This window comes from Zosterops lateralis (genome assembly GCF_965231275.1).
Source record: "Zosterops lateralis genome assembly, chromosome: 10".
Taxonomy (NCBI): Eukaryota; Metazoa; Chordata; class Aves; order Passeriformes; family Zosteropidae; genus Zosterops; species Zosterops lateralis.
In genome coordinates, this window is record NC_139770.1 from 14,238,955 (window position 1) to 14,383,133 (window position 144,179).

The following is a 144,179-nucleotide window of genomic DNA, read 5'->3' on the forward strand; positions in this document are numbered from 1 at the left end:
AGTCTCTGTTTCAGGTCAGCCTTCCAAAGGAATCAGAGCTCCCTCAGCCTTGCTCAGAAGAGAGATGCTTCAGTCCCTTCATCATCTTTGCAGCCTCTGCTGGACCTGCTCCAGGAGCTCCAAATCTCTCTTGTGCTGAGGAGCCCAGAACTGGACACAGCACTCCAGATATGCCTCACCAAGGCACACCTGGATATATTTATAGTCTATCCTATTTACCTCTCTGAAGGGATGTAATGAATCTGAGTGGATGGACAGTTAATATAACATGGAATATTTTTTGGACAGTTAGTATAGGATGGAATATTTTTTGTTTGTTCCCTAAGTGCAATACTTTATGATTTTCACTATGGAATTTAATCTCTCTTTTAAGGGTGAGAGGGGTATCATAAAAATAAAAAAAGAAATGAAAAATTCCCCCTTCAATGTCATTCCACACTTTCTGCCCAGCAATTCAAATTGTCCTGTCTGTTGACAATGCCACCCGACTTTGAATCTTTAGTAAATTTCAACAGAATACTACACTTTTTGTGCCAAAGCCATTACTAAAAACATTAAACAAAATTGGTTCCAGGACTGATGTTCAGGAACTCTATTAAATAATCTTTCAATACATTCTGCTTCCTCATTTCAACATGATTTATTCTGAGTCAGGTTTATCACTCCATTTAATGCTTATTTTCTGGAAAGTGTACAGAAATATAAAATAATTCAATTCAACACCCTGGCTCGAAAAGCACTTGCTTGTGTGTGTAGCCTACAGTTGATGTATTAAATGACAATAAAATGGATAAAACAACCTTACTGTGCTAAAAGTTACTGCCAATATACGACATTGTTAAATTAAAAATTAATTGCCTGAAGAAACGCACAGAAATGCATACATGCGTGCTTCAAATTTTTTATTTAGGGTCGCTTAATAATTTATGGCTTGAGTAAGAACATGCCTCCTTCAGCATAAAAATGCTAATTGCATTAAAGAAGAAACAATCCCTGGAGCACAGAAGCGAGCATTACAACTTGTTAGTCAAAAATTAATACTCAGCACTGTAAGTCATTTTTATTAACTTATTCTACAGTTGCAATGGCTGCACAATTACAAACAACAATGAACTATTCCTCAAGACTGAAGTAAATTATGAAATTAATTTTTAGTTTTGTAAGATACTTTGATACTTCATTATCACTACCAAAAACTGAAGCCCAGAATTTAAAAAATCACATTTTTCCGTATTTTTTGCAGTGTTTTTACAGTTTCTGCTTTGCATGCTACCTACTGTTGTGATTTTGGTACTGATATCAGTCACAATAACCATTACAGCACAAAACTAATGAAACTGGTTTTGGTTTTTTTGCCTCTCTAGCTGAAAAAAAAGTCAGGGTAATTTTGAGTGGATCAGGACCCCTTTATTAAATTCAGACACTTCCAAGTGATGCTTTTCTTTAGATGTTTTGGGGATTTTTCATATGTTCCTCTTTTTAAAGTAAAGCAACTTGTCAAAAGTTGGCAGAAAAACTGTGTAAGTCACACTGAATTTCTGGCAAAAACTTTCACCTTTGTCACAATTGACCAATGCCCCACATTAAAAAAAAAAAAAAAAAAAAAAAAAAAAAAAAAAAAAAAAAAAAAAAAAAAAACCCACACAACTAACAACTGCCATATTGCAGCAGAAAAGGCTTATCTTCCTCTGTGCCCAAAGCACACACATTCATGTCTTGCTTTACCACCTGATTTTTGCCACCACAGCCAAACTGGAGTGTGTACCCAATATTCAGTGTGTGCATAAAGCTCACAGAGCTTGTACCACATCAGACATCCTGTTTGGGACTCTGACCCTCTGCTAGGACTCTGTGAAAGTCTCCTATAAAACTGCACTACAGCAAAACCATCTCAAGGAAAAAGAGTTCTTTTGACTACAAAAGTAGAGAATCATTTTGGGGGTGGGGGGTGCCACTGGGACAGGACAAAGGATACAATTGGGAGAAAAATAGGTAAAAGCTGGAAAAATACCTCAAGGAATTACACATAACATACATCTGGCTCAAAATGCCCTTCAGAGAACTAAATTTCTGGAGGCTGCAGGTGTTTTCTGGAAAATATTACTGATTTTTTTCTCTGAATCCTTTTTATATTCTTCTGCCTGCATATTTGCTGCTGCAGGGAATGAGGTGCCATGAGGACACCAATCCAATGTGGATCACACCTTTTTATGGTAAGGAGGTTACAAACAGCTCAGCAAACAAAGATCTAGAAAACAAGGCTCTGGCTCTGGGGATATGTATTGGCATCTTGTGGTTTCTCATCACTGAGTGCTCTGTGGTTCTACCACAGATCAATGACACAGTTCCCTGCAGAAAGCTCCCAGCTCTGTGCATACCCCAGGGAAGAGCTGCCCTACACATTCCTGTGGGATTTCGGCTGGGAAACCTGCCCTGCAGCTCCCTGTGTAGACATTAGGGCAGACTGCAGTGCTGTGAACACCTTGCTTACCCAAGAGATTAGAATTACAAGATGCTGTACACAACTAAGTAAATAACCAGGCAGCTTCCCCAGAGCAACATTTTTCAGTTTTCAAATAGAAAAAACATGGCCTGGGAAGGAGTGCATGTAATTATTGCCAAGAGTTGCTCTTTACAGGTAGATTTTAATTTTTTAAAATAGTTAAGGTTTTGCTCAAACCTTTCATAAAATGTCATAGTTACAAAGTTTAACTTCGCCAAAGGCTATGAACAGTGTAAAACATTGTTTTGATTACTTGGTCAGCACAGAGATTTTATTTCCCATCAGAACACATTACTGTAGAGAATGTTGACCAAATGAACTCTCTCCTTGTTTGTGTCTCACCTAATTAAGCATTATAATTATAAACAGCTTCAGGCTGTCATAATTAGACTCCTGTTGATTTTACTACTCTTGTAGGACACAGCTCTCTGCTCCATGTCCAGTCACACAGAGGCTGCACACAGTCTGTCCTTTAAAACTCCTGGCAACTGACTAGCAGTGGAAGTCTTCAAAACCAGCGTCAAACTGTGCACATTTAAAACTCATTTCTGATCAGTCTTATCTTTAAAGGAGGCCTAAACTTGGTACTCATCTGCTTTTTCTTGAGAGTAGAATTATAGACAAAACATTTCTTTATGAATGTTTGCATTGTTTCAATTGAAAGCAGCTCAAAGCAATTGCTTCATGATCAAATGTCATCTCTGTTATGAAGTTAGTCAAATATTTATCAAGATTAATATTAAATTTTTTGCATGCATGTCCTCTCTAATTACATCTGCATATTCATTGCTCTAATTAGCCCAGTGGCTTTAACATGAATCAGACATTGACACTGTGGATATTCTCAGGAGGTTTAAATTCCAGAAGGTGCCATGATGGTTCTGAATTGGCACAGTAGGTTTGGTTAGCAGAGCCCATCTCAAGCAGGGCCAGCAGGGATGCTCTTTGTCTGCAGTGATATGGTGACTAATGCAGAGAGGAGTCAGTGCAAACTGCTCATGACCTACCAACAGGTAAATAGCCAGGGAGGTCAAGTCACACCATGGGGCTACAACTGGGGCTTGTTGTAAAGCAGTTGATTCTGTATTATTCTGAAGGGCAATGCACTGCATTTTCCTTTGACTCTGTATCATTTGAAACCCATTTCCACTGACTGCTCTGGGCTCTGCCAGGCATCTCAAATTTATCCATGCAATTACTCCCTCTCCTTTCTCTTGTTTTAACACTGTGCATCAATGACCATTTCTCAGTGTTTCCATTTATTTGCTCACTTTTTGCCAGCAAGCACATTGGGGAAAAAAACACAAACGAAAAATCCCTAAACCAACAAACACTGGAGCTTAAGATATGAGGCAGTTTAAAATTATTCCCAGTGCAGTAATTCCCAAACTTATACCAGCAAAACAAGTCAGGAGGGCACCAACACTCTCTGTTTTCCCTTCATGCAACACGATCACATTGTGAAGGTGGTAAATGTATTTGATTTTCTGGTACTCTTTGCTTCAGAACAACTCCATGTGTTTTGGGAGCATTCCCAGCAGTGAGGATGAGACAGTATTGTCGAGGGGTGGTAAAAACAAGAAAATAACAACCTGCCTTTCCTCTAATACAACAGAATGCTACAGAAATACTTGGAGGATGTCTCAGCATAGATTTCTCTGAACACAGAGAGTTCTGAATTTTTTACAGAAGTCTTTTGGGAGAAGAGTTACTGGGCAGAGTTAGTTCAAATTCTAGATCCAAAAAACTGCAAAACCTGAAAATTGTGCTGTTCCTCGCCCCTCCCCCCCCCCCCATCTCTCCTGATGTCTTTTTATTCTTTTACTCTCCATGATTTCCAACATGATGTTCAACAGGGAATATTTCTGTTCTAAGTTTTAGATCCTTTCAAGTCACATAGCACATGTGGGAAAGTCAATGTAAATTCTTGTTGCCCTTAAGATATACCATCATTTAAGAGACTGCTCTCAGCCAGTTAACTACAGAAATTATTTTGTTTGTAGTTTTAGGATATAGTGTACATAAAACTTTACCAATATCTTGACCAAATGTTGCTCTTCTTCTTTACTCCTGAAAGCAGAGTTCCCCAATTAATGAACAAATTAAGGGCCTCCCAAACAATCCCTTGTAACGCTATAGCACAAGGCCTCAGGAAAGCATTTACGTATCAATCCACAGAGGGCATCATCTGCCAGTCCCACTTTTAGGTTTGCAGCCAAACCCTTTGCCTCATCTCCTGACATCTAACGTGGCCAAAGGCGTGGCTTGCCAGGATGGCCAGTGAGCAAGCTGCACCTCAGGAAAAGCAGTGATTTTGCCATGTGCTAGGAAGGAGAGGTGCCTATAACCTTTACCTGATCAAAACTATTAATAAAAATATATATGTGCACAGAGCATGTAAAAAATTCCTGATGGCATGACACTATATAATTCTTATAAGTATGGGTTAGAATGACAGCATTATTCCTAAGTGCCTGTCTATCATTTATATAACCATGATACAGAGGCTTCTACACATGCTACATATTTTATAGAAAAATATTTTTTCAGAAGTTAATTTTTTACTGTAGAGTTCTGAATTTTATTGGTCCTATTTTTCATGTATTTTTGCCTGTAAAACATGTTCCTGCTGGACTATGATTCGCACAGCACACATTTTGCAGAAATAAAAAAAAAAGGAGAAAAAAAATTCCTATGTAATAAAACTTTAGAACCTTTAAAAAGTTATCTAATGTAGCTCTACCTACCATAACCATGTTATTGCAGTTTTTATGTCTGCTCTTGTGTAAGCAGCCAGGGTTAGCTACAAGTAGGATTTTTAAAAACTATTTTTTACAAATCCTATTGGCTATGTCTTCACTACTGGCATGAATTCAGAGTTTTGTTCTTCCTTTAATCAGTACTTATTGAAGAAAAAAATCAACTTAACTTTATTCCATTTCTGCCACCTCTACATTTCTTTGGGGTGGAAGTAAGTTATGCCTAGAAGTTGGCACTAAGCAACTCCCAAAATCTCAGCTTATTCAGATGCTGTCCTTAGTGCTTGAGTGAACACAGCCTGGCCCAAGGTTTATACCCAATAATAAAGGCATTGAGACAAAGGAGAGAAGAATTTAAGTCCTCAGACTTTAAAAGGAGCAATCAGAGCACAGGGAGGTCTGAGAATTCTGCATCACAAAGCTCCGTGTAGTACAGGTACTCCCAGTCCCCAAACAACTGAGCAGATCCAAAGAGCTGCAATTCACATGCATAAACCAAACACTTTCAGAAAGGATGAGCCTATATTGAATACAATACCATGAGCAAGAGTTAATGCAGCTCTCTCAATTCTGTGGTCTACTGTAGAGATTCTGACCTCTGACACACACAACTGGGAAGAATATATATGCATAAAAATAAATGCATTGTCTAAAGTCAATATTCAAGGCTTAAATTGTGCTACTGAACCAATAATAGATTAAAGTTATAAACTAGAGTGTGTAGGCTGAGTAGAAAAGGGTTACCAGCAAAAATTAATTACAAATACTGCAGTGACAACAGAATGAGAGAAGTTAATTTTCTAATTTAGGGGAATCTCATGTACTGATCAGACTAGAGAACTGAATCATGCATACAACCATATGACCAAGAATTACAAGGACATAAATACATACATATAAATAAACATATACACATAAATTTAAACATATAAAACATTTATATAAACATAAAATATATACATATAAACATATGCCCATGTAAGCCACTCCTTGCCACAGCTTCTCTTAAAAAAAGTCTGATATCATCTCAAGTCTCATGAGTTCAGATAATTTATGCAATAATTTCATGCAGTGGAAGTCCCAGAGCAGAGCTCCCAATATGCACATGGAGCAATCCTTCTTCAAGTGCTGTAAGATCCTTTGTGAGTCTCATAATTAAAAATGGCCCCATTTGGCTGGTTCCCCTTTATGGCAGCTCTCTGGAAGCACAGAAAGCTGCACTGTGAAGTTGATACCCTGATTGCCCTGAAAACGAACATGGACATAACGACTATTTGTGCCTGGAGCACATTATTGCTTGTGTTAATATTTCATGTTTACTGACTCTATTTGCAAATCGCACCACAGAGTGTGTTCTCAGTATTGCTTCAGCTTGGTGGAATGAAAAAGAACCATTCTATGGGGAGTGTTCTCTGTTTGTTTTACAACGAGGGGTGGGAGGAATTGGATGCTGTGCTTACTGCTTAGCACTCCAGATGCTTCAGCTGCGAGTGGGTAGGAGTAAGACCTCACTGTCACAGCAGGGAATCCCAGAAGCATCAGAGCTCCCCAGCAGCTGGCACTTTCAGAGCAAATGGATCAGATCACAGTGTAATTGAACACCAAGGCAGTAAAAAGACAAAATGGTTCAGATGAGACTGTTAATTTCAGGATCACAAATCTTGCTTGTAAATATTGCATCAAAAGTGCAGTAAAATAGAATTCCCAAACTTTGATTAAGGAAAGGAGTTGTTCAAATTCACTTAAAAGAAGTTAAGTCAAGGGTGTTTTTATGAAAAAACATCATGTGGTGCCTGAACTACAGACCAGAGATCTGGGCTGGAAGCATCTTTTTGTGCTTGCAAGGTGGGGCTTTAAACTACACTGCAAAAAATGGCTCTTCACAGAGCCCATGGATAAGCTGTGGAACTCCTTGCTCCAGACAAAGATGGTAGAGACTGACATGTTCATGAGTAAAAAAATTGTAAAATAATACTAAACTTAGAGGTCACCTTTGGTTCGGGGAATCTCTCAGCAATAAATTGTTTACTGAATGTTATTACAGTAAAGTATTACTACAGATGTGTTCTGTTCCTGTGCCTTCCCCTAGATACACACTTCAAGCCACTTTGTACTTAGATCTGAGCCTATAAAGATTTTATGTTCTCATGAAAAATAACACAATCAGATTATAGATTTTATAGGTGAAAAATTTTAGTCAACAAACAGTAAATTCTAACTGAAAATATTTTCTAGAGGCAAGAGTATTCCAGGGGGACATGTGACAACTGAAAAAGAAAATCTTTCTAAAATCGATGTAAAAATTGAAATCATAATAAAAGCTGTCTCAGAGATTATTTACATCTCATCTTGGGATTAGTAGAGTCATAGTGCTCATGAAAAATGCACCTATATTATATGTTGGTCTCCTAGTAGAAACTAGAAATAATTCAAAGGACCAAAAACAAAGTTAGAGTGAAATCCAGTTGAATAATGCTTGCACATTTGACTGCGACTGCCAATTATGAGATTTATTAGTGCTGTGTTCTAGGCATTATTTGGGGACTTAACTCTATGTCAAATATGTACATTCGCAACACATATAAGCAGGTAACAAGTTACACTGTTTTCTTCAGGTTTTTCATTTGGTTGCTTTTTGCTATTCAACCAAACCAAACTGAGACATCAAAACTTGGAGCTCTGGTGATGGTTTTATCAATACATACAACAAAATACATCAAAAATATATCAAAGTAGTAGACTTACACCATCTATTTAGGGATATATTTCTGGACTTTTTCATCACCCGCTTCTCAGTAGTTACACTGATGAGGCACTGGTGAGTTTTTAGCACATTTTAAAACTTAGCATTTTCTTGCTTCCATGTGAACAAGCTGTGTAATAGTACTCCACTAATGAAATGCTGCCTGACAAGATCCAATTGTTTAAAAAAAAAAATACTGCAGAAATTTCCATATTTCATATTTATAATCACTTTTCCCACAGAACACAGAAGGCTTAGAACAACTCGTGCCTTGGATTTGTATTCTGTTATATTTCACATGCTAGAAAAATTCCTAGTTAATGTTTTGGTGGAAGAATTCTGGCAGAGGCAAATTTTCCATTGTTTACACTGCACATGGATTTTACTAGAGGAAGGAATTTCTTGTCCTTTCTTCTTAAACTGTTTATTTACTTTCATGAAAAGCTGAAAATAGTTATGTACTCCAACAGAGCAAATTGAAATATTATTATGTAACATAGTAAAATAAAATGTAAACACATGCATTTTAATATTATACAATGCAGTATTCTATGGATCATTAAACTATATTCATTACTAAGCTGGATCCATGGAAACAATTTTGTAGCTTTAACAATGCACCAGATGTCAGATGTTTGCTGTGTCAGATGGTTTTATTCTTTAGCCACTTGGAATTTACAGTCAAGCTTGCCTCAATAAACACATAAATCTGGTCACATCTATCAAATTTGCCAGTATTAGTTAGAATTAAATTCTGAGACAGTAGTCAGGCCCCATATAATTTTATGAAGAATTTCTTCTAGATAAAGGTTCAAAGTGAAGAATACTGGGGAGTGGGAATTCACTTTGGTCCAATCAAAACAAAATTTTTCAAATCATTCTCTCTACCTACAAACAAATGAAACCTTGAATGAAAAAAAAGGTTCAGTTGAAAAACATTCAAATGAAATGTTCTGCCACTTTTAAAATATTTCTCTCTTCCACCTACCCCATTCTTCCCCTCCACATATCAGAGATGAAAAGACCCCAAGGAACAAACCACAGAAATTTATCTCTGAGTTACAGCAACCAGAAAGGACTGCTGTAACCCAAGCTCCCAAGTCACAGTAACTGCATCTATTGCAACTCCCACTAGCCCACTTCTGTGCTTTTTAAAAAGAACTGAAAAGCCACTGATCCAGAGGATCTCTTACTGAGAGAAAAGATCAGTTTGTCTTTGCCATTACTCACATCCAACTCCTGCTGTAGAACCAAATGATCATGTGCTGCTAATGAACACAATCATCACCCCAGCAGCCTCAGTGCTGGATTCGAAGAGCTATTGAAGTTGTCTGTACAAACAATTGACCAGAGACAGTTCTAGTCTGTTATTTATGGCCACCCTAATGATTTCAGGCTTTTTCCAGTCTCCACTGAACAGAGTTGTGCAGTTCTCCCTTGTTATCAATCTTAATAAAAGCACTGGAGCTGATAACCTAGAACCTAAATGATTTAGTTTAGCTGCCAGATCTAATATTAGCTCCATTTTCCACTTGTATAATTTGGATCTTGCAGCTAATGAACCACTTTTAATCCAACATCCTGAAATCTCCTGGCTCCACACACTGGAAAGGGTAACAGCAGGCTACAATGATGTTAACTTGAATGCAGCTACACCTGATTTCACTTCTACTTGAATTTTCTGCTTTCCAAAATGAAAATGCCATGTAGTTTTATGGGAGGTTTTATCAGCACAATATGGTTTTAGGACTAACCCACCCATTTATGTTGTCTTTTAACTGATTTCAAAGGCATGGATGTATGCCAAGGAACTTATGTCAAATCACAGCTGCAAAACATCCCAGGCTGTCAGAAGCATCTTTAAATAATATCCTAAAAGTCAAAACAAAAAGCTCAGTTGTACATCTGGAAATTAAGCATAGATCCAAATGCATGCACAACTACTACTCTGCTGCCTTTACTCTGAGTTCAGTGGGAGCTGACTTGAGTTTAGATCACTATTTCAGAAAGAAAATCCAGGTCTTGGTTGTTTATTTTTTAAGTATATAGAGACAACTTCAACATCTGCTCTTCTTACCAGACTTTTACATTTTTTAAATTAAACTAATTCCAAAGATTTCATAATTCCTCTTGATCATCCTGACAAGGCATCCTCCTGAGCTCCAGCAGCCACGATAATTGGCAGCTTTGTCAACACTGATCACTGGAAAGTATTTTCTCCACCCATACACCTGCAAGAGAAATTCCCAGAGCAGTCTGCACAGCTCAGTGAAGGCAGCTACTGGCAGTCTCTGGAGCAAATATAAGCACCAACAGCAAGGATGGATTTCCCATCTTAGCCAGTTAAGTTGAAACCAACTTAAACTCAGATCAGACTGAAATAACCTTTTTTATTTACAGATATGCAAACCAGATATAGGAAAGGTGGCTGGACCAGAACCATTTATAACTTCTCTCACGACTGATTCTGTTAGATTTCTCTTTCTTTCTAAATCTAACTACAAAGCTCAGAGACACTGCTGGCAGTTCTGCAGCTCTCTGCCCTCACACTGTATTTACAGAAGAGGATCTGAATCTGGAAACCTTTGCTCCCCGTGGGCCTCTAAACCACACCAAAAACCTGACCCTTTCCAGGGATGTACAACCTCTTCTGTTGTTGATCTTTCATCTGGTGGCAGTTTTCAAGCTGCCTGTTGCATAAGTTAATAGCTGCCCCCTCCAGCTTCAAGGTGTCCTGTGAGCACAGCCTGTTGGAATGGTCATCTGCCTCTTTAGAGCCAGACTGCACTTCCAGTGTGTAGATAATTAGCAACAGATCATTCATAAAAACTTAAAATAAATGTCTGCCATACCACAAGAAAATAGTCAGACATCAGTGTTAAATGCTTCAGTCACCATGCCAGATTGTGAATTGGGGGGCAGAAAATAGCTCTGAAATTGTGCCTTGCTAAGTGCCACTGCTAGACTCAGCACTCAACATTTGGACTCAGGCCAAGTTTAATTAAATAAAAATTTACTTATCAGATATTCTTCTGCAATGAAGCTATGTGGAGATCAGGGGATAAAAATCCTCCCAAAGCATCACAAAATTGAGGAAAGACAGTTTCTCTTGAAGTAACTTCAGCCAGGAAAAATATCTCTCCTGGACTTGCTGCAACTGCAGAAACAAAAACTGAGATACTTTCTCTGCTCAGGTGAGACCATCTGCATTCAATGCTGTCCTTCCTGATGGTTTTATGAAGCATATCCACGTGGTTTAAAGAAATCGTACTGATTTTTTTCCATCCCCTGGTGTTTTCTTTGTGTTATCTTTTAGTGGGCTATTGAGTCAATTGAGGAGTATTAACAGATGTGTTGCTCTCTTTTTAGGACCTGTTCAATGCTCTTTATTGATCCAACAGTTGATGATTACAGTGGTAAAATGCTGTACCAATGTCAGATGTCAAACAATTGATATTCATTATGGAGATGAAGCACCCCACACAGAAAGGATATTTTCCAGATGAGCTTTCAGAATACTAAAATTTCAGGTTAGTTTCTAGTATATGTTATCCATAATTAGAGTATCTGATTTATTGATTCATATTACTATATTTTATTTCCACTTTTAGTCAGACCAGCCTGTCTGTTTCTATAGTTACTGATCTGATTTTCTCCTTTACAAAGGACAAAAGAAAAAAAAATTTACACCTTTTTTTTGGAGGGAAGATGGGCTGCTCCTTCCCAGAGGCAGAGGGCAGCAGCTTCTTGCAGAAGAGAAGTGGGCAGACTGTGGGTCTTGGGCAGCACAGAGATCCCATCCCAGGGCTCTGAGACATGGCCAGTAAAGGGCTGTGCCTGCGTGGAAATGCAGAAGTTCAGTAGGAAAGGCTGCTCAGTGCCACATCTCTTGGCCCAGGGCCACAGCCCAATTCTCTCCAACTCATGTCTGTGTTTTCTGCCCATGCACTTATGTGGCCTCAAGGTAGTTTCACTTCCACTGAGACTTCTCAGAGACATATACCTTTCTAGTTTGGAGGACTACCTCCTAAAATTAACTCTTCCAAATCCTTCAAATACTACAAATTCAAAGAAAGCCCTGATTCACACCCAGCCTCCATCCTCCTGTACTCACTGATTCTGCCCTGACAGTAAAATAAGCATGATAAGAGTATTTCTTAGACACCATCTGAAAAGACTTGCACATTTTCATCAGTGCATATTTTGCAGTGCCTGAATCACAGACTTTTACCCAGAGAATGCACCTGACCTATTGCAGTTTTCTGCATTGATTTCTGTGACCTATACCAAAGAGGTTTTATGTGCTAATTCCTGTGTCAAAGCTAATCAAGTGGGAGCTAATCTAGCCAAGAAGGAATCTGTAGAAGAAAAACTTTTCAGAAGTGACAGAGAATCCATTGTAATTTTTTAGCCACTCATGCTTTATGCTTTCCTCAAATTATGAGGGAAAAAAACCCCAAAACAATAAAAACAAAACAAAAGAGCAAAAACAACCTCCCAACAAAACAAAGCACATCAAAAAGGAAGGTTCATAAGTCCTAAAAGCCTAAATACAACATTTAGAGAGGTACATGGCATTTTGTCAGCATGATAGGGATTATGTAGCATGAGAGAATAACATCACCAGTTGTCATATCCTTTTTGTCAGTATTCAGTGCTTTATAAATACTTCATTGTACAAACAGAGAACCTTCAGATAAGACACAAAATAATTGTCTCATAGTTACCCATAGATGCAGATCACATTAATAAAATACTGGTTTGAGTCTGACTATAATGACTCCATATATTTGTGTCTGACAAGTTCTTCTCCAGATATATCCTTGCTGAGTTTTCTCTGGTTCCATAGTACCAAGTGACTTTCCAGAGTACAAAGAAAATCAAACAGCAGCACCCAAAACAGTTTTTTGGAACACTCCAATGTAGAACTGATTCTTTCCTTTGATTAAAATGTTTGACTAATGCTCTAACCTTTTTTGCAACAACAGGTTAAATTACGAGCCTTGATTTAGGCAATTTGTCCTATTTTATTGTTCTTTAGGTGGTTTTTCCTTGTTCAATACACTGTTTTATTATTAAACACTGCTGCCTCAATGTTCACTTAGGCAGATGCACATGATTCCTGCAATATTACATCAGCATAAAAAAGAGCTCTCAGGGAGAATGTGATGTCAGCCTTCAACAGTAGTGGTGTTTGGCATGAAGGGACTTGCATAAAAGAATTTAAGTAAAAAGCTTACAACAAATCTGTATTGCAACTCAGATAATGTGCACTGAAAATAGCACATGATATGTATTATATATAAAAAACTTGATGAAATAAAAATATTCAAAATAGATTTTCAATTCTTTTTTATTTTAATGATTCTGTATAAATTGTTGTGCAAAAGGAATAAGGGGAATACCTTTGGTAACAACCCTGCTGTCACAAACTGTGCTGTTGCACATGAAAGAGACAACAGAAAGAGGTTCCAGCACCCTATTTCTGACACTGCCTTTTTTGCTTGCTGAATTTTGTGCTCTAATAACTGTTGGAAGGGACATTGATGCTGTCCAGTTTGTCCCAACATCCCTCTCCCCTAGCACCACAGAAGATACTTGAAGAATGAAGAGTCTCATTTCAGGTGTGGATGCTTAAGGTGATGAATCTCAAATGCTTTCCACATCCTCACAAGTCTCAGGGCTTCCCAAGACCATGCACCTGTGATTTCAGCAAATAAATTCTACCTGCACTGCATTTCACTGAAGCACTAATTACTGTGCTAAAACCTCTAGAAACCATTTCTCCTACAACTAGATGAAGTGTTTGGGACACTGAGAATCTAAGAGCCTTGATTTTGCTAGGCTGTTAGACCTACGTAGGTAGTTCATTCAACATAATTTTTGTACTTTAGCAGATATTACACAAAAAGAAATATTACCTAACCAGCCATCAAAGAAAAGGACTTGCATTCAGAAGTCCTAGTTGACTGAAATAATGTAAAACTCCTAAGCATGAATTTCTGATTAAACAAAAAATTGTTTCAGCTTCACATTGCCCTTGACATTGTGCTTGTTGCTAATAGATTAACATGCAGTTTATGTGACCCTGAGTGAAATTTAATTTTCATAACTCACAAATGATGAAAGCCCTGTAAACCACTAGAGAGGAGAAAACTAATTTGCATCCTATTGTGACTTAATGTCATTTAACATTCCATACATTTCTGGCAGAGATGCTTCAAACAGTTTGTAGATCCCACTGGTTATGTCTGCATTGTATACGTGTCCCAGGGTGAGCTGAAATATTTTTTACAGATCAGTGATCAATAGTATTAAAGGTATCAAGAATACTGTAAAAACAAAAACTGACATGAGCTGCATTTTTCCAAGCATTTATGGGCCAGTTCTGACCTTTGTTACTCAGTTAGCCTAGGAATTTGCCACCACTCCAAAAGCATCTGTGGTTCAACTTCCAGTGAAGAGCTTACCCAATAAAGTCTGAATGCTTGCTTTGTATGCAGAATCCCAACCTAATTTTCTTACAGTGGGACCTTTTTGGATGGTATGTATCTCAAGAAGCAGGTATGTATCTCGCAGTTCTCATTTTTGAGAAAAAAATGAGAGATCCTGAATTACAAATTTGATGCATTGAAAAGGCCAGAAACACTCAACAGTAGTTTGGAATATGATCTCTCCAATCAAAGGAAAAGCCATGTTCAGTCAAGACTCAGTGATGGCATAGTGGAACACACAATGGCAAAAGCAAAAGTTTTAATTTTACTTGGATGAGGGGGGAAAGTGTGTGCATGAATTTACCAGTAATTATTGAGTATGAGTAATTCTGATTTATGTGGATTAGAGAAATTAGGAATACCTGGCTCTGGGTAGTCTCACTACTTCAAATTTCTCTGACTGCATGATGAAGATAAGAAATGCAATGGAAATTTGTGGATTCTTTTGGAAGGTTAGGTTTTTTGTTTGCTTTTTCTGCTTATTTTGTTGTTGGTTTGGTTTGGTTTTGGTTTTTTAATCTGTGGTGTGAACATTATCTTAATATTCTGGGGAATATAAAGCCAATACAGAATCATCCCAAAAAGTAAATGTTCCATTAGGGAACTTAAAACTGGTTCAATTTCAGATCCCATACCACAAAAGCAACCTCAGCATTTCCTGTTCCACATTTGCTTGGCTGTGACACAAGAGAGAGAACAGAGGAGATTCCCAACATTTATGACACACTGCTACTTGCTGGCCAGTCCACTTTCCCCAGTGATGGGAGGGAAGATGGAGATCCTCACAACACCACTCACACAGATGTGTACTCCATACACAGATGTGTTTATCATACACAGTGATGCAATGCAAAGCACAACCCCAAGGGTCTGCCCCTCCTGCTTGTGCCACCCACAACCCAAAACTGGTTAACAAACAACAACTCCACATTCAATTTCAACCTATGAGTTCCTAACTCTTGGAGTATCTGAGCTAAATTATCTACAAAACCCCTCACAACACTGGGATAGATGCAGAACACAAACCACAGCCTCTTCTTTGAAAACACCAGCTTACATTATTTCTTGGCATGTAAAAGTTTGAAAGTATGATACAAAAACTTCGAATAGCCAAGTATTAGCCACAAACTTATACTGGTAACTCTCTCTGGTGTGTAAATATTCCCCCCAGGCTTTCAGAGAAGCTTCTCCTTCTCCATTATCCATTTATCTGACTACTCCTCATTCATTTTAATACTGTGACATTTACTGAAATAATTCCATGCTACATCACTTTTGTTGCAAGCTATTTACTTATTAGTGCACACACATATCCCTGAAGGACAAAGTACTCCAACTGTACAACAAAAAATGCATAACTTTCCAAAACAAATCAGATCTATGCATGCACTGCAGATAAAGCATCTGTTCAAGAAAATAACAGGTGAAAAAGTGTTACATACAATTTGTTCTCATCAGAGGGGATTAGAAATAGATTGCTAAAATCCGTGAGACACATGAATGGCAAATGCTGGAAAGCAGAGAAGCTGAGAAAGGTGCCAACAACTTAAGCTCTCCTTTGTTCTTTTCCGTTTACAAACTAGCAGGTACACATAAAAAACCAGTCATGAATGTTTGATTCGTTTTGATTTACACAAAAGTATCTGTTATATTTCTTTGAAGGGTATTTGTTTATCTAGTGTTTTTACAATAGCAAAGCTAACAAAGACTTTGCATTAGCTCAGCCTCATGCTAAACAAGGCTCTAACTAATATTATAATTTGCAGGGGTGAAAACTCACCAGGTTTCCTGATGGTAACTTTGCATTTTCTGTCTTGGCTCTCTAATATAATGGGTATCAATATTCCCTGTTTCTTTCTGGTACAGGCTACAGTGATTCATTAGCATTTTTAGGAATGTTTTGATTGAACTAAGTTTAAAATAATAATAAAAAAAACCAGTTACCTTGCTTAATTTTACTTCATAAGTATGTTTCCCAGCTAAAGCACTGCAGAGTTTTCATTCACTTCCACAAGTACTTTAAAATAATTTTTCCATTTCTGGAATCACAAATTTCAGATGAAAGGTCATAAAACACTAGTTGACATAAAAATGCAGGTGACAGTGCCTTTGTCAAAGGCAGAATTAAGGCTTCACTAATAAGATTAAGTAGAGGAATAGTGTGTCAGAAAGGTATGAAGAAATGAATATAATTACATTTGAAGAAAATCCAAATGTAATGTGAAAAATCAAAGAAAAAATGTAGAGAGTCAACCTGAGCAGATAATTTTCACAATGAATAAAAATAGTTCGGGATTTTTGAAGGGATATAAAAATAATATTCTCATATCTTACATGTGGAATTAATGCCATATTGGGATACTATGCATAATGATAGTAGTTTTTAGACTTCTAACAAAAAGGGAAAAAAATCTAATGCTGCATCAACTTTTTTTTCATAGACATAATTCAAATATTTAGAAGCAGAATTATTCCATCAAGATAAAAGGTCAGTACAGTAGGTTAAAAGCCTTTGTTTTAATAGCACTGCTGATTAATCTAGCACTGCTGATTAAGTTCAGAATTGTAACACAGGTGAGCAAGTTTCAAGATTTCAAATCTCCAGGCAGTCAGCAAGATCAATTTTCTCTGCCACTAAAATCAGTGAATTAGAAAATATAATAGCTGAGTATATAAATAGTTGGGTGTCATTAGTTGCCATCAGCACCTGCTACACCATAAATTCAGAAGGACTTGCATGGATTTTTGGACATCTGCAGTATTGCAGCATCCCTCTACCACCTGCAGAGGATATAAAGAATAGACCCTTTAGAGGTCTTTATAGATCTTTATATAGATCTTTATATAGATATAAAGAACAGGTGGAATTACACATTGCATTAGTTGGCAGAGAAAACCTGGTTCAGAAAACATTATTCTGTCAAGAATTTGAGATTTGTAGCACTAAGCAACATACAGCAGATGGAATTAGACCATGGAAAGTCTTGAATTGGTGTCATTTCCTGCTACTTTACGTGTCAGCCCATCTGGGGGAACCTCAGGCCCCCATTCAAGTGAGTGTCCATACATTTAAATCTCCAATTTAGTTGATCATAAGGATGGTAATTCATTTTGCCACTGATACCACACACCCAATGAGAGAGAGCAAACCTGTTTCCTTTACAACATGTGAGCTCTTCAGAAGTTCAAGTGTTCCATTTTAATACTAATACTTGATATATGCATTGATCATTGGAAAGTGGAGGTTTCTATGCCCTTTTTCTAAGCATCAAGAACAATCCACTTGAACAGCATACCCTCTCTTAGCTAAAAATCATTCTTGCCTGCCACTCCTAAAGTTGCCACAGTCTGTCTCTCTCTTTTTTTTTTTTTTTTTTTTTTTTTTTTTTTTGTACTTGTACTTTGAAGTGTAAAAGTTTAGGTTGTTGCCTGGTTTATTTTATGTGTAATTCCAGGGGAAAACCAGCAAATCCTAACCCTAAAGCCAGAATACTATTCATTGCTGTAAATGTCACTCCTAAACAACACAAGGTGAAAATACAACCAGGCATTTGCCCTGCACCTTAAAAAGATGCATAGAAAGGTGAGATATTAGCTAAGAGAAACATCACATAACAATTTCACATTTTTAACCCGTTTCTCAGCTTGCCACAATACAGACAGCAAGTCTGTTTAATATTAATGAACCCCCAGGAATTGTTTTACTCACTGTTGGGTTTCTTCCACACAAAAGTATTACAATAGAAGCAATAGATACTGAAAACTATATTACATATCTACTCATTATTCATTAGGATATAACAGTAGAATTCTTTTTCTTTATACATGTGATTGCTTACACAAGTCCAAAGTACATCAAATGTCTGATTTTACCTGACATAAAAAAAAAAAAAACAAAACAAACAAACAAACAAAAACAAAAACAAAACAAAAACAAAACCCAACAACAACAACAACAAAAAAGAAATTCAAAGTCCTCCACTTAATAAAGCACACTGGAGTTCTTGTATATATAGATAGTCTTACTAAGCCTTTTGTGAGTAAATTACTGACATGAAGATGAAGTTTGCCATTTTTATGAATAAACATTAAAGGAAACTATCTTTACCAGTAAATGACTTCACAGGTTACATCTGTACCTAACATCAAAGACACAAATCCTGTGTGACTGATGGTACTGGAACAAATGAATTGTAGATGTAATTCTACTGGAATGAGGATAAAAAATGCTTAAACTTCAATATTTCGTTGTATTTTGTTCTTTTCCCCTCATTTTTACTAGTCAAAGTTCTTCTTCAATTATTTTCTTTTTCCAAATTTTTTATGCAGAAAAAACTACCTTTCAAAATACAAGAGAGCAGTCCATGGTTAGCTCACAACTATTATCACTAACTATTTTCAAATATTTGAAAAGTCAGCATCATATTATGGGTATGAGTTTCTGTATGCATGGAAAAATCTAAGTGCTTTAATATCAAGGTGAATATGTGAGCAATTCCAAGCCCTTTTTGGATAAGGGATAAGTAAGGAATTAAAAATAATGGCAAGACAGCAATGAAATTAAATTATTTTTTGGCACAAGCCTTTATCATAAGGGATAATGAGGGGATTTCTATTCCAAGGGCATTTCTTATAGGAATTCACAGCGTGGACTTTAGAGAGATCGAACACTTTACGAAGGAAATAATAGAGTAACCTGAGAAATGCAAGTGCAGTGAATCTCCACCATATGGTTCTTGTTCCAATGTTCTAGAAGAAATGAACTATGGAATAGCAAAGTTACTGAAGAGTAATTTAATGAACTTAAAAGTATCAGCACTTCTTGAGTTTAGAGGCCCTCTAATTTAACCTGTCTTACATTGGAGACAAGAGAGATCTCAAAAAACAGAGCCAGGGGAATAACTTTAGCCTGAAGAAGCTACTTGAGAGTCTAATTAAGCATAAAATAGTCTAATTATATTTTAATTGGTTCAAATTAGAGCAACTTGCACAAGAAACAATAATGCTTTCGCCACCAATTATTTGTGTTTGAGTAAAGCTAAGAACAGTGGAGAGATGTGACCAACCAGCTCAATAAAAACCTGTGGCTTGTCATTCACCAGCACAAGTACCTGCAGAGCCACAATGAAAAATGCTGCAGGTTTGTTGGTTGTTTTTTGTTTGGGAAACTGACAGATAATTGATCTCAAGAAATGAGTTAAACAATAAAAGAAAAGAAAATTACAATTCTACGTTGTTAATTTTCATATTCAAATCCTTTCCATTACACCCAGTCAATCAGGTGCACATTTATCTCGCTTTGTACAGCAAACATTTACCTTGGCAGAAGTGGCAGGTGTGGGCAGAAGAGAAGGCTGTGATACACTGCAGAAACAACCCAGTTCAGTGTTTCAATGGATCAGCACCAATCCATGGCCTTTCCTGCAGGTAATGGAATGTCTCCTCCAGGCCCCTTACTGTCCCTTTTCTCTAAATCTGAAAGTGCAAAGATTCAGCTCACCCTTACTATGCATCCCTATATATTCTAATGTAGAGGAATTTTGTCTTTAAGCCCTTGGTAGTAACCCATTTTATTCAGAAAAACCCTCAGCTATTCACGGCTCTCACTGCAGGGCTCTGGTTGGAGTTTTTCCCTTTACAATATAATCAGTTTATGCTGTTGACATAGTCCATAATTTCATAGACCTTGTGTGCCTTGATATCAACTTATCAATAAAATACTTTAATCACAGGAGAAGTCCCAGAAATCTCTCTCCTAAATGTTTATTCTGCTACATTAAACTATGAGAAGGGAGGAAGAGAATTAATTTGCAGCCAAAAAATTCATGGAGCTGAGTGATTGCAGTCTTCCAGAGGCAGCATGAAACAGGTAATTCAGCCTTTGCTTTCAATGGGAATGAATTAACTTACAAAGCCGGTCAGGTACATCTGCGATGTTGACAGGACCAAGCTTCCAATTCCAGATTGTAACTACTTAAAAACTCATCTGACAAAGTGATCTGGGTTGAGATCTCCCTCCTCAGTAATCAGCAAGGTGTTTAATATCCCCTGGAGGATGGATAAATGAGTTATCATCCTTCTTTCCCCAAAAATTTCAAAGCTTATATTTTATCTTGACACTGGGATAGCACACTTTAAAATATTTAAAAATTTTACATTAGAGAGAGAGAGGGAAAAAACACATTCTGAACTGTGAGTTAATTTCCAGGGCTGATGAAATTAAAAAGGATGGAATTAATCTAAAGGAGACCAATCTGCTGCTGCCTGTTTTTACTGAAGAGCCAGGAAAATAAATAGTCTTATGACTACCTTATGAAAAGTGTACCAAAATACCACAAGCCAGGGAAAGGAGACCCTATAAAAAAGTATATGAAAAAGTTAAAGAAGGTAAACAGTGAAAACAAACCATTAAAAATATAAAATAGTAGAGATTTTTATTACAGCTGTTGTAAAGGACTAGGGCAGGTGTATGATTCAGTCTGCACAAAGCAAAAGTATTTAAATCAGTGAAAAGGTCTTCTACACTGTCATTAAAAGTCTTTGTACCTGCACAGGTTCAGTTACAAAAATGTTTGTAAGGGAAGGTTACTTAACTGCCTCAGAGCAATTCTAAGGTGCTTTTAATAATGCTCTTTGGAAGCTTCAAATAGCACTAAACCTGCAGCAGAAAACCAGCCCTGCTGATTTGGACCTTCACCTTTTTAATTTACTTTTACCTATTTTGTGTGAGCATAACTCATATGAACCTGAAAGACAAAAACCTCATTTACTACACCCTGTTAGAGCCTGAGTAGAAGTGAGAGCTGTAACTTCCAAACATCTGGTTTGTATACAGCCACTAAAAGCTCATATTGATCCACTCTGGGTGTATGGGAGTATTCTTCCTGATCTTAAAGGGCTGTTTAAAATGCATGTTGGTGTGTCTGCCAGCAGCATAATAAAATGAAGTAAGAGAGGAAACAAACTTTTTTTACACTCAATGACAAAAGAATAAAACCACTATAACAGTCCACAAGAGGAATCTGACAACTTGTATCTTTTGTACAATTTATAGATATAAATGTACCTGAATTACCATCTAGAATTTCAATAACTTCGCTGGCAGAATTGCCCTTTGGAGGGAAATCAGAGAAGAACAAATATTCTTCAAGGACTGATGACACTAGCTGGGGCAAACTTACAGTGCCAAGAGAGAAACAAACCCTAGTCCTACTGCAAATAAATAGTCAACTCCTACTGCTTTTGTTAATTTAACATAACAACTCCATTCCAAAAGCATGAATGGCAGCAGGAGCATGGCACACCCTTGTCAGAAAGAAGCCAACTTCTCTATAAAAGTAGTCATTAGGGTAAAATACTCAGCATATAAAAACATTGCCTTTCATTGCAGATTTTCATTGAAGGTTATGCAACATAATTCAGATTTAACATTTAAATCCTCTCAAAAGAGCACAATGATCACTCAACTGTGTCTGTCTGTAGCCAACAGCACCAAAGAGAAAGATCAGTGTGTTATAAATGTTACAAGAAGTTTTTCTGTTACTGAGCATTTGACCTATTGAACTGTCTTCTGGAAATCAAATGGCTATTTAAAACAGAAAATCTTTTAATGCTTAGTAGTAATTTCCAAAAATCAATAATCAAATTTATGCCCAAGACTATGTGTAATCTCATTAAAACTCCTCTTCTGCCCACCATCACTTTCCTGTACTTGGCTCCAAATTAGCAAACCACAAAAACCACTGCATCAAAATGAAGATCTGCAAACTATGGAAGTGAGCAAGTCCCAGGGCCTGCCAGGGAATTATCCCAAGGCTGGGACTTGCATGGCAGTCCTTCCATCACCCCTGAGCCACAGGGAGCACAAACTCCTACCCCAGAATGCACAGAGCTGGGGGCCTCTTCAGTCCTCCCTGTCCAAGCTAAGGCTCACAAGCCACTGGTCACAAACTCCAAAATCCAGTCCAGTATTTCCCTCTCCTGAAGGAGGCAGAGAGAAGGAACACGGTGAGCAGAAGAATATTATTTCTACAGCCATCAATTATTCTGCCAGATGCTGCCCATAGGCCCTGTTTTTTTCCCACAGAAAAGAGCAGGGCATCAGAAAGCACCAGTGCCTGGCCACATTCTCTTTCTCAAAGAACAGATTCTGATTCTCGGAATCAGATTCTCAGAATCACGGGGAACAGGATTAAGAGAAAAATTTGATTGAATTGCTCTCCAGCTTAGCTCCCCTGTATCCTTCTGTGCAGTGCCACCTATCATAAGACTTTTCCTAGGAACTAACATTGTAACCAGGAGCTGAAGTATTGAAGTATGAAAACAGAAATAACACCTTTAACAAAGACTCCCTACAATGAATGTCATTTATTGACATCCATCTACAGCTTTTGTAATACCTAGTTTAGAGATTTTTCACAGGACATGAAATACAAAATTTGCAACAGCTCCAGAAGTGGTAAGAAATAACAGATTTCTCTGGAGAAAATACAGTGCACGATGACAAACAGCAAAGCTGCTGCTGGGACCTCAGAACTGCCCAACACTGACTGCTGCAGTGCCCTGCACTGTTCCAACCCCAAACACACTTGCATTTATTATTGCTCACCTTCAGCCAACTGCTGGCTTTCTTCTGGGTTGGTCTGGGTTGGCTTTGTTCTGGTTTGATCGGGGTTGATTTTGGGTTGGTTTTATTCCACCCTCAATAATGAAACAGCATAAATCAATGTCCCATAAGCATCATTGCACCCACTAAATGGCCAATTGGGAAGCTTAACTGGAAGAAAGACTCACCTTAAAAAGCACTCCCGTGAACCTCAGCTGAGAATTTAGCAGCTTTTTTACTATTAATATTACTCATTAAAGAAATAAATTTGCTGAAACAAATATTCATGGAGTTTATAAAAACAAATTCTTTGAATTTTCAGAATATTTCATTAAAAATTGTAATATTTTTGATAGTTTTGAGCTCAGGCTTTAGAAATCAAAAATTTTACTGTTTTAGTTTGATTCTATTTGCAAGTATAAAGTATTAAAAAAAAACCAGTAAAAAATCAAATTTAAGATCATGTTTTGACAGAGTTCAATAACCCTTTTCAGTTTTCTTATGTAATTGAGGGGGGGTTATTTTAAACTTAAGCATCTTCACTGACGAGGGAAGTTCTACTAAAAGTGAAAGTGCAGAGATTAAAGAAATCAAAGAAAATTGACTGCCAATTTAAACCTCAAACTTCAAATTACTGACCGCAATTCATAATAAAGTTTAAGAATTTGACCCACATTAAAATTCCCTTCAAAAAACAGACATCTGAAGAAAACAAAGTACAATCAGAATCATGAGCTGCCTTCAAGTGGGAAATGAGAATTAGGAAAACTGTGGTGATATTTTAGAAAAATTAGATAGTCTGGGGAGGGAAGGGTTTGCAAACAGAACAACTTAGTATCATTTGGGGATCATATGTCAGTTATGAATTTTTTGCAATTTAATGTAATATACCACAGAATGTGACCCATATAACATTAACTAATCATCTTAGTTTTTAAAATTAATAATTACAAATGTTAAACCAGTGGCCCATGTCACTCATAAAGAGATAATTAGTTTTTTTCAATCCTGACTGATGCTTGCAGAGCTAGATTCAACACTTGTTATAGCGGAATTCTGATCATTATTTTCCTTCCACAAAAAAGAACCTGCTGATGAAACAAGACAGAAAAGAGGTGTCAGAGCACCAAACTGGGGGCACTGACAGAGCAGAGGCAGAAATGCCTGTCCACAGAAAGTGACCTTGACTAAAGCTGTGAACAAAGCAAAGCACCAGCAGCTGCTGGTTGTGTGAGCTGTGACAAAAAGCAGCAGCAGTAGGTGACCAGGAAGGAACATGTCAATTAGGGTGAGAAGTGCTGCACAGATGGGTGAGGAAAGTGCAGACACATCAAAATCGGAGACACTGTCAGAACAACGTCTTTGTTACAAATACCAGCACAAGGATTAGGAGCAAACTTTGAAAGTGTGACACTGTGAAATGTTCCCTGTCCCAGGCCCTCAGCAGCCTGCCTGCCCACTGGTGCAAGGCTGCCCCCACTGTTAAAGGGCCCTGGCACTGGGAAACACAAGGAGGAATCCTCTGGCACTTGAGCCAGAACAAAGGGGGGAGCATCTGTGGGACAGAGTTCAACTGTGATGGTGAATCCTGGAATCAGGAAAGGTGACAGCGAGGTCAGAGCAGGTACAGTGAGATTAAAATAATCTGAATGAAAAAGAAGGCTTGACTGTAAATATGCTATATTATTAGAAAACAATTTGTTGCAGTGAAGGATAATTGCCTGAGGAAGCCCAGGAAGGGAGTGTGTTTGTGGGCCTGGTCTCAGCAGGAACCAGTCTGAAGTCTCTCTACCCTTCCTCTTTGGGTTCCATGTGTTGTGCAAAGATCTGCTGAACAGAAAGCATTGCAACAATTTTAAAAAGCAGACTAGAAAGAAAGAAGATAGGGCCAAACTTTAAGGACAAAAATATCTGAGATGCAATGACAGAGCTTCATGTGATTTTCGGATTATCCTCATCTCAGACAGATGTCTCATGACATGGCAGAAGGAATTAGTACTTTGAATTCAATACAACAATTCAAAAAAAACCAGAATCATATACAATTCTAGGGATCAAAATTTAGGTTGGAAGGCAACATTAATCTTGAAAGTCTATATAAAATAGTAAAGTAAGATTTGTGAATCATTAGGGGAGCTTTTTTTTAGCAGGCTAAATATAATCCTCCTGCAAGGTAAACTTACATAACCTGTAATGTAGGGATTTATTCTATGCCATTTATAAGAAAGTTCACATTTAATTTTGAAAAAGTCTGCAACTACTTTTCCTGATCTACCTTCTACTATCAAACCCTCTTTTTAAAATATTGTTTGAAGTACAAGTACAAAAAATTATTGACTTGTGCAATTAAGCATTTACATCCACATCCTAAGCATTATGTTCATTAGAGCTCGAGCCTGATTTTTTTCTGAAAATGTGAAATAGAACAAGAAAAGAGTTTCAAAACTGGGGAGCCACATTTTCAGCACTGATATAAACACTGTTTTTACAGGTCTGATAACTGAACTCGCAGATTGGTGTCATCCAGACCATCACACACCTCCCCCTTGGGGAGGCAGCTTTCCCTGCCTGTGTCTATCTGGTGTTGAACAAATTCAGAGACCACCAGCAGAAGATCCTCCAGACTCAACAGAGTCCAAACTACCGAGTTCTTGTGGCTGTAAACTCCCACCCAACTTTATATACATGGATTAATGTGGACTGGGTACACCTTAAAGCCATAATTACCTTCTACACATGGTGATCATTAGAAAATTATGATTTAGATTTTTAAAGGTGTCTAAGGTGATTTGGCAAAAAAAAATGCACCAAGTCTATCAAGAATCACTCTAATTGTTAATGATTATAAGAATGTGATTTCTAATGGAATACATCATGAAACATAAGTTAAAAATTATAATATTTCATTTAAGAGCAAAAGAAAAACCATAATTTCCTGCTCAAGGGGAAAAAATAGTGCAGCCCTTTTTGTAACAAAATATTGAGAAATTATGCATAATGGAAAAAAATCAAAATCATTCCTGCTGCCAGATATAAGCTGACACTGGCCAAAGGCTGTTTTATATTTGACAAAAAGGGTGAGGGGAAAAGGAGAAAAGCCAAGTTTCAGATTCATGGGTCAATTCCAATCGGTCACAATTCCTTTTTACAGCTTTTAAAAAGTTCTCTTAATGATGGACAAAACCACTACAGGCTCATTATTTTTACTGTAGTAGAGTATGGATATTAAAATTTATGAGTAAAATAAAATTGTCCCCAGGCCATAGATCTCACATATAATAGCTACTCATTCATTGGGTTCTTTTCATATTAATGAATGCAGAAAATACAAGTTATGCTAAATTACAGGCATATAAATACAGTGAGATGGTTCAGATGGCACATAAAATGCAATGTTACACTCAAAATTATTTTTATTACTAGCACAGAGCACAGATATACATTTCTTCATGTTGATTATTTCCTCTTGCTTTTGTCTTTATGTTTGTACTAATTAATCTATATTTAAAATTTCATCAGATGGCACTGCAGTTGAGAAAATGCCACTAATGCTTTTGAAAAGACAATTATTTCCCATAATTCCCTCTTTGTATTTCATTCATAACTGGTTTTTGACAGCAGAGCACTTTAAATGCAAGTCCAGGTATTTTGGACATATTCAAATAATATAATCTACCTAATAAAGAGAGTCACTCAAGACTAAATTGTTTTTCACAACTCCAAGATTTAGACTGCTATAATTTAGCTTTGGTATTCTCAGAGAAATAGAAAAGTTTTTTAAAAGTTCTTTCTCAAAATAAGTCTTTATTCACATAGCTTGTGGCTAAGGAGAAAAGGCAAACTCTGTATGCACAGGTTAGAAAGGTTAAAATTTTATTCCTCTCTAAGGAAATTTAGGTAGTTAATTAGTTTCAGTTTCTTTTCTAAACTTCCTCTTAATGCCTGTAGGTGCAACCCCTTTGGAGCTCCTCTCAAATGCTTCATTACAGGAAAGACTTTAACAGGGCAAGGTAACTTCTGTATACTGTTTTAACTGGTGTGTGTCAGCTGTGTCAAATTTTAGCCTTAAATACACTTGTAGGCAAATAAAGCTGCTGCACAACCAGTTGCAAGCTATTAGCTTTATGAAGACCTATAATTAAGACAAAAAAAAAAAAAAATCAGGGTGGAAATGGGTAAGACTGACATTAGAGCAATGAATCACAACTCTTTCAACTGCTTGACTCATTTTAGGTCTCCTCCAAGAAATTGTTCCCCTTTCTTCCAAATGACTGGAGAATTTAGGAACATTCTAGCTGAGAAAAAAAAAATATTTCACTACTCATAAGCTTGTAAAGCAAAACTACTGTGGAATTCAAAGGCTTATATGTTAGCACTAAACTCTGCTTCCTTCATGAAAGGCATATTACTGTAAGTAATTCAGCCTAGGAGCCTCCTCAACCAGGAACAAGTTACATGGGCTAGTAGTGTGTGAAGAGAAGTATACTAATTTAATCAATCTGTGGAGAAAATTAGGAAAAATATTAATCCTGAAGAAAAAAATTACAGTTCCTAAATTTTCTGTTTGCTTTAAAAATCAAAGCAGAATCAACACTATTATAATAACATGTGGATGCCTGGAACTGCCTCAATCCAACTGTTTCTGTACAACTTGGGGGAGGTATTACAGCTTAGTTTGGTTTGGATGGCTTTTTTTTTTTTCTAAGAAAGAGAAGACAATTAGTTTTAAATCAAGATCCAGCAGCTGAAAGTGAGACTTAGCTCTTCCAGCTGTGTGCAAAAGCCAGGGCCACTTTACACCTCAGCTTCAGAGACAGGCTATGCTCCCAACAGATGTATTATTTTAAAGCACACGTACCAAGTGTTGCACACATCTCACTGAAACAATGCACATTTGAGATCCCACTATGAGATGTGGCCTAAGAAAAAACAGATGTGGGCCACCATGATCCCAAAGAAGATGAAAAAGAGTAAAATTTTACCTAATTTTTGTTTATCAAGCATTATCAGAAGTGTGGAAAAGAGAGGAGAAATTAGGAAGACAAAAGAGCAGAAGAAAGCAACAGAGATAATATTATTCCTGTGCGACTGGTTCTATATTATTAAATTGCAATATAGTTACATATCATAATATCAGTAATACTGACATAATAAAGGCAATGGGAGTGAAATATCTCTGTATTTTTTGTTTTGCTTCGAAGAAGGACATTTTCTGGAAGACCACCTTTAGAGCTGTTCTCCTGTTGAGCAGATGGCAGGTCCTAGCAAGGTGTCACCAGAGTACACAGGAGCTGTAAGAACTGCCCTCTGAGCAAGCTGGCAGTCCCTTTATTCCTTTTATGTCTTGTTGACACTTCCTTGTGTCAAAACTACTCAGACTGAAAGGATTGCTCACAATTTTAAATATTAATGGCATACTATGACAATAATTTTTTTTTCTTCACTGTAAGAACTTTGCTTGCATAAAGGAATGGGGTTGGGTTTTATTTGGTTGGTTGGTTGTCCAAACTCTCTTCTTGTTTGAAGAGAATTAAAAGTTCCTTCACTTTCTAAATTTTCAGGCTGCAAGTAGGTTTAACTTATGCAGCTGCAAAACAGTAACTACTGAGGTTCTTACTACAAGAATTGAAATTAATTATTTCAGGGGAGAAAGGCAAACAGATCTTTGCATAGTTAGTGGCTCATTTAATGAAAAACCACCAATATAACAAAAAATCACTATCTCATCAAAACAAAAACAAAACAAAAACAAACAAACAAACAAAACAAAACAAAACAAAAACAAAAAAAAAAAAGAAAAAAAAAAAAAAAAAACAACACCTCACAACCCAACGTGTCTAAGGCTGATGAGGGGGGACTATACCAGAAAATAAATTCACTTCTATACACCCTCTAACCAGTTAACAAGAAAGATCAGCCCAGCAGCCTTGACCTCAGGATATGTTATACCCAGCCAACTGGGTCTCAGAGGAAAGAATGCCCCATAACCAGGGGAAGAGTCTCCTGGCCATGCAGGGAGAATCAGGTTAGTGCTGGAATCTCTCCAACCATGGGAAAATGGGATTCAAGGAAGATTTCTGGGGCAAATCATCTGAATCCTCCTTCTCCACCAGCGAAGCAAATCCAGCTATGTCCACACTGTTTCCCACAGAACAAGGGCTATCAAATAGTTTCACCTCGGTGTGCTCTGAAGGCAAAGCAATTATGTACCTTCTTAGGAGGACTGGAAGCTTTCTGTACATTTGCTTTTTAAAAAAAAGTTCAGGGATTCTATGAGTGGTGCACTTCTTATTTAAAACCTTATATTGCTTCTCTGTCACCATATGAAAAGAACAAAAGGGTAGGGAATCAATCAAAAATTACAGACTGCATCTCTCCTACTTGATAATATGCCTGTCTTTGTTCTCTGCCCTTTATCACATTTCTTCTGAGTGCCTTTATTTTTACTAGATGGGCTTTTTTTTTTTCATTCACAACTGCATGATCTCTTTTGCTTTTATCTTATCTTTCTTCACCTCCTCTTTGGTTATCTTTTCACTTCATTCTATTTCTTCCAATTAGTGGGAAAAAAATTGACCTGCCAAGCTAAGAGGCAAGTAAAAAGAAGAAAGAGCAAAGAAGAATGCTACTACTGCTTTTGCAAAGAGATTTAAAAAATGCATCATTAAAAATAAACCCCAGAACTTTTGATGTAATCACTCTGAAATATATAAAAATCCACCAATAGATCTATAAGCACTACTCCAAATACTGGATTTTTGCTTTTTTCATATTCTTCCCTTCTGTAGGCATACTCTCTTTTCTTTTAAACCACCACTGGCACTCACTAAGTTTCTCATGAAGATTGTTTTCAGACAGAAAATCTGAACCATACAAGACAGTCCACGAGAGAAAATGCAAACCAGCTATACCAAGATCCCAACACTGCTGTAAATATGAACAACCTTGGGCTTAAAGGAGTCTGAAAAACATATCTAGCATTTATAAATAATAGAAAAGTTACACAGCATCCTGAGAAATCATCTGGTCCATCTCACATCTCAAAACACATCAGACATTGAGACGTTTGACACACACTTTTCTACCTGCTTTGTTAAACCATGTGTGATGGATAACCCAGACTTTCCTGTCTGATAGATTATCCCTGGAGACAGAAAATTCCATTCATGTCTGGGACAGGCAGTCCAAACTGCACTATGGATAACAGAAGTGGCACAATCAGTCCTTCCACAGTACAACATAGCCCAGCCCTGAGACCAAAAGCTTCACAACCAGGATGCTAATCGCTACAAACTATGCAAGTGCATGGATCCTTGGCCAGACCTGCTGCTATACACCATGGATCACTGACCCAGCCAACATTCTGAAGGTTCTTGACCTTCTTTATTAGGTTAAGTATTCTCCTTTTAAAATTTCAAATCAGATTTTCAAACCTGACATTATTTCTGCATCTCCCTTGCTATCTCAGGCTCACGGTCTTTCTTGAAGTGCTATACCAAAATTAGCAGTTCTGTAGCTGAAAGTCTTACTAGCACTCATGAAAGAATTCCCTTTGCTCCTATCACAGCTTTCCTATCTGTAACACACAAGAAGAATCTATGGTTGCTTTTCTGTTACTAACATGAAGACGCAATTCATCATCAGAAAATTACTTCTCCCTACCCCAAGATACCTTACAGGGATAAAGAAAAGAAAAATTAAAAAGGAGAGAGAAACCCACATCAAATACTGCTTTACTTTTCATTGAACAACTGATCCATTGCAGACCCATTCATGCATTATGAATGTCCAGATAAGCAAAAGGCTTTTCCTCTGCAGTTTAATATAGAATAAACAAGCTTAAGGCAGGCTGGTGCACTCAACTGCTCAGCTACTCCTGGTCCCCAAACATTTTAGCAATTCAAAGCTCTCACCTTTTATAAAGGGCTATCACTTCCAAGGTCACTGAGGGCTGAATAGACTGGTAGATTTTTAAGTGCTGTTGTTCAACTCTAGTCCTGAGGAAGGCATGAAGTCGTGCCAGAAACTCACAAATTCAAAGTGGGAAAAGTCTCGGAAAAATTATTTGCCTTCAACTTTACATATCCTGCATATAGACACAACTATAATCTCAGAGGGAGCACTACTAATTTACATGAATTGCAAATATCCCACTTTTTTATAAATAAAAGATCAATACATCCTTTGAAATCATCTTATCTTTTGCTAACCCTTTACCCTTAGAAGCTGATGTTACAAAACAAGGTAACTTCTATTTCATCATCTTGTATGTAGAAAGGAAGCAGAATCTCTCTTTCATTATTACAGACAATGAGACTCAGTGCAGCTTCCTAAGTATTTAATAAAGTGTGCTCTTTTCTTCCAGGCATAGGAAAAACTGTGCCTGAAAGAAAAGTAAAAATTTCAGCCTTTCTTTTTTTTCCTCCTGCTTTTCTTAACACTTTGTAAAGATTAATGAACATTGTTTACGCACCTTATCCCTGAAAAAGCATAATCTTCAAGGCAGTTATGAAATGGAAGTCAGGAACTCCTCTGTACTCATTAGTTTTATATTAAGTTAATCTGTTGTGGCTTTCATTGGTAGTGGTTTGGGGTTCTTTTCTAATTGTAGTTAACTATCTGAATACAGCTGTTAAGGGGGTTTATTTCTATTACCTTTTACCATGAAGGTGTTCTTTCATAAACAAACAAATAGCTCATTCCTCATTTCTCAGAGCACAGAGACTTCTCACATTTCCTGAGTGCACAGCTGGTGCATCACTCACTAACCATCACAGACAGCAACACTGTAGTAAATTGGTATTAAATTATTCACCAAGCTCTGCGTAAAAGAAAGTTTAAATATCTTTCTGGAAAATGCTATTAATATCTAAAGACCCAGGCATATGAAGCAAAACCTGCTGAACACATCTCTGTGCACATACCCAACAGATCTAACTAAAATACATTTCTTATGTTTCAGCAAATGAAGTCCCAAGGTAGCCTAAAACTGAAAGTAAATGTTTTGGATACTGGCTTTTTCTTTGGTTTTATAGGAAAGTTGTTAAACATGCATACAGAGATACATCTATTTAAAGCCTTCAAATTGATATCCTCTGATTTTATGTAAAAATAAAAATGCCTCCACTACTTTTACTACTGCAGTACTAAAGCACTGTGAATTAGCTTTTTTCCTCCCTTCTGCAGTATCAGAAAAAAACCCTGAACGTTCAGTCACATATCTGTATCACAGGTCAACTTTCAAAATTGCATCTCACAAAAGTAGTCAACTGTTAAAAGCTCTGAAGTACTTTTAAAATCTACAAACATACAAGTATATGTTGCCTGGAATTACTACAGCAATAACCACAAAATTAGGAGATCATATAAGATCACATAAATAATATTACATTTCAGAGCATAATTTTAACAACCTAGTTTTAACTTGCAACAGGCTATTTTAATTTCTCTAGACACAATTTTTCCTTATTAGTACTCCTTCACTGCACAAGCATAAAGCCAATAGGAGAGGTATTACTGCCTCATCCCCATAGTCCTCCATTCCTCTCATTTTGTTTCATAAGCTGAAGGTATCAGGGCCCCTCTCAGCCAAAATTTCACATGAAACAAAAGGAGATACAAGAAAAGAGCTTTATGCAGCCCATTTCCACTTCCCTTCCCCCTCATGTGAGGGGGAATATTTATTCAGTCTGTTATTCCTTGTCTCTCTAGATAACAAAGCCTTCATTGCTTTCCTTTACCATGAGAGATGAGAGCTCATTTTCTGAGAAACTAATTTTGAAATGACTTCTAGATGCAGTAATTTAAAGCAGGGGAAAAAAAAATAACAAGGCAAAGTTATGAACAGGCATTTTGTAATTTCCATTTGCTCTTCATGATAGATTCCTTTCTTATGCAATGTGAAAGACAGAAACCAGAGCTCATTGCCACAGTGCAATACCAGCCCTGACTGAGAGCATCACGACTTTGCCCCAGCATTGGCAGGGCAGAGACAATACTGCTTATTAGCACAAGTGAGATTCATTACTAGAACCAAAGCAGCAACATCCCCTACTCATAAATCCACAGGTAATCTTACATTGTTATAGCTGCAGTGCCTGTGCTTCCTTTTTGTCACTTATAAAAATAGTTTTTATTACAGTCTATTCTGGGTGAAGGTCAAGCAAGAGAGACAGGAGTGGAAAGTGAAGTCTTTTAAATGGAGACAGCACATAATGCAGATTCCTTTAGCACAACTTATGCCTGCAGCAGAAGCCTTGACCTAGAAGGCCCCTCCATCTTGAGCATTTCAGGGCTTGAAATAATTCAGTCTATATGCAAGAATTTACAAAAGATGTTTCTGACCTCAGCTGTACAACCATTTGTTCTAATAGATGGAGGCAGCATTATAGGCTGGTTTGGATTAGAAGATTCCAACCCTCTGCCATGGGCAGGGACAACTTCCATTTGTCCACATTGCTCAGAGCCCCCTCCAACCTGGCCTTGAACACTTCCAGGGATGGGGCATCCACAGCCTCTCTGAAAAACCTGTTCCAGGGCCTCACCACTCTCACAGGGAAGAATTTCTTCCTAAGAGAGAGTCGATGTCCACCCGCCTTCAGTTCAAAGGCATTACCACTTGGGTAGTTCTCTTTTAGGGAACACTTTACACTGGGGCTTGCTCTGTGATCACCAGACTTTGTCTGTTAAAAAATGGAACAATGACTTGACAGGCTATGAAAGGCGAAACCTTCCTCTATTGCAGTTCTATTGTTTGGTTTTCTAATTTACAGATCACAGTAGTGGAAAAGGTAATTCTATTCAAACACAAAGAAATGTGTTAAATTGTCTGAAAAAAAAAATTAAGTGTTCTACAGAGAAAGGGAAAGAGGCGTCTGCTTGTCTTCTGAAATGGTACCTGCTTTTGAAATAGCCACAGAGGAATATTAAGTGAATCAATAAAACCAGTACATTTATCTGAAAGAGTGGGGACAGCCAGGGTCAGAATTATTACTGATGTGTTGCTAATACACAAAAACAGCAAAAGAAAAATGTTGATTGATTGCTATGAATTTCTGGCAGCTGTAGCTTTTGAAGCATGAAATACATTGGTATTGTATTCTAATGTCTTTGATAATTTTTCAGAAGTGATGCTTGTCTTCTGAGCAAGGCATATTGTTTATTTACTAAGAAGTCACTGGCTGTAAAAAATTAAACATGTAGGAAATAAGCTGACCTCCATTTTTTCCGCAAAATGACATTTCTTTGAAGGACAAAGGAAGAAATAACTTACACTGTTAGTGAATGATACAGGTCTAATTTCATGTTCATTGTCCAAATACCTTTGCCCTTTACAGGTTATTAACTGTAACAAGCTCCTGGGTGAATTTATTGCATCATTACACAGCAACTATAGAATATTTCTAGTAGAAAAACCTGCAGTGAAAGAGCAGCTCTGTTAAAAGGAACATTTTTGAAATAAAATGCCTGATTTGTAAGAGCCATTAAAAGAGTTTCTTCAGACCAAGTTTTCACATGTACCATAAGGGTTCTCAAATAACATAGCTTTAACTGTGCTTACACATTTATGTCTTAATATTTTTTTGCTTTCACCTATCATTCTCTGTGTATAACTGACCACAGAAGAAAATAAACAAAGAGATTTTATTCTCTTCTGGTGATTTAATGTTTGTCTCAGCTTAAATACAGAGATTATACTGGATACAAGATGTCTAATAGAAACTCTATTACAGGGATTTAAGCATTCAGAGCTGAACTGATGGTTCTTTTCAAAAATTTCTGCGAGCATCTCAAAAGAAGGAAAAACTATAAGGGAAGCATGATAGAGCCAGATAATCAGCAAGAGTAGGTGCTGCAGTCATTGTCATACCTTAAGCAACAAAGATATCAAGAAATAGCAGAAACCACAGTTCCTTACCCTCAGCACAGTTAAATGCAGTGGTACGAATTTTGAATCAGTAGAACCCCCAGTTACAAAGACTTTTTTTTACATTGATGAGGACTCTGTTTTATGTCTAAGATTTGCACTACAATTAAAAGCATGATTAGTGTTACAGAACTTTTGAATTATGAATCAATACAGATTTTATCCCAGTACAAAGCTAGCAATGTCTCTGTCAGGCTGTTAGCCTTATTGGCACTTAAAGCACCTGCCTGCCCTTATGGTATTGCTGACTAATATTTGTATTCACATTATTGGCAATCTAGGCCCTTACACAGTCATTGTTCCTGACCTCTTCTGTACCAAAACTCAGAATTATCTGACCTGAAATTAATGGTGCTTTTAACTGCTTGGCCCAGGTAACATTTCTAGTAGGAGTGCTTGCTCATTCTGTCTGCAAGAAGGGGAAATGTTTGTAGACCCTCATTGTCTGCCCATAGTTCTTCCACTATTGATAAAAGGATGGACAACTCCTACAATTTATGGTGAGGAAATCTGTATGGCTCAGCTTTTCTTGAGAAGAAAACAAAACAAAATGCCTGTGCGAGGCATTCACATAAATCCTGCACAGCAGAAAAAGGCAAAACTGGTGTGATATCACTGTTCAGAAGGGTACAGCTCCTCTGTGTGTTTGCCAGTACAGAGATCCTGTTAACACTCAGGTCTGCAAAACCATCACCACAGCAAAGACATGTCCATGAGGGGAAAAAAAGCAATTCAGGTGAAGTAACAAGGCAAAGGCTCCAGCTTTTGCTTTTAGTCTCCAGTGTTCTAAAAAACTGCCACTCTTCAAGCTCACCTTTAAGGGCTCTGGAGGGACAATGCAAAGCCAGATGTCTCAGATGTGCCTCTTGAATCCTTGCTCTATAATCAGCAAAGATTTATTTCTAGCTTATGTGGTCTCTCATGCTGGCACAATAAAACCCAACAACATTCATCTGAGTATGACTAATTCACCTGCCCCCACCTCACCACCCACTTACAGCCGTGTAAGAGACCCTGGGGTGGGATCCAGACAGTGGTTCACATCCATGAACTTATATCAATATATTTTAACCTTGTTGGTACATTCTGAATCTTGTTTAAACATATGAGATTGGACTATGAGGCTAAACAGATACCCACAAAAGAGACAGAAAAATGTTAATGCAACATAGGGTTTATTTCAAAGGAAGAAACATACATTTTGGCTTGTAGCACAGAAGCAGGATAGCTTACATTAAGTTCATGCTTTTTTTTTTCTGTTTCTTCTAAACTTCTGCACACACATCATTTGTGCTGCCTCTCTCTTCAGGAAACCTGATGTGTGCGTAGGTAAAACAAATTCTATAAATTCAATGCTAACAGCTAAAATTGCAAGCTTCATTATAACCTCTATATCTATATCCATATATCTATATCCAGGAATTTTAATTCACAGCTTCTAGAAGTATTAAGATGTAAATGACAAAACAAAATACAAGATAAAAAATAGGGCTCACCTGACTTCTCACACTGACTTCAAGAGGAAGATTAGAGTTTCATAAATAATCCCACATTTCCCTGTTCTGATGTTCATGGGAAAACATGTCTAAAATGATTCATGCAGGATCACAAGGTTTATGACATTTTAATCTAGAATGATCAGTTAAAGAATTGAAAATTTAGGAAGCCAGCATTCTCCAGGCACTGATTCCCCTATTTCAATATCAGCAGTAGATCCTTTAGATACAAACAGCCTAAAGCAAAAATTATGTTTAGCTTTTAATCAGAAGATTAAAATAACTTTTGTTATTTCAGGCTGTAAAAGTATAGTAGAAAAAAAAGCATCATGTGTAGGGTTTTATTTTGCTGTTGTTTTGTAGTGGTTTTATTTTGCTGTTGTTTTGTGGTAGTTTTATTTTGGCTTTTAAATGCTTAGTTGTTGTTTTCTTTTTAAATAATAGAAAAAAAGTTATAGTTTCCAGGAAAGGTTTGATGCTTATTTCATTTGCTCTAATTTCACATCTCTGTAATGCCTCAAGGCATATCTACAATCTGCAAATTGTTCTATAAGCGTGGAATAACTTTAGCAAAGACAGCAAACTGTAATTTACATTTGTGTAACTAAGAGCTAGGTATATCTGCTAGTTTTTAATGGCCTACCAGACTTATTCTAAATGCTATTAAAATGACAAAGTAAAATAAACCAAAACGAAATGGAGAAGTCCTCTGTCTCAATCTGCACATTACAAGCAGATATTCCATAAAATATATTTATCAGCACTGTGACCAGCTATAAAACGTCGTCGGTGCGGGATGTTTATGTACTGGAGCACAGTAAAATTGTCCCCCTGTTAACTCTAAATCAGCTTCTGAACAGGTATTGGTGCTTCTTCATCTGCAGGCTTGCTCAAAGGGAAATGTCATTTATGAGTCTGGAATATCATTTTTGCTATGAAGGATGTCACAGCTGAATTGCAACTTCTCATAAAGGTAAAATTTTTTCTGGATTTGGTATTAATAAATCTTGGAGACAGATCACAGCAATATTTACCTTTTGCTTTTTAAAAAAATGGTTAAATTTAAAGTGAACAGCTCAAGACCTGTAAACTTCAGTTTTATTAATATAGTGTATCATCTGCATAGTGCAGCTATAGGAATTCATGCTGCTACCTCATCAGATCTCATAAATCAGAGAGTGCCGGGACTTGTCACCATCAGAGTCTTCACCCCATAGTCTGGGTCACTGTCAACTGCATCCAAAGATCTCAATTAGCTTAGGCCAAATGCAAGTAAAAAGCAAAAGCATAACCCAGGCCACTGTGTTGTCATTATTTTCCAACTCAACCAAAGTTTAGGATACATTGCAATACTGATCAGATAGAAAAAAAAATAGATAATAGAGTTCACTCCCTCCCTCCCCAAAGCAAAAACTAAAGTATCAGAGATCAAAAAACTCCTCTACATAACAAAATACTCTTTGTGATCCTGAACGGGTTTTTGGCAGCACTGCATTTTCTCCGGCATTCTCCATGCTCTCATTGGGAAAACTAAAATTCAGCAGTAAAGAAAGCAATCTGTGTCATACAGTTGCATAAACACCAGCTTCACAAAACTAACAAGTTGAAATGCTCTTTAATGCTGCATTGACAACAGAAAAACTTCCAGTAGCAGATCCAGATGCAAGCTGACACCTCAGTTTTCACAGTACATTGAACCCTTGAGGCTTTGCATCAATAATTCTTTGGGAAAGAAGTCAAGTTTTTTAATTTAATAAAATTTTTCCCTTTATTTTGCATCAATATGAACTAGCAATTGTAACAAATATATCATAACTATATCAAAACAATAACAGAGCCTTATTTCTTTAAAATATTGACTTTTTCAGTTATCTAATGCTTTTAAATACTAATTTTTCAGTCTTAGTTACCTTCCCTTCCTTCTCTCCTTCTTTTTAGTGATATCTTGTTATTCTTTCTTCCTCAAAGCCCTATGGATAGAAATTATTTTAAACTATATAATCTCAAGATTTTTTCTAGTGCGGTATAATAAAGCTAGCTTCCCTCTAACAGAAAGTTGTGTAACAGAGAACATGTTATTCTGTGCTAGCATTATAAAGAACCAGCCACCTTTGATTTAAAGTGAAAGCTGGCATTTCAGAATTAACATCTTCCTCACAAATGAAGTTTACCATTGACAATACATCTATTTATTTCTGTGTCTTCAAATGCAGTCCTGAGTATTTGAAACCCAGACCTGCTCTGCATTGCCCAGGTCAGTTAAGAGAACACATGAACCACTCTCCTTAGCCAAGTTCCCCTGCTCAGTGCTCATTCACACTCCCACTGGTTGCCTCAGCACTTGCCTTTGGACACTGCACATCAAGACTTACCCAGCCTTCAGTGCAATGAGGTACAGCTGTGAAAAAATCACTGAAAATGGAGCTGGTACCACCACTGACTTCTACAAAGTGAACACAAATTGTAGTTATTAAATATTTAATGTCAATATGACAATAAAAGTGAAAAAGGTTTTGTCAACAATCCTGATTTTTGGAACTTCCTGTTGATTTTTAGGGACTTCATAGGAATAGAGTAGGTTTTTGGTTTTGTTTTTTTTTGTTTGATCATTAAGTAATTTCAAATTTAAAAAAACTTGTGACCATAATTGAAATAATTTCAAAAATAGAAAAATCAGAATTAGTCATATCACCTTTCTCTTTCTTTCCCAAAGCTTTGTTATGTATATATAAGCAAACACACCACAAAGCCTTGCATCACAGTTGCACAACATAGATCTATTTTATCTAGGAGGACAAGTTCTGACAGAAAACTGCATAAACTAAGAGTAACAGGGTCTGTAGGTTTAGAAAAAACTACGGGTTTTTTTAAGGAAGCTAAACTAAGGTGGAGCTCTGAATTCTCAAAACCTTTCATCACTTTTATTACCCTAGGTAAGAGCACAATACATGACCACTACTACTCCCACTGTAGACTCAAGGCACAGTCCTGGAGTAATAGCAATAGTTTATCAAAAGTGAGCCTCCAGCACTTCCCAAAAAAACCCAAAAACAAACAACTTAAAACCTTGCAAAAATCCCAATCAAACAAACAAACAAACAAACAAAAAAATCAGGCTATAGATACAAAAGAGACATAGTTCAGAGCAACCATAATTACATTTTTTTTGTAAATTTTCTTTGACTGGCCAAGTGGAAAGGTATCTTTTCTACCTGAACAGAGCTTTTTACTCCACTTTAAAGAAGTTGCTTCATTCCTTTTTCAGTCTCACAAAGTAATCAGAAGGCATCAGAACCCAGTGTTTTTTTCTAAATTATGAAGATCATTCCCCACCCTTTTAGCACAGGAAATAGCATTTCTATGAACTGTAAACTTCCACAGGACAATGGCCATAAGCACTCATGTCCCTCCTCCAGCAGGGGCTCCTGGAGGCACATTTCCCACCAAGTGGCTGCTCCTCCTGGCTCCCAGCTGCTTCCAGGGACAATGATGTCTCTGCCAGAGCCTCACTTGTTCTGGAGGGGCACAAGGGAAAGCGTGACAGGTTCCCTATCAGCCTGCAGTGTTCCCCATGCCTTTCCTCCTGTCCTGATTAAAATTTTATGTGACCTTTTCACAGCAAACACCATTCACTACGCCCAAGCAGGCAGAAATAACCAGCTGGTATTTCAAGCCATGATCTTCTCCCAAGAGATTGACGTGGAGCACTCCCAGTTCTGCACCAGCATTTCAAGCAGCAGGATCTTACAAAGGAAGTGTGGGAGTCACTTTTTGCCCTTCACTGTTTCAGTTCACCTCATGCAAGTTTTTATATCACTCTCCTTTTTCTGGTCAGTTGGATTTTTTAACTGCTAATGGATTTTTTCTTGGCCTTCAGGAAATTCTCTGTAAGTCTCAGGCAGATTCACCTCAAAGGCAAGTCACCTCTTGGCTGAACAAATCCAGTCAGAACGGTTCACAGTGTCACCAACCTGACTGTACCAGAAGTGACAGCACAAAATGAGCATTGCAAGGTTGCACCAACCAATTAAACAGTTATTATGAATTTTATAAAAATATCTTTCTCTGGCTACAGAGGTATATTCTCTTCTGTAACTAATGAATGGACTGTCATGATCCTCTATTTTATAGCAAAGGAATTATTTTAATTTAGTAGCCATTCACAGGTAGACTGGTGCCTAATTTCTAGCTTGAATGTGGTTTATTTATTAGTAAACTAATTAAAGTTAAGATACAAATGCTAATTTTGAGAACAGGAAGAATTACACAGAGAGAAGGAGAGCTGGATGTTGGTCAAAATGCTCAAGTAAATCTTAATGTTAGCAGACTGAAAGCAATTACATTGTCAAGGTCTGCACTGCAAAAACTACTTTGTTTCTTATTTTCATTTGGAAAAGTCTCATCTGTCACATTTTCTGTCTTTTTTTTCTAACAGGTGCTCATAAATAATGAGCTGTGATGCAGCTTAGACCTTCAGCACTCGCAGTACTCTTCTGTGACCTTTTCAGTCACACCATTACACTGATGAATTAATCCAGAGCACAACAATGCAAAGGGAAGTATTAAGGCAGGCATATAAGGTCATAAAAATAATTGGCATGCAAAGTGTTACATCTATGACTTGGATTATTGAATCTGATATCAGGATTTTTCAGATCTGCAAAGTGCTGCATTACATAACTGACTTATGTCCACATACACAAAAATGACCATTATTTGGGGGGGGTTAATTTAAAAATCCCATTACCAGCAGGGCCAGTCTAATGCCAAAATTCTTTGTACTCATTCTAGATCAGAATCAAACATCCAGACATGAGCTAACTTCCCTAACTCCATCCAGGACCAGCAGCAAGGATATAATCTTTCAGTAGCAACAAAGTCACCAGCAATATGTTAAAATAGATTTTAAGAAAACCTAATTAATAAATAAAACTCATTGTGAAGAATGAAATTTGGCTTCCTATTTGTTCTAGGCCCTAGGTAGACCTGATGGATCTAAGCCTTTTCTGTATTTCAGCAGCATATTCAGAGTGTGCCCACAATTCCTCAGGCAAAGCAAAATATGTAGCTCTCCTAAGATTTCTTATGAGGTGTATCATAAGCCAGTTGCATTTACTTAACTAGCACATTTTCAGGAATGTTGAGCTTATGATCTCCATGATTAATAGCGATATGCTTACAAAATACAAAGAAAGGAAATTAACTGCTCTGTCCCTGAAGAGTCGCTGGCTTTACCAGATAATTAAGAAGTTCTGCATTTTTAGCTTGTGATTAGCTGCAATCAAAAAGATGATCTTTATTATCCTGTTGGTTTTTTTTTTCCATCAAGACGTGTGCAATAGATAATGAAGACAGAAAAGGAAAGAGCAGAGCAGTCCAAAGAAATGAGTACATACAATGCAACAGAGCACAGTGACATCCTTGTCTGTTTTAGAAAGAAGCTCTAAATGTTGTAGTATTGTAATAACTACTTATAACTGCACACAGAACTCTAAGCAAAGATTGTACTTCAAAATCAATCCTCCAGGAATCAATTTTCTGGAGCGTATTCTATAATCCACACGAAATCTAAAGGCAAGGGCTGATTAGGAGATGAAGTACAAATGGAAATGAGGTCAATAAAAGAAACTTGAAACATAAAATACTGTATGAAAGATTACTATGTGGACTGTACATGTTGTGTAGCAATTCTATGAAATGCTTAGATCTTTGCATTTTTCCTGTAACAAAGAACACCCTTCACTTCCAGATTTCAGCAATTCAGGTTGTTGGAGGTTAGTTCTTTTCAAAAAGCTATTGCTGCACAATGCAGCTCACAGAGTACAATAGGGAATAAGCCTTTGTTATTGTTAATGTGTTTATTGCTTCAGGGAAGACACTTAAAGTTCTTAGTTCTCAAGCATTACTTAAATTGGTGACAAAAAGACATTTTAATTGTTTTCAAGACTGGAACATAAGATTTTAGAATCTCTAAATGTAACATCTCTGTAGCTGAAGGTATGCATTATTTAACCAGAACAATAGTTCTCATTAAAACTTAACTTAGTTTTTCAGCTTTCTCAAAACATCTGCCACTCATGGGATCTGGTTTGGTGATTATAATAAACAAAATTTCTCTAGTGATGCTCCTTTACTGCAAAAACAAGAAGTTTCTAAGACTTCTTTAGCTCTGATAAACTAAACCTTACTGCAACAGAAATAATTAGTAGATACTTGTTGTTGTTATGTTAAATCTATTACTTTAAAAGTTGATGCCACAGCTCTTGACTTAGTTACAATAATGGTATCATTTTAAACAAAACTCTGGCAATCATGTCTTTCCAGAGGTTTAATGAAAACAATTTCTTTACTAAGGCATATTTTAAAATTAATACATGACAAGTCACAAGCATTATCTGAAAGCTGTACATGTGCCAGGGATGCAGAGGATACAGATGTCAAAACACTGAAAGATTTGGGACAGTTTGTAATACTTGACAACAAAACTATTTGAAAAGGATTAAATACTTTGGAAAGAGGCATCATAAGCATTTTTATAGGTTTTGATACCAATTTTCTGGATTAGGACGTTTGTCAGGTTTCCAAAAATATAAAATAGAAAATATAGTGCTGATCTCATGACCAAGAGTTGCTGTAATCCCAACATAAAAGCTTCCAGAAGATACAAACCAGGCCTGCTTTTTTACCCCAGAACTGATTTACAGCAAAAGGATGGAAACTTTTACCTGTGAGTTTTGGATAATGCTCTCTTTCTTTTTGCTAAAAATAAAAACTGAAAATCAGCATCCAAGGTAGAGAAATGATAGAATAAGTGTGTAAATTTTGATTCTCCACAACACAGTTTCCACATGTACATGTCCCCAGTTTCAATCAAGGTAACAATAAAAACAATCCAGATGACATTTTGCCTACATAGTACCTGTACAGTCTAGGCAACCTGATCCTGACTGTAGAAAAGGACAGGAATGAGTAGATATTTCTGATAGGAAACACATCCACGTGGGTACTGGCATATTCCAGTGCCTTTAGACTGAATCTTCAAAGACCACAAACCATCAGACAGACTCACATACGTATTGGATGGAGATTTCCTATCATTATCTTTTAGTGAAAAATGAGCTTTGATGAAACAAGATTAAGTGTTTTGCTAAAACCCTTCAAATACAAAGCTGATTGAACTTTTTCAAATGAAAGGAGTTTTACCATATTTCCATTTCTTTTTCTTTTTTCAACAGCATTTGAAACTTCTGCACATCTTTTAATCTTGTCAAACTGAGTTCCATCAATTCCTTCATCTGTACTTTTCACTGGTAAATAAGGTTCCATCTGGGCTGCAGAAGTAGATGAGGAGGGCCCAGTGGGACTGACGGCTTCCAGCAACCAATTGCCCTGAAATGTGCTCTGAACACACTGGACCCAAGCAGATAAGAAACCAGCTGAGGCAATAATCACCTTTTTATTATTTTCTTCTATTATGTTTTCTATTTCCATCCTGGGTCTCATCACCAAGAAACACATTCATTCTATTTATTTTCTATTTTATTTTATAGACAAACATACTATTCAGATTTAAATATTCCACCTTCCTGAGGTGTATTGGTAAATATCACATATGCCATATAGCAGTGTTAAACCTAATGAACAGATTACATATGGGCTTTTAAAGTGGATTAACAGATACAAAACTGTGACAAAAAGATAGCACTGTCTGCACTATACTGGTTAAAGAGGCACAGGTTTACATTTCCATAATTATCTGGGTCACAGAGGCTGCATCCACATAGTCTAAATCTTAGAAATCCTGTAGTCACATTAAGGGATAGGGCTGGAAAAAATCATAAGCTTCATTAGCAGATTCAGGGGGCAAGAATAAAATTTATGCGTTGCCTGTGCAGAAGAAGTGATGAACAGAAATCCTGCAGAAAGTTTCATGTTGTGCACTGAGACTGAAATAGAAAACCACTTAGGAGACTCTTTCTGCTTGGCCTCTCTCACTCCTCCCACCAGGATCAGCCACCTCACCAAGAGAACTGAAGAGAAAAAGGTTAGGTGGACACTTTGGGTTATATTTAGCCATTGCCTAGTCATTATCTCCAGTTCATCTCTTCCTTCCAGTAAAATCTCTGTTGGCACAGCTGAACTGAACTGAAACTTCTCAAGCCTTTAGACCCTCCCTGGGGTCTAAACAAGATGAAACACAGCATAAAGAAATGCACAGGAGTTGCTCCTGCACCAGAAGCATCACAGTGGGAGTCAAGACAGGGAGTCATCAAGAGCTGAGTGAGAACACCCTGACTCTGGTACCCCAATAGGTTGGTACTGTACCTCTCTGCCTCAAGGCCTCTCGCTCCACATGGATTTCATAATTTGAAGATTTCTTAATTCTGTGGTACTTTTCTCTACTCTACGTGTTGAGGAAAGTGAACAAACCCTTAAAACTTGCCTGCTCTGTTAAGTGTAAATAGAGTTGCAGTATGTCACATTTTAAATCTTCTGTGTATTTTTTAGGGGTTTTTGTTTGTTTGGTTTTGCTTTGGGTGTTTTTTAGTTTAAGTTATTTGTATAAAAATGTTTAAATCACTTGGAAGTTAAGCCAGGATTTGTTCTGGCCCCAAAAAGAAGCCTGTCACTTTCTCCAGCAACAGTCACAAACTTCCTCAGGACTCCCTCTGCAGAGCTATCAGAAAGCTGATTTCACCTGTGCAGACATGAAAGCTGCTGCTGCCCTGCCCACAGAGGCCATCAGGAGTCCAGGGAGTGCCACTGCACAAGTCCTGGCTGTCCTCTCCCAGCCACTGCTGCCAGGGGTGCACACCCGTGTAGCCCTGGTTTCGTGACTGAGATGTTTTGGTTTTCTGAAATTCCTTTCCCAGGGAATTTTCTGTAAAACAAAGGAAGTGTTTTTGTAAACTGTGCTTAGTTTTCATTCCTTTTCCTAGGAGGGGCTTCTTCTTGATGTCCCTCTGGTCTGACCAATGTGATTGAAGAGGTTTGTCTTTGTTTCACCAATCAAACTGGTCTGTGTAGAACAGTATAAAAGGTATAATAGTATAAAAGAATAATATAAAAGACACATCCTAAAAATAAAGGAGTCATTTTCAGCCTTCTGAAGTGGGGGTCTGTGTCATTGTGGTGTACAATAGCATCACACTCGTGTCTCCAGCAGCCCCTCTGGCCAGTGCAGAGAGCAGGTTTGGACAAGGCTGCCCAGGATGCTCCTGCTGGGCTGAGAAACCCAATGTCCAAACCTCACACAGAGACTACAGTGAGGCTTTAGTGAAGGCTGCATAGGGGTTAATGAAACACCATCTTTTTGTGCAAGCCAATACACTAAAGATAAGGATTTTGTTTGTTTATTCTTTTTCCATTTACTTAAAGCTGAGTAGATGGTAAATTATGTTTGTATCAAATTGTTATTAGCTGTTGAAAGCTACTGCTTAGGGTTTTTTCTTTAACAGCTTAAACCAATATTAAGGATAAAAACAGAATTAAAAATGGTTATGCATTCTTTCACATTCAAGTGAAGAAAATTATTTTGCACAGCAAGTATTGAGATCAATTAAAATCCTTTACTTCAGATATAATTAACAGGCCTCACAAGCATAAAGTGATTTAATTTCCTGTATCAAACCAAATGCTGCTTTCTGTCAGTAAATGACTATTCTCTTACAGCGCTACACATTAATAATTTATCATTGCTGTATATTCAAACAGATGGGACTCAATGAAAACTTCTAATGAAAACAGCATTATCTTACATCCAGCTTGTAGAATCTTTAAAGGAATAGTATTTTCTTAAATGTTAAGGTTTTTCATACCACAATTTCCTAATTAGAGTTAAATTGTTACATTACCAAAATAAACCACTCCTTACATTGGGTGAAAAACATAAAAAGCAATCTAATACAGTTATATAAAATAAAAACAAATAAACCCAAGGCCTACTCCTTCAATAAATAATCACAAAGTAATTTTATGAGAGTTTATGCTTACTAATATTTATCTTTGTATTTGACTTAACTTTGATGAGGTTCAATTAGTCTGGCAAGTGATGTGCACTCTCTAGGATTTCACTTTGTGGCATCAGAGTAGAAAATGGGCACATAAACCTCTCAGAGCCACTGACTCAGATCTCACCACCCCGCAGTGCAGAATGGGGCTGCAGGACCAAAGTTACTGCAGCTCACTTACTGCCAGAGAGAAGAACCTTCTTTCTTCCCATCACTGCCTTTTTTAGTTCCCCATTTCCTTTTAAATCTCAAAGGAGAGAAATAAAACGTGTACGTGCGTGTGTGTGTGTGTGTTATTACTCCAGTTCAATAAGGCTGAAAAAGACAGTGAGAAAGAAAGAATTTGTTGTCTAATTTTGGGTATTCTGAAGCCAAGGGGAATTAATTGACCATAAATAGTTTCATTTTAAAGCTCCCTATAAAAGCAGCAGCACTACTGGCCTCTAATACTATAATTTTAAACTTTTACTTAGGAAATCTTAGAAGACCTGCCAATGTAGGCAGCAAATAAGCATAACAGTTCTATAACAAAAACAAACCCTAAATCTGTAAAATATCTATATTAACAATTCCATTGTGATAAAAGCCTCCTCCTTTAGTTTTTCAAGAGACATTCACCACAATGACATGACATGGAAACACTTTTCTCTCCTGAACATTTTGCTGTTGTAGCTGACACCATTTGCTCTCATTGAGCACATCAGTACAAAGAATGAATTTTGCTGCTGTTTTCTCTGTTTTCAAGACTGAGGGGTTGATGCTGCAAAGTGCTGGATAAACTGACTGCTCCAAGGACATCCCCAGCTCTAAATGCATGCACAGCCACAGACAGGATGGGAGGAATTTCCCATGTAAATGGTTGCATCCACATTGCGATCCCTTGCTGGCTAGACAGCACACATTAAGTACATTATTAGAGCAAGGGCATAGGGCAGAGAATCTTATTTATGCAAATACGATGAAAATATCACCATAGGATCCCCTTTGTCCGTGAGCAGTCAGAGATACCAGTAGCAAAAAATATTCATATTTTTCTCCATTACCTAGGATGCCTGAATTAGACATTTTCATTCTATGTCAAGTTCTTAAACTGCAAAAACAAAAAACCTTAAGGTAAATACTTTGCATTTGCACCAGACCAAAGAGCAATTATTTATTCACATCTCCATTACACCTTATTCTGAAAGGGTAAGTTTTAGAACTCTAAAGGAAATTAGGTGAAATAAGTTATTTGAAATTGAGGGGAAAGGAGTGAAGAAGGAATAAATAGAGCTTTTAAGAACATGCTGAAAATGCCAGCTAATATCACACAGCATTGTCTTTAAATAATATCCACTCTTAATGCCAAAAAAATACCTACTTTCTGTGTGGTTCTTGACACATGCCATAACTCAAAAGTTTATCATTTTGCACTATGAGAATAAAGTGCCCTAAGTACTACAAAATACATTATAAATGCACTTTTAGTTAGTTATAAAGTATTTTGATACAAAATCCACAATGTCTTTCCTCTTAGATTTTTCTACATAACATAAAAATTCATTTATTGGAGTTTTGCAACATGGCCCCAGAATTCCCTAATTGCTAGAAATATATACTATATACTCTAGAAATAAGCCTCAAAGATTTGAATATCCTATCTTAAATAAATGTTTGGTTCCTTGCTTTGAAAAATATGATACTCAATCTGTGCTTTTAAACAAAAAACAGTAGAGAATATGTTGACATAAGTCTTCTGGATAATTTTTTTTCTCTTCTAACAAGATTACCCGTGTGTATTTTTCTGACAGGGACCAGAAACAGCAAATAACTCCCTTTACATTGCTCCATCACAATGCAACTTCAGAAAGAACAATAAATTAAAAAGTCTGTTGCCAAAAAATTGAGTTGTTTGTTTCTCAGCTCTCCCAGATGGAAAATACTTTTGTTAAATCATTGCAAGTGAAATTAGGCAGCTTGTAACTGAAGCTTAATCCTCCATTAGCATTTTAAATTCTTACAAAGGGACAAAATACTTGAGTATCTGACTGCCTGAATATTAACAGATAGTGTTTTCTGTTTATATGTAAATACCTAAAATCTGTATCAGAAGTTAAAGAACAGTGGGTAAAATTTTTGCTTTTTCAAAAGTTCTTAGAGCTCAAAATGTTCTCTTCATTATTATTCTTTCCCCTCATCCTTTTTATTATTTCCACATCATACCTATCTTATAACTCTGCCCAAAGCAAGACCTTTTTGCTTTCCTTTGACATAGGTCCTGGTATTGACTATAAATTAATATATTTCTTCCATCATACTGATCCAAAATGGACAGACTTAGCTGGATTTGTACTATAGAGACTCAGCACATTAGTTCAACATTACACTATAAACATATACACAAAGAGACATGGAGAAGACAGAATTATGGATGAAAGTATCAACTCTTTATTAATAAAGTATAAGAACCTATTGTCCTGGTCTAATAGCAGGAAATAAATGAGATTCAGTCAACTGAATCTAACACCAGATTTTACCTGGTTCTTTTAACCCCACAGCACAAGTGGTTAAGCATCCTAATGGATAAGCTAAGGAAGAAAACCCAATAACTACTCTGTTCTCTGTGCAACTATTACAAAGACTTTGGCAAAAGCTGATATTCCAAAAGCTGAAAGATTCCAAAAGAGTTTCTCAGACTTTGACATCTTTGCGAGATCATCTAAATTACCGGTTTCAGTGACTTTGGCATCTGACACCTGGGGACAAGCTGAGCACGTATTTTGTATTATTCTCCACTTTATACTGCTAACTGAGGAAAGGGAAAAGCTTTCAACATCACAGCCATGTGTAGCTTTTGCTGATGGGGTACAAGCCAATATGGTGTTACCAAGTCAGTTTTGTTCTATTTTTGCTGCTTTTAGTATGGGAGTGTGTCCTACAACAGAGAGGCAAAACGCATCTCCAACCATGACAAGCCTGTGAGGCAGAATTGCCAGACACAGCCTTTTGTCCTGTGTCCACTGCACCGTTAAGTTTCAGAGGAATGCTTGGTTACTGGTCAGTCTCAAAATGTACCAGAAGTTGATCAGTAAAGACTCCAGCTTCTACAAATTGATTGAGATTTCTAGGAGTGAAAGTGTGAATTGCAACAAGGATGGAATTCCTAATTGAAACAAATATAATCCCTTCTTTCCTTCAACTACCTTACTTCTCAAGCTTTTGCTTGTAGCTTTTAAGAGATGTATGTTGAAAAAAGATATATCACAGCAACAGCATAACCTGATATCATATCACTAGCAGTCTCCTGGAAGTATGAAATTGCAGCAAAATGCATAGACAATAACACCACATATCACCCTCCTGCTCTGTGAGCAATCTTCATTTCAAGAAGATTTTCAAAGCACCAATATCACAGTGCTAAGTACTAATAGCCCAGGCAGGCAGGCTCTCACCATGCTAATTAACTCACCTAGGGGTTCTAGCTACAGCCCACATGCACAGTTTCAAAGCTTTTCTATCCCCTCCTACTCCTTTGTCTAATATTTTTCATTATAATCACACTCAGGAAGAAAATTTTAAAGCCAAGAATTACAAGGGTGTCTTGCCTCAGTTAAAACTATTCAGAAATAATAAAAGGCAAGGTTGAGAGGCATAGATATAAACAGGCTTTTGCCCTTTCAGCAACAGAAAAGTAAGTTAAACTGTTGAAGGCCATTTGATGAGGAAAATGTATGCTTTCTGTTTTTCTGGGTGAGAGTCTCAAGGATTTCCACAGCTCATTTTCTCTAGAGGTCAAATCCAATCCATGAAATTTCCTCCAAACATACAGCCTTTTACTGTAGCTGCACACCACAGTCAGCTCCCTCCTCCTCATCCACAGAAGAGTAATCACCCCAGGGTGCAGCTTAATATAAATGGCTGTAACAAGGACTTTGCACAGCAACAGCAATAAAAGCCATCCCCAAAGTGTCCACAACAAAGCCTGTGCTCAGATTGCCCTGTGGATGCTCTTTAAGTCAGGCTGATGTACACATTGCTCATCTTCATTTCCAGTCTCTGCTTCCCAACAGGCAGGTGTTCAAAATGTACAGTTCACCTCCCCACTTCACCATACAAGGATGTGAAAGTGGCTAAGTTCATAAACTGGACAGGTTACAACCCAGAAATGTACATTAATTTGCTAATGGGCCTTCTGGAGCAGTCAGAAGGCACTGCAGAAACCTTTAAGTCTTCAGGTATTATGCTTCCATTTTCTGTAAGAGGAAAATTTCCATTTCTGTTATGTAACAGGAAGAACCCCATACAAATTCTCTGGTGATAAAAACCAGATACCATAACTGCAAAAATATCTTGGTTTGAAAACCTTAATTAGCATTAGAGGAATAATTCAAAACCTAAGGCTAAAGATCTGTTTTCATTTCCCCTCTCCCTTTTTTTTTTTTTTTTTTTTTTTTTTTTTTTTTTTTTTTTTTTTTTGCTGCTTTCCTGCAACAAATCCAACACAACTGCCCAGTTTAAAATGCTCAGAATTCATCAATCCAGAGAGAATAAATTTTTAAAAAGTAATTTCTCTTACCTCTGAGAAGCATTTCCTTTTGACTGCTTTGGGTTTCCTCCAGATGAAGGGGCAAGTGGCAGGTCTTTGTTGATAGATACTGACCATGGGTCAGGTGAATCAGCGCAGGTCAATCTCAGATTTTTCAGATTTCTGAAGCATCACAGAGTAGCAGAACTATTGCACAACATCCAAAAAGTGAATTGGAAAATAATTCAAGATTAATAACTTTCATATCTTGTTGCTTTAGTGCTTAAGGGAAAAATGCCAACAATGGAATGACACTAATTATTACATAATCAACATTAGTCAGTGAGCCTAATTTGTGTGAAAGATTGAGGGGCTGAAGGCAAAAGGAGGCAGTTATAGTCAACCTCTAAATATGAACTTCAGGGAGCAGTTCATGCAAAAGCATTTGCCCTCCAGAATGCCAAGAGGTATCTCTCCTCTATCTTTTATAACTCAGATCACTCTAGGGTGGCTGGAAAAAGGCAAATAAAGAAAAGTTCAAAACCATGAACTCCATTATGGGATTTTAAATGGAGAAACCAAGATGGCAGTAGAAATAATGCATCCTACTCAAACTCATTTTTCTCCTAATATAGATAAAAATTGCTTAGAGGTATTTTAATACCACATATTTCCACTTATTCAATATAGCATTTAGTGTGTTAGTACTATTGCTAAAGTTCTGAAAATCAAAATGTTGCTCATTAGCATGAATCCATTCTCATTGTGTGTGAAAGAGCATAAACTCTCATAAATCATTCATAAAGGACACCTCTACATCTCTTCCCATAACTCCTTAGTATTATTTCGTTCTTTTCCAGATGTAAGAATATACTGTAGCTAAAGTCTCTGCTCATTAAGCATCTCAGTTCAGTTCCCAGCTAAGGTGATCAATTACATTAGAGACCAAACACACTGCAATTATACAAATATTTTCTTCTACTTGAATGGCAAAAAAGAAAAAATCCACCCTAAATAAAATGTATTCTTGACTCTGCATGCACACACAGAACTTTGTTTTAGTAGAACTTTTCTCAGAGCAGTTTTACATTCAAATTCATATGAAAGTAGACAAAACAAACCAATACAGACTGGCCTGAAGGCAAATTAAAGAAAAAAAAATTGAAGATTAGAATGATTTTCCTGTTTATGATCACAAAATTAAACCAGCCACAAAAATCTCAAGAATACCAAAATATCATTCAACTGAGTAATATATTTAGATAGTATATAAAATATAAAACCATCACAGAATTCAAGGTGGCAAAATATTGAAAACCCAAAACCAAACTCACCTACAGTCAGAAAGAATCAGTTCCCAAAGAAAATTAACTGAGATGTTGCTATTTTCCTGCACCTTTATTGAATTTCTGCATTTATTTTGCTGAACCAGTTCATTAATGCAACATAAGTAGAACTAGAAACCAAACTTTTTTATCATAAAATAACATAAATTTGATTCTTTCCTCAGAGTCTTAAAATTTACAGTTTAATTCATGGGTATTTTTACTTAAGTAAAATTAGACTCCTTATTTTTGTTGCTGTTCAAAGATTTGTTATTGTATTTAGTTAAATCACAGCAGCACATAATATTATATCATGTTCTTATCAGGATCCTACACAAGGAAGAGATGGTTAAAAAAAGTGAAACCAAGAAGGCAAAGAAATTCAGTGTATTTTCATCTCCATATCCAGTTTCAATAACAGAATTATTGTCCAGCTGGAGCAACTTTATGACTCAATACATTTCAAAATCACTTTCAGAACATAGAAAAATAGCATTATAAAAAATAATTCATCCTCAAGTTTAATTTCAACATCTAGAACATAACGAATATTTAATACTTGTCAAGTCAACTCTGCAAAGTTACCTTATACTGTTCATATGTGGGAAAATGGGAAACAAGGGCATATTTGGCCATCAGAGGGTACAAGACTATTTGTATATATATGTATATAGCCTACTTAAATCAATTTTAAAAGCTTACAAAACCAAGCTACAAACAAACCCCCCCAGCCATGGCTAATTTACTCCACTCAGAGCTGTTGTTTGAGCATGCCTGACAGAAGGAGGAATTCTGTTCCTGCTCCCAGGACACAAGGAGACTGTGCAGCCTCAAAGAGCTGCACATCCAACTGTGGGACCCAGGAGACTTAACCCATTTTGATCAAATCAAGTTTACTGATATAGCTGTTCTTATATTTGAAAAAAAACCCACATATTTTAGGGCCTTAACAAGCATTAAATCAACCTACTAGAAAGTAATCCTCCATCCCATAAGCAAACAATATAATTCAAAATGTAAAAGGCGTGAGTCATAGTAATTCAACTTTAAGATTCTGTAATTCTTCTCCAGACAAGCTTGTTTCCTCAAGAGAACAAGTGCCCTGAAATGCTGGCACAGTGTAGCACTTCAGCTAGCAATGAATCCTCAGCATAATATTAAAACCAAACACATCACACGAAACTAAAATAAACACAAATACATAATTTTATATATGCATAAATTCATCAAGAGCTCTCTTTACATTTTTTGGTTAAACCAAACAGCATTTTCCCATTCATTATTTTTTATTTGTTGTTGTTCTTTCTAGCTGAAGAACATTTAAATAGGTTCTGGGAGAGCTGCAGCCCCAGAAAGCCTCATCCTAGCAGAAGCACAAAGCATGGGGTAGGACAGGCTGGGAATCAAAGCAATAATGTGCTTTTCTTCCATGGCTGTAGCCTTCATTTGGACAGGTGGTTGAGCAGGGCTGACCACAATCCCCTCAGCCAGTTTGATTAGCTGTGATCCCACTTAGTGCCACAATCCCCTCTAACAGCCTCTGGACATTGCAGAATCAGTGTGGGGGAGATTAGGAACACTGGGTTTCTGTCCCAGAAGGGGTGAAAAATGGTTATTTTCAGAATGAAGTCATACTGATGTATAACTAGCTAGTAAAGATAACACCACTGACCTCTGCTCTGTTCAAGGGCTCATAAATAATTAAAACACAAAATCTTTGTAAGTGTCTGGTTAGACACAGGCATCTAAATCCCATTTAAGCCAGATAAGAAGCTTGATTTTTAAAAGGCATCTGTTTACTACCTTTCACAGTACTTTTCACTGACCACTCATTTACATGCATTTCCTTACCTTAAGAATTGTTTTCTTTTTAATTCAATGATTTACAGGGGCACCTTTCTGTGCATTAAAGTGTCTGTTCTTATTAGCAAAAAGAAAAGGGGATTGTAACTCACTGCTACTGCAAGTGTATCGAAAAACAGAACTGAGGAAAAACAAAACAAGAAATACACAGTTCTTCAAGATCACTGTATACCTAAAACCACCTCCCCAAATGGAATTTATCAAAAGGTCAGACTTAAAAGCAGCAATTCATAAATACTAATTACCACCTTGCCAGTGATTGCATGATAACATTTATTGGTGCATAATTGAATAGGAAAATTTAAAAAAAACAGAGAGCATGGGTAGATTTAATAATTAATTCCTCCCACACTAATCAGTTTCTGAATATTTCTTATAATAAGCCAAATTCTATATTCTTGCTTCCTTTTTTCTTTTCTTTTTTCTTTGTGAGTAACAAACTGTCTGTCATACTAAAACTAAAGGGAAAGGGAACCATTGCAAATAACAGTAAATATAATTTTAATAGTTATAAATTTCTAAATATTTTAATTGTATCCAAGTTTTTGCTTCATTGCTGGATATTGCTATGATTCTTTGTTTTACAGAACATTAGTTCTTTTAAATTATCCCATTAGAATTAGATCACCTTCCCTCAAGCCTTCTTCCTAAACTGCACATCTGTAACCCAGTGCATTTATTTATGTGTGTTATTATACAAATAATTTAACAGCCATCATCCTCTATCCCCCATTATCCAAAGCAGATGGGTTGTGGTTAAGGTCAGCTCATCTCCACCTCCTCAGGTGTGAGCAGACAACAGGCTCAGTGCTGTTCCCAGTCTCAGGGTCGGGTCTGTCAGGGTGTAATTATCGGGATCACAGCGCTGGTTCACAGGCAGACACAGTGAGCTCACACATGCTCTCACTGTGCAAGGGATAAACAAGGCTAAAAGCACAGGAGCAGCTGCCAGGAACATGGCAGGAGATGGTGCTTAACATCACACATGGGTCTAGTGACTCAGGGTGATTTGAGCACAACCTCCCACAGGAATTGTGGGCTATAGGGGAAGTGCCAAAATATTAAGTCAAAACATAATATTTTTATTATTTCATTTTTAAATTTCAACCAAATTTTATCTTTTCACAATATATAAAAATATATTCTGCAGTCCTATGCTGGAACAATAGAAAAATCCCAGCAGCAAGGCACACAATCCTCTATAGGCCACATGGAAACCAAATTGCTGCAGCACTTGTCAGAACACACAAAAAATATCCAAGATTATGATACAGTCCTCCTGTGTTTCAGTCCTCCTGAAACAGGTAGACTTCATCCATGGAAAAGGAGACTGATTTTTTATTGTAAATATATAGAGAAAAACATAACAAATAAAAGCCAACCCCTGCTCTTCAAGAACTTTCAAGAACTGAAGAATAACACTCTCCAGCTAACACTCACCAAACACAGACACACCCTTCCAAATTCGCTTGTCTCTCACACTTCAGAAAACACTCAAAGAAAAGTCATAGTGGGAGAGGAGCAGCACCTGGCCCACAAAGCCCAGCACTGTAAGAAATCCAAACTTTGCAGTCATGTGTGTTTCACCGACATGAAATAAAACCTGCGAGAGCACAGGGCTGAAGAAAATCCTTTGCACCAGATCCATTCCCCAGCAAGCACCAAACACCAATCCTACTTTGCTCCAGAATGCTTGGCACTAAGATTTTCTCCTCTCCACTGCAAGAAACAAAATCACAAAACATAGGCATGACCCATTCAAGGGCACCTAAAAGCCTGAGACAGCAGAATTCTGAAGGTTCATCCACCACAGCAAGAATCAGCTCTGCAGGCCCCTGGGAAGACACCAGCAGGGGTTCTGGATTGTCTCCCGTATCTTACAGGTGTCTGTTGGTGAGTTTGGTGTGAATTAATTAGACAAAGGTGATGCAGAGACCTCTGGCAGAAAACACACTGGAAAAGAAGCCCTTCCAAAATCACTTTGTTTCTTCTGGGCTTGGATAAGGAAGATGTTGGCTCCAAGGGAAAATTGACATAAAGCAGCCTCTCTCCCATGGTAAAATAAGATGAATTTGTAGGCAGACCCACATCAAGCTGTTTGTCTATTCATACCCTGCAGACTTACTCTAGTGAATTTGGCTAAGATCTAACAGAAAAAAAAAAAAAAAAAAAAAAAAAAAAAAAAAGCTGTTGTGTATAGAAAAGTACCACATAATAATAAAATCACTTTTCCTTTACCTAAAACAGTCAAATATAGCAATGCTACATTCCATACAGACTATACAATTGAGAAAGCAAACCCAGCCTAGTGACACTGAACAAGTCACAATCAGAGAGTCGTCTAATTTGATTACTTTGATTGTGGGCAGAGGTGTGGTAAGATTTTTCAGTTTTGGGGGGTTTGTTGGGTCTTTTATTTTGTTTGAGTTTTTTAAAAGAGACCTTTTATTTTAAAAAAAAATTAAGGCCCTTTGTCCAAAATCTGCCAGGCAAGACTTTCACCACACCAGGAATGAGATGTATTTCCAAGTCAGCGCCACAGGGCCTCAGGTCTCACATAACACAGCCTTCAGCAGAGGGGCAAAGCAGAGATATGCTGAGGGAGAAGGATGAGCAGCAATTCCTGTCTGCAAATCCCAGCTGAAGTCATTGCTTGACCCAACACCACACATGAGCTACTTAATTCCTCCATGGAGGCTAATTTCCTCTATGGACTTCAACTATTGACACTGCAAGCTTGCTGGCTTTGGTAAACGTGCCGCTGTGTAGTGGTTTGGAAGGGGTTTTTCACTCCCTTCTCTAGAAGTGATCCATTATTTCAGCACGTGTGAATCCCATCAAACTACCACTTCACAAAAACAATTTAGGAGACTACATAAGCCCATGGAAATCTCTCCAGAATTAGTTTGCAACTTCTATTTGACTAGAGGAGGAAGAGACTAACCAAGTTTGACAAGACAAGGAGCAAGCTGAGTGACCCTGAAATGGGTCAGTACCACAGGCATTCCAAGGTCCTCACTACACCTACCCTACCTAAAGGTAAGATACACAACTCACATTCAAACCACCTGCACAGATTCACTTGCTACTGGGCCATGATCATTACTGTAAAAGTTTGTCAGGAATAGAACACGAAATGCAGGAGGCAAAAGCACATAGATGTTCAACCAAGCACATGAGGGGGAACAGCAGTACAGTCATTAATATTTCACTCTTCCATAAAGAAACGTTACAGTGACTTTTCCCGTAATTCACAAAATCATTTGAGATCTTTGGTAGTGGAAATACACCTATGAGGAATTCTGCTAAAGTGAGAAAGCAATATGGGAAAGTTTGGTTTGGTGTTTTATGTGTTGGCTAAAAAATAGGTTAGAGAACAATATTTTAATGTCTATACCATAATGGCAACAATTAAGATTTACAGAATGGAAATATACACATAAGTACTGTTTGGTTTTATTGAAGCTTCCATAATTTCTACAAATAGTCTAGTACTTATTTCAAAATCTCTCTCCCATCCCCTGGAAACATTATCTTTTTCTGAATTTCTTCGGTGTTGCACTGCTATTTGAAAAGAAATAACATACTTAAATAGTCAGCCTTAAGAAGCTTGAATTTTCTGCGGTTTGCTACAAAAATTTCTACCAGAATTTGAGTTAAAAATCACTGTTCCTTTGTCCAGCAGATAACCCCTCAAACATTTCACAACTCAAATAAACCTTTCTCCTTAGGAATACATGAAAGATAATTTTAGTGACTATGGCAGACACAAGCAGAAGAGTATATATATGCTGCCAGTGATTAAGCAAAGTGTTTTCAAACTCGAATGGATGAGGGGGCCTATTTAATATTGGGACTGCTTTCTGACAGTCTTAATTTACACATCAAAGGAGAAATACACTCTTAAGATTTTGTCACCGTAATGGTTTTGCTATTACATTAACTAGCAATTACTACACAATGCCATGCAAGCTGACTAGGCTCTAAATGCCAAGTCCCAATTTTGAAACCTCCTTAGGCTGTTATTTCAACGTCTTCTACACTTTGAAGGGAGAAAATTACGAAGGTTACAATTGCATGGATTAATAATGGCTAAAAATGCCTACAAACGCTGTTTTCTAGCCTCTGTACAAGGAAGGAGAAAAATATCAGTTGTGGTGTACTCTTTCCTCTGTTCTACCCAGTATTTGAAGTGCAAAGCACAGGGGTGGAAGTTGTAGACATGTTTTCTTCTTGTTCTCCCCCGGGAAAGTTCTGGGCTCCTCTAGAACAACTAATTTTTGAGTATTTGGGCACCTTTACAATAGCACATTGCACAAGATGAGTGTCTTTGGTTGTGTCAAGAGATAATGCGTTTTCTTTTTTTTTTTTTTAACTTTTGTCTCTCACAGCTGTGAGGTATTGCTGACCTAAAGCCAGAGATATTTTGTTTGTGTTCCACAGTAACCACAATTATGAACTGGCAAACTGCAAATATTCAGCTTTGATTTGCTGATTGTTTTGTGCAAAGGCTCTGGAACAGATGGATTCTTCTTCATGTGCTTTGATTTGTTCTTATGCTCTGGTTCAGCTCTCCCTCTGAACACCTCCAGAGCACTTAATACATCACTAGGCAGACCCTCATCTGATACAAGTCAGAGGTTCACAGTAATTTGCTTTAATAGAAATATGTCTATTTATGAAATAAACAGATCTCCTCTCCTTTAAGGAAAGCAATAAGCATTTGGGTGTGGCTTTCTCTGCAATAGCATTTGATACCAGATATCTTTCCTTGCAATCACCTCAATTTTCTGTTCTGCAGTTGTTCAAGTTCTTTTTAATGTGAAGCCAGTGTCACCTCCTAAGGTGCATAGGCCAAACTCTTCAATACAATAACAGAGGCCTCCTAAAATAGAGACAACACTTAGAGTTATGCAGCCAGGTCACACAGCTTTGTAATTAATCCTTCAAACAAACTGTCAAAGGGTTGACATTGATTTTGGTGAATGAATTTTCCACGCTACTGGATGAAATCAGGTTGGCTTGTAGCAACTTGGAAACAGAAAAGAGTAAAATAGTTAATTAGTATAATGAATAATAATAGATAAAATAGAGACTCAATGACTTAATGTACTTCTTATTTATTGCAGTTTATTTATGATTCCTAACCAATATAACTTCCCATACAGTATTTCTCCATAATCACTTATATATCCTCCTCCACTATTCCAGTACTGTTTCCTATCATTAGATTTTCTGTCCCATCTCACAAAAAAAAGATAAATTCCTCATTAAAATTGAAGACCAAAGCCAGAGCCATTGGGAAGAGTGACTGGATCAGACAGAACCCTTGGTTTAGCAGTAGCTCCTGTCAGGCAGGACTGGCAGCACTGAGCACTTGCAAATGCCTTTAACTGTCCCTCGATGCTCTTCCATAAGTCCCTTGATGGCCTCCCCACAATTTGTGTTACCATTAATATTCCAATTCAAGGTGCTGAAAATACAGCCTGTAAGGAGGTATAGATTTGAGCAATCGAAGTACATCCAACATAGTTTTCTGTCTAGAAAATGTTGTGGAAAATAAACCAAATAAACTAGCAAATTAACCTTTCAAACTCAAACATCTGTGGGCCCATGTGGAATTCACTGCACAAAGAAGTTTTAGTCTCCCTTTTTGAAAATTGCTGCCAAAAGAAGCATTTCCATTTGCTCTCTGTAATGCATGGGTCCAGCTGCTATTTCTAGAATAAGGTAACAGACATTTTGCTCCCTTTTGACCCCTCACACTAGGACTTCACCAGCCAATTATGCAAAGGACGCATTTGTAAACATACAAATTTCTTCCTTAATCTCAAGGCCTTTTGTACTGTAATTTTTTTCCTTTTCAGCATCAGTACAAGCAACATTATGTGACATTATTTACCTCAACACATGGCTTCAAGGGTCCCTTTTATTAGACAGCAAGACCAAAAGACCCTTCTGAACAAGAGAATAAATTATCCCCTTTTGCTATAAATAATTGGATATTTTTTCTAGGTATTTGTTGACTCATTATTTCTTTCTTTTCCTGGAAATTGGAAAAAAAAAAGTCAGCTTTCATAGACAGTTAATTGTTCCTTTAAATTGACCATAAAAGAATCCTTGTAAGGTAAGAGAACATTTCCCTTCATTTTTAGCTACTAAAAATGTGACTTTCACCAAAGAAGAGATGATGTATCCATAAAAGGAGGCAAGAACTATATTATAACCATCTGCTTTTGGATTTGTCACTCACTGACTACAGATATATATTTAAAAATTACACAAAGCAAGCTGGACAAAGCTAAGCATTTTACTAGGACATGAAATTACTTATTTACATTATCTTTCATCTTAACCTTTAATCCTAGAGGAGGAATCTGTTTAACCTAATGGTGCTCTTCAACTGGGCTTTAATTTTCTTAAATTATTCATTTCCTGTAAACAAACATTCCAAGCATCTCTCTAGTCTACAAACATGAAGCAGAAAAGAGTTCACTACTTCATTTTATACCAGCTGCACGTTTCTTCTACTCCTCTGTTAGTGTTGCTGTGCTGCCAGAATCTGATGTTCAGAACGGAAACCAGGCGCCCAATTTAGTTAAAAAACACAACAAAAACTGCCACACCTCACCAAAATAAGTTGTATTTATGAGCATCTCTCACTAAATCTATTGAGAGGTGCAAGGCATTTCTGTGTTACTGCTCCTCCTCCTTGAAGGGACTCGGGGTGCTGAGCCAGCTGTGCACCCACACTCTCATTTTGTGCCCTGACCTTGGTGACCAGGGCTGGAATCACAGCTGCAGAGCACCAGCCAGGTAACAAATAAATCTGCGCTTGCTGATGGTCTCTCTGATGCTTTGGGTAGGGGAAAAAAAAATTAAAAAGTAGTGACAAAAACAAAGAGAGCGATATCTTCATTCTTAAGCAGACAATGAGAGGGTGAACATTAAGCACTTAGAGTGCTTAGAGGTACTAAGCACTACATGAAATACAACTGTGTGGTATCTGCAGGCATGGATCATGAGCAGATGAGATTTAGGAATTTAGTAGTCTGTATTATTTCTCTTCATAGTTTTTCTTTTAAAAGCTGTAGATCCTCATATTTATGATTTCATTGTGCTTTAATTCACTTATGCTTTAATAAGTGAAAAGGGTTTGGGGGGTTGGGAGTGGGGAAATAGATTGTAGTTATGGCTTTAAATAATTTATTCTTCAGTTAAATCCAAGCTATTTTAATGATTTATTAAACATTCTGCAGCAGTTGTATTAAACAGAGACCAGGAGAAATTAATGATTAGGTGATAATAGCTGGAGATCCTATCACTGTTACCCAACTAAATTGATTTTCTCAGAATGGCTAAATAAAAAAAATTAAAAGCTACATGACAAATTGCAAAATTTTGTTGTTAAGCACACTACGTACTGCTAGATCCCAAAGGGGGGGAAAAAAGGAAACATTTTTTTCCTAATTCTTAAAACGTCAGAATACATTTTTTGTTTTTATTAAACTCTTCTACAAGATATGACTCCCCTCTTCAGTGTAATTTGTATTCCTTTAGTTGAAATTGTTTTTCTAAAATAAAGTACTAAGTCTCCCTGACATAACTAACTCTAAATTCCCTGTTCATATCAGTATGAAACGCCCATGTTCTCTGCCTTGTCTTATCCCTGGTGCATCTCTCTGCACTCACAGCTAACCCAGGTCTCTAAGATGTCTTCAAGTTATTCCCTTGCCCAATAAACTTCACCTCCCAGTGCATTGTCCATAAATCTCTCTCCCAGCGAGGCCAGGCAGTAGATCAGGGCACTGCAGTGCTCAGCACGAGCAGGGCTGTGCCAGTGTGCAGGGGCTGCAGGAGCTGGGCTGGGGCAGAGCCTGCCACTGGTTCCCAGCATGGAACCAAACACGCTGGTGGTGCTCCCCACAGCTGGGGCACAGGAGAGAACCTTTGCTCCTCGGCCACATCAGTTTGCAGCTCAGCCTTTTAGGTCACCTCACTGCACTTCCAGCTTGTCCACAGTCACCCCCTCCTGCCTGCCTTGCACACAGGGGGAGCAGAGAGTAAAAACCCATCTCCCTTAAGTGCTGCCACCCCACCTTAGAGTTACAGCTGCACCAGAAATCTAAATTGAGGAAATTACACTTCTGAGAAACCAAAAGATTCTGAAAGCCCTTCCATTTAGGGAAAAAAAAAAAGCTCATTTACCAGGCTTAGCATCAAGTCAGAGGTTGCTCCCTGAATAATTACTGCCATAAGAACTTCTTAACCTCCAATTAAAAAGAAATCTTACGGATGAAATTAGCCAGCTGCAGATGAATAGTCTCAAAAAGGATTTTAAAAAAATCTGAAAAGACTGTCCCTTATGCTTTCTTCACAAATATCTGGCCACTAATAACTTGCCTAGTTCAACAGGCTATGGAAATTACTTTTTTTTAATGGAAAACAAACTTCTCCAAATTTATTATATCCCATTTATATTCAAGACTGTAAGTTTTGAAATATCATCTGCAGTAAATTACCAGGGAAGCAATTTGATAAACCTTCACATAGCTCTTGATGTTAGCATGGGTATGTCCATTCTAACTCAGGCACAAGTCCAAGATCCAGTATGCATTTGTGCAGTCCTGCTAAAGGATAAACACAGACTAGTCCAATGCCATAAAGCACCCCAAATGTCCCCCAGAAAGTCAGGTTATAAATCACACTAGGAAAATCACTCTCAGAACAACTACATTGAAGCACAGTCAATGCTTAGCACCAGAAATGCTGAGCACAAAAGTTTAAGGAAGGTCTGAACTTCTGGTGCAGCTGCTGAAATGCAGCACAGGGGGTTGGACCAGCACACTACAGCATTTTCCATTGTGCCTCATGAATCTTTGGCCTCACAACCATTCAAACAGCTCCAAAGCAGGCTGCTGCAATAAAAATGGAGCTGTTGGGAAGTTAGCACTGTGCTCTAATCTGTGAAGTAACGAGCAAAACAAACTGAGCAAACTCAGCAGGACATGAAGGCCACTTCACCAAGGCAAACAATACCATGTATTCTCATGATGTACAGAACTTTTATAATGCATCAGGTAAAAAAGGTGCCTGCCTGGAGACTTGTGCAGGGGAAAGTGCTTTTTTCATCTGTACAGGTTTGGTTACAATCATCTTGGCCACACAAACAGTCCAGGTCCTACAATGGTATGGGCAGGAAACAGATCTCTCTAGAGGTCTCCCAGTGAAAATAATCCATTGGTAGAGACTAAACAGGATAAATTAAATTTAAAATGAAAACAACAGGGACTCAGGGTTATTAAACAGGGTAAACAATAGAAGTAGGAATATTTATTAGGGCTGCTGGAATGGGACCCTACAGTATCTATTTAGATATTACATCATGTGTCCATCTTGAAATTTTGCTTGAAGTCATTTGCAAACTTTTGAAACCAATGTACTATGCACATGACCTGGATTTCTGGATATTACCTCCTGTATGCTGATATAATAACTAATTATTTTTCTCCTCTTTTCATGATGAGAGTAAAGATTACATCCTACTGGTTTTATTATTATCCAACACCCATTCTGGGCAAAATCGTAGTGTATATTCCTGACCTTCTCTTTCAGCCATTGAATCAGCCTAGGTGGTTCCCCAAATCCTGTCTCAGCACGTCTGTGTATCCCAGCTGTATCCACAGGGAGAGTGCTGAAGTTCTTTGAATTTGCTATACCTCTAGCACTACGCACATTCATTATTTAATAAATTGATGAAGGTATTTTTAACAGCAATGAGAGCACAGTATGGAAGAGGATGACTAAAACTTCCTTACAAGTTGTAATCCCTGTGTAAGAGGAGCCCTTCAGAGTCATTTTTAGGGAGGGCAGAAATCTTTACCTATTTCACAAGATTTTCTCCAGCTTAAACCAGACTGAGAGCAGCTGATCATTGGTATATGCAGCTCAAGTCTGTAGCCCTGGGTTTTATGTACTCTGGTTTTTATTAAAGTAACCATTCTAAAACCAAATTATCTAAACTTTTATAAGGTCAATCAGAATCAGGTCTTGTTAAATATTTATTAAATAAGAGAAGCTATGACAGTCTGAAGAGAAGATATCTGGTCTGAGTGGAGTTTTGAAGCTGCATTCTTAAGACTTAGTGTTCTGAATTGCTGGCATATTGGACTGGTGGAAACAATAAACACCTTATATTTCTTCAAATAGCTATTTTGGGTTCTTGAAAGTTATTGTGATAAACAACGTAGTATTATTAGGGGGGAATAATAATAATTAATAATAATAATAATAATAATAATAATAATGAGTAATGCCTGAATCTCAAGCATTCCTGTTTGGAAAACTGGAGTGAAACATAACCTGTTTTCATAACTGGCTGGCAAAATTTATCCTTCTCTAGCAATTTGTTTTGGAGATGGGAGAGTGAAAAATAAATTTTTAGATAGTTGCATAGTTGGAAGGAGGAAATAATTGAGACTTAATTTATTGGATTGCACACTCTTTTTTGTTTTGATTTTTTTGTTTGTTTGGGGTTTTTTTTAATTTAAAGTGAAGATGTCACTTAGAGTAACTATTCTTCTTTTATGAAAAGGTCTTGGGATGGAGAAAAAAATTTTAGGTCCCCTGAAAGATGTCTGTGTATGACACAGTATAGACACCCCTTGGAGCAAAAGCATGATTATAGTTGGAGATAATCCCCACCCTCAATGACTGCTATAAACTCTTCACCATATCAAACAGTGGAGCATTATGAGACTTTAGATATATCTAAACTACAAAAATTGGTATCTTCTCTATACATACCTCTTTAGGCATTCTACAGAATCAGGCTATTTCCAAAGGTTAAACAAAATTTATATTCAAGTTCTCTCCATAAATATATTCAAACAGGGACACCGACACCTATATTATATATCAATATTACTAAGTTTTTTAATAGCAGAATTATAAATTGTATCTCCCCTACTCTTTGCAGCATTGTAAGAAGATATCTTTTGTGGTATAATAGCTCTCTGACAAAGTTTTTTTTTACAAGTGTTTCTCTGTGTGTGTCTGTGTGTGTTTTTCCCCTACTTTTTTCCAGTTAAAGCCTAAACATAAACAGATGAATAATCTAACTTTATTCATGTTTTTCTCACCCTTTCCCATCTAGATTGTATCTGTCTGCTTAGAACAAGATCAGAACTCTGGAAAAAAAATATATTCCTGCCAAACATACCAGTAATTGTGCTCTAAAAAGGTCACATTGCAATGCTGCAGGCTGCTTCTGTGAATAAGATTACAGATGTATGTATGATTAATTTGCCATTTTACCAAATTTTTTTGAGCTGAAATATTAAAAATGTCATACAACCTCAAGAAAATAAAGTGGTTATCACTTCACTGAGCTACAGACAAATATTAACAAAAATACCAGTGATACATTATCAAAATAATCTGTGATCAGAAATTATTCCCACATATTTCCATACCATGACAAAAGTCAAATTAACCAGCTCAGCTCATATCAAATGTACAGAAGGACTGATTGAATCAAACCCCACTATAGGATCACCAAAAGTAATTATGTGGCCATAATTCTAAGACATACACATTCAAAATAAATGTTTATTCAGGCAGTAAGCAAACAAAGAACCTCCGATTAATTTTTACTTTGAAGAAGTTTACTGCATGAAGCCCATGAACCACACTCTCACTCTCCCCACATCTCTGCACCCCGTGCTCTCTGCCTTGGGTCCTCCAGGTGATGCAGAGAAGCTCCATTCTGGTTTATACCCTAAGCTAAAGCTCCCACCCTGACCTACGGGGGACAAGGAAGGACATGGACAACTCACCTCGGTTTTCCCACTTTGGGCAGGGCCACCACAGGATCAGCTGGAGGAAGCCATGGAGAAATGGAATGGATGGAGGGACACAATCAATTCCACAGGTATGACCCCAAAGAAAGATCATCACTGTGACCTTCCAGTCCAAGAGAGCCCACTCAATGGATAGCAAACTTCAGATCAGGTCTCAGGGGTTTCTCTGAAATAAAGACTTTAACAGCCTTCCAGAACAGAGGGTGGGGTGGGCAAACAATTCTCAGGTCTGATATATTTTTATAAGCTCAAAAGTACATACATTTCTGGAAGCCACATAATACACAAGTGCCTTCACAAGCAAATGGTGTTTACTGGTTTAAACAAGTGATACTGCAGTGCCCATCCAGACACTGGGACACCAGTAACACCTCACGCTCTCCTCTGCTCTTCACTCACATTACCACAAAACTATCAAAACCTCAATAAAAACCTTCTAGCTGAACAGTAAGGCCATAGCCCTGCAGCAAAACAAACCCACACTTCCTAGCATGTTCCCCACTTTTTATGAGACCATAATCCTAAATGCAGATGATACAGCTATCAGCTGGTACTGGAACTAAATCTGTGTAGAAGACTTTCAATACAAAAATCTCAATTATCCTCTCACAAACCAGCACAGATCCAGCTCATAAACAGCCACAGTTTAGTTTCACATTATACTGACTGACTTCTAAAATATGTTTTGTTTATGGCCCAGCTCATCTCTAGATTTTGCATAGTATTTAACAGAATTTTCTGCACAACGAACTGGACATTTTTTTATTGTAGGTACCTTTTCTATTCATATTTTTCAGAAGTTGATATCCTAATGAAAATCTCCAGGATCAAAGACAAAGCAGCCTTTACATTGTGAAATTTTTGCAATTAAAAGAAAATTGGATGCATCCATAACATTAGCTTTTAGTTAATTGTTAAGCATTCTTTTTTTGTCCATGGCAGGAAGGCTCATCTAGATGCAAATGTTTCTCCAGAGAATTTAAATTATTATTTTTATGACTATTTTTGTTATTAATGCATTACAGTTTGGGACTGTGGTGTGGGGAGGGTTTCTCTCTGACGAAGAACAAAAGCAGCAGTATAATCTTAAGGTCTCATGAAGATGGAAGCACCTGCAAAACATGTTTTTCTTTGTCATTTGATTTTTTGGTTTTTTAACCTGCCATGATGACTGACAAACACATCTCCACCTCAGTTCGTGCTTCAGTTTGTTACTGGCCTGTGAAGGAATTCAGCTCATCCCATGGCTTCCTGACACATTACAGTTATAATATGTCAGATTTTTTCAAAACTTTGAAGTGGCAGTTCTGATATAAGGTCATGCCTTTCAGGAACAAGGGTTGAGATTCACAGCTTCCAAATTCATTGACTGTTTAGTTTCTGCATTAGCATGATACAAGAACATCTGAGTGACCTACTTTGTTTATTTAATGAGACTGTGAAGAGAATGCTTTGCATTTCTGACAAGGATATTTTTCCATTGCCAAAGAAGGAAATAAAAAAATGACAACATGAAATGCAAAGGTTTATTTTAATTGGAGTAACACAGCATGCATTATAATAAAAACAGACTATAGCTGGCATGTCTGGATGCTGTAAAGCAGGCAGCATATATAAAGAGTCAAATAAGGTAATTAAGATTATGGTACGATAAAATAAAAGATAAACGAGAGTCTGTGGGCTCTTTTACTTTAAAGGGCTAATACTATTCAAGACATACACATTCAATGCATTTTAGTCTCAAACCCTACATAAAAAGGGCTAAAAAAATAACACTAATGATTCTATTTGTTTCCTGTCAAAGCCTTTAAATAGTTAAGCTGGTAAAGTAAAATATTTCTAGGCAATAGCATAATTAAAAATACTAAAGTATTAATACTATTAGGTTCTTTGTTCTTTTCAGTTAATAATACCTCAATTATTAGCAGCTTACTTGGCATTCAAGTAAAACTTAACTAAACTTCACAAGATAAGAACAATAATTACAGAGAGAGAAAATCAAACTGTTGATTTATTGCTTCTCTTCCCAAGGTTTCCTAAACCCCTTTCTATGCTCTTTATGAGGATGTTTTTCTTCACTCTTCACTCACATCTGAAGTTACCTTATTGCCACCAACTCTTCTTAACATCTGGATTTCCCCAAATTCATGGTTTTGTGGGACTCAGTTCCCACAAAAAGCACCCAGAGAGCTGCAGCAGGAACACTCTGTCTTGCAGGGGGTAACACTGATGTCCTTCAAGGCCTCCCAATTATTTCATCAATCTCCAAAACCACTTAGGTCTCACAAGCTGATTCCTTTTCAGACCTCCCTATGTATAAAACACTTACAGGACTGAGTTTCAAAATATGCCAATTAAAATATATATATATAAACCAACATTCATGACAACAAAAAATTGCTTCTGGAATGAAAACTGTAATTAACTTCAGTATTAACCTGCACAGAAAGAAATAACAACTAACAGACCAGCTCCTAGAATCGCAACACTATCATCTGTTCAATGAGTAGAAATTAACTCCTTACACATGAATTTGCAGGCTGCCTCTCCTGTAAATGTCCCTCTCCACAGGCATTCCAAACCCACCTGGACAGGACCCTGTGTAACCTGCTATGGGTGACCCTGTCCTGGCAGAGACATTGGACTGGGTGATCCCCAGAGGTCCCTTCCACTCCTAACAACTCTATGATTCTTCAAATTTAGGAAGTCTTTTCCTTCAATAGAATTAGCACTTTATCTATAGGAATAAGTCCTGCTGTTTTCATAAAATTTCATATTAAGAAAGATAAAGTAATGGACCCAACATCCAAATATTTCATAATACCTTCAGTAAGGACCCGAATCTCAAACTAACTTACTAAACTTGAAATACAGTCCTATAATTCTATTACTTGTATATTTTAATATTCTTTATGATATCAAAACAGCTGAATCCACCACATTTTCACAACTAAAACTGTGTTACAGTTAATGGGCTTGGCTAACTTCACTTTTATATGCAACCTAATCTTTCCTGCAGATGTTAGAAGATACTAACAAGCTTTAGGGCTTTGGGACTGGATGATCTTTAAGGTCATTTCCAACCAAAGCTGTTCTAGGATTCTATTCTGTGATCTTTTACTAACAAATACATCACACAGCCATAATGAAAGTGCTCTGAAATGACCACAGACCACCTGAAGAACTGAGACTGCAGTTGTATTTGAAGTATGATTTGTGACAGTATTTCCTAAGACTACTGCAAATCCTCTGGGAGACAGCAGCAAATAAACACCTCAGGATCTCTACTTTAAGCCCAGGAGACCAGAAAATCTACAGAATCTGTAAAAATCCTTGGGATTAGAAAAACTAATGGGATTAAAAATTGTAGCATTATTTTGTAAACCAAAATCTCACTGCCAATAAACCTTCTGGACACTTGTGAGCAGTCTGGCACTGCTAGATCTTAAGCTGATAGATCACAGCTTACCAACAGAAAAAGTATTGTTCAAGCACGGTGCCTATGGATATTACCAGGAATTGAAGATCCTTCACTGCTTTAATAAAAGCATTTTAAATAGCCCACTATAGTTCTCCACATAAGTTTCATTATATGCAGAACTAAACCACCATGTCAGTCATTCAGGCAATGCAAAATCTAGTATGGATATAGGGGGGGGTTAACTATATGAAGTATATGTTGCTTCCAGAATTAGTAAAAAGAGAATAATATTTTTCAAATGAATGTAAAATAGCCACTGATCACCCCTTCAGATACAAGTGTTTGGCTTTACCTTTTACAGTATCACCTCAGTTCATGTGTCTGAAACAGATGGTGCAAATTGGTCTTTTCTTCCTCCCTCTCACTTCTTGTCATTGTCTGGTAGCAATCATATGAAAAAATCTGAATAAAGCCTTTATTGGCATAAAAGGTTGCTTTAATGAGAGACTAAGATCACTCATCAGATCAAACACCACATCAAAGAAATGGCCTGTAGCTTAAGTTTGCCCTTTTTTTTTGCATTTATAAGCAAGAAAGTTCACAGTAAGCTCTCTACCAGGTTGACATTTCGTTGATGTCGTTTTGGTTCCCCACCTGACAAAATGTTGCATTTTAAAATTTCACACAGGATAAAGTGGCTAAATTGAAAATAAAGCATTTCAAGTCATCACTAAAATGGTGAACTTTCTTAGTGAAGAACTCTAGGGCAGAGCTCCATCTCAAACTGTGTGACAGGCCCAGAGCTCTGCAGGGTTTGGTGTGGGATTGCCTGCCCAGCCTCCAGAGCCTGAGCCAGCTCAGCCTCTGCTCTCCAGCAGCTCATCAGACACGGGAGCAGCAGCACAGGCCTTGGGCCACCGTTTAAAGGAACTCTTGGTGTCCTGGGATCCTGACTCAGGCCACCTGCACCCTCAGACACCAGACTGATGTACACCTCACCTGCAAATACCATCTTACATAAGCATCACGTGTAGAAAATACATATCCAGTGCCATCAATTAACAAGCTTAAATATAATTACACTCAGGATAATAAATGCATTTGGGTCTGGAAAGATCTAGCTTTCCTGTTTTAAATAGAAATGAATGAGATATCACAGCACAAAACTACATCTTGAATTACAGGCATTAGTAGCAACAGTAATCAGTTGAAAATGAAAATTAATTGAATACAGCATTGCTCCAAACCATTTATCTAATTTGATCAAGGTATTATTAACTAATTAAGTAGCAATGCTTGAATGTACCATTTATTAAAGCACAAGGTCACGTGAAGGCCGCACTATCAGCAGAAAACATGGTTAAGGAACATTATCTTTAGAAGGCTTTACACAAAAGTCATGAAAGTGCACATTTACCAAGTGCTTTCAGAATTGTCCAGTCAGTTTAAAAATTGCCAAAGCTTATTTAGGGGTCTGAAACGGTGTAATAATGCTATTATAACCTCTAAGTAGCTTTTCTCAAAAAAAAAAAAAAAAAAAAAAAAAAAAAAGAATTCTTTTCAATGCAACATACTAGTGACCTTACAGCAGTTATTTGTGTATTTCAGACACAGCCCTTGAGGAGGGGAGGGTAATAGAACTTGTCCATAAGCTAAAAGTGATTAAGAGCTGAAAACTGACAGAAGTTTGCACAGAATCCCCCCACAGACATTTAGGGCAGCAGTTGTGAGACATCATTAGTATTTACATTTCAGTGTGGCTTTTGAAAACTTGCACCCTTCTCTTGAAAAAGTTCCACTGAGTTCCACTGTGAACACATAGTTAAGACAATTTAATTTTCTTCCCTTTAAAAAACACAAAGAAAAAAACCCTAAAGTACACAAGAAAGCCTGGCTGTTTCAAACAAGTGACTGATACAGTATCTCTGCTTCTCAGAATTAATTTCCTTTCTCATCTTCACTTGGTTTGGGGTTGGGGTTTTTTGTTTGTTTGGGAGTTTGTCTTCTGCTTTTGGAGTTTGTTTGGGGGTTTTTTTGGTGGGTTTTTTTTGTTTGTTTGTTTTTTTGTTTTGTTTGTTTGTTTGGTTTGTTTTTGGTTGTTTTGGGGTTTTTTGTGCAGTGGATTTTGTGAATTTTGTTTGTGGTGGTTGTTGTTTTTGTTCTTTGAGGTTTTCATTATTGTTGTCTGTGATTTTTCTCTTTTTAAGCACTATGTTGAAAGGTAAGGGCTCGGTGAATGACACAGTTCCAGTAAAACATACATTGCAAAAGCAATTCCAGGAAATATAGACTTAAGGAATGAAAGTAGCGTGTGCCTATGACAAGTAAATTGCATGGCTGTGGGGTATAGTTCAATTCTACAAGAAAAATCCTGTTATACAGTTGAAAAATTAATTTCATTCCCCATGGCCTCAAAATATTTTTTCTGACATTTGAGAGAATTGTAATTGCAAAAGTACAAAACCACATCTATCTTGTCATTTGCCTGGTTCTGTTGTGGGCTGAATATTATCACATACAGCCCTGCGGTCCCTGAAGTGCTTCTTGGGAGAGCTGGGATTGCCATCCCTCTTCCTGACACCAAGATCTGAAAAAAGACTGCTTTTCTTTTTCCAGTGACACAGCTCAAGATAAAGTCCTTCTTTTTGTTTATAGGACTGGCAAACAATAGCTCAAGTATTTGTTATTTGCCTCCCGTTTTTTTTAATGTCATTATCTATTTAAATTGTGGGTGCCAGAGTGGCCATCACTGGGCACAGCCTGCAGTAGGTGAGGAGTGAGGTTGTCTGTTGGACCAGGCAGGAAGATTCCTCTTTTCTGCTCCCTGATCTGGAACAACAGCCCTGGGAGCCTCTCGTATACCAGCTCCAAATGCCTGGAAGAATAAAGCTCAATAAGGGTAAAAAAAGGAATGCTGGAGAAACAATCAAATCTGTACTCAAATCCATGCAAAAAGAATTGAACTTGTTTACTTCCCCATGCCTTGTAATTAGCTCTTTTTTTGGTATTCCTTATAAAATGGGAGAAGTAAGGAACTGTGAATAGTGTCCTCGGGTGGGAGTAGAGACTCCATCCCCAAAATAAAATTCAGCTGAATCTCAGTAACAAGCCAGTCACTGAAATTACTAAAAAGCCTTATAACTGGTATGTGTTATACATAACTGGATAAGAGAGACCTCAGTGACTCTGTATTTAGGGCAGTGAATATGGAATGAAAGTGGGAATTGCCTCACTTTAAAGACAGATCTAAATGCAGATAATCACTACCCACAGTGAAACCTGGAGATTAATAAATAAATGCTCTGGTCTAGAAAGGCACTAGGTACCCAACAGACATTTCTTTGCCTAAAGGTAAATAATCACATTTTAAAATTGTATTGCAATCACTAAGCCAAAAAGTAGAGAAAGCCAAGAGCTGTGAAACATAATTTAATATTCAAACTTAAACACTTTTTCTTTTTATTATCAGTAACTACAGCCCTGAAACCAATTGGTGCTTCTGTGCTTAGAATTAAATATTTGTAGTCCCAAACAATTATTTTTCAGTCTTTGAGGCACCAGAAACACAAAGTAAAATAAATTATCCAGACTTCTCCAGAAGAACTGGATAAAAAGAAAACAACCAACTTGGTAAAACTTTAAACAATTATCTATTTCACCTCTATGACTCAGCTCTTTATGTTAGGATCCTATCTTGAGTACAAATCAAGTTTATCACTCAGATTCTAATCAGGAAATTAATTAGGAAGAAACAAGAAGGATGAAAAAACATTGTATTGCACATCAAACTTTTTAAACCTGACAATTACACTTTACGATTTCATTTCCATGGCAATACAAAATATCTGCTTAGCTGATTGAATCATTTGAAAGAAACAAACTCCTTAACAAGATAACTCTAGTGATGTGCAAGATGATTAACAGAGGTGCTTTATTGTTTATCTTCAGGCAGGTTTGTTTTGGGTTTTTTTAAGTGAAGACTTGATTATGAATGATTTTGGAACAGAAAGGCAGGAGACTGCCACATTCATATTAAATGAACTATAGAGATAACATTTTCAAATTTCATTCCAGAAAACAAGCTGGGAACTCATTTAGAATGTTCCTTCAGAATCTGTATAAGTGGCATATATTCATGCTGATTTAAATGGCCATGTTCCTAGACCTCAAAGTATTTGCTCCATATTTTGCTCTTGTTTGGAGCAGGATTACTTTTTTAACAGTTGCTGAAAATTACTGACTTAGTCCTGTTTTTTCTTACTATCCCCTGGCAGGCTCTTGACTGAACCCCTTTTTATTTCTATTCAATTAATTTCAGATATTCATAAGCAAGTTCAGTGAATGACAAATTATATGGAACACATTTTTCCCCATCATTCATGGGCAATAAAATCCTCCTCTTCCCCCAAGGGAAAGACAGGCAATATCCCTACTTTGTTTAAAGATGTTGGCATTGGTCATGGCTCACTGAGAACATTACAATTATTGCCATAATGGAATGGAATTTAGTCTTTAATTTACATTTTGACTTCTTGAGAATAAATTAAATTATCCTTCCATTCAAAGGGCCAGTTCATGGCTTGAGGCCTCCAGGAGGTGGAAAGCTTAAGCAAGAGGCCAATGAAGCTCTGTCTTTGTTCATTTGCCTTTCATAAACATGATTTTCAGTCCATTTATGAGCATCTAACTGTGGGGCTGGAGTTTGATGGCAGAATAATTCATGGGAAGGTTTTCCCTACTGTGAATATGTGTTTATCTATAAATAAACAGGACAATTCATCACAAAAATGTTTAAGAGCAGGATGGATATCACAGGGCTTAGTTTGGCACAAGGTTAAAGAAGGACATTTTTAAGTCGAATGCATTTTGTCATTATTCATTTAATCAGTTTAACATTACAGGAATTGGAAGTCTTAAACAGTAATGGAATTCAACCTTCATGGATTATTTGCAAGGAAAACCAAGCCAGCCTGACATTCATTGAAGTGGCAACGTTCTACACCACCATGAAGAAGCCAAAATCCTACATCATTGTCTTGCTTATAATGTGTAATCTGCCATAGTTTGCACAAAACAGGAAAGCTTTTTCTCATCTTCTAGACAAACATGACAGGGTTTAGGCTCTGGCAGGACTAAAACAACTCAGTCAATTAGTTTCTGTAGGCTGCATTCACATCTGAGCTGGGACCACTGCCACCAATTGGTTACATTCAACACACAGTTACCCTGAAGCTTTTATTTTAATTAGTAAAGTTTTACAACAAGAATCATTTAGTCATTTTTCTGGATTGATTGGCTAAATTTTAGTGAATGATTTTTTGGTTGTTGTTAGGCTGCTCTTCTCATACTTCATTAATAAGGCAATAAATAAATACCACAGGTTATTGAATGCCATAGCTGGAAAACTGATTTGTGATAATTCATCATTATTGGCTCCAACAAATTACATGGATATAGTTTGTCTATTGCTGCCATTTCTTCCAGTATTTTTTATGCTCATGTTCCTGAAGAAAAACAGACTTGTTTCTTGAAGTAATGTGTGATTTTTGCTTGTCACTTGAAAGTAATCTTTACAGAACAACAATATTGCAAAGTAGAAGTTTGATTATATTCTTTAAAAAAAAAATCCCAACAAACAAAAAACAGCAATAAGAAAAAAAAAAGTGGCAATCTTTGTTGAAATCTCAACAAAAGACTTGTCTCACGAAAATACATATACATCTAAAGCAGCCGCTTTAGATAAACAGTGGCACCAATTCACTCTAAATGTGTATTTTATTGTTTAACCATTTTTTTATGCATCTTCACCAATTTTCCAGTTATATTCTGGGCTCAGAATAAGATGATCCAAATAGCCCCCATACTAATGTCAAATACAGGAACTACTCCTCCTACTAAACAGTTCTCTTTGCAAATCTAGGACTAGAATAAGGGCCTCAGGGCAATTTCACACTGAGGGATCATAAACTGTTAATCAGCCATTATCACCATTCTATTGCTTTTTCCGTAACTATTTCCCAGAACTCAGTTCCTTTCTCAAATGTTTAACCTCTGTTAGAGCATGACCAAATGAAAAGCCCTCAGACAGAGTGAATGTGTGGCTGACTGAATTCAGATGCCCAAAACATGCAGAATGACTAGGACCTGAGGTGCTTGTTTAGTATTCTCTACGTTTCCAGAGATATCTGTACATGGAAGTAATGATTAAATACTACTTTTACTGTTGCACCAAATTATTGAGACCAATATTTTCTGGAAACTAGAACTATTCAAGTATAGTGACCACTTTCTATTCAAAATTACACTTTGAGATTACTGTAAGCTGCATCCTATCACATAATGCAAGTTTGCTACACTCTGCATAATTAATTTTCTTGTTTATTTAAGCTGTGTTGCAGTTAAATGCTGAAAATCCCTTGTGTCTATGATCTATCTTTAGTACCATTTTTAATCAATTCACCAAGCTTGGAATTGAGTGAGAATGCCTTATAAAGTTAGTATGACACCATTATCTATCAAAAAGTCCTGCTAATTGTGTCAGATTTATATCCCTTTTAACTGTATTCATAGAGAACCACATTAGATACTCATTATTTCCACAGTCATACTGGCCAATTCTAATATTCAGGTAAATAATCCTATCAACCCTTAGGAAATACTAAAGAAACATCAATCTTCTTCCAGAATGCCAAAACTTGACTGTCTGGGAGCTCTGGGGAAAGAAACAAACACAAAAATCCACCAAACCAAAAAACATTGAGTTCCAGAGAATTTCTTTGGTGACTCTCTAATTCCTTTGGACTCTTGTTATCTGCAACTGCCAATAGGAAAGAACTTAACTTTATCAGCCACAGTTCAGCCTCACAAATAAGTAATTGGTTTGAATGATGCTAAGACTATGTCATTACATATCATGTGTTTCCCCCCTTCAGATCAGAAATCATCTATACTACTACCAACATTTTTATCATGTTTGACTACAAAATTATAATTAGGATTTCATCTGCTCTCAATATACTTAGAACCTACATTGTACAGTCTAACTCTGCTCATCCTGGATTCTTCATAATTTCATTTTGCTTATTTGATCACTATGGAGAATTGATAGAGAAATGAGGCATCAATCAAATTTTTATGAATTATCAGATGTGTATTAAAAAAAAAAAAAAAAAAAAAAAAAATGTTTTAGGTAGAGGGGAGAGTGCACAAAACAGGAATTTCCAGTATGGCATCTGGAACTGAGATAAACTGAGGACCATTTTTTGACCAGGACAGTAACCAGATCATGACTGAATATGATTATTAAGCTCAGAGATCTTAAAAACATTGATGAAGCCTCCAGAAAAGCCTAAATAATGTTAAAATGCACGCATAAGGACAAATATTAAATGGAACTCCATCTTCTAGTAATGAGAATATCAAAATCTGAAATAAACTCTGTTTTCTCAACACAAAAGTCACAAGTGGAATTTTTTACAAGTCTTCTTATTTTAGTGAAATAAAAAAGCAGATGTCAAAAGTAACTTTTCAATCACAATCACAGATCTGTGAGGGATCTTTGGCCACAAGACCATTCGTATTAGATTAATCATTCTGGGCTCAGAACTCAGTCACCCCAAGGCTACATATCTGCACAGTCATATGCAAAATTCAGCTAAATCTGTGAAAATGAAAAACATCCAGGACTGGCATCAGAAAATCCTCTGCCACAATCTGCCTTCCAAACAGGAACCAGACTTGGATGCATTTAGGAAGGAAATTGCACTCTGAAATAATTAAGCCTACTCCTCCCTCTCACAGCAGGCTGAAGACAGTAAGCAGAGATTACAGAAAACCACATTTCACGTCAGCATTTGAGAAAAATACTGTGGTTTCACAACTACCACCATTTACAGGCCTTTAGGCTCAAAGCACAAAATAACCTTCCTTCACCCAGCCCTGCCACCACGTTCTGCTGGGCTCAAAGTCTGCTCTGCTCATCTTGGAAATGGCACTTTCTGACTCAGGTGTGGAACAAAGAGTAGCTGATGCCAACACAGGTAAGAATGAACATTGTAGTGTCTCTACTGATTTATGGGCACAGTCTGTGGAGCTGAAAGGCACCTATTGTTTAGCATATGGTGTATTCAGCCACATCACACAATTCTGCATAAATCTGAAACTATAAAGACTGCAGAAAGGGGGAAAGGCAATACAAGACAGAGTAATCTCATTAGTTCTAGACATTTTTCTACTACAACTTTAATGAGTTCCAAAGAAACCTGCCCAGGCTCAAAGTAGGACAGGGAGAGAGGGTATCTGGAAAGAGCACTGGGATGATGAATCCAGAAGGCAGAGGAATAATAGAAATACTACAGGGAGAGGTAACATTTCTCTTCACAATCAGCTTCATTCAAGAAAGTTGAGATTTCTCAAATACCTGTCCTATAATGGCAGTATACAAGTGAACGTTACAAAATTTTACAAATTCTATTCATAGGGTCTTATCCTCTCTCCATCAGTGTATTAACTCATCCTCATGTGCATAATTATTTTCATTCCCAGAACTATTTTTACCATTAAAATCTGCATTGTATTCCAATAATGTTAAAAATGATCCAATTTTGCAGCACTGAAGAGTGGAATCATAATTTCTTACATTTTTTAAAAAGTTGTGCAATGCACTCAGAATTACCATCTCAACCATTTTTATAGCAATTCACAACCATGAAAAACAGGCTTCTATTTATGAGATAATGAAAGCAATATTGCAAACATAGAGGACCCCATGTTATTTGACTGGAAGAAATCACTAAGGCCAATATTCATTGCCTCACAAAATATATTATATTACCTCACAAGAGGCAGAGTAAGGTCTCTATTCACCCCTGTCAGTGCAAGTAGATCTGGTACATCAAAGTGGCAAAACATCAAATTCAACGCAAAATCTTCAACTCTGGTCTTAAAAAATCAAACTGAAATAGCAAGGCCCATTGCAGGCCCCCTGCACATGTATAGGAGGACTGTAAAGCATAAATAAGCTCCTATTTTAAAGCTACAAAAATTATTCAGCTTTTCAGATCCACTGCAATACTAGCTTAAAACCCACTGTAAGTGGCCATACCAAATGTTCCAGCTTTTTTGTGAGTGAGCAACCATCCCTTCATCACTTCATTTCACTTTAATACCCACAGGACCACCACTGCTCTAATATCTAGGGAAAACCAGCAGGGAAACGAGCCCTGTACAAAACATTCAGCTACTTCAGAAGGAGAACACTGGCACCAAACCAGCAGAAATGTTTATCTGGATTAAGATACTCTCATTAAATACATTTATTGTGAACTCTAGTGACAACGGGGGCTGATTTCAGAGACTTAGTTTTGCTTAAACACAATGACATCTCCCCTCTCCAACAAAGAATGTTTTTTAATGAGTATATATATATATATATATATATATATATATATATAAGAATGCAACATCAGGAGCCAAGAGAAGGGGCTTGAGCAGATGGTCAGTCAGTGGCACCTCCAACAGGACACTGACCAGAGCTGTTCTGTGCCATGGCACTGCCCTGAGCTGGTTTGGTTAAGCCATCCCAGCTAAGAACAAGACATGGCCAAAGGAGGTCATTGCTTTGCTCATGTAGATGCCTAGAAATAACAAGCTTTATGTAATCTTCCAAATGATGCTACACCTTTCAGTTGCTGTAATTTGCATTTTGGGTGCAGATTTGCTTGGACTGTCAGTGGAGCTCCCAGTGCCTTGGACAGCAACCCAGAGGAAGCCATGGCATATCAAAAGCAGTGAAAGGGCCCTGATTTTACTAAAAAACAGATGTTCTGAGAAACATCAGCAACTTACTTTAAATATTTATGTTTCAAAATAATGAAGTGTTTGTTTAGGAAGAAAATTATCCTACCAGACACATCCCTTTCTCTAGGATCCTGCTAGAACTCATTCCCAGCCCCTGCTCTAACATGTCATGGCAGATGCCAGAGCAGTGCATGGTATCCAACAACCCAAATTCCCATCACCCCTGACAGATCCAATGCATCTGGCCCACAGCTTGAAAGAGAGATCATCAGCTGCTTCTCCTCAGACTTCAAGACACTTTCTAGCTGACTCAACCCTTTCAGGCTGTAAAAACACTATGCTACCTATCCCTGGAACAGAGGGCATAATAATAAAGGGGGAAAGTAGAGTGAGAGGCAATTCCTGCATTCCTATCTTTTCTTATAGCAGCACCAAGTCAGGTGTCCAAGTCATGGCTCACTAATCATAAAGTGAGGCAATAACCAGGCAGAAACTCAGGAAAAGCTTTACTGACCATGATGAAATACCAGTGCCAAAAAAAGGAAAAAGTTTGTGTTTAGTGGAACTCCACCAAGTCCCCTCATTCTTGTAAAGAGGGTAAAGAAATTGCCTGTTGGAAACTACCAAACCCATCTGTGCAGCCAAGTTATAGTGAAAAAAAATTACACCAAAAAAAAATTAGCTGTAGAGTGAAGATCAATAAGTGCATGGGCATGGCTAATGACTAAATAAATACTGCTGGAAAGCTTGGAAGGAAATCTGGAACACAGCTAAGAATTCCTGGTTTATTGATTATGTATCTGTAAGATTGTGATATGCATCTCACTGGCAGAGGCAAGTTTTTACAAATACTAATTACCCAAATGTTTTTTTAGACACATAAAATACAGTCTTTTTAATGAACCCAGATCACAGACATTTTAAAACCCCTAGAAATCATTCTGGGGGACTGGTTCAAGTGCAAATTCAATTTAGAAAGTGTGGCATTTCAACCAGCTTACTTACAATTAAAAAATGCAACTATATAACCACAGAAAGCCAACTCCTAATAGTAAAAAAGAAGTATGATAGATATCAGTGAATTAGGCAGCAGTAAAAACATTTTGCTAGGAAAACAAGTTTTGATAGTAATTCTGCCTCTGGAGTTTTAAAGGGTATTTTTTCAGCTCCTCAGTAAAGAGGGCCTTAGTTCAAGTCACAAGTCTCCCAAACAGGGCTAAACACAAGAATTAGCTTCAGCTGTACAAGAGAGGGCTGCCTTGACACCTCCAAAATGGGATCCTCAGAATCCCACTCAGGCAGAGACTTCTGAGCATTTCAGTCCCTGCTTCAGTGTTGCTCAAAATTTTCTTGCTTTCGAATGTTTGAATCTTTGCAGTGGAGATTCTCACGCAGCTTCAAGAAAACAATATATATTTTTAGAACTTACCTACTTTTGTTTACATGTTTCTCCTCCCAGAGGAGAAACATGATTAATAGTGATGTTCACCAATGAGATGGCAACCTGTATAGGCAATCCTTGGCCCTCTGATCAAAGTGTATATAATATAGAGTCAGAAAACAAAAACAGAGCTTTCCTGCCTGACTTTCTGCTGCCTGCCTCGTTCTTTGTGTGTCATGAACAGCGACACCTCAGCTGTGCCCCTGCTGCTCCTCCAGGTGAGGTTTTCCACAGCCAGCTGTGCTCTTCAGGATCACCTGCTGAGGAAGTCTGCATGCTCACAGGATCAGGGTTTGCACAGGACAGCAGTACAGGGCAAGGAGGACCAAAAAACCCTGAAACAACAGAACAACCCAACTCCTCACACCCAGTACTGCAATTCCTACCCTGGAAGTACCTGGTGCCTTAAGGAAGTGAAGAGCAAGATCATAAGAACTCCCAAGTAGATGAACCAGGCACTGCCATCACATTGCTCTCAAGATTGGCTCCATACCAGGGGAGAACCCCAATGTAGTCCTGTAAATGAGAGTGAGTGCTGACTGAGACCAGGCCAATGCTTTTCTCCTACATTCAGAAGGGATTGAGAAAATTGCATTTGTACTCACCAGTTTCTAGTCTGACTTCAGGGAGAAGAGCATTTCAATCCGGGGCAAATGTCAAGGTTCCTTTTCCTCGAACACTAAATTTGCTTTTAAAGTATGGTAGTTGTTACAATGCTGTGAAGAAAAAAGCATCAACTAGATTATTAAATAGGTTAAAACTGTTTCTTGCCTCTCAAGCCCAGTTAAGAGATTTTCAACAAGCCCTTGTGGATATTTGGTGGTGAAAAGAGCACAGAGATTTCTGACACAGCAGAAGTTTTGGGAATTAATGGAATAGAATTAAAAACTTAATTAAAAACCATATTTGGAAAATTAAATAAAATTAAATAAAAGTATTAAAATCAGAATCACATTGAAACTTTCTTCTTCAATGATTCAACTTGCACTAGCAATCTGAGGGTAAACTACAGTTGTAATTAATATTTTTTAAGGTACTGAATGAGGCAGCCAAATATTAGCTGCCAGACTCTTGGAAAACATTATATTTCTGCCAAGCTTTCCTTTCGTTTTACAGAGCTATGAATAAATAACATAGTAGTATGTTATACAGAATGGCTGTTTGATAATACCTTTTTTCTTGGTAGACCTAACTTCCATCAGACTTCCTTAATGTATAGCTGCCTTGTAAGACAAAAAATGCAATTTTAAACAGAAACGTCAGGTGGCAGTTGAATAATTACTCTCAGTTTTTCTATTGAACTTTGTAGTAAAAACTTTGGACTGGATCTGACACATATTTAGATTCATGCAGAGCGTCTGCAGTACTGCATACAAAGCAGAGCAAGGAAATCCAGACCCACATGGAGTAGAAACTCAAGAAAGGTTTGACTAATCAGCTGCTGTAGTAGTTGATTTGGGAATCAACCAGCTGGTTTTGGCTGCCTCTTCACCAGAACTGAGCTAATTTCACACATTGTAAAATTGTGCAAAGAAGCACAATTGTGCAAAAGGAGCAAAACAACTTTGTTTCATTCTATTAAAAACTATAAAGGAACAATGCAGCCAAAAAATTCAAAGTAAAGGAACAAGGAAGTTAAAACCTGAATTTTACAAAAAAAGAATACACTTTAGAGGAGAAGCCTTGTCTTCATGCAAGTAGGAAACATGATAATTTTATTTATAATTTAATAACTGAAGAAATTAGTCTGCACTCTCATGTAACCATATTAAGTGGGTAGATTCATATTCTAACAGAGGCATTTACAGCATAGTAACTTCAAAGATCATTAAACCATAAGAGGGAAGTTACTCCCTGTCTCTGCATGCAAACAATTTCTCAATAACCATCCACAGCCCTTATTAACAACCTTCTCTTACAGCATGATAATACTTTCCACTACAATTCCTAAAAATCACACTCTAATTCCAACAGAAGCAACTGCTATTTTTTTCCAGCAAGTACTAAATATTTATTTTGTTATTTAAAAAAATAAAACAAAAGCCCTAATAATATGGGTCCAATGATTACAGACAATGGATAAAACATATAAGCTCATGTACTTGCCTAAATAGATGGAATATTTTTAAAGATATTTAAAAACACACTCTGAGAATGCATTAATAGAACATCTTACAGTCTAGCCCTGAAGGAGTGCTAATTAATAAAGTTTTCCTGAGCTATTTCACTGACCCACTGTATACACAGCCAGGTTCTGGACTGCAGCAATCACCTGCTCCCTGTACTGAGACAGAAAACACATGGACACTCTCAGCCTTACAAAACTTTGTCCCCTTCACTGAGAACAGGAACAAAAACAGGTAATAAAGAGTTTTGCAAGAGCTCCCACATATTAGAACAACATTTTGCCCTGCTCTTTATACATTCTTTTATATCAATTTTAAAAGTTTTTATTGGGCAACAAAACAATTTTCATTTCCTGCATTTTATATCTAATTTAAGCTGTAAAAATGCCTTGAAATTGAGACCAAACAGGTATTAATGCCTAATGGGACTTTTCTAATGATTTGATTTAATTGCTTACCTCTAACAATTTATTTCTACCTGTAACCTACCTAAGTAAAGTTTAAGATACAGCAAATTAATATCTGTTTAGAATAACCTCCTACAAAAAGCTTGCTGAAGAGGTAAAATTTAGAGATATTCAAGGAAAAACAGATCTAATCTTGCTGTTCTTCCATTCTGTTCAGAGAAAGAACATGCCCAAATTGTTTTCTCAGTAAATAAAAATTGCACCACTTTCATTTTATTTCTGCAAAAACCCAGAGCAACCAAACATTTTCAGCTAGTGGCTTATGTCTGAATAATTAATATCTATTTATAGGCATCAAGGTTTTTTTTCCTCTTAAAGGAAACATGTAATGCTCAGGCTATACTCTTACACATGCTTGTACTGATGAAATAGGGTATTTGCTGAAAATAAACCAGACACTGGTCCTGGGTATTTAACAACCAAACAGGAGAACACACATTGTACTGGCAAAGAGAAATCCATAAATAACTATTTGCCAGGCAAGTCATATCCTTGCATACCATATGCTCTATGACAGTAAAGCAGGCATGGCACAGTAACAAATTTGATTACCCAAATTCCATTAATACTTAGAGAAAGCTGAGCATCTACCACTCAGCAAAGTGCTATGGCTGTTCTGTCACTGAAGTGTTGGGCCTTCCCACTCCTCCCATCCCTCCAGTCTAGGAACAAACACACAAGATTAGTCTTTGTAACAGATTGCACAAAAATATCTGGCATCCTTACAATTCATAAATGTTCGCCAAATAACATGTATGCAGAGATATCTTAATAATAAATGCAGCAGATGTTTGCTATCTTAGGATGCAATAGAGAAACATTGAGAAATTATCTGTTATCATTGTGTTGCAAAATGAGAGTCGAGACAAAAATAACAAAGGCACTGTTTATGAGACAGCTTACAAACAAAATAATGTCTTTCAGAGCTTTAGATAAAAAATCTGGATAGGCAGAAACCCACAGAGGCAGTGTCCTTAAATAATCAAAGCATCTAGCAGCAAATGAAAGTCAACTTTTGAATGTGTCTTTCTCCATTATTTTTTACATTCAGGTCAGCGTCCCCAGGGACACAAACATCAGGGACAACAAAACCCATTGTGATCCCAAATTCACTTGTAATCTCTCAGCTGGCATGTTCAGTGCAGCCAGCTCTCAAAAACGTGTGTAGTGCATAGATCCACCAACAGGTTGAAAGACACAATTCATTTGGAACAGAAACTGTATTTGAAATTTTGTTTCATTTTACTTTTCTTAGGTCACAGAAATCAATGACAGCAACCAGCAAAGGCAGACTAAACCTGTGATTCCTACCAGATACTGGATAAAAACTGGCTACAATTTCCACTGAGTTTGTATTTTCAAGTATCTCACAGAAAGACAGAGCCCAACTTATTGTTAAAGTGACATTGTCAAGAATGGCAGACCTGAATTAGACTTGCCTGACACGATCTGAACTATTGATTCACGTATATACACCACATTTTAGAAATGAAATACACAACTCCTGCTCTTTGAAGTGTTTCAGAAAACAACATTCTCCACAGTCTCAGAACCATCCTGCCTGTTTGAAAGACAAAAGTTCTGCACAAATGTCAATAGGTATTTCAGACACACAATCATGATGAGAAAGTATCACCTTGTCAGGTTTGTCTATCTCACATAAAAGCACTCTGGAGCTTATAGACCTCCCAGGCCAAGGCAGGTATTGCTCTCTCAAACTGAATTCAGTTCCAAGTATCAAACAGTATTTTACCTTCTTTTGTTGCATATGTGGGAGAGAATTTAGTGTGCATGTGTGGAGAGGCCACTTGGCTGGGTGAGTGTAGCTATACTGTAGCTGTTAAGCAGAGAGGGATCAGAACAGTGCAAGAGACTCCTTTGGGGATCTCTTCTCTTCCATTTCTTTTTATAAAAGATACATTTTAAATGCAGTCTAAAACAATGGTATTTTCCTCCTATATAAAAATGCCTACATTAGAGAGAAACCCACTTACAGCCCCACTAATGGCACCAGCATTTCTGGTGATTCAGAGCTTCCAAGAGAATTTTTTTTTTTTTTTTTTTCTACATAAAGGTTGCAAAAGTTACAAGCAGTTTTGTAACAGTGGAATGGCACTTAAGCAGCTGCTAAGGTGTAACCTCACTTTGAAGTCACACAAGTCATCCGGAAACACAGTTTGGAGTAGAAATTTAGTAACCTATCTCTATTTGGAGACAATGCCATGCAGGCTCCCTCAGGAGTCCATGAATTATGTACAGTATAAGAAAACCAGTACATTCAGAAGGTGCCTAAAAGCCACCAGCCTTGGAACAGAAGATAACACCTATTTTATATGCCTTCCCCCAAAAGGGGGAACAGCAAAACACAGTGACATATGTTGAGTGTCAAATTCACCACATGAAATGACAATTTCATTTACATAAAAGCAGCATTACAGAGTTTTAATTAGTACTAATGGTTGTCAGACTCTCAGAAAAAAATCCAAAATATGGTAGAATGTGAGGAAACACAAGTAGGGCAAGTGTAAAATACACTGTAATATATTCTTTGCTCATTTGACAAGTATAGTTCAGTTTATACCATATTCCATAGCATGATATGTAGTATCCTGCAATACATTTTTTTAAGGATAATCAAGTTCTAGTACCATTATTACAGTAATTTGTACTCTGTCTGAGCCTCTGATCAACACCCACAGGAAGCATTTGAAATGACTACACTTTGTTTGCACAACACAAAATACTATGTGGGGTAAAGCTGATGGATTCAGGATTCCGTTTCCTATCTCCCAAGCAGCTCAAGTGGGTGGCACACCAATAGATAATTTCAAAGTCATCACTCTGAGTTGCTGAAAACAGTCAAAACTCAGGTCTGAAAAGAGTGAGGACAGCAGGATGGGATTCCTGGATTCTGGGAGGTCTCCTCTTCCTACCACCCAACCTCCCTGCTCTTGCTCTGGAGTCAAACCTTTGACCAAGACAATTTAATTCATTAAACAACAATTTTCTCACCAGACAGCTTTGCTGGTCTAATCTTAGTGAGGTCTGGGCACATAGGCAACAGAGGAACACTACAAACTTGGAATTTGGTCTGCTCAGCTTTCCAAGACTGAAATAAAAAATAAAGTTGGGACTTTAAAGTACTACACATGTTGTCAATGAAGATACCCAAACTTTGAAGTTGGTCTGAAAATTTTTTCATAAGATTGGTGAAGGGTTTGAGTACAAGAAATGTATGCAAAAATTATAACCTTGTTTGATTTAACAAGGACTTGGTCTGCCTTAAAATACAATGGCCTCCAGGGATCACTGCCTACAATTGCACTGCAGATCAATTTTAGGACCTCGGGGTCTCAGTCTGTATATTAAACTGATAAACAAGAGAAAATGTTTACAAATGCAGGTTTACCTACATCCAGAGATAATTTACCTTACCCCTCTTCCTTCCATTTTTTTAGCCTGTAAAGATGCTATTCACATCAGTCACATCCCCCTTACTGACAGCACAGAAAGTAGGAATAAATCCACTGAGAAAGACAGACACTAGGTTTTGATTATCTTAGTCCAGCAGTGGTTTTACAGCATTATAACACTGCTGACTTGCATTCTGTTCCCTTTGATTTTAGTGAAATCACAATCATAAAACTTTTGTCACTGGCAAACCTGCCAGATGCCAATACATCACTCTGTGTTTTAGGAGAGTTTGAGAAGCATGTATTTCATCAGGTCTTTTTTCCTCCTTCCTTACAGAAAAAAATAAAAAATAACAAAAATCAGCCAACCAACAATACTAAAAAACCCACAAAAAAATCTCAAACCGGGACATGTTTAACAAAAGCAAGGAAAGATAAAAAGTGCAACATGACCTGATCTATTTAGTAGAATATTTAAAGAATGAGGTGATGGAGAGAGAGCAGAGTTCATGTGTGGAGAACTAAACAAGAGCCAAGAGATTCAGCTTTTAAAGACTCAGGATTACGAGGGGCATTCTTGGGACCAGCTGCACTCCACCAAGCACTTAAACACTACTTATGAACTTCATTAGTCAGAGTCAGGCTGCCTTTGCTTTTCTGTGTATATACTTGCTTGGCTATGGATAATTTTACTTAAAATTATTCCCTGTTGCATCGTAACTATCTTTCTTTAATACACACTTGAATACAAAACCACAGAGTTCAAAGACAACATTCAGATATTTCTTTCCCTGATCAGCTAACAGTTGGAGCTGAAAAGTAACTGGAAAATCTTAGTTTTCCAGACCAGAAGAAAAATTCAGACCTTGTAACCATTTTCACCCTACAGGTTTAGAACATCTTAAGCACTTTAAGTGTACACCATACTAAAGACATTAAAACTATTAAAATTCCTCTTGCATTTCAAGACAAAAGCACATTTCCAAACAAATTGCTAGAATAGATCACCTTGATTCTTTAGGTAAACAACATACTAATGTAAAATGTCTAAGAAAATGTATTAAAAGATCAATTAATTATTTTCTGCAAATGCCAAAAAAAAGTTAAACTGTATACCAAAAAATAAAATAAAATAAAACTACTTCTTAAGTACTCTTGAGCAGAAGTTTCCAAATTACGTCAAACCAAGCTGAGTCATTCTCTTACAGCTTAGTAAAAAAAAAAAATCTGTGGCCACAAGGAAGAGGAAGGCCAAAGCTTTCCAGTCTTGGATTTAAAAATGATAAATTCCAACTAAGTACCACAAGGCAAGCTGACACACTGAAATATAGTTTGGGAATCAGCCTCTTTTTGCCATCTCAGCCCAACTCCTGCTGTGTTTTCCTTGTGCCCAGTCCTCAGCCTTGGCAGACTGCAAGGCAAGGCTGCACAGGGGTGATGTCCTTAGCCAGGGTGACCTGGACCCTCCCAGCCTGTGCCTGCCAGCACAACCCACGCTCACCCTTCAAGGAGATGCTGCTTTTCTTGGAGCTCCAGGGCCACAGGCTGCCCTGAGACGGCCAAAACAGCCTCTCAGAACAGTGACCCTCTTTACTCCTGTAGGTAAAGCCATGCTAGTCAACTTCAGCATCAACTGATTGCATTAATTCAGCCATTAGTAGCAATTAGAAACATCAGCTCTCACACACTAAGGCCAGTCCAATAGCAATACAGGAAAATATTATACCTGAATATGGAACACACAGACTAAGAAAAAAGCCAATGAGTTTACAATGCTTAAAAAACATTTATCCCAAGATAGAAACTTGTCTGAAGTTTATACTGAGAAAATCACTCTCAAATACAGCTTTTTAATTTCATATTCCTGTTCCCAAAGTTAGGCTTGAACACAATTTGACTTGCAAAAACCTGGAAAATTGGAAAATACCACTGAAGAACCCAAATGGTCATCGAATAATAAACGGGTTTGAAATTAATTCATAAGGTCACCTGCAACCCAGGCATTTCCTGTTCTATGTGGGAGAAGTACGAGAGCAGTTTGGTAAGAAAGGAAGCACAAGAAAAATGGCTTTGGATAGAATCAATTTCTACAGCAGAAAGTTATAGGTAAGTAGATTAATGCAGTTCTAGTGCAGCTTTGCAATGAGAAGAAAAATAATTCTTGCTTGTAAGAAGTTCAAGGACATGAAATAAGCCACAGAAATTTGTTGTTGAAAACAAGTGTTTTTATTCCTGCACCTGCAGTATTGTCTTGCCAGATACACAGACTTGGCCAGGCAGATGTCTTGCCTGTTGTGCCAATTTGGTAACCTAGCTACGGTATTAGAGATCCATGTAAAAGACAAAGGGAAATGCTGCATTTTCCAGGGGAAAATAAATTGGTTTTGTTAATAGAAGCAGCAGTATTGAAGTAAGCAGTTCTGGATTTTTTAAAAAATCTATCAGAAATAGACAAAGTAATCTATTAAGTAAGGTTTAGAGATTCCCTACTTTTTGCACATAGAAGAAAGTTCTGAGATAGCTGCTTCAGGAATATGTCAGAAGGATGAATTTTATTTGGGGTTGGAACCCAGGTTACACATCAGAAAAGAGTCAACAACTGGGTATATAAGTCAGCTTGTAACAAACAGGTTGTCCCCACATTCTGGTGACAATCCACATCAATCATGAACCACACATCTGACCCCCAGACTGAACTTGTATACAAACTAAATTCATTCCCTGATTGAGCCCAAATCAGATTTGGTTTGCTTTGTGGTCAAGGATTAGGTAGAAATTCATATGTTAATAAATAAAAATAATTACTTTCATTACTTACCCATCAGAACCACTCAGCTTAGGAGACTAAACTGCAAATGAGCTGGCTTGCACCACAGATAATGCCTATCAGGCAGAAACACAGGAATAAAGGCAAATATTCTCCATCTTAACAAAAATCTTTGTGAGGAAAACTATAGCTTTTTCTATAGTTCTTCGGAACACAATGCTGGAAGAGGTTTTCAGTCCTGGTAATAACTTGTCATCTTGATGGTGAACAGAAACATAGAGAAGTGCTAAAGTTCCAGGAAGAAGAAAACACCTAACCCTGTGGAGCTTAAAACAGTTTTCCACGCATACAAAATTTCTCTAAATTAAGAGTTTCACATAATGCCAAGGAAAAAAAAATCTGGGTTTATAGGAAGTTTTCTTTACAATAGATGTCATCTTTATCCATTCTTAGCTGACAGAACAACTCTTCCTCAAGTTGTCTTTTCACTGTTTCTTTACAGTGCCTCTGTAAACAAGGAAATCATCAGTTTTCAAACTGTAGTAGCAGTAGTAACAAAAATGGCTTGTATGATGCCATGGTCAATTTGCTTATTGTCAAGAAATATCAAATTTTCACTGACTGATTGTATAAACCAATAAAAAAGTTTCACAATTACTTTGGAACAATTCTGTTAGCTCAGATAACACAGCACTTCCAAAATCATGTCAAAAGACTTCTTCAAAAATGAGAATAAAGAAGCAGTTTACATTGTAAATATATTCAATTTACAAATTAGAAATACGACCACTAATCAGGTCTCTCAAGTTCAGTGTATTTAATCAATGCCACCTTTACAAGCTCTCCTCCCAGCACACCAGTTGGTTTTGATACAGCTGCTTTCAGAACTGCTGAAGAGCTTAATGAATTACAGAAACATCGATAACTGTAGGCACTAATTGGTCAGTTAGGACCATGAATTTCCACAGTTCTCAAGCAGTTATCAGTTTCTGCTATTCCTTATGTAAGCTCCTATTCCAAATATTATGTATTTGCTTTGCTGACACTAAAAAAATGAGGTTTCTTTTCTGAATTCTCAGTATTTCATTCATGAGCCCTTTTTACGCAGTGATTCCACACCTGACAGCAGGCCCTAAAGCAATCATACACCCTAAACAATTACAACAACTCATAAAAATAAGCAGTGCATAAAATGTAACAGAAGAACATTACCTTACAATACTTGACACCCTCAGGGGATCCATTTTCCTTTCACAAACACATAGTTCCCTTTGACATTAATGGGAGCTACATGAATAAGAAAAAAAAAAAAAAAAGCAATAGATGCTTTGCTTGAAAAACACATTTGTGCCAAGTGGGTATTGGCAACCTGTTTAGCCCAGGTGATTGGTGGGGGGCCTGCCCAGAGATATTTACCTGCAGGCTGCTGGTTCATATTCCAAACAGCTGAAACCCACAAGTGTCATTACTGCTCTGAAGATCACTTGATGATTTATTGCCTTGGTGCCTTTCATTCACATTTAAGGAAGAGCGTTAATTGGGGTATGTTCTGTAAAGTGTTTCTTCCAGTGTGTTTAAACACACTGGTACATTCCAGTGTTAATTATAGCAAAACAATTTGTACAGTACTGGAACAATTCTCTGCCATTGGGAAATATGCAGTAAATTAGAGATAAACGTTTAAGTTTTCAGATCTCAACACAGTTATACACAATTAGATGCAGCTCATATTAAAAAAAATAAAAAAGAAAAAGAAAAGAAAGTTGGAACTAGTTTGTATTTTGCGTTCTCCTTCATGTTCTAGAAGATAATTATGCAAGAACCGAGATGAGTAAAAAAACCAAACACATTATACCTTTAGCATCAACTGTTAAAAAAACCACAGTATCTATATCTATGATATATATCCATATAATTATATTTATATCTATTTGGACACAGAATTATAGAGACCAGTCATTTCATAATATCCTTCTATGGCAGAGTTATGAACCAAATATTTTGAGTTCATCTGTTAAATCTCAGCTTGAATTTCTGATATGGAACCAAAAGCAATAGCTTTGTGAAGGTAAGGCAACAACACCAGCAGCCACCAAAAAAAACTAAACAAAAACAAATAAATAAATAAGAAAAAAAATCAGGAGGCACAAGAAATGTGTGGTTGTCTAATAAGCCTCAAAAACTCATCTACTTTCACAAAAAAAAAAAAAAAAAAAAAAAAAATCTTATGCCCTGTTCACACATCCTTAGGCCTCCTGTCAACCTTCCCTTTTCTGATTGTTCTGCCACAGCTCAATTTTTGTTTTCCTCACTGATGCCTGGAAATGTAAGCTTACTTTTAGTCACCTCTGTATATTCCGCATCCTCTGCCATTAACTTTGCTAATTAGTGTCATATTTTTTTCTGGTTCTTTCCAGACCATTAATTTTTAATAATCCAACCAAATCTAGATTTGTATCTAGATCACATTTTCTTATTACCAAATGAGGCATCATCACTAACTCTGGTTGTCACAGTCACACCACAATTTCTGTAGGCCTTTAAAGTGGGAAAGCCAGAGGCTACTTAAGATTTCCATGGTTCTAGATTAAGGACTCTTTCAGCCAGCCTGACTGCCTAACCATGCCTTGTGCTTGATCTTGTGTTAATACAGCAGCTTTTTTTCTGAAATGGAGATAAATTCTGTCCATATCACAAGACCTCTTTTTGGTTTTGTCATGAATCTTATGAGCAGGATGCTCGGATGAAGCCGTTCTGCTATGTAAATACATTTGTCTCTTAGAAAACTGACAAAAGTCTTTCCACTATCTGAGATTAAATTCCTTAACACCACTAAAAGCAGTTGCTGATCCCTACATGAAAACACACAGGATTCTCTGACAAAAAGAAAGGAAAAACTCATCTTCTACAATTTGGCATCTGGGACGGCAGAAAAACCTAAATGTCCCTGTTAAGGACAGAAATCTAAATTACTTTTTAACAGAATGACTGTCTAATTTCACCATCTCCACTCAAATTTACTCCATATTAAGATACCATCACGCACAGGTAATATCCGTTTCTGTCACTTTTTCCTACTATACAGTTAAAGAGCCATGACCACATATCTACTACAACAGAAGTTTGGTGGGCTTGAGGAAGGTTTTTAGGAACCGATGATCCATCCTATTGGCTCTTTACAACAAATAGCAAAGCTTATATCTCTAACAGATTTGAACTAAAAAAAATCAGTGTCTGTTCTGAAAGCATGTAAATATTCCCTTGTCATTCAAGGCAACAGTGGTGACCCATTTTTAGACTCAGCCTGCAAACAGGATTTCATATATATGCCTTTCTTCTTCTTCTACACGTCAGCTTCTTTCTGCTTTGCATTAGCACAGTAGTCAAGCAATGGGACCCTGATCCATGGCAGCTGTTTCCAGTTGTTAACATGACAGAGTCATATCAAATAGAAAGGCAGAATTTGCTCTTTTTCCTGCTCTAGGTGTTGTGGACCCCAGAGCTGGACTCAGCCCTGCAGGTGGGCTCTGACAGAGCAGAAGGGCAGAATCCCCTCCCTGCCCTGCTGCCCACGGGGCTCTGGAGGCAGCCCAGGACACGTTTGTCCCTCAGGGCTGGGAGTGCTCATGGCCAGGCTGTGCTGAGCTTCTCCTCCCCAGCACCACAAGGGCTTCTCTTCAGGGCTGCCCTTCACCCCCTTCTCTGCCCAGCTCTGCTTGGGATTGCCTGACCCAGCTGCAGCGCCTTGCCCTTGGCCTCCTTGAGCCTCACAAGGGCCACCAGGGCCACCTCTCCAGCCTGTCCATGTCCCTCAGGATGGCATCCCTTCCCTCCAGCACACTGACCACTCCACACAGCTCAGTGCCATTGACAGACTGCCTGAAACTGCTCTCCATCCCACTGTCCATGCTGCAAACAAAGATGTTAAACAGTGCTGGTCCCATTATGACCCCAGAGGAACACCATTCATCACTGGTCTCTGCTTGGCCACAACTGTTGACCATGACTGTGTTAAGGAAAGTTCCCTGTCCAGCCATCCAGGAGCACCTTGGGCTGCTGCCACAGAGCTCAACCTGTGGCTCACACACTGAGCTACCTGCACTGAATGTGTTCCTCAACATCTGAGTAGTCCTTCTGTCAAATCCATCACTTTCTATTTCAAAGATAAGAACAGGGGATATCAACTGCTTGATATCAACTGTTTAAACCGAGTTTAAAAACTCAGAAATGTAAATAAATTCATTGTCCTTCATCACAGTGAAGCAGCTCTTGACCTTTCAAAAAGTTAACTCTGCTACCTCTAGTTGCCCACTACAACAAAGAATTCTGCAATATTTTGAAATTAAAAAATACTTAGGGATAACACACAGTTGTAATCTCAGAACACAAAGGAATCTTTACTTTGCAAGCAGTGTTTGAAATGTACATTTTTATATTGTCACCTTGACCTTCTCACCCACTGTCTGCCCATTAAGTAACTTCAGTAAGGATTATTTTTATCACATCCCTCTAAACAGATACTTCTCTAGCAATCATAGAAAGAAGAAAAAATCCTGCTCCATCAAGAAGGCCTTGTCCCATTCTCACATCAATATCAAGTACAAGGCTAAAAGGATTTTTGATATCCAGGCAAAAACAGTTATAGATTTGAAGTCAAGTTTCTGCAATCCATAAACTAGAATGTTAATTAACATTTGTAGATACAGAGACGAAAAATGCAGTTAATGGGCAATCTTTTAAATGAAGGGAGATCAACAAGCTTCAAAGTGCAGTGAAATAACAGCTTTGCTCTGTGTATCCACTCCTCACACAAATATCTGCAGAAACATGTCAAAATAGTATTAGATTTAAGAGTAGCATGAACCATCTAAATAATTGCACTAGGCTGTGCACAAGTATTCTGTAGCTCTGTAAATCATCTCCTGCAATGATATACCCCTGCCTGGATGCTCAGCCTCTCTGAGAAGAGCTCACAATTCAGTTATTAAAACACACTACCCTGAGACAAGACAGACGAGAGCTGTCTCACACCTATTAGAACTCTGTACTGACTTTAATTATGGCCCAGATTTCCTAATGACTCTGGGTACCTCCTAATAAAATGAAGATGATGTATTGATTTCAGCCACCAAGGACTTTGCAATTATGGGATTTTTTTTCTAGAATGAAGAAATGAAGGAGGGAAAAAATGCAAATGGCGATTCACTGGGCCACAAAGAATCGCTCTCAAAAGAAAAAAATATCATGTTTTCCCTTCTTCCCTTGTGGAAAGAATGAAAAATAAAACCATTATTCTGTATTTCAATGCCTGCAGCATATGCTTTTACAGGGTAATCCCTTGTGTGCAGAGACATTTTATTACACAAGAAACATTCCAGAAAAGAGCAAGAAAATCCAGTGAAACTAAAGGGTCACAGTAGGGTAACTTTTATTGGGCACATTCTTTACATCTTTAGGGCAGTGAAGTAGTTAATGTTTTAAGAACCCTTCAGTCCTGTCATTATTTACAGGAACTCATCTCCCTAGCACTGCAAACCCCAGGAGAAGCAACAATCAAGTCCATGACCCTCTAAGATAAGAAAGCACACATCTGATAGCACCCAGATGCAGATAACCTTTGGTAAATATTCACAGAGCATCTTTTGACTCCTATGCTGTGATTTTGCTGGACTACAGCAGAAGAATATAAGGCATCTTGTGCTCAGGGATAAATTAAACTATTTCTCTTGCACATAAATGGGGGTGTCATCCCTTTCTGCTACTGCTGAATGAAAGTAAAGCTAACAGAGACAGAAATTACCACAGTGAGAAGATGAGATTTTTTTAGTTGACATAAACCCCAAATCTAGCTGGGTGGATCTGCACAGGTGCTCCACATTCAATGATTGATATTATGTCTCCAAGATACATAAGCTGCAAAATTTACAGGCAATTCTTTCTCTGGTTTTTGTTAGAGTTACAAAACCAAAATAAAATAAAATAAAATAAATCCAAAGAAACAGAGAAGACAAAAAAATGAGCTGAAAATAAATGGGAGAGTCACTGCAGTCACTGCTGATAAAATGTTTAGATCACTGAGCCACTAGAGGGATACTAAATATTGAGAAAGGTGGGATGGCCATAAAAGCAAACTGGCTTAGCTGGCAAGTTAAAGCTATTCACAGCCAAACACAAGGTCAGACATTTGGTAAAGGAATTCAGAACTGGAAAAGGAGTATCCTGAAAAGCAGTATCTAAAAAACAATTCAAGTAACATATTGGGCAAATGTCTGGGCAGAATTCTGGCTCCAGGCAGGGAGAGACTGGGACAGGTGAAAACATCTCAAAAACAGAGCTGAGGTCTGGTTGTACCACAGTACCATCAATTTCTTTAACCAAGAGCACATTTCTGAAGCCTATTTTAAAAATAAATAAACTACTTACAATCCTGAAAAATAATTTAGACCCTGACTCAACAGCATTTAAATATGCATCTAAATGTCAATAAATTGTGCTGTAAGACACAGACAAACATTTTCCTCTTCCAGAATCTTCAGGCTTATTTCCAGGAATTATCATTTTTAAAGCAAGCCATTTTCTCTACAATTCAAGCTGGGCATGCTTCTATCAGACAAAAGAGAACTGCTGGCCACACTCTCAAAAGGCAAATTGAGCCCAGAATAAATAGCTTGCAGCTCCAAAGCAAGGTCACACTTCCATCAGCACAGACCACAGCAATTCCAACAGGTCAATGTACTCTTACTGAAAAATACATCACATTAAACTCAGTATTTTGAATATTTCTTTTGTCTCACATGAAAAATAGAAGTATTTGTCTGCAAACAACTAATGCTAAGATACAGAATTCAGTATGAACAATAAGAACTGCTACTTGTACAGCATTTTTTCTTTTAATAAGACGGGGTTCAGTCTTTTTAATTATATATAAACTTACCCATTTTTTTTAAATAGGTGTTCTCATTATTTTCATTCACATTAAAGGCCACATGCATAGCTAGCAGAGGAAAATGAGCAGTAAACCCCTACAGAGCTGCAGGCAGGGGACGGGGCAATGCATTTTTCCCTAAATGTTCATCTAAATGAAGCAACCAATTCATCCTATTCAGACTGTACAAGTATTTAGATTGGCCTATTAAAATACACTAACAAGTAGAATTTCAATGTCATATCTTCAAGGTTAAGTTCTCCATGTCCCCCTTGCAGACTGTGGTGGGCTGACCTGGATTCCAGGTGCCCAATAAAGCCACTCTATCACTTCCCCCCTCAGATGGACAAGGAGGAAAATAAAGCAAAATGCTCTTAGGTCAAGATAAGGGCAGGGAGAGATCACTCACCAGTTACTCCCATGGACAAAGCAGACTCGACTTAGGGAAATTAATTTAATTTATTACCAATCAAATCAGTGTAGGATAATGAGAAATAAATCATAAATTTTATCACAACTTTTGCCGATCACTTCCTCCTTCAAGAGTTTAACTTCATTCTCAAGTTCTCTATTTCCTCCCCTCCTTGCCAGTAGGGAAGGGAACAGGAATGGAGGCCACAGTCAGTTCATCACACGTTGTTTCTGCTGCTGCTTCCTCCCCAGGAGGAGGACTCCTCACAGCCTCACCCTGGTCCAGCATGGGGCCCCTCCCATGGGAGACAGTCCTCCATGAAATTTTACAATGTGACTCTCCTGCATGGACTGCACATCAACCACTGATCCATCGTGGATCCCTTCCCCAGGATCCTGCACTTCAGGAGCAGCCTGCACCAGGGTGAGTCCCCTGTGGGGTCACAAGTCCTGCCAGCAAACCTGCAGTGGGGGCTCCTCTCTCCACAAGACCACAGGTTCTGCAAGGACCCTACTCCAGAGTGGGCTTCTCACAGCCTCCTATGGGCATCCACCTGCTCTGCCATGCCTCCTCAGGGGCTGCAGGTGGATCTCTGCTCCTCCAGGGGCTGCAGGGGCACAGCTGCCTCTCCATGGGCTGCACCAGGGGCTGCAGGGGAACCTCAGCTCCAGTGCCTGGAGCAGCTCCTGCCCCTCCTTCTGCACTGACCTGGAGGTTTGCAGGGAACTGTTGCTCCTACATGTTCTCCTCTTTCCTCTGGCTGCTTTCTTAACTATGTTGTCACAGAGGTGCTGCCACCACCCTGATGGGCTCTGCCTGGTCCCAGTTCTGTCCTGGTGCTGGCAGATATTGGCTCTGCCAGATGTAGCTGAAGCCTCAAGCAGCTGCTCACAGACAAGGCCTCTGCAGCCACTGCTGCTCTCAGAACCCGGCCATGCAAAGCCAGCACACACCTAAATTCTAATGTGCACAGCCCAGAGTTAGGAAACAGTGACTTTGTGAGACCTTAGTGAATTAGGTTACAGAATAAGCCATCCTGCTCCAGGAGGCTTCTCAGAATTTTGTCACAAGGTTCAGAACATGATGAAAAAGAAAACATTTAATTAACATTTCATGCTTCAATTATAGTTGTTATTTTACTAGGAGAAATACTATGAATATGTACAGTGCTCTAAAAGTATTCTTGGTTTGTAACTAAAGAAGTTATTTTCAGGATTTATATCAAACCAATGAAATACATACATTTTTTTATTTTTGGCATGTAGGCATTTTTAACTTGAAATTATTTTAGATATTTAAACAACAAAATCCTGTAAAACTCAAGGTAAAATATGGCACATTCCAGTATTTTCCATGTCTCTAAAAGGTGGAAAGGGCACATTTATCTCCAACATAAGGATCAGGCTTTTTCTTTCAATAAGACAGACAAGAGTCACTCAGAGCTTAGCTGAAAGAACCCACATCACTTGTACAAGAAGCCGAAAGCAGCAGGATCTGACCCCTCTCTCCTAGAAGCATCTTGTTTTTGCTGTTATGAAGGCTGAATGTTTGTAACATTAACTGTGTCATTTCACTACTTCTCTGTAAGTTTATCACTGTACACTGACCATTCAAAGGTCTACAAATACAAGTATTGATATACTTAAGTCAGAGAAAACAGAGTTAATCAAATCATAAATAAACCATTTTTGAGTGGTTGAGAAATCATGTGCTTGCTGAGGCAAGGTTATCCACCTAGTACACAGGTTTTAGGAATGTAATACCAGAACTAGTGACTCAATCCACCTACTTGAAAATAAATAGTTCAGCAACTAATAAACTTCTGAAATAAACAAATATATAGGATAAGGACAGTAATTAGCTCTCCTAGGATTCACAAGTCTGCTTCATATAAGGTCAACCACAGCCAGATACTAAAAAGACAATATAATAGGTATAGGAAAAACTGATTTTTAAACAGGTCAGAAGGGAATCTTTGATAAAAAATATAAAGAAATCCCAACCAAAAATACAGGCAACATTTATTCTGTATTTTACTTTTTAATTACCTGCTATAAGAGTCTTAGAGTGAAGTCAATCTTTCGGTATCTTGAAATATGCACTTACGCTTTCCTTGGATTTAGTTTTTCTTCAGTGATCTTCTGCTTTCAAAGTCTGGCTGCTCTCAAAAGATTTGTACAGTCCTCTGTGCAAGTATAGTAGAGACAAGACTGCAAAAGCAGTTTACGAGGTGCTGGGGCCTCAGTCCATGAACCAGAAAAGGCAGACATGAAAGGTGTCTGTATATGTTTAAATCTAAAGTTATAGACAGGCGTTCCACTAAGTAAGGGGAAACCAAGTGATTAACATGCTTCACATCTTTTCCCAGGGGCTCTCTTTGCCAGTGACAGCACCACAGAGTTAACTACAAGCTCAGTAAATTATTCCAGTGGCAGCTACACCCTCACCATCGTTTTTTTCCCCTGCGGCTTTAACACCCACATAGTCACACAACAGAAATGGAGCCCCAACATTTGAGGATGTCTGTGAAACAGCAAAATCAATCAGTTCCGTTGACAACCATCAGCTCCAGCCTGCTTCCTTGTGTGGGATGGGGCAGGATACCAAACCCATATCTCTACTCCATGAGCTGTCATACTGAGCTGAGGCCAGACCTACAGCACAGCTCAGGGCTGTGTGCTCAGGTACCCCAAACATGTGGAACTCTCCTGGATCCAGAAACTGCTTGTCCAGACCATCTGGCAAGTCAGGCATTACCCACATGATGTGGGGATTGTCACCTCCTTTCGCCTTCTGGTTTCTCTCCACAGGCAGTCTGGCAGCACATTATACAATGATTTTGCCCTCATCAGTAGCAGTGTTCTACTGAAAACATTGTGCACCAAGCCACATTACCCTTGGGGACACTCGTCACTTTTATGGATGTGAAAAAGAAAGATGACAAGAAATAACAACTGCCCATCATGACAGCCTTCTAAGGGTCTAAAGTTTTCTGACAACATGATTGTCATTAATGCACTACAAATCCTAATTAATGTGGAAATGCATGCCTTGTTTCTTCTTCCTTTCCCTAAAAGCAGTCACCATTTTCAAGTGCTGTCAAAAGTGGCACCATTTAAAGGCCAAAAAGTTGACAAAAATGTGAGCAATTAGCTGCTGTCAAGTAAAAATGACGGTCTAAGGGATTACACTGCTAGAAGATTGCTGCATTTGCAGAAAAAAATGGAATTACATCAAACAAGTAAGGCTTGATCTGTCCATATCTTTTCTTTTCAGAAGTGACGATTCACAAGAGACCAGGTCCTCTGCTGCTGTACTATCTCTGGAATCAAACTGCCCTTTTTTCTGGATGCTGAATTATTAGCAATGCTCTCTTCAACTCAAAAGGAGAAACAGAGGCAGACTGAATTTGTATAGGTATGTTTGCATACCAGGCAAACTGAGGAACAAAAGGGTAAATTGAATCTCTGCAAGTGGCTTGGCCCTGCCTTTCACTGCTGAACATGGCCCAAATTCAGCTTTCAGTCAGCTCCTGCCCAGAGGGAGCTTCACCCCCATAAATGAAGTCCAGAAAGGGACAGGGTCTCCTTTCTGACCACTCTTCTATGTGCAGGCTCGGCTGTAAACTAGACTGTACAGGCCATGCATTTAATAAAGCTCCCTCACGATTCTACAGATACATAATAACACATTTCCTAAGTACTTGGAGATCTTCAGCTGAAAAACGGTGCAAGGCCAAGGTATCACTTCTGTAATATATTAGCAAATTCTACCTAAGCTTTTATTTTCAGAAACAATTTAGAACCAAAGCATTAACCAACATCTAAGACATTTAAAAATCTGAGAGACAGATAACCATCTATATATGGAATCCAAAAATGGAAGAAGATTAACTATTGTATTTTTTACAGTTTTACTGCAGCAGTCTAAAAATATCATAAAGTATACCACTATTTAAATAATAACTTCTATAATAATTCAGGAGAACATAAAAGAAAGGATCTGATCCATTAGAATTTGAATAGAGCTGGCATGTGATAAAGGTTACAGTCGCATTCAACTGCATTTACTTTCAAACATATTAGTTGGTTTTTCTTAAAAAAGGTTTTTTTAAAAAGAAATATATCTATATTACAGCATCTTTGATTGGCAGGATTGTCACACTGAGAACAGGCTCTAGCACAGAATGGAGAGAAAAGTCACCCAAAGAGCTGGAATTACAGGTTTTCGGTGCTTCAGAAAAAAAAAATATTATGCCCTGTTTTTTCACTAGATAGGATGGCAAATAGGTTTTATTTGCTGTATTACAATTATTTTTATTTACCAAAATCAATCTCCAGATAGCTGCATTGATCCTGCTACACTTGAGGCCATTTAATCTAAGGAAAACTGTTGTTAAGAAAAATGTTTTTAAAAAAGCCAACAATAGCAGCAAAGGGCATCTTGAGGAGTTTTAATGAGATTTTTCTGTTCAGTGCAAGTTTAGCATTCCCACAGAACAGATCAATACCACTTTTTTCTCCCAGATACATTGGGGAGCATCCTGCACTTGAACCCATCCAGGAAGATCAATTCCCCCTGGCACTTTTGACTCTTTCTCACTGCTCTGCAGCAGAGTATTGGCCACACGGCTGGCAGGAGTGCCAGAGGCAAGACAGGTATCTGCAGCATCCCACTCATTCCCAGTCATGGTCAAAAAGGAGTTATTTCTGGAGAAGGGAATACGATGCAGTCCAGCCTGGAAAGTGTGTCCTCTGTACTTAATTCCCCCACACACAAATATCAGTGGATAGATGAAAATCTTGTCTGGTAGTGCTGGCAGCTGTTCTCCAATCACAAGTAGAGCACAGCTTTGAGAGGGCTTCTAACTCTTTGCAATGTTAAAATCTAATTTAGTTAGGGCAGCAAAATCCAGCAGTATTCAAGGATGAAATTGTGCTGTTCTCCATCCAGTCACTTAATGTCTCCTGGCTACTTTTAAATTTCCTTTGAAGTTTTTCATTCTCATTTTCCCATTTCACTTTACCCTTTCAACCACTCACACTTTTTCAGGACACAGTGTGAGAATTAATTTCTTTTTCCATTTCTTTACTTGTAAACATAGCCCTTCTGAGTTTATAAACAAAGTTGGCCAAAATTATAGGAGACTTCAACTATTTGGTGTCTCTTCTTGTTTCTTAAAGTAGACCCTCTCACAATTCTGTATTTCATAGTAAAAAAATGTCCATGAGAAAAGCAGGTTAAAAGGACTAGGGTTAAAGCCACCCACAAACACAGCTTCTCACTTGAATGCAGTGTTTGGGATTTGGTACACAGCAGAAAAGCCTTTTAATTTTTATTTTGAAAAGAGAGAAAGTCTCCGAAGGGAATTGATTGTCCTTGATCTTTTCCACCCACACAGCCCTTTTTCTCTTTTCTCTTGTTTTTCGTTCTCATTTCCATGCTGTATTGATACAAAGTGTGTGAAGCTGATCCTTTTCCCCTCACATATTTACTGCTGTCCCAAACTCCAAAAAACCCAAAAAACAAAAAAGACCACCAAAACAGTAGCACAGGCATGACCTTAAAAGTTTCTGGCTCCCCTGCCATGGCCACAGACAGCAGTATGCTGCTAACCCTGTCTGCCCACTGCTTGTGAGATCTCCTTGAGATAAATATCATTTCTTCATCAAACCACACAGCAAGTCCAGTGATAGAAATCAGTATAAAAAAATACCAGCTGAATTCATAGCTGGTTTTTAATGAAGATGCGTAAACTCAGTCCTAAGAGGTTTTGCACTGTCAAGGATAACAGCAAAGAATGAAACAAAGCACGCATAACAGAACTGATTTAAAACTATCCAAATACTCAAGCCACTCTCCATACATCTTTATTCTCAATTCTGTGACATTTTCAGAGGCAACAAAAATGGCAAAAAATACTCTTAAAGTAAAATATCTCCCCGCAAACCCTCTCCCCCATCTCCATTTGTGCCGAAACTGCTACTCCTATTACAGTTCATACTCAGTGTTAATTGCAGTTGTAATGGCAAAGGTCAGTATTGATCCATCAACCCATCTACCCCGCAAGACTTCACAAGCTTATTCTCATTCATGCAGAATATTGAACAGTATTAAGAGCTATTGACAAGTGAAAACAGGGTCAAGGACTATGTCTCGGCTACTCCCTGCAATATTATCCCACCTCAGGCATTCCAATAAGCTTTTGGACTGGGCAGCAGAACAAGTCTAGAAGAGATCCAAAGCTGCAGATCTTCCTGAATTTTACGGATTAGACACTAATTGTCAAACATTTGCAGTGTTTGAAAATGTAACTCTTCCCAACAGAATAAACAAACCAACAAATCCATCCCTCCACAGGACTCTCCTCACCAAAGGGTGCAAAAGCAGCAGCTCCATCCTTGAGTGTTCCCATCACATCCTTTGGATCACCATATGCCAAATTATTACTGGTTCATTGTAGTGGTGCGCTCCGCGATGTTCTATCATGGTTTAGTTAAATCAGTTAAAGTTTAAATATGGTTTCCAGTTAAACAAAATGGCTTCTTCCCTCTTCACCCCTTCCCGCCAAATCCCGTTTCCATAACAACCCTTATCCCATAATACTTGTTTACAAGTTAAGTTGAATTGTCAATCATTTAAGTTACATAACATGAGTCTGTGTCCATCATTCCTATCCCATCCCCAGTTCCAGAAAGTTCATCCCTGCAGCTGTTGTAATTGGTTCAATAGTAATGTATTCCTCCTCCCATGTTTTCCTTATTGGTTATAATGTGAGAAACCCCTCCTCCCAGTTTGCTTATTGGAAGTCTGTAACCCCACCTACTTTCGGTTTAAAAGTTGCTGCTTACCAGGCTCAGGGTCTCTCCCGGGACCTGAGTCGGAGAATAAACTTCTCTTGCTCTACCCTGAGAGTCCTCTCTCTGCTTCCTCCGCTACCATACTCCGGTTGAGGCTGCCCAGGCTGGGGTACCCCTGATTGCGGGTTGTGAGGGGCTGCAGATACCGGCAATCGTGGGACTGCTGCTGAGGGCGGGTGGCCTCTCCAAGGACTAACTCCCGCAGTTCATTATTCAGTAAAACTCCTAGGGTATGTGCATCAATGACTCCCCATTACCTATGGCAGAATGCCTGTCAGGAGCCAAAAGCCTGAAGACTTTTGGAGAGGTGAAAAAATCACTTCCTGGAAGGCATGGGAAATCTTCATCCTGGAATCTGAACCAGATCAAAGCCCATATGCTTTATGTTCATAAACTATTTATTCCTATGATTAGAAACACCTCAAAGGGACCTGCTTGCTGGAAAGGTGCTCCTTACGTCAGACAGTATGTCAGAAGTAGGTCACTCTAAACAGACATTTATTTTAGAACTCATAATTCAAGCAATTCAACAGCACCTAACACAGATTAGTGCTTTGGTATATATTTCATACGTAGTTGCTAATGTTCAAGCTGGTGGCTCCCAAAGGCTTTTAAAAGATTAAATACTAAGCCCAAAACTAACCAGAATGGGGCCCAGGAAGTTTCAGAAACTAAGAGCTTTCAGAACCTTTGGAAAGATTTTCCTACCACTCTCTCTCTTATCCTGCAGGATTTAAAACCCTCCTACTGTAAAGAAAAAAGATAATGAAATCCAAGGGATGAAATCCACAGTACCTGGTTGGTGGCAACATCTATATATAACTAAAAGTTTAAAACTTTAGGATTAAAATGACTCTGTGTGGAAAAAAAAAAAAAAAAAAAAAAAAAAAAAAAAAAGCCATTTAAACACTATTGGTCAGGATAGAAAAAACTGATCAGCCTTGCTGCCATACAGAGTGTTATTTCATTTTTTCCACAATATTTTGAGATAAATACTACTCTACCTCATGTCATGGTTATTTACTGCAACGCAGGGCTAAGGCGTTCCCACCAAAAGGCAGAAAACTGACTTTACCTGCAGATTTGCCATCTCCTTTCAGCTCCTTTTTCTGCTAGCAGTGGTTTGCCACTTCTCCCAAGCCCTGGAGCCCCCACACAGCACCCCAGTGCTGGGAGCCATGTCCCACCCTGCCCACTCCCACTGTTCAGCTGTGGGGCTTTCAGAGCAATAAGATACCAACAGCAAAGAGGAAGGAGCTGAGACAATGTTGATGTTCAAGTTTAGGACAGCACACTTTGCTCTGGGGTGGCCCTGCCCAGGCATGGGGGCTGGAGGCTGACACTGAAATCAGCCAGAAAATAAACTTTCCAACACAGTTTGAAGCATTAGAAAGCATTAGACATTGTTTATCAGCACTGGATGTACCAAAGGATCAGATGTGTGTGGTGAAAATTTTCAACGGGGTCCATCAGGATCATCCATATTCACTCCATAGTATTTCCTAGGTTTGAGTTAAATAAGGCCATTGCTGGAAGCCACATCCAGAGTGGAGAAACAGCAGAGGGGATTGAGGAGAGAAGGTGTGACACAGCTGGCTGGGGTGGGGCTGCCACTGTCCCACTGGCCACACCAACCCCAAGAACATCACTGGTTGTGGCTATCCAAAAAACCCCACCTGTCTCCCATGGAGAGCTGGAGAATACAAGTCCAACCAATTCCTACAGCAAAGCGCAGGTCACACAGCCAAGACCTTTTCTGCTGGCGCCATGTAGTGTGGAGTGCTTGAATGGAGATGAAAGATGAAGAAACCAAAAAAGCCTGGAATGCTGTGACTGACAACCTGACTCTGACAGGTAGCAAAGCAAGGAGCTTTTGGGTTCAGCATTGCTTAAGCATTAGGGGAATAATAATTATTGAAAGATACAATTAGGAGCACCAAGTCAAAAAATATTACATTTGGAGCTTTCTTACACCTAGGGTTTTGTGCAAATTGCTTTCAAATAAATAAGTCTTGTTAGTGGAAGGAATCTCATCATCATTTTTTAATTTCCCTCTTTAAGATGAACAATATGCAAGGTGTTTTATGTCGATTAACCAGTTAGACTAAAAATGGCTTGGTTTGGGTTTGTTTCATTTATTTTCCTGGTTAAAAATAAAAGTGAAAAAACAATCAAAACCAGAAAACAGGCATATTTAAAAAAAAAAATCCCCACACCAGAGTTAGGAAGATAGGAATAATTCAGCCACAGATAAAATAAGATTTAAAAATAATAATAAAAAAATAAATTTTAAAAAAGTCTTTTTATTACAACCTTCCACAGTAGTGGCAGCAGGGAAAGAAAATGCAACTGATTTTTATTTTTATCCTTCTGTTTAAGCCAGGACACTAATGAGGTGTGGCCATAACATAAAGAATGTGTGGAAAGTGGCTTATACTACACAAAACCCCTTGTAGCTTTCAGTTAAGCATCTCCTCCTGCTCTCATTAGCTGCCCAAACATATGGATAGTGGTCATAGAAGAAAAAGAAATGCTGGAGTAGGTTCAACATATCGAACAAATCCTCTGAGTTTGTAATTCCCCAGAATGCTCTTCCCTCCAGATGCTAGCCAGGATTTAAAAAAATTAAGTTACATAAAAATGCTTTCATTCCAAGGAAATGGAATTTCATTTCATCCTATTCAGACAAGTTAATAACTGTACAGATTACTGTACCTTGTTGCATAGGAAACCACTTTAGAAAAAAATGAACTCTTTTCACTAAAAGAAGGAAGAAAATGCATTCCAACAGATTTACATTTGCAGCAGATTTGCATCTGCTGCTGTAGCAAAGTGTCACTGGTAGAAGCAGAATTTAGATAAAATACCTCCTTATAAAATGAGTATCATACCCATTTACAGCAGGAAAAACTTAATAAATCAAGACTGAAAAAATTATTATTCATTCAAAAGAAGCCACATGGTAGGATGTGTAAAGATAATCTTGACATGAATGCAGTTATCTTCTGTGGGATAATTTATATGACTTCCTTTCATGGAAGACCCATTAACAAGGTATAACAAAACCCATAATTAATCTGAAAACAAGAATGCAACATTAAGTTTCCCAGCACCTCAAGTTTTCTAATGAATGAAATATTTCCTGCTGTCTTTTATCACAAGAGTAATCTAATAAAGTTTTATTAAAATGTACAGTAACAGAACAGATAGGTTGAAAGTACAGCCTCTGTACAGTGTAATGAGGTTTTGGCTCATAAAAATGCTTAGACTTTCATTAAAGAGATCAATGAACCCAAAAGGAAATTAGTTTAGCAGAAGTACACACGCAGGTTCTGCAGAAGACCATTGTGTGTGAGCGTCAGGATGAACCAGGGCATCCTTTACAAAAGAATATAAATGAAGGCAAAGCCACAGTAACAGAATAACAAGACAAAGCCTTGTCAAAGCACTAAGGGGAGACCCAAAGTTAGCAATAACCTCTGAGTGCAACACATTTGAGCAAGTTCAAAGAGAGAAATGTAGAGTGTGAGAAAAAGCAGAGCATTGCACAGCCATGGCATCACCAGAAGGGTCACTGGAGGATTAATGAAGGGAGGGTTTGCTTCCATATAGGGATGTCCCACACAGAGCCAAGGTTTATATTTAAACTCTTCTACACATCCAGTCCTGAGACAGATTTAGGTGTTTTAAACTGGGTGTACACCACTGCATTGCTCTACAACAATAAATTTAGCTCATGTCACAAGGAGACATACTAAAAACCAAACCAAGTCTAGGACTTGGAAATGTTTGTATTTTCATTCCAGTTGCAATGATATATAAAAATTGCCTTTAAAGTTTTGTAGGCATAAGACATAAATTTTTAGTAGTAAATATTACTCAACAAGTAATAACAACAGTCATGTTGTAACAGCTAGAAGTCCCTCGTAGATCCAAAATATGCTTTCATCTTGTGCCCACTGCAAATTTCTGAGGTCACTAAGTACCTCTCTTACTCTTCCCACTGAAGCAACCCCAGCTGTCCTCAGACTGTTTTCTCCAAAAATGTCTGGCAATAACACTGACAGTTATTGTTTAGTTTTTATTGCACTCTGGAACTAAGGAGCACAATATATATTTATACATACACAGAGAGAAAAATACAGTTATCAGATCCCTTCAGGCTTTCATTGAGCTGGTTTTACCTGTTCACCTGGTTTTTTATTTAATGGTCCAACAGATATAAATATACATTTCCAAATACCTTACTGGGATGCTTCCCACTGCCCAAAGTAAAATAAACATTGTAAGTTAAAATTTAGATCTGTTTTATAGGCAGTGCTTGCAAGAACATTGAGAATAACCACTCTTAAATAATCAAACATGATTAATAATCTCCAAAAGGAGTAACACTGCACAAAGTCCACTTTGGAATAGTCACCAAGAAAAAAAAAGAACCCTATAAGCAAATTTAACTTCTGAAATCCAAACATTGCTGAGTAAACTAGCTAAACATAAATCTAATCTAATCTGAGATAGACCAGTTTAGGGTATTACCAAGCAGGAGCAGGAAAATATTGACCCTTCAGCTGTATCCCTCTTCCAGTCCATCCACTGAAACACATTTTTCAAAACTATAGGCAACAATTTTTCAAAGTTGCAACACCAAAACAAAATGAGGGTCATATGCTGCAACGTAATTAAACATTTATTGATGCTCCCAGTCTTGGTATGTGTTATCTAGAGTAGAAGTGGGACAAATAGCCTCAAGTACTCTTACAGCTATCAGTAAGACTTCTGAATACAATTAGTTTCCTTCTGATCATAGCAAGATTTAAAAGGCATGTACCCATAGTCACAATACAAGGAGAGGTGGCATCCATGACAGATAACAGCACTTTAAGAAGATTAGTCCTATTCAAACTGTTCACACAATGTTTATGTGGATAGCTCAAGGGATAACAGATCTACTGAGCAAAAAGGTTTCCAGCTAAGTGTGTGTGTACACCAGGTTTTGGAATAGCTGTGTTTGGGGTTCCAGCCCCAGTGGCACACAGCAAACTCCTGGCTGCCATTAGCCAGGCAATTCCCAGCAGAGAGAAATTTGCAATCTGAGAATGAACTACATTCAGAGGATTGTGTGAAGTCCATGAGTTGTACCAGGCTTGCAAGACACATAACTCTTCAGCTGGACATGTTCCACTAAGCCACTTCATCAGCCTACTGTACTCTCTGAATAAAACAAAGTGTTTGGCTGGCCCTGTTCCCTGAGCCATAAACAACAGAGATAGCAGCCATTAAGTCACCTGCTCCTGCCTCCCTGCAAACCAGGCGGCCACTGAGACACTCCACAGGCTCCATTCACAGCCAAGTGGGGCCAGAGGCACAGGGGGGAACCAAAGCCCCGAGCCAGAGCCGTGGGGCCAGCACCAGGAAAGGGAGGTGGCTATAAGAGCAAAATTAGAAAGCCAGAGCTGAGACACTGTGGGGAGACTTAAAAACCACAGAAAAGTGCAGGTAAAAAATGAAATCTTAGCCTGGGATAATATGGTCAGCTTCATTCTCTCCCCATGCATCCCCAAGTCACTTCCAGACAAGTTTCTGGCCAGTCATCCACTGCCTGGGAAAGGGAGTTTGTAGCAGCCAATTAAGAGTGACTGCTCAGCAGTATTAACTGCCTATTCCTAAATGGTTTCATCTAGGAAGACAGAACCAAGATGATTACTGTTGTCCATAAAGATCTATTGAAAAGGGAAAAACAGCCAGGGAGGAGGAGAGCCAAAAATACATTCAAGATTGGCAGGTTTAATCTGGAAGGGAAGACTGTTAACCAATGAAGGGAAGGAGGGTTTCAACAACAGGAACAGGGAAGCCAAGGGAAGATGTGCATGTGAGCAAGTAACAGGAGCCCCTAACAGCTCCAGATGTAACAGCTGCTTACAGTGGCAGGGGATTGTGTTTCAGGATCTGGAGGATCCCTTCAGCTGAGACAGAGAGTCAGGCTAGAGCCTGTCCTCCCCCAAATCAATAGCACTCTCACTTGTCTGCAAGGCAGTCAGATTTATCCAGGGATTTGCAAACTGGGCACTAAAAGTACCAATTTCAAGAATATTTTTACTCAACAAAAACCTGTTTGGAGAAAAACAGGTCAGTTTAAATGAGACAGCCACATGCTTGGAAAAGAGCTTGTTGTACAACCAGTAATTGATGTGAGTTTTGTTGCTGTCTTAGTTTTGCTATGCTAAAGACTAAGCTGGGTACCAACATATTAGCCTTGGGCTTCCTAACAAACCATAATACTTCCATATTAAAGGCTGTATTGTATTTTAAATTGTCAATTAAGTAGTTTGATATAGACTGTATTTTCCCTAGAGTTTAAAATGGCTAAAATTATCCTTAATTTATAGAAAGAATGTAAATCTTTCTCAGCTCTGTGAGCACAAGTGAAATTACTTCAATTTAGACTTTCTTACAGTGTGTACCTGTGCAGCAATATATGCTTAGTACAATGAAATTAAGAACATTTTCATAATTACAGTGATTTTAGTACAGATTAGTATCTCCAATATAACACAGCGATGTTCAATTGGGCACACAATGGAAAAAAAAGGCTTAAGTTTCAGATGAATACATTTAGTAATTCAGAACAGCATGCTAAATTATCAATAATATAAGAGATATTCTGCTTTTTCTATTGATTAAGAACACAGGCAGCGATTAATCCAACTAGATTCTAGAAAGGACAGGAGAAAAAGTGAGACACAGAGTTATAAACTGTCTGTATGCATATATATACATACAACGTTTCAAGAAAAATTGTGTTTAGGGAGCAGAATTACATAAATTTTCTACAGCACTGCAAGATGCAGCAATTATTCTACTCATTGGTACAGAGAAGAATGAGATAAAGTAATCAGAAGAATGTTTCGGTTTGAGATACACCCCAAGTAAAACAGTGTGTTCTCTGAAAAAAGAGAAAAGAAACAAACAAACAAACAAAAAACCCAAACAACATCACCACCAAACACAAAAAACCCACCACAATTAAAATAACAAACCACAACTCTGAAATGCTTGGACATTAACAGCTGTCTACTCACTAAGATTCAGAAATTTAGAATCTTAAAGTCTCTGTTATTGTGCTCTTAGCTAAAATATGGATTAACCCTAAACAAAACTGAGAGGCAGAGGTATTTCCCCTCTCCATTAACCTCTCTGTCACATTAAGTACTGTCCCTTCACACAACGCAGAACTCCACCAAAGCCACCAAGGCGCGTCTAGGAGCGCACACTACAAGCTTGGACTTTTTGGTACCAGAACACTTCATGTGATGAGAGCTCACATCTTCCTCCACCACATCCCTCAGAAACCAAGGGGGGAATGGATGGAGAATCCTCTGCCCCGAGCAGCCCAAGAGTGCCAGGACTGCCTGCAGTAGCAGCACAGGCCGCCCACACCTGGGGAGGGCTGAGGGCAGCGGAGCACCCCCGGGCAGCCCCAAGAGCTGGGGGGCCGCTGCCAGCCCGGGGAGTGCCCTGCCCTTCTCCTGCCCTTCACCTGTCCTTCTCCTGCCCTTCTCCTGCCCTTCACCTGTCCTTCTCCTGCCCTTCACCTACCCTTCTCCTGCCCTTCTCCTGCCCTTCACCTGTCCTTCTCCTGCCCTTCTCCTGCCCAGGGGCACCCACCCATTCCCCCTGCACAGCGCTCCTCCCTGCCCAAGCCCCTTCACAGGGCTGGCTGGGCTCCATTCAGTGCTGCCCCAGCCCGGCCCAAGGGACAGCAGCCCTTGCACTGGGGCAGCCAAGGGCAGCCACGCCCTGCCCGGAGCCCTGTGCCCTTCTGTCAGAGTCTGTCCAAGGATGTGATATGCCTCACAGCTGTCTCCAATGATTGAGGTACTGAGAGCCCAGACTCTGAAAGGAGCCCCTGGCCTGGCTGAGGTGGAACGTTTGCCAAGTCTTGGAGGACTGGAATGGCATCTCCATGAGAACGGAGTGCAAGAACAGTGGAACTGGTCACAGTGGACTGAGCCAAGGCTGCCTGTCCAAACTGGTCTATCCATACTAGAGGTATGGTTTGCAGATTGTTCCTGAGAACCCAACCTCAACACAGGTGGTTCCCTTTGGCTTTGTGCCCCTTGCTTTGGTTCCCTTTGGCTCTGTGCCCCTCGCTTTGGTTCCCACCTTGACCAACCTATAAAACCTCTGGAGACTCTCCGCTCACTTTTGTGTACATCCCACTGGAGAAGATTATGTCTATGGGCATCTCTAGGCCTCAAGGACTCGACCCTCCACGTTGGTAGCTATAACCCCCTTCCCCTCTTTCTCTCTCTCTCTTACTAGTCTTTATTTCTCTCCCCACTATCACATTTGTTGGCACTAAACAAAGGTGCATTTTTTGACTGAGTAAACTGAGTTGTCTCCCACTGTGTCCTTTGCGCACCGAGATCCTTAAAACAAACCATCAGGTTCCCTGCATATATTTGCGGACCCTGACACATTCTCGGCCGGGACTGGGCTGGGAGGTGCTGGGCTGGGCAGGGCAGGGCAGGGCAGGGCAGGGCAGGGCAGGGCAGGGCAGGGCTGGGCTGGGCTGGGCAGGCAGGGCAGGGCAGGGCAGGGCAGGGAGTGGGAGGGCTGGGCTGGGCAGGCAGGGCTGGGCAGGGCAGGGCAGGGCTGGGCAGGGCAGGGCAGGGCAGGGAGTGGGAGGGCTGGGCTGGGCAGGCAGGGCTGGGCAGGGCAGGGCAGGGCTGGGCAGGGCTGGGCAGGGCAGGGCAGGGCAGGGCTGGGCAGGGCAGGGCAGGGCAGGGCAGGGCAGGGCTGGGAGGGGCTGGGCTGGGCAGGGCAGGGCAGGGCAGGGCAGGGAGTGGGAGGGCTGGGCTGGGCAGGGCAGGGCAGGGCAGGGCAGGGCAGGGCAGGGCAGGGCAGGGCAGGGAGTGGGAGGGCTGGGCTGGGCAGGCAGGGCTGGGCAGGGCAGGGCAGGGCTGGGCAGGGCAGGGCAGGGCAGGGCTGGGCAGGGCAGGGCAGGGCAGGGCAGGGCAGGGCTGGGAGGGGCTGGGCTGGGCAGGGCAGGGCAGGGCAGGGCAGGGCAGGGCAGGGCAGGGCAGGGCTGGGAGGGGCTGGGCTGGGCAGGGCAGGGCAGGGAGTGGCAGGGCTGGACAGGGCTGGGCAGGGCAGGGCAGGGCAGGGCAGGGAGTGGCAGGGCTGGGCTGGGCAGGCAGGGCTGGGCAGGGCTGGGCAGGGCAGGGCAGGGCAGGGCTGGGCAGGGCAGGGCAGGGCAGGGCAGGGCTGGGCAGGGCAGGGCAGGGCAGGGCAGGGCTGGGCAGGGCAGGGCAGGGCAGGGAGTGGCAGCTCCGGCTGTTCCCGCACCTGGGCCCAGCACAGAGCTGCAGCCAGCCCCAAACCCAGGCTCTGCTCCCAGCCCACCCTCCCCGCCGCAGGCTGTGCCCGGAGGCCTCGGAGCGCTCCAGCCCTCTGGAAGCAGCACGGCTTCCCCCAGGCGGCCCAGCAGTGCTGCAGGGTCCAAATGGCTGCAGGGGGAAAGGGGGGAGACACCGTTTTAACCTCAGCAAATTGATGAATTAATATTTTATATCACATCTGCGTCTTCTGTAAATGGATGCGCCGAGGTGATAAAGCGGGCAGGCAGGCAGAAAGGAAAATCTTTCACAAAATCTGGACGGCAAAATAACTTCCTCAAGGCAAATTTAATTAATATTAATTAAAATGAATGCCGAAGAATGTTGGGGGCAGGGAGATTGGCATGATGGATTGGCACCCCTAAAGAGAACAGAAAACTATTTCTTGGTTCAACACACATGGCAGAAGAATTTCATTCAAATTGATTAACTAGTATCTTCTAAGTAGCTTAAGGTTTGTGTCTCCAACCACTTAAGCAAATAGGATTTTTGACATTGATTGCAGTAACCACAGGAATCTGCTTTACAGATTTGCCCACTGCACAACTATAAGACACTGTAGTTCTCAACATTCTTTTATTTGACCAGACATTCCCCAGGTGACTTTTTCGACTTCCTCTTGGAGAAAAAAAAAATCTAAAAATTCTCAAGAAAAACAATACAAATCTTCCTAGTACATACCCTTTGGGCTGAAAATCTCCCTGTAAAATCTTAATACAGTCAATGAAAAATTAGTACTGAAGGGGATTTTAAGGGATAAGCAAAAACATTTCCCTATCCCAAGGAAGGATTAGCTTCTTCTTGACATTGCTGACAGATGATTATTTCACTTGTTCTTTAAAAGTACCCATGGCAGAAATGCCATATTTCCACGTTCAATATGTGGTTTCCCCAACTCTTTTTTTTCTCCTACCTAACAGAAATCTGATTAACCACCTTAGTTCTGTCTTATCTGTTGAACTATTCAGCTTATTCCCTTCTTTTTCAGAGTGTCCTGTTTCTGGCCCTGTAAGGAGGAATTGTGCCTTTCTGTTTCTAGAACAAATAAACCCACACTCTCATGTCTCCTGTTTTCTACACCTCTGTGCTTTCTCTTTACTTTCCATCTGACCTTCTCCACGTGGTCCAGCTCCTCTTTGATACACAGTGAATGGGAAGACAGGAACCTTCTCCCAGCCTAGATAAATACAATTATCTCTGGAGTATGGGCTGCTCTCCCTGACACACTTCTGATCCAATGTTGTGCAGAGTATTCTCTGCACAGGGCACTGGAGCCCAGAAAAGCAATGGCCATCAAGATGGAGAGAATTTTTTAGATTTTTGTTACAAGTCAAAACTACTACAAATAATTTTCTGAATACCTCGACGTAACGACATTACTTTTCATATACCCTAGTGAGCACTCCTGTATTTAGATGCAAAATGCAGCAATCTTGGATTCCAACACTCAGGCCTTATACATAGGGAGCACTTTTGCCTTTGTCTGTCATTATTCTTCCAGCCTGATTTGTATGGTGCACCTGAGCAGCAAAGCATGGTCAAGAATTGGTTTGGCTTCAGAGTGAGACATTAGAGAATAAATACATGAAGAATGAAATCTAAAAATAGAAAGCATCTTCTAGAATAAGAAGATAAGAAGAGGTTATACGTGGCCCATGCCACAAGACAAAGAGATGCAAAAAGAAATGCCTAAACAATTGAATGACAAGATGGATGAGGTAGCATAATACAAGATAGTAAGTAGAGCAATTATTTTGCTTTTCTTTTTTCAGTCCAGGACAAAAAAATGCAGGAAAAATGCAGGTATTATCCTCTGTTCCTTTCATATCATTCAGCTAACAAGTTCCATTTTGATATTGCATTACAGCCTACCCCACCACCATTGAATAAAGGCATGTATATATTACTGTTGGCTACCAACCTCAAAGCTTTCAATTCCAGAAACATGAATCCATTTGGACAAAAAAAAAAAAAAAAAAAAAAAAGGTGATCCTGCAGAGTAATAAGTATTAAATTTCTTTGTTCCCTCTGTGCTTACATTGATCTCCTCTAGTTTGCCTCCAGAGGTTTAAGAAATGGTATTTCGCAAGCCTTTCCAAGCTCAGGCTGCATGCTGGTAGGAATCTGTGCCTAACCTTAGGAGTTCCTAGAGGGAGATTCCCAAGATTGATGTAGACACCTACCAAAGTAGAAACATAATGGTATAAATGATAAATGAGGACTATTATACAACTATATCAACCCTTGAAATATAAATTGTGGATTTGACTATGGATCCAAAACACTTTCCTCTCAAATGCAATCCTAGTTTGCAATCATTTTTTGCAGACTGTACCTTGTAATTCAGGTGTAGTTCATGATGAAGGAGGGGTTCACAGGGAAAATGTGTTGTCATTGCAGTCAGCCATCCTGCAATAAACCATTCCCCTTCCACACCAGCCATCCCTACTCTCTTTAATTCAGCATAAACTATGAAACCTCAGAATAAAGCAGTACCACTGTGATATTCTTTCTGTAGGTTTTGTAGTGTGATCAGTTGTGTGCACAATACAAGAAGCAGGACCAAGCAGAGCCTGAACATTCACAGGTCACTCACTCATGAAGTCACTTTCTTGCAGGCTCAGCATGGCAACTGCATATTCATTTATGAAAGCTGCACCTCCAGTGATGATGCAGCATGAATTAAAGTATATTTCCATTCAAGGCTCAGTGAACAATTAACAATCCTGCAATGATACTATAGTTCAGAAATTCATGCAGTTTCAAACACCTCAAACCAGCTATGTTCAGAAACATTAGAGCTTTGGTGTTAAAAGTGTTCTTATCAGTAGTTAGTTAATCCCATGATAAATCCGAGCAGTGAAATTAACAGTTTAGAAACAGAGTCAAAAGAAGCAATGCATAATATTTATTTCAACACATTTCTCAAATTGCTAATTGGACCTTCCTGGACCATGAAGATAATTAGGTTATTTTTTCCTCTCATTTTGTGATATCTCAACTTTTGCATACACTGTGCCTGGGAGAACACAATGTTCCAGCTGAGGGAAAAAAAAACACTGAAGGATGGTAATTAGAGAAAATAGCAATGCAGAGTTGTGACCCATATCATGAACATTAACAAGTACTCAGGAAACAGATCTCACTAGGAACAACCAGTTAATGATTGTATGAGAAGTGCCTAAAGTTATTCTGCCTGAAAAGGTGCAAGCTACTGAGCAGGGTAAAGTGCTTGCTGGCAAACTGAAAATAGGATTTGCAGACAGGCCCCCACCCAAACCTCACATCAAGTTTGACACTTACAATTTAATATGTTTGTACATTGAGAGCATAGAGAGCAGAAAACTGTTTCAGATACAGGCAGCAGGTCTGGTTTAGGAAGTGAAAAAGCTCTAACTTCTTGTTTTCATAGAGTGAAGAAAATGCATTTCATTGCATGAGTGAGATAACAATATCTTAGTGTTTTTAAGATGTCTGTATATGTTTTAGGATATACATATATATTTTCCAAGAGACATAAACATGTTCCTTGCAATTTAAATATTTGGACCTTTACCTGTGAGACTGCTTATACATGACTCTCATTAAGTCTGTGAGTTTATTTACCATCTTTCACATCTTTCTGTAAGTTTATTCCACAAACTGAAACGAGAAGGATGATACGGTTTTTTTCTGCTTAATAGTGATCCTCAACTCCAGAACATTCAGCTTAGTTATCTTGTACCCATACACATTAATCTCAAAACTTTGTTGAAGGTATAATGCTTAGTGGCATCCTAAAGAGTAGCCAGGCTTTACCAAAGACATCTCCAGATATTTCATCCATATGAAAGTCAGGCAGCAATTAAATAACTCTATTTTCTTCCCTTCTTTTCTTTCCTCAGGATTAGCCAGCTGAAATGCTTACAGACAGCACTGTATCTCCCCCACCCAAGGCTGGTTGAGGCTGTGGACAGAGGTGCACCTATAATTTCACATCAGAAGACTCTGCCTTCAGCAGAAGGATGTGGCTGGAATATCCCCATCTGTGGTAGGCCTGAATTCAGAGGGAATCCTTGTAAAGGAAATGGCCAGAAAACCTTGTATTTAGTGCTGTAACATAACACACCTGATTTTATCTTCTAAAACTTCTAACTTTTATGAAGATTTCAGGAAAAATTCCTACAAGTATTTTATTCACGCATTAGATAGAATAGGCTGGACATATAACTACTAAAGGAGAAAGTGGACTGTAAAATGAACATGGTTTTAAAAATTATTTTAAAAGCAACAAATAGATTGCACAGTTTTAATAAAGGAAATTCATTTTAGGAGCAACACCTTATAGGCTAAAAACAAATTAACATGTAGTATCATAGTTATCTGAGTCACACATTTATGATCTTACACAGCACTAAAACACTAACTAGGAGGGAAGTGTGGCAAGTTAATACAACTTAGAAGAAATGCCTTATTAATTAAGAAATTACATGATTTTATTTGCCATCTATCACAAAAAATGCCATTAAACTTATCTCATGTTTTTCCTAAGTAACTTAACATTTATAATCCCTTTAACCTGAATCAGTCCGTATCCATAGAGACAAAAAGGGAAAAAAAGAACAATATGGAAACATATTAAAGATTCCATTCAGCTTTCCCTGAAGGCTTCCAAGCAGTTTCAATTATAGCTGTGTCAAACTTAACACTCTAATGGTCCCTTTACATGTTGTTTCATATATTTATACTCCATGAAATTACTGGTAGAAAATAAGGACCAAAGTAAAAAGTTCCTAGCAAAGCATGACTGAAGGCAAGCTTTAGATAAATTATACATCAATTACAATTCTATTCTTGTAGCTATTACTGATACAAGATGTTCATATGTCTAAATAAAATCCTCTCATTGGTGCCATTTTCCAAGTTGTACAGGCACTGCAGAGTATCACCAGGTAAAAGATAGATAGAAGTTGTGGGATTGTCAGTTGTGCTCTAATTCTCCTACTGAGGGTTGGGTTTGTTTTTTTTTTAAATTTACTAATTGCCTTTCATTTTTAGGTACCTCAATATTTATAAGGATTGCATATGGCCACAGCTTCAGCTGGTCTTCACTTCAAGCCAAATCCATACAATTTTTCTAGTGTATGGTTTTGGCCCTTCAGAGATGCTGTCTAACTAATAGCAAAGTGGATCTGGTAGAGGCATTATGTCCAGAACACAGGATAAATAATTTCCAAAACCTACTGGAAGCCACTTGGGAGATGACAGGGAAAGAATTTAATTGTATTGTGAAAGGCACTGTGGAAAATCCATAGGCTAAAAGCAAGCTTAATTAGCAGGAATACGTGGTGACATTGGTCTATGCAGCTACTAGAATTAGAACAATATATGCACAATTAACTGTTTTATATTTGCATAGGCCAAGTACATAATGTACAGACTAGGTTCTGACTTCATTAATGTTTCAATAAAAGTTTAAAATATTTGTGGTTCAGAGGTCAGAGCAATTAGAAACAGGGAATATTTGGTGCAGGTTTGCAGGGTGCTTTACTTCAGTGAGAGACACCTCAAAAAGGTGGATGCTGTGAAAACATCACAGAAAATATTTATTACAAGATACTTACTTTTATCACAGCAATAATATGCCTTGCTCACTTTTTCAAAATAGGGGAAAAAAAAGTCTGGTTTTGTGTCAAATTATGATCCAGTTCTTGTCAACACATTAGCAATTAGGCCAGAGAAGCATATTGATATTCACATTTTGCGGAACTAAATGCACTATATTTATCAGCTTTAAAACAAATATTGACAAGAAAAGATGGGGAAAATTTATTTGTTATCCCATCTGCCACTCAAAATGTCAAGTCTGAGCAATGGCATTTTTCAGTCTTTCCTGATATGTGATCATCAGATATTGTTTATCTTTACTTTGTGATGGTGTTACAAAAGAGTAGTCAGAACTACAAAGGTCAAGTTGTTCCTTCTGGTTTGTCAAGCTGTATAATCCTTCTTCAGTGGACTTATATTTTGGGGGAGATGTGGATGACAGCAGTTTTAAGAGAATTGAAAACAAGTTCTGACATTGAAAAGCTTTTGGAGAAAACAAAATTCATTGATCATAGGACAACAAAGGAAGTCACATTATAAAAATTGTTAAGGATTTACATAATGGTACATTTGTCATCTTATGCCCCTCCTGGCTAGTGAGGACCCTTATGCACATTATCAGAAGGGCTGAATTCAGTGTAAACAGTGCCTATCAATTTCCTTGCTTTGAGAAATGGCCCTTTTCCACTTCCATGGGAACATCATTTTGCAGTAATTCAAATGATATCTAATGGTGGTTTGGAGTCCAAGGTTAAAGTTTCAGTCCCATAATAATGACTGATCTATTCAGTGACTGGGATGTGATGTTAGTCCATACATGGTGGGATAATGTTATAGAGTCAATATAGAGTTGGTACTTAGATTAATTAAAGGATAATACCTCAATTTTTTGTATGAACAAAACTGAGCCCTTTGGAGGCAAGAACTGCAAAGGAAACTGGTTTACATTTACTTTGCAACTCCACTATTTGAGAGAATGTTTCTGAAAAACAACCTACATGTGTGACATCTGATATAAAGCTTAACTGAGGGGCTTGGCCCAAGAATATTCTTCTCTTGAGATTTGAACATTATCAGATTGGAATAAGAAAATTCTATGCTTGAGTGATTTTAGGCTTTTTAACTTTTTTTTTTTTTCCTTAGAAACAGCTTACAGCTTGGAGCTGTATGGACAGATGCCACTGAGTTGGAGAGGTTATCTATAACTGTCTCACAAATTCAGGGTTTGGGTATTGATTACACAGCTCTAAGTTGCCCATATTGCTGGATTTTGGGGGTAAATACACATGTATCTGCAAAACAACATTACGAGAGCCAGTTATTGCTAGCAGCATATACATTTAATGACAAAAGAGTATGACTTCTGTAGGCTCAACCTCACATACTCATTTGCAGATGCTAATGAGGTGGAAAATTAAAAAAGACAACAGTATGTGGTATTTGCTAATTCCAGCCACTAAAATAACTTATTTTACATGCCTAGATCTAAAATTTTCTTAGCCAGAGATCACCATGTTCCAGATTTAAATCACAGAAAATGTGGAAGTGTAAATTATTGAAATTTGTTTTCACTTGGGGCTGTTTGGCTCATCTGTGAAGATGTACAAGTTAATTATTTTTATTCTATTAGAACAATATCACTAATGAGATGTGAGCAGGAGGGAGAAGAAGCATGCAGCTGAAGTTATTGTCATAGCCTCTGCTGGTAGTGCTATTTCATATGCTCCTGAGAATAGAATAACAAGTACATCCATATAATTTAAGAAGTCAAATTACATTTTTTCTCAGCTCACTTCACATAACAAATAACATGTTCGCTATGAAGTCCAAAACTACATGTCAAAAAAAAGCAACAGGCTTGTGTTGAATAAATTCCTGCAACAAAAGAAATTAGGTATTAGCAAAAAAGAAAAAGGCATGTTTGTATCTCAGTACTATAAAGAGTTCTCAAATAATTTTTAGAATTGGGACCTTGGTTATGCAGTCATTGGCTCAGCCTATGACACAGAGACACACATTTTGGCCAGTGGCTGGGTAACAAGACACCTTTTCTTTTCCTCAGATGGGTCTCAGAGCCTAAGAAACCCTTGTTTTCATTCCCAGGCAGTGGCAGAAACAATCCTTCCCACCATTCTCAGAAGCATCCATTGCTGGCAGATCCCTCAGTGTCACAAGGCCACACCTCCCTGTGCCACAGCTTCTGCATTCCAGTCTTGAGCACTACACAAAACCCAGCAAAGCCAAGGACAGGGTTTTTACCAATTCTCATGGGCTCAGCTGCTTCCTGACTTGATTTGAAAGATTTATGGTTGCATCTGACCCCTGGCAATAGTTTCATCTTTGTTGGTGACTGACACAAGACAAAAGAAGATTTTGTTCTCTTTAATTTGCATCTTTGCTTCTAAATGTGTACACAGGCCTTCAGTGTTTGAACACAGTTCTTGCTGATTTAGACACTCCGAGCAGAATTGAAGGAACTAAAATGGCTAAAAAATATTGCATTCACCCTTCAAATATATCTTTAATTATTTTTTCTTTTAAAACCCTGAAAGATAAAGACTGAAAAAGTGCATCTGACATTTTTCATTGAGTTTGTAGTCTTTCCAAGTCCTACTGATATGGTATAACTTTAATGACACAGTTACTATTTTTTGCCTTCCAAGCAATCATGATCTCAATGGAAGTGACAGCAAGAGATGCTCCCACTGAAATTGTGTCTCAGGAGATAGAGCTTTATTGGAAGAAATTCAATACACTTTTGACACAATGAAAACACTATTAACAGTAACTAAAATATATTCATAAAAGCAGTTTCCTTTCAATAGCAAAATCCTTGGTATTTACACTGTTAAAGAAAGAGAGGATCTCTGTGGAGCTTTGCAGTGACATTGTGCTCCCCTCCCCGAAGCCCTGCGGATGCAATGTGACTCTGTGGCACAGCTATTCTCTTCTCAGAAAGTTTGGTCTCAGTGGAAGTGACACTAAGATGCTCCCACTGAAATCATGTCTTTGGGGGTAGGAATTTCATGGAATTGATTTACCTATGGCACAGTGAAAACACTAGTAAGAGTAACTCGGGCATATTCACAGTAGTGGCTACTTTTCGAATGCAAAATCCTCAATAGCTGAGACTTCAAAGGACAGCAAACACCGCAGCTGGAGCAGAGCCTTAATGCATTTTGCATAGCTGAGGACAAACAAACAGGTCTATCACCACTAAGTCTGTATTATATTTTGAAAAGAAAGTTAATAAAGTTTCCCAAATTCAACATAGCAGAACAAAAATTTTCATTCCATGCTTAGTCACTGTACCTAAACTCTATGGCAGAAAAGATCTCTTGAAACTGCTTCTAATAAAAGGACAGTGTTCCTCCTTCAGCTACAAAAACGAGAGAGGCCAAAATGACTTCAAAACACAAACCTGAGACATGAGGCAGCTGCAGGGGAGGAAAAAACGACAGTCACCAAGTCTACCATCAAGCTCACACTCTGTGGCCTTAACCTTCTAAAGATAACTTCATGCAACTTCACCTGACAGGAAGGACAAGATGGGCAATGTCAAGGATTTCTCTGTGTCCTGTCCACAGATGCTGCAGCCACACTGTGATTATGGATCCTGCCCGTGAGGTGTTTGAAAATTGCAACCGCAAGGAGCTGATGGGCATTAATGGAAATCTCTGCCACAAACTCTTGACAGTAAATGGCATTCCTGGGAAAGAGAAAAGAAAAACAGGCAGAAAAATCCCATGAAAAACAAAGAGAAAACCCCCACAGACCCCAAGGAACTGGAACAGTCAAACAGCCATTTTCTCCCCTAAAAGATCTAAAAAATGTGGAATCAGTTAATCAAACTTAAACAGCAGTTTGGACTACTCAAAACAATACTGGGAGTGGGAAGAAGGTCAATTTCAATCTGAAATTTTACAACTAAAATGCAACTGAAAGACACAAATTAAATTGCAATTATTAGGCAAACTTCCATTGTTATGATTACTTTCTGTTCTCATTTTATGTCATTTGGCTGTATTTAAAACTTAGCAACTCACCTTTCTTGCAAAAAAGATAATTTTTCTTTAGCACCAGCCTTTTGTCATATCTGCCTGATTTTGTTATGCAATTTTCCCTCAGTGATTCTAGTTTTTCTGTGGCAGTATGCTTTACAAGAACAAGCAATGGAACCAAAATGAAACGCTGCATGTTACAAATATTTTACCTTTTTTTTTAAACTATGAATAGAACCAATCTTACTGCAATAACAATAATAAAACAAAAGTAGTACGAATGGAGGACTTGTAAATACTGTCATTGCTGACACAAAAAAGATGACTCAGAAAATGAAATCTTAATCTCCTCAAATAAATGGGATCTTAGCTGCCGACTTTTATGTGCATGGTATTTCATGCAAAGAGCAATAAATGTGTATTTTCTTGAGAGTGTGAGAATGACAGCAGTAAAAAATGTTCTCAGTGGCATCTCTTCAGGGCAGTTACGACCCAAGCTGAAATAGCAAGAAAATTAACTTAGTAAGTATTGTTACCATTCTGCTGTCTTCCATGTTACTTGAAGAGGATTAGAGTTCTCATATGTTCTAATCTACAATAATTCATTCACACTATTTGTTTTCAATTAAATAAATCTAAAGAGAAGAAAGAGAGAGCGAGAGAGAGGAGAAGAACATTTGAGGTGCCAATCAGGAATAGTAATAAAATGCCTTTTTAAAAACCATTCTGCATCCCCTTAGATGCAGATCTGAGACAAGCAGACATGATGCTACATAAGGCCTTTAAGATCCTCTAAACTGAGGCCAGAAGACTCTGGGGTAGTGGTGGATGTTGGCATCCAAGCCCTGTGCCCTCAGCCCAAGTGCCCACAGTGCAATTCCTGTTTAAAAGGAACTCACTGCACTCACTCCTGGCCCACCACGTCCCATCCCTCCTTCTGACATGTTGATTTCTAGGATGATAATCATAATCTTCATATTTGTTGACATGCAAAATACCTCAGGGTCACGTTTTCCAACAGGCCTCAGACTGACTGATAACATTTCAGCAGCTGCTCTCATCTGAAGCTCTGCACACATGAAATTCCTTCTGTATTTGTACAGATCAAGAGATCCTGCATCAATCAAGCAGCAGAGGAGCTCTCTGAACTGTGTGCTCTGGCAGCACCAGTTGTTTGAAGTTCACAAAGGAGCTATGTCATGTTCTTTGCTGTTGAGCACTGCCTGGGAATTTATTGTCCTCTAGTTTTTCATGCAAAAGCTTGATAGTGAAACCATCAGTACAGAGTGCTGAAAAGACAGATTGCAGCAGCACTGGAACAAAGATTACTTTGTTTTTGTGTTTCTCTTTCCTCACCTTCCAATTCTATTCCAACCTTTCTACTTATTTTCTTTACAATATTTATTTATTTATTTTACATTTAATAAAATTCACTTTTACAGTTACACTTTAAAGTTTGTGTACTCTCCAATTATTTATTTTATGAATGAAACACAGTCTGTGGAAGAATTGCTAATGAACAGGGGGTTTGGTAATAATTTTCAATGTTTTACCTTGTTTTTATTTTATGTTAGAAATACACATGTACCAAACAGAAATCTGGATTTCCAAAATAAAATATATCTGTATTTTGGCAGGAAAAAAAAGAAAGAAGAAACCACAAACAAATGTTTCTTGCGTTACTCTAGAGAAGTGTCAGTCTGAAGCCCAGATAACATGGTACAGTCACCAAATGATACCTTGTCTGCTGGTCATCAAACAAAAATCTCAAGATGCCTCTTTGGACTCAGGCCAAAATCATGTGTCTAGAAAGCAAAAGAACACTGTGTTTTGTGCTTCAAGTACCAGATAACTTGTACTGTACAAATGCTGGGCTCCCTTCCAAGCCTCCACAGGCTGCAAAACAGAATTGCAAGCAAGAAATTGTCCCATGGTAGGGCTCCTCTTTCAGTGTGCACCCAAATATATCCTCATTTTTATCTAGCTCTAGATTTAAACATCTTTTTATATCATGATTTTTAACCAGTTATTTTTAAAAGAAACTATTTTAATCATAAAATGTGCTACTTTACAAGCTGGACTAAGAGGAATAATCTTCCAATTCATCCATTCATTCCCATTCACAAATACGTTTGGACTAAGAGGGAGTGTGGCCTCCCAAGGGACAGCTCAGTGTTGTCCCAAGGCAATTCTTGGTTCCGTTTGGGTGTAACCAAACCAATTCATTTAATGTTAAGTAGCTGTTGAACCTAAGCAGGTACATGATGGTCCTTATGTCATTCCATCTCTCAATAAAATAGGAACAGCCTTTGTGTTCACAGAAACCAGAGCAGAGCAGGGGAAGCAGTTCCTGTGAACAAACCTCTCAGCTGGGGCTGGCTTTTGTCCCTCCTGTGCCAGAGGGCTCAGACTGCAGCAGGACATTTTTGGAGCTGTTGGGGGCCTTCCCCCTGTGCCAAGCCCTTAGTGTTGAAGGGTTTGATCCCAAATGAGACTGTGAAAAACAACCATGGCCAGCCTTCTTTAAAACATTGGGGACCTTTGTCTCACAGTGGCACATAATGAAATGAACAGCATGGAAAACTGCATATAAATTCATAGCAAATTCACAAAGTCCATTTCTCTTATTTAATTATTTCAGCAAATATTGGATCCTTGTTTAACTTGCAATTACGCTGTAAGTTTTACCAATGGGTATACTTATTCCCTGATAAGGTTGAACGAGATGTGAATTGGAGTGGTGTTGTTTCCTGCTGTATACAATATTTCCTAGTCCCACTGCACATCAGTGACACTTTACAGACAGGTCTTACAGTGTGTATGAGCAGTGTCTGAGCAAACACAGAGGTGTTTGCACAATAAGCTCTGTTTGTGATGGGATCTGCATGCATTGCTTTGGTAGCATCAATGAGGAAAACTTCCACGAGTAATATATTATAGTAAATCCACAGAAAGCCTAAAAAGTCACGTATGAGCAGCCCTGATTCAGCATTACTTCAAACAGAAATAGAATACCAATTAGTGCAGCAGAGAGATGCAACTCAACCAACGCTTCAGTCTAAAATATCACAGAAAAACTCCCATTTCTTCACTTTATAAAACACTCTTTCCACCATCCACTTCTCTCCTCCTTCAGTGTTCATAAAATAGTGAATTGAGACAGAAGAGAGATTAGTTGACTGCAAGGGGAAAAAGAAAGTTTTACAAATACAAAAAGCATTTAGATCTTTCACAAATGTTTACAAGTTATAGTAGATGCAAAGGAAATCATCAGTAATGAAGCAGACAAAATGTAAAGAAGCAATAGTTTTAAGTCACTAGTCCCAAGAAAGACCAAATCTTGATCTTTGCACTCAGTGTAATGGATAAAATTGCTTTGCCACAGGCTGGAGTTGTTGGTAATGTTACAAAGTGGTTCTGAGTGCCAGAATCTGTTACTAAACACAGAATACCTCAATCCACACAGAATTCAGCTTTTTTTTTAATTTTAAATATAGTCTTACATATTTGTTGTACTGAGGCATCTGCAGAGTTGTAATAGTTCAGTGGAACTTATAGACAAGTAAGGAATTATTTGCTTGTCACTCTCAGAAGCATCAGAAAATGGCTGAGAAATAATCCATGCTAAATAAAAGTATTTCTTTCCCAAAGTCTTTAACACAGTTTAAAAAAATCATTGTTCATTATTACTAACAGAGAAGAAAGTCACAAAGACCTGGTAGAAATAAATCAAAAAAGTATTTGGCTTCTCTCCTCTGCCTGTCATGCCAGCCACTTGCACCATCTACAAGGCTGTCCCTATAAAATTTCCAGCTATTTTTGCTACCAGCAGAGATGCACAGTGTGAAGCTTATCCACATCAAACAGCCTCCTCCACAGCTTACCAGTCACTCATTTTAATGTGTTTCTGTCTTGCTAATCAGCTTGGTCAATCAGCTTGGTTTTTGCATCTCACATGTATATCTACACATTATACTGCTGGTGGTTTGTTGAATTTATGAAATTTCTTTACCCTGGTGGACCAGCCAATGAGTTTTCTGCTGATAATTTTACTGTGGTAGTAAGCTTCATCCATCATTTCCTTATTTATCTCTGGAAGCGAAAGCAATAGACACAGAGCCTTTGAAAAAAAGGGTTTGTGACCTGACCCCGTGCCTTCAATGAAAACTAATAATGAATTGATAATAACGGGATTTTTCTTAGGAGTATGAGACCTGTCAAAGAATGGGCTGGAAAGAAAGTTCCATTAAATAGCTTGGCAATGATGCAATGTTGGTTGACCTGATTGTTCCTCCTTCAGGAGCTATAAATCAATAGCACGTGCCCAGATTCATGAAAAAAAGTTAAAATCTCTTTCATTAAATACTATTTAAAGGATTTTTGTTACGTGTTTTCATACATTATTTAATAATTTGATTTATATTAATTCTTATTATCAAACCATGAAGAATTACCATTTCACGTTCTTTGTACTGCAGTCTGTACAACTGCATAATGAAAAGGTAGATCTAGAAGGAAACAAATTGTTGTGTCCATCCTCCATAGAAAATAATATCCAGATCCAAATACATGCTATTTTACCCGATCGAAAAAAAGAAAAAAAGTAGTTTAAAAAATTTCCTCTGACATTTTTCATGATTAGTTTTCAACGGGCATATTGGGTTCCTATTTTACATACAGATAAATGTTCACCTCTTTGCCAGCAATGAAAAATATCTCCAAAATAATACAAAATGAATCCTCAATGGTGCCTTCATGAATCACATGAAACTGTGTGCATAGAACAATATTTTCTGGGATGTCAGAATCTCACTTTGAATGCAAGACACTGAAGCAGACTCTGTCTCACTCCAGCATGAGACTGATTCTCCAGAAGAACCTCAGCCCCAAACAAGGCAACTACCAAGAAAACAAATATTTTTCTGTTCTACCTATACAACAACTAAAAAAAGCAAAACTTTGAGCTTGAAAAGCCTCAAACAGTGCAAGAGTCACAATAATGTTTCGTAATCTTTTGCACAGTAATTCAATGAAGGGTCTATAAAACAGTTGCTCATGAGAGATAAAGAACAAATGGTAAATTAAACTAAGGTACTTTGTGGGGGGCAATGCCAACACAACCTCCCTGCATTGGGGACTGACCTTTCCTGACTTCATGTTTCAGGTTAATCAGAAAACCTGGCAGTACAGGAGTGCAGAATTTGGACAGTGCTTTGACTCCAAACCTTCCTACTACTGAATGTGGTAATGTCCTAAGATCCTAATTTAGAACCACCACAATTTATATAGTTTGTCTTGAGCTCAGACTTGCTAATTTAACCACACTGTTACTGAACTGGTCCAGAATGGATTGATTCCTATAATTTCCTGTATGATATATATATTTATTCATCAATAAGTTATACAGAGCTTTGCCTGAGTCAGATGTTATCCTTTCTCTTTAGACAGTTTCCTTCTCCTTCTTGGTGTTTCTCCTGTTCAATTTTATCCCTCTACATTGTTTAATTAAATTAATTTTTAAATAAATAAAGGTGTTTAAATTAAATCCCATTAAGAAGAGCAAATATATCCTAATTTTTTTTTTTAATTTTGTTGAACTAAACAAAGCTTTGTTAATTCCACAGTACTTTTTCCACTCACTTTTCAAACTTGTACTCTTTTTCTGAATGTTAATTTTCCTTCATTTTGTAGGACCAGAAACTAAACTTTTGCAGACAAAAAAAGGCCCTTACACCACAATACCACTGCTCTTGTATATCCACACTTGTCAGAAGTCAGAATCCACAGCTGTGGGAGCTTCACTGGGCACAAGTGAATATGGAACAAGGTGCAATTTTAGTACTGCGACATTTACCCTATTGAGCATTAGAAAAGAAGGAAGCTGGAAGTGGAAAGAGTGGGACCTGCAATTTGATCACTGTCTGGGAAAAACATCTTACAAACAAAGCAGAAGACTATTTATGTTCAAGTAAATGTTTCAAACAAAAGGCACAACCATTTCCTAAAAAAAATCATCAAGTGAAATCTTTTATCCTTTGGTTCTCCTTGCTCTGCAATCACCTTCTCCTTCCATCTGCAGTGTGACAAATATGTACGGGCACATATGTAAGTGCTTGCATTTGTCATTGTCTGTGGGCTTTCAGAAAATGCTTTTGCTTAATGCAAGCATTGGATCTTTGTGCAAAGACAAGGCACTGTTTAGTGCTGGGCATTCTGCTGCATTATTTGCATGCTGGATTTTATTCAGAGTCACACTTTGTATTTTCCAGTCTTTTTTTTTTTTTTCAGCATAGCTAACAATTCCTATTCTTTGCTTTGCAAACTAAGTCCACTGAGTCATTATATCATCTTTCTGCCAAAACTTCTGTGCTCTCCTACTGTAAACAATCTTGTTTCTCCTAAGCCAGGCTTTACAGCAGTCTTTTAGTTATTTTGGGTGTTCTGGTCCCTGATACAATCTGTCCTCAAATTCCATGAGTCTCAAAGACATTAATCCTAGCTCACTAACTCCTATGGAACTTTGGGGTTTATTCTGATAATGTAGCATTCTTTAAGTCTCTAAAGTAAAGTCTGATTTGTTTTGTTCACTTTCTGTAAGCTGAAAAAAAAAAAAAAAATCTAAGGTGTTGCTGAGCTCAATATTTTAAAACAATGCTTTTAAAACAATACCTAAGACTTACTGTTCTTTTCAGCTCAGTCTACTTATTTGAGCCCTTTCGAATTATCTGCACCACCTGGAATTATAATGAAATTTATAAACACTCTTCCTTTTGGTAACATCTTTGCTAATGTTTTGGGGTTTTTTTATTAATGTTTTTGTCTCCCTGCAATTGCTCCATTTCAAGTGCTATGATGAAAAATAACCAAATGAGAGTTAGGAGTTTTGACACAAATTGGAGGGGACTGCTTAACAGTACAGCTGCTGTGCTGGATGTTAGAGGAAGAAGCTTGAGAGAGAAGGAGGAGGAGGATGTGGACACAGGCTCAGTTCAGTGTCCCTGCACCACAGTTCCAGTCCTCCAGCCCCACTCTCTGCTCAAGGCAGCTGAGGGAGCACCTCTGCCACTTCCCACACATCTCCCACCACTCGGTTCGTGTTCCTCACGGAAAATGTCTGTACTTCTGGAATAGTCCTGTCTCCTGTAATGTGTGGCTATGTGCAGCACAGAGGGTCAAGGAACATAGAAGGGTGCATGGAATATGTTTAGAGGCCATTTACTGTCTGTTGGAATGAAAAAACTCTGGAAGTGGGAGGCCAGATGATGGCCACCATAGCGCACAATTACTTTCTCTGTAGAGTCCAATGAAAATAAATATTTCCAGGAAAACAAAAATAAAATCCTTAAGTAACCTGCCAAGCCACAGCAGAAAGATATTTCATATATCAATGCACAAGGTATCCCACTGAGTCAGTTTCTCTGCCAGAAAAATTCAGCACAAATGTCACCATAGTGGATGTGTATCTCTACTGAAGGAATCCAGGTGTGCTCAACACCTTGCCCAGGCTGCACCCTCTGAAGCCATGGTAGTTACCATGGCAGCCACAAACAGAGATGCTCCAGGACCCAGAAAGGTAACCTGAAATACCTGAATATTGTCATTTAGCACACAACAGCAGCCTCCTTCAGAATTCAGCCAGGATTTCTCCACTTCAGCCCATTCTTTATTCTTTTTACAGACCTTGTACTGTAAGATAATATTTTATCTATTTTTAAATAATTTTAATATTTTTCACATCCTGCTTTGTAGTTAATTGTGAAAAACTGTTCAGAACTGCTCATGTGATTCAGGAGATGAAAACCAATAATATGCAACTACATAGAGCCACACTGGTATCCTTGCACTGCACTGCACTGGCAGAGGAGGATGCCAACTTCCATCTGGGAACATCACATGTAATACTGGCTTGTGGAAACAGCTCTTTTCTAAGTCACTTAAGTGCTTTTTAATTTCTTGGCAGCAGTGTTTGGTGAATTTTCTGGGTCACAGGTAATTTCATTCTAAGAAAATGCAAGCAATGATTATTTCAAATAATATGAAAAAAGACAAATTATCACTGAAGGAAAATGAAGACAAAAATAAGCAGCAATAATAGGAGAAACCATAAGCACATACGCTTGGCTAAGATGTATATGCTTTAACTGAAATGCATAGTCAGCATTGCAGAAAGACATTATTTTTTCCTTTTTAAAAAAAAGGCAAAACAAAATACATGGGGAATGTTCCTTTTTTTTTTTTTTTTTTTTTTTTTTTTTTTCTTATGGAACACTGTACAGATTGTCAAGAGTTAAATCTCGGGCAAAAGCAATCCTAGGTAAAACTAAAACAGCACCTAACAAGTAGACTCTCCCAGCAGCAGGGAGCAAGTGAGTTGGAGAAGTGGTAAGGAGAGCAGAGGAGAAAACATGAGTCCTATGCAAGTCAATTCTTCCTACAAAAATAGAAGCAGCAGAAGGAACAAATTAGCAAGGTTTTTTTAGGTACCACACAGTGCAGTTAAAAAGAAGAATGATGTAATTGGGGTCATAGAGATTTGGCTTATGCTGGAGACCGAGTAAGATACCAAACTGAAAAATAGAAGGAGGCTAATAAAAATGGAAAGCAAATGCTGGGAAAGGGGAAATTCAACACCTAAACTCCATATTGCAGATTTGATAAGGAACATTATCATTCTCGTTACTGAGGTGTGGAAGTGAAAGATGTTGGGATACCACAGTAACCCCATGTCCTAAAAGGCATGATCCCATATACTCAACCATGGTGGAACTTCTCTGCAGCTTGCCTGGGAACACCAACAGCCTGTGTGGCCAGCTGGGAATGGAGATATGAACAAGAGAGAGCAGGAAGCTGGCTGAGATATTATAGCCCATGCTCCTTTGTTATCAGACACCCTGGATCAAGCTACAGCTGTTGTATCTAAATTCAACATTTCTGTTGAATTCCTTATGGTTTTTAGGACCTGATACAGAGGATATTTTAAAATTTCTCCTCTTTCAAGATATTCATAGGCAAAATTATTAACTTATTTCTGCAATGATGATAACAAGAGAGCAAAGAGGTGCAAGGTGAGGAGGTGTTGCCAGCTGTCCAGGGAACATAAGTAGTGGGACAGCTAATCTCTGACAGACTGCTCATCCAGCATGATGCAGAGAAAAGAGCCTGCCTCTGGCAGGAATTAATGAACAGCAGAATCTGGCAACAGTCTTCTGCTTGCAATACAAATCTGGATTCGTGGCTTCAGAAAAGACTGAAATTCCTAAAGGCCTGACATTCCAGATATAGTGAAATTGAAAAATATCACTACTGTGATGGGCCAAACATGGGTAGAAATGCAAGGGTGTGGAGACAATTTTGGAAGACCTCTTCAAAGACTAGAAGTGGCCTGACTTAGAAACAAAAGTGCTCTGAACCTCTAAACTTCTGTATCTTCTGAGCCAAATGATTCTAACATCTGCATAAAGATCCAAATGTCATCTTTGCATGAACGGCTTGAAAGTCTCACACACCTTTAACTCTACCTCAGAAATGCCTTCCTTCCTTCTTTACTATTAGTTACAGTACATTCATCACTTACCAACCTCAGGCAGAACATCATTAATCTACAACTAAATATAAGGTACCCACAGTGTCTCAGCATCTTCCTTTATTGTCTCTGTATTAAAATCTTTATTAAATATTAATGAAGTTTCTTGAAACTGCTCCTGCACTGAGGCCTTTTCAAAGGGAACACACAGCTGATAATGTGTTTCAGGTCAAGTATTTACAAACGTCTTCTGCTTCCATTGTTGAGAATCAGTTAAATAATTACAATTTGGGCCACATCTTTCCTCGTGCAAGCTATGGCTGATTCCAGCAAAGTATCTGAGCATGCAGCCTGGTATAATTCTTTCAATTAATTAAATATGAAGGGTAATTTATAGCAGAGAGGTAATTACTTAAAATAAAATAAAAAAAATAAAATAAAATAAAACCAAGCCTCAGGTAAAAAACTCTGCAGACAATTTTACTCTTTCCTGCAGACTCATGCCATATTTTTGCCACTTTTCCTTGAGCTTTGTCCTCTCCCCTACTCTGCTGAGCAGATATGCAGACTTTAGACTCGGGTTTATAAAGGTACTTTCAGAATACAGACATTGAGCTTTTTCCAACTCAGTAAATTATACTTATATTGACCTTTGGTCATTTCTTCAAAAGTACTCTTCTGGCTTCAGTATCACAAGGCTCTAGGCCTTCAAAAGCACTTGTCCCCACACTTTTAAGGATCCCCAGAGCATTTTATCCTATTCCTGTCCTTTTCATTCTTTAATTTTTATATTTATAGCTATGTTTAACTATGAATAGTCTAGTAAATACCTTTATTTAATGTTAATCACAGATATTATCAAAATAAGTTACAATAGTTACAATGATTTGGAGAACCTTAGCCACCAAAGCAGTTTAAATAAATTGACCCAGCACTCAGAAATATGCTAGAGTGATGAATTATTTCTAGTCCATTAATATTGCAAACTCCTTTTCCCATTTCAAGGCTATTTTTATGTGGATTCAGGGCTTACACTCTAATGTTATTTATTTGAAATAGCAAATAGAGGCAAACACTCAGCTAGTGAACCTTTATGTTTCCTTAGGATTCCATTTCTCCACTCTGTCTGCCTGGGCTCTTTAAAGTGCAATATTTTATTATACAATATTTATATTCTATCAACCAGCTACTTGGCACACACAAACCATCACACTTACTGATGCAACTGAGAGGTGACATTCTGTAACATTCTGGGTTACAGAAGTACTGGGGACGTGTTTTGGAGGGATTATTATGTAATTCTTGATTGCATGATTCAGCACTATTTAAAGCCTGGGTATTTAACAATAGTTGGCTGTAATTTTTCAAATATTTATGAAAGAAAAATATTAGCCAGATGAAAGTGCACGGAATCTCAGACCTTCACATATGTAAAAACTTGGGTTATTTGGTCTGCTGGAAGTGGGGTTAACTGCCATGTGTATAGAGAATGGGGTTGGTGGGAAGAGAAGGAAAGACAAACAAGAGAAAGGGAATAGGGAGTGTGATGAAGTTCATAGCTCCTCTAAAATGGAGAAAGAAAATGAGCATTTCTAGAATTCAGAAATGTTAAGCATGATGGAAAAGATGGAAAATCATGATGTGCCATAAGAGTAGTACCTCTATAGAGTTCAAGACTTTTATCATCTGGTTGGAGTTACAGTCCTTGGATCATCCATTGACAGTGTATTATAGCTCTCCCTCTGGGGCTGAGGGCTCCTGGTTTATCTTTTTATTCCGATTTTCTCCAGCTGCTTGCTTTCACTGGCACAGTATTGATGAGGGCAGGGCGTTATCCTCCCTAAATGTGTGTTCAGTGTCTGTGAAATCTGGTAGTTCTACTATGCAGGACAGTCAATGAGAGTTGTTTTGTATTGGGTGCTCAAAAATGTAAATAAAATAATTTGTTTGTTCAAATTCTTAGTGTTGTACATCATTTTACTAACACTTTATTTATTCAATAGGCTCACTGATTAATATAGGACAAGTAAAAGGCCTTTGGAATAATAACTGATGCTCCCAAATGACTATTCTACACAAACTGTATATTTTAATTTGATCTCATTTTTAGTTTGGAAATTAGGGAGCAAGACGTTTTAAAATGTTGCATGTCTGCCAAATTTCCTTTCCCACAGTAAATGGTGGCCATCTGAGAACAAATTTGAAAGACAGATAAAAGTCTGAAGTTCTTACACGCAATTCTGGAAATCAGCAGCTGTACAGGAAAGAAACCAATTAGTGTTCTAACAGAGGGAAAGACAGGATTCAGCCATTATACACTTCTCATTGGCAGCTGCATGTTAACTGCAGAAAGTGCTATTTCCTGCCAGTGTGATCATCACAGGAGACTTGGGAAGGAGCTGGGAATAGTCAGAAGAGAGGACTTAGGACACAAAGGACATAAATCCATAGGGAGCCAGGCCTCATTAATTTCCCTAGTCATAATGAAATATCCTCTTTCTTAACAACTACTTTTTGCATTATAATTGCAATTTTTTATATGTGTATACATTTACTACACACACAAATGAGTAGTAAAAATAGCAACTTACTGAAACATTAAGAGGTGCATATTTTACCTTTCTTTTCTTCCTTGCTGTACACAGAACTCAACTTGCACATGTACACCTCCACACCCCATCTCATTCACTAATGAGATGTTGAACCTATTCAGGGAGAGATTTATCAAAGAAAGATTGCATCAGGAAAACCAGCAGGTGAACTGCATATCAAGGAGAATACTGAGCAGTAAATATTTCCTCACGGTACAAGGGATAAACCACAGAGATATTTCCTTTTTGAGAGGGAATATCAGATTTTTGAGATTAGTAACAGTAATGAGAAAAAGGATATGGATGAATTTCAGAAAGGAGGCTATGAGGAATGGGAGGGAGTAAGGAAGAGAGAGAAAAGAAAGGGAGGAAGAAACAGAGAGATAGAGAGAAAGGGGGAGGAAAAAAAAGAGGAAAGAAAAAGAAGGAGAGCAATAGAGAGAGAGAAAGAGAAAGACAAAGAAAGAAAGACAGAAAGAGCAGGACATTGATAAAAATCTGAAGAAAATTAGATTACAACTGACAAAGAAGAGTTTTCCTTTTGTTCTCAGCATTTTCTCTACAAACCTTTAAAAAATGGAAGAAGGAAATTATGTATTTTCTTGTTTAGCTTTTCAGATACTGCTGCCAGGTTCTGGAATCTAGAAGATGGAAAGAGACAGCAGTGGTATGGGCAGGGAAGATGTGCAGGGAGGGGAGAAGTGCATTTTGATAATGAACTTTAGTTTGGCAGCAAATCATTGTTGGAAATTCAGAATACTACTCCAAATAAGTAAAAATATTGTAGGCAACAGATTATTTCAGTATTTCATGGTACCATCAGCTCTCACCAACAGAAAGAAGCAAATTGTATTTTTAAACTGAAGTCACAGGATAAGTGTTAAGACTCGAAAGGATCTGTAGTGCAGCCTGAGCTATAAAATGCTGCTATAACAGTCGGTTGTAAATCTCCCTGACAGTTATGTCTGCAGTTCTAAAACTGAACTACTGAAACAGTGATACAATAATAATAAAAGCAATGCAACATAAGTCCTGGATGTACTAGATTTATGAATAGGATATTCTTTCTTGAAAAGGGCAGAGAAACCCCAATTAGCTCGGAAAAGAAAGATTAATAGAATTTTGTCAGTATCCCCCAATGTGACTATCACCCAGACAATGAATTATGCATTCCTTAAACTAATCTGATTCTTCAATAATGTCATGCTAAAAAAATTTACACCCACGATTTACACTTTGTTTCTGTATTTTGGTGCAGCAAAGGAGATCACTATCAATATTTCACAGGAATAAGGAAGAAATGGGGAATAAAAAAATAGGAAGAGCTGTCTACAAAGAGTCTGATCAATACCAAACATCAATAGGGTTTGTGCTTCTGTACCACCAGCTTACCAGAATACAAGGGTATTGTTATAGCAGTTTTCTGGCTTGATCTCTTCTGTAGAACATTGTTCAGAAGATTTTTAAGAAAGTTCTCCACAGAACCTCAGTATAGTAGTAATTAGAATCTTTATATCACTAAAGAGATGCTTAGAAACCTTGAACCTTAAGAATATTGGGTTGAGTCTTATTTATATTGACCTTAATGCTGCATTATGTATTTGAGCACAGGAACAATCCCATCAATTTAAATTAGATTTAAATCAGATTTAAGTTTAAATTAGGTGCTTGAAGTTAGACAGGGACATAAATATTTTGAATACTTGCCTCTTTTTCTTCATATTTTGAATACCTGCCTCTTTTTCTTTATTAATCTAGTGAAACAGACAAAAGCAGTGGCAAATCTACGTCAGAAATGGTTGATCTTATCCTCTTCGTTCACTTCAGCATCAGACTGCAGCTGGGGAAAGCACAGTACTGTGGGCTGCCTTTGAAGGCATCATGAAACTGGGTAATGCTGATTGTGGCAAGAGGTTGTGGTTCCACTGGATGGCCACATGAAGAGTAAATACCTATGGGCCTATCTCATACCATTAAAATTGTATTTGACAGGTCTGAATATATAATAATATAAAAATTCTTCAATAATTTAACATAATAATAACTCAGCTTCCACCGTGCTTTGTACAGACATGAGATGGGCAATGGTAATCCCACAGCTCTATCAGTGCATCTCATTATCAGTTTCTGACAGCTGCTGCCTCGTGCTTCATCCTGATAGAGGAGGCAGACAGCTGGTTCTGAATTCCAATTGGGCTTTGTCTAAGGGTGATTGTACAGTTTGCATCAAACATTCAGTCAAGAAATCTCAGTTCTGATTGATTGCAAGAGTGACAAAGGATTTTAGGCTAATCTTGTTCCACTCAGATTAGAAGAGTCTTAGCCATGTCCTTGAGTGGGACAACTCAGATGAAACAGTGCCTAGTACTTGTCTGAGAGGAAGGAGTATAAATCCTTTACTTTTATAGCCAATCTCAGTCATTTAGGAATACAGATCAACTTTCCCACTGTGCATCAATATATGAAAATAAGTTAATAGAAGAAAACTACTCATGCTGTTTAGTTTCCCAGCATAGCCACCCTCAATACAGTCAGTGTTAGGAGAACTGAATGGCTCAGAGAGACTGGAAATTCAGTATATTAAATGGAGTTCAGGAAGGTGGGGAGGATTTCAAAGATTTAAAAGATATACAAGAAAGAGCAGCAACTGGCCAAAAAATTAACAATGCAGAAACAGGGATAGATACCATCCTGATTGAATAAAATTATGGTTCTGTAAAATCAGTGTGAATATAATATCAGCCAAATTTTACTTTGAAGCAGAGAGCAAATTGCAACTTCTACATAATTTTACCCTTACTTTCGGGAAAACTCATATGCATCAGCCAGCTGTCATTCACCTACTGTCAGCAAGTGGCACATTTGGAAATATTCATCAAAACCTGCAGAGGAAGAACTTGTCCCCAGTACAGTGAACAGAAACCTTTCTTTCTCCCAGAGTTCATTCCTTGTGACTGCAGTTGCCCCATGAAATCAAAGAGAAAGTGGATGAGGAGCCGCAGTTCTATTTTGGCAGTGACTGTTATCATCCATAGAGTTCCAAAATAAAACAAACATAAATATCCCCCAGTGCATGGAGGATCTCTGTCTACATATGGATGAACGAGAGCTGGGGGTTGTTTGTTTTAGGTTTTGTACTTGTGAACAACATCCAGCTCATTTCAAAAGCACCACAGCTCTAGCAGAGAACACTACCCCCACTATGTTATCAAGGTCGCAGGAAATGAGAGCTGATGAACAGGCAGCCAGTGTTTTACAAGTGGTGATAAGCCATCAACCCAAATGTTTTATTAGTAACTTTTCTCAAATGATTTTGTTCTCTTAGAGGAAAAAATCCTGCACCATACTGTACTGTGGAAAAAAGATAGAAGTTAATTTCAAAACAAACTGTCAAGAGTTATGGTGCTAAAAGCATCATTTTCACAATAAAATTAAGCTTTTCCTCATATGAATTATGTTGCCACAGAAACCAGCAGCCATAGGATCTGAGGCCATCTTCTGTGGAATAGAATTCATGTGACCTTGAGTTCAATCAGTAGTGATGGTATTAATTTAAAAGCTGGAAAATATAAAAAAGTATTCTGCCATTTTCTGAGAGTTAATAATTTCACAGCTGTGGAAAAGGGCCGTTCTTTTTCAATAGTGTAATTTTGTAATTTGAACTCCACTGCTGTGAGCACTCTTGGACACAGTGACATCTTATTAACTTCACTGGAGTTGCTCATAATTGCAAGCACAGCTGACACATCCAGCAGTAAGATTTTGGAAGGCAAAGCTTTTAGCTTAAAAGACTTCAAAACAGATTTTATCTCCTTTTATTTGTCAGGGAGAAAAAAAAACCCTCCAGATTTAGCTGCGACACTTCAGAAATGATTGCTAATATCCTTTGGAGAGGAAGACGGGGAGATCACTCGAGGGAGTTCGCCCTCAGTAGCTCCATATTCTCTCCCACGCCCTGTAATTTCCACCCTGGGGAAGCTAACAGACATTGGTTCTACCTAGGAAATTTCCATAAGTACCAAACTAAGTGCTATTAAACCCATGGAAGAGAAATTTGATGTTAAATTGGACTCTCATGCTCTACAAATGGGAAAAATTAGGGGATAAAATGGAAATGCTTGAAGGTACACACTCAGCTATAAATGCTCAATATGATATTAAAAAAAAAAAAAAAAATCTAACGGCTAATGTAAGAAATCTTTCTGCTCTGTTAAAAATAATGGTATTTTATGCCATGAATTAGAGGCTCTAGAGAAGCAGTGCCAGAGCAGGTGTTTTTGCATAAGTGATGTTTTCAAAGGAAACGGTGACATTGAAGTAGTTCCTGAGTATTCCATTTCCAGAGCATAGCAAAAAGTGCATCTGACCTGGTGACCTGCCAACAATGACTCACAAATGTGAGCTGCCTCACAGGCATCAGAGCTGCCTGCAAGAGATCCTCTCCTCCAGCTAAGCATATTCCAGTTTCACTGCTATTTCCTAAGTAGACTTAAACTTCTAAGAATCTTACAATTGACTCAATGGAAGCAGAATTTCTAATTTAGAATGGGTTCAAAACACATCATATGCATATTTTTATTGAGAGTAAAACCATTTTTAAGTTTTGTCAAATATGTTCCTTTATGGGAAAAGATAAATTTGTTTTCATATGTATTTTTTGATATAAAAGTGCTTCTTTTAACATAAAATGCAAATGGGATAGTTTTTGAATATAATGTATATTGACAAATATAATTTTTAAACTTATAAAAAGCAGAAGTAGCCTAGAAACATCTTTATAGTACCCATGTGGGATAGGGACAGCAAGAGTTTTAATGTTTACTGAATGAATGCAAGTCCTTAGTGATGAAAAATGGCTCTTCCTACTGTCCTAATCTAATTTTATTCCAAGATAATTTTTCCTTCTTCCAATAATGTGCTCTGTCAAAAAGCTGCCCAGCTATCCACACACCTTTCCTAAGCACAACTAAACAGAAAATGCCTCTACTCTGATACCAAGGATAGATCACAGTAGTGAACTCACTGTTAGGAAATCAGACATTTCCCAAGAGCCATCCATTCTCATCCCTCTCCTGAGATCTGTGTCAATCAGATTTTGGTGTTCCAGTACAGCTTCAAACCATGGGCTTCATGACATCCTGGAAGTAAATACAAAGGATTTCAGGAAACAGCCCCTCTTTAAAGGAACCAGAACCATTTCACTCATATCTGATGCTTGCAACTTGTCAAAAATAGGCAACATAAACTGTCTTGCACTTACAAGGGATCAGGGAGGATGTCTTTTATATCTCCAGTGTCTATGGTTTAGCGTTTCTCTCCCCTCCATGCTCATGCACTTGGCAGAAATTTTCAGGATACTTGCAGCTTATTAAAACTATATATAATACAGATTTTAAAAATGTAAAATCTTTCCATATTTTAGTTTAGTTATAGAATCAGTGGTTTGCAATCTTATTTTTCCCATGAGGTGCCTTCTATGTGTACTGTGTAGTACAGAATGCAGATACTCTCCAAGAGGTCCCTGAGGTAAGAAAACATCATATAAAATTTAACACTCTCCTCTGACACTTCAGTAATAACTAATGACATGAGCTGAAACTTGGTAAGAGGGAAAAAAAGGGAAAAAAAAAAAGGAAATATAAAAAACCCCGAAACAACCAGGGGTTCTGACTCAACACATTTTAGCATAACGAACCTGACACATTTTGAGGCTACATTGAAGTGGAGATTTCAGACAATACTTCAAACTCTTTTAACACCGTGGTTCTTGTAGGTCTCATTCTCATTCTCAATTTTTATCAATTATCATTTGTGTTGTGCTGAAAACACAAGAGCTCTAGAGTTTTATAGGGTTTTTTATTCTTGTTCATTTATTGTGGATGTCCAGTGAAATATATTACTGATTTTAAGCCCTGGTGCCCACAGAATACTATAGCAAGAAGGTATTTATTCTAATTACATTTATTGTAAAGTAGGCAGATAAAGAACTGCACACACAGAAATAAAGAGCAGAGGTGAGGCTTAAAAAAACCCAAAACATCCTTTACACAGAAATCAGTGGTATTTAGAAAGATTTTAGAACCAGAGCAGAGGCGAGACTACACAACATAAGCACCTGAGTTAACATGGAGCTCAAAAAGTAAATATGGAAATATGGATTGGAGGTCAGAAAAATGCTACCTCTATGGCAGCATGTCAGTGAGGCTTCTGGTGGGCTGGGGCATTCAGCTCCATAACATTATTTATGTTTAAAAAGATATTGAAATTCCTAGACCTTAGCAAAAGGGCTACAATATGTCACATTGTAGAACAGTCTACATTTTGAGAAAGAACAAAAGAAATCCTAGTTCTGAACAAAGTTCTAGTTCTGAACTAAACAAAGAAATGGTGGTAGTGGACCAGTTATTCAAGGCTGTATAAGATTCAACATCAGTTCAGCTTTGTAAATCCTGATAAGATTTTTTTAGAATTAGCAGAAGTTCAGAAATTCAAGGACACTATTGGCTACAAGCACCATTTACTGAAACTCAAGCTGTCTGTATTTCTGTAGAAGTCACATCAGACAAGTTTAATTGTCTGTTCTGACTATAACAGTCTACAAGTCTACCCAGAATTAAATGTTAAAAATGTTGTTACAGCTTTTCAAAGTATTATCATTGAATTTCACCAATATTCTTTTGTCCTTAAAAAAGCCTAAATAGTGTTCTCATTTTGTAAAAGCAGTGAAGCTTGGCTGTTAGCTCTGAAGAGCCTATTTTGAAGAGCTTCTGAAGTTCTCTCCAAATCTAACCACCCTACTCCTTTAAACGTCTTCAGGTCTGGAAAATCTTGTAAAATACTAGGTCACAACCACCCTTCCATATCCCCATACTTCTTTTCTGTTGAATTATTTGTAGGACATCTAGAACCAATTAGCAATTTCTAAGTCATACAACTGGTACTTTTGGTACTACTGTGTTTTCTTCTTTCTGCATTACAGAAAGTCTTTTTCCTATTGCCCAACAAGAATTAGTTCTTGTTTAACAGATAAACTGCCTGCTCAGCCTACATTATTTTCTTTAGAGTTTTTGGTAGGTTTTTGGGGGATTGTTTGGTGGTTTTGTTTGTTTTTTGGATGTTTTTTGGTTGGTTGGTTGGTTGGTTGGTTGGTTGGTTGGTTGGTTGGTTGGTTGTGGGATGGAGGAGGCTGAAAAAAGAAAAGGCTTTTCCTGGAGTCCAGTGTGAACATTTGAATATTTGCTTCACGTTGCTGAGTCTATGTAACATTTGGGTGAATAATTTTCCAAACAATCAGAGAATTAAATCTAGGGACTTGAATTTTTGGTGTTATTAGAGATGCTCAAAGTTCTGTTGTCAATGCAACTGATGTAGCAAAATCAGAATTATCTTATAACATCCATCAGACGGAAAACATAGAAGAATTTTACCCCTACTATTACTCTCTACGTGTTCAAGAAGTTTTTTTTAAATTACATATTAAGTTTTTATGCACAAATCTCATTTGTTTAAATAATTTGAGATCCACATGAGGCCAGTAATATTGTAAATGACTATAATATCCATGAAATTATGGCAGCTAAGAGCAATTTGGACTCAGTTCTAGATCCCTGTAAAGTATCAAGGGTGATCTGATATTCAAGCGTAGGTATTGAATTACCTGTGTGACTGGAAGGGCTTCCTAAAGTTTTTTGTTCATTGTTTTGCGAGTCTGAAATTAGTGTTACAGAATAGTAAAATAAAAAATCTCACAGGAACTACCTGTAAATTCAGTTATATTTTCCTTTCCCTTTCTTCTCAGTTCAGTATATTGCATTTTTTGAAGAGAGAAAGCCTAGGTCAGAAGATAGTGTTTCCTGACTGGTGGAATTACACCATAAAAAGGGTATTTCCATCTCCTGTTCAGGTCTTGGGAAGATGTTAAAGGATTTTTCTCCATAAGATCCCACGTAAATTTAGCCTTTATCCCCGTCTACATCCCTGATATACCTTCTTTAAATCTATACAGATATCCTAATTATACACTGGCAAATAATTGAAGAGTTAGCATCTTAATCTATACCTAGAAATTATTTTTATACAAGACTTATTCCCCCTGTTCCCTCTGTGGTGCAGTATGTGTGTGCAGGTTCTCAGACACAACCTCTCAGAACCTACCACTCAGTCCATTTTCTTTTCTGAATAGAGCACTTGTCCTGTCATAAACAAAAGATAAAACAAAATGAAAGCAATAATTTTTTTTGCAAGCAGAGAAATAGAAGCAAGGAGATATATTTGAATTATTTGGCCTTTTGCAACAAGCAAACTGTCTAAAAAATGGGATTCATACTCATGGGATAAAATGTTTTGACATTCAAAAGGACAATCAATGACTGCGGAATTTCTTTAAATACTGAACAGCTTGAATGGAAGTTGAGAAAAGGATAACCTTGCAATGATTTGCTGCCTTTTCACAGGCCCAAATTCTTAATGCTTGCAAGGGTGGCCAATCTGTCCATTCAAGATCAATAGGAATAACAGCCTAGGCAATATCTCACAAGCAAAGGACAGCAAAAAGGGAAGGAAGTGATAGTTACGTTCTTTTTTTGAAAAATATTTTTCAGAAGTTTAAATCTGACCACTGAATCTTCCAGTCAACAACATTTACTAAAGAAAAAAAGACAAAGCACAGGATCTAACTCAGCTCTTACAAATGAGGAAAGAAAGAAATCTTGTTTACTTCAGAGCAGCAGATTATTTGAACCAACAAAAAGACATTAAAATGAAAACCTGATTGTGCCAAACCTATTCTAACTATGAGAAATTGTCTGAATCACCAGAACTCTTAAGTTTAGATAAATTAAATTGTAGGTAACATATTCAGGCAGAAGTTTTCAGAGATAACACCATTTCTGTGGAATGCAGGACTTTATCATTCTCATTTCTTTAAAGATATTCTCCTTAAGCTGTGAGTCAAGATTATTCCAACAAGATCACAAAGTCATACCTCTAGCAGAAGAATAACCTGTTAATGCATTTGATCACTTGGCAATTACATCAATCTTCATCTAAACCAATAATATGTAGTAATACCAACATATTAGAATAAATGTTATCAGAGAATATTTGGAGACTATTTTCTCAGTACATGTTATCAGTATAAATTTAATATGTGTCATGTGCATCCTGTTTTCCAAGGAGGCTCACCTGAATGTTATCAAGATAGCATTTAGCAGCAAAGTCATTATAACTGTGTCTAAGCTCCTCACCCATCTAGATGTTAGAGAAAATATTTCTCTTTAAGACCCAAGCTGAGGATTAGCATGACATTTTTTATCTCACAACAGGTAAGAACATCACAGGTCAAATATAATTTACAAAGAAA